Here is a 141,623-nt window from a genome sequence, read left to right as displayed (position 1 = left end):
ATGATTTAAGATAAATCGCATGACCAATGAATCGGCGAGCCAGATAAAGACTTCATATAAAACAAATAATACATTACCCAAAGACATATACATTATCTACGTTGCCAACACAAGTGAAAGCATCAAATTGCGTCCCTGTGTCTACGAAACCAAATCCTGATAAAGTTTTGGTTCCAAATGTTAATGTTCTCGATTCAGCATCATCAATCCACATGCTACTTTGTAGATCCGCTGGAAGTCCTGTACAGACGGCATCTAAAATTTAAATTCATTGCAGAAGTCTTGAAATAAAGTTTTTCAGGAATTTAAATATTCAGTAAAACATGGTTCCAGACATAATCAGGACTTTAAATAATCAGTATATTGTGGTACCAGACGTAAATAGAACTTTCAATATTCAGTATAATCTGGTACCCTTATCAGGACTTTAAATATTCAGTATAATCTGGTACCGGACGTAATCAGGGCTTTAAATGTAATCTTGTACTAGACGTAAGCAGGACTTTATATATTCCAGTATAATCCGGTACCAAATATAATCAGGACTTTAAATATTTAGTATAACCTGGTACCAGACGTAATCAGGACTTTCGATATTCTTTATAATCTGGTATTAGACGTAATCAGGACTTTAAATATTCTGTATAATCTGGTACAAGACATAATCAGGACTTTAAATATTCAGTATAACCTGGTACGAGACGTAATTGGGATTTTACATATTCAGTACAATTATCTGGTACCATACGTAATCAGGACTTTACATATTCAGTATAATCTGGAACAAGACATTATCTGGATCTTTAACATTGAGTATACTCTGGTATACTCAGAAAATATTAATATAATGAACAATATAATTCCTTTTGTGTATGATGGTCACAGTAATAATTGAAATTTACTATATATTAGGTATTTTGCAATCATTGAATTAAAAAAGATCTTTTTGACAGATTCCCTAGTAAAATTTCAATAATTTTTAAAAACTCGTGAAAATAAGAAGAGGTCGGCATGGGGAGGCGCACAAAATCGTTCCCCGATTGGATGCAGACAATTTGTTAAAAAATCTACTTTCAAATTCTATAATTGAACGTCGTGTTCTACTTGTATACACTGTATATGTTTTAAATAGAAACCTGTACATAACAGAAGAGTTTGTAATAAGTAATGATACGAAATCATTGTATATTGTTAACGCTTCTCAATCAATAAAAAACAAGCCAATCATATATTATTTCGGTCTTATACGTTTGTAAAATAGTAGATATTGGTTGTAATATAAATATTTGTATCTCAGGTGTTGATCGTAGAAAGTGTGACCCAAAAAAGATGATAGCAATTGCCCAAATAAAAGTTCGAGAAGGGTTATCGTCTTGCTTAAGCACACATGGTATTTTCTTGTAAAGGTAAAACACGAGAAACCTGTTTGAATTCACTAATTCCATATTTTTGAATCTGTTAGCTGTATCTATTGAGATTTTCATCTCTTTGCGACAAAACACTGTCTTTCATTTGTGATGAACAAGTTTTTTTGTAGTATGGGTGTTCTGGAAAAAATAGATTCAAACAAAATGTTTGTACCTGTCGACAAGATACTCAATTACATAACAATTGATGTCAATCAAATTTATTATGCAAAAATAAATATATTATAGTCTTAATATAAGTTCATATACCTTTAATTCCAAATCACTGTATAATAGTTAGGAAATAATTCATGGGGGCTTGAATATATCGTGATTTTATCACAGGTTGACCCTTATTTAAAATATCTTACCCTGAGCGATATTTCGATTCTAATAGGACACATACGGCAATTCTTTTGGATCAAAGCGCTTCAGGTGGAGACAAATATTTGCCGTTCTCATAAATAAACATACAATTAAATTTGCGTAAAAGAACGGAGCGAACTGAATTAGGGACATGCTTAAACTATTTACAATAATGTATTTAGATAGTTTTGGATGAATGTAAATAATAAGTTACTTATATGTCTAAAAATGTCTTATAAAACATTTTAGCATCGTTTGTTTACATTTCCTTGTGATGATTTTCGATACCACATGCGTTTATTTTCCCGTAAAATGCATATAATCTTTCATCATCGTTCTATGACGTCAGAAAACTAGTTCATATAAAAGTATTTGACGTGGGATTACGATCGGAACAGTCCCTCAGTATATTCATATTTTATCACGGGTGTGTACTCAAAGCGTTTGAAGGACGTCATGTTAGAATTAAGAAATAATTCATGGGGGCTTGAATATATCGCAATTTTACCACGGGTTGGCCCTTTATGACAAATATTTTACCCTGCGATAGCGAGGGGTAAAATATCGACATAAAGGGACAACCCGTGTTAAAATCACGATTTATTCAAGCCCCCATGAACTCTTTCGATTCTAATAGGACAAATACGGCAATTAGTTTGGATCACAGCACTTTAGGTGAAGCCATTATTTGCCGTTCCCATAAATAAACGCACTATTTAATTGACGTAAAAGAACGGAGCAAACTGAAAAAGTAACATGCTCAAACTATTTACAATAACATATTTAACGTAACGGTACCCAAATTGCACCGAGTACCCAAATTGCACCTATTTAGCAAAACTAGCAGCGAAAATCTTACAAGATTTCATAGAGACTAAACAATTTGTATTTTTATGATTTGATACTAAGCACATCTTTCAACATAGGTAAAACTATTTAGATATGCACAAAACGTTCACAGTATTTATCAACAGATGAAGTATTTACTGAAAAAGCAAAATGTACTGAAACGTCGCCATGCGACGTCATCAAAACGTCATCTTTTTAAAATGAGCAAATACAATATGTTACAAGTATCCATTTAAAAAATAATGAAGAGTAAGCATGGACTAATATCCAATTGTTCAAAATATTTGAAGAAATTAAACAAAAGCTCTGTTATTAGACTTTTGACGATGTGAATTTAAGCATGGATGCAACTTGGGTACTCCTCATTTCAGAATCATTGATGGTTTGGAGGTCAGTTTAGACCAATTTTTCTATGTTTCCATATAGAATTAAAATCAAATTGGTGTACCTTTATAATAAAGAAGGATACGGCTACAAAATAAACACAAAATGGACATTTTTGTCTTTATCATAAAAAAACGTAGATGAAAAAACTGTCAAAATAGGTGCAATTTGGGTACCGTCACGTTAGATAGGTTTAGATGAATCTATATGATAATTGTACTTATTTATCTTACATGTATACAAAAAATGGCTTTTATAGCACATTTTAAATAGCATCGTCTGTTTACGTTTCCATGTTGTGATGATTTTCGGTTTCAGTTTCGCAGTGTATTTTCCGGTAAAATGCTTATATTCTGACGTCATCATTCTATGACGTCGGGTAGCTCATTAATAAAAAAAAACATATGACGTTGGAGTACGATCGGAACAGCCCAAACAATTTATTCATATTTACCACGGGTGTGTACTCAAAGCGTTTGAAGGACGTCATGTTAGAATTTTGACTAATAGTGGTTTTGTTTTAGATATATTCAAAAATCTTTGTTAAATTACAAAAACACATTTCTTTTTTTTGAAAAATATACAATAAAATGGGTCATCAGTCTTTTTACACTCAACAGGTTGTGCAAAGTTGTCAGATTTCGTATAGATTATGCATGGAAAACCCTATTTATTAAAAAAAAAAGCACCATAGAATTGCAAGATAAAATGTGAGAATATAGCTCTCATAACATGCTCTCAGATAAAAAAAAACTTGTCATCGAACTTGTATTTTTAAAACAAAACTTTTAACGCTACTAATATTTTTTTTGCTTACTATTGCTGTTAACAGTTTACTCATTGAACAGCATTGCACTAAGTATCCCTGATTAATAAGTTATTTGGTATCAAGGGAGAATAATAATAAAATCAAATTGAGATTACATTACAATATTACAAAATTTACCGGAATATTCCATTTCTATCCGATATAATAATGGTTTTTAATATAAGTTAATATGCAGCGTGGTTGCAATGATCATCTTTGTTACGGATAAATTTAATTGAGAATTTGAATATCGACGAAATAGAAAATTAAAACAAGTTGTCCTTTTAACAAGTAAGTTGACCATACTTTTCTTGATTTTTGAATCATAAGCAAAGTTTCCACTTATTTAAACTTTGAGGAATTTTGTGTAGTTCTGACTGAAATATACAAAATACTATGGTAGACATGATTATACACAACATCAGAATATATAATACAAATATGCCAAAAATTAAAATCAAAATAAATAATAAAAGAAGAAGACAAAAAAGTGTGTATTATACGATATTGAATAATATATTTTTATATTATTAAATCGAATATTTGAACAATTTTGATTCGTTCAGGGATAGTCACATGTTAAACTATATTTTCGAAGGTAGAGAAAAAAAACGACTGATAGCAAAAGGCATATTGCAGGGCAAAAAGCATATTGAACGGTTATTTTTAGAATATCTAAAAACCAATATGACGTCATATAATGAAATTCATGATATTGTTTTAAGTTTTATAAAAAAATATATATGATCGATTATTTGAAGAAAAAAATCTTCAAATGCATAAGATATAATAAAAAAAAATTAAAATAAAATATCTATAAAATTCCAACAAAATCAAATGACGATTTTGATACAAATATGGTCGGAAATTAATAATATAACAATTATAGCATTTGTATGAGGTCAATATAACCTTGTATCGACCTCATACAAAGGCTATAATTGTATAGTATCAAACCTGTGTTAGGCATGTAAAAGTACATTATAGTCGCGTCATGTGACTACAGACTGTAGTCATGTGACTTAATGTATATTTCCCACTAACACCATATACCTTCTCACCATTCACCATACACCTTACACCATACACCCAGTGCCATTACACCATACACTTTACACCTTTCTCTATACACTTTACACATTACACCATACATCATTCCATATTCTATCTAAACCATCCGAAATTATCTAAAATGCGACTTCAAAATTATTTATTTATTAAAAAAACAAAAGAAGTTTGATCACAATATTATAAATTAATGTATAAAACTAAAAATCCTTACTTAACAATATTTTGCTTGGTTTTAAAAATTCAAGCCATTCATTCACACCATTCTCAATCGCACGTTACACAATCACATGATTACACCATTCCCCTTACACCATACACCGTAGCACCGTACACCTTCTACCATTGCACCATTCGCCATACACCATTACACCATAGACGTGTTTTTGGAAAGTTTACACCATCCATACACAAGTATAATTGTTTTAAGTAGTTAAGGACATGTTGGATTTTATAATTATGCTATTTTTTTCTTTGAATTAGATTATTGACTTCAACTATATATTGTATTTCTGCTTTACGTATTCAAAGATATTTTTTTTTCTCTTTTAATCAGAGATATGATATGATGTGTAGATAGAAAACAATATTACTATCAAACGGAGGTTAATTTCATATTAAGCTTCCTCGTTTATTGTATATTCTACTAAAAGATTTTCCATATAAAGAATGGTTTCATTGAAACCTAAGAATTTAAAAAGATTTAAAATTTTGTTATAAATTCACTGTTTTAGGTGCAATAAAAATAAAAACGTTCATACTATTATTGAATTATCTTGCCTTATTGTGGTAAGTCAATCATTCGGTATTACCTTTTTAAAGATATCTGCCAGGTCCAATCTTCTCTATTTTTTTTAGTTAAGAAAGTATGTATATGTGTAAAGGTATGTATCTCTTATTAAGTAGGGATATAGTAACTATACTGTTGTTAGGTCATTAAAAATTGCATAATTTGGCGTTAATATTGATTCCCTCATAGGGTATTTGCATCGGAACTAAACACAATTATTAAAAATACCAGTTGTTGGCATAACACGGGTTATGTTCTTCTGATATATGTTATGATGGTATGATACTAAACCCCTAACGGGAAGGATTGTGCCTGATATTCATATGATGAAGACTTAATCTTTCAATCAGTTTAATTGAAGTCTAGAGCTGACATGTCAGTTAACTGCTAGTAGTCTGTTGTTATTTATGTATTATTGTCATTTTGTTTTTTTTCTTTGGCTACGTCTTCTGACATTAAACTCGGACTTCTCTTGAACTGAATTTTAATGTGCGTATTGTTAGGCGTTTACTTTTCTACATTGACTAGAGGTATAGGGGGAGGGTTGAGATCTCCTAAACATGCTTACCCCTGCCGCATTTTTGCGCCTGTCCCAAGTCAGGAGCCTCTGGACTTTGTTAGTCTTTTATTATCTTTAATTTTAGTTTCTTGTGTACAAATTGGAGTTCATTATCACTGAACTAGTATATATATTTGTAGAGGGGCCAGCCGAAGGACGCCTCCGGATGCGTGAATTTCCCGCTGCATTGAAGACCTGTTGGTGACCTTCTGCTGTTGTCTGTTCTATGGTCGGGTTGTTGTCTCTTTGACACATTCCCCATTTCCATTCTCAATTTTATTTTGAAATTTGACTTCTATCATCTATGATATCATTGATGTAAAACAAATTGTTTTTATCCACTCTTCAAAAATTAATTCTTAAAAATTATTTTCTCCATATCAACTGTTATAAAAATTATTTGTAGAAAGTAATGTTGGTATGATGAGCCACCCCCTTTAACACAAATCTAAGTATTAATCAATTCTTGGTAAAATTCTGGTACAATTTTATAAAATTGTTTTATCTATATCATTTGAAAAAGTATCAAGTCATTACCACATTGTTTGAAATAATATCTAGGTATTACTGTCCAATTGTCCTTTTCCGTATCAAATATTTTTTTATCGAGCCTATCTGGTATGGATTTTATAAACATATCAAATTCTATCATTTTAAAGACCTCTTTTTTGTGCTCTGTTGTAAGAGTTGATTTTTAAAATTTTATCGCTTTTACAATTCCATATCAAATTGTATGTGAGGGTTTTGAATTTTTGTAGCAAATCTTTCAATATTTGATGCTATACATGGTTAATTTGATAGAACTAAAGATTCAGTGACTATAGTTCTTCCTGATATAATCATTTATCTGTTCTTTAAGTTTGCTATTATAATTTGATATTTCAATATTTGTATATCAATATTAAGATTTTGACATTCTGATTAAGTATGTCCAAAACAAATTCCCAAGCTTTTGATTGGTTTATAACTGCAAATAATATTTTCATATTTTTCTTTGCAGTGTTTTAATTTGCCAAACCATATTCTTCAGGTTTAGTTATATAAAGTTGAAGAACAGAAAAGTTTCAGAACGTTCAATTAAATTTAAATAAACTGTGATGTGTAGCAACATCCCAGTGGCACCAGCATATGGAGTTTATGTGTTTCAATTAATACGTTACTCTAGAGTTAGCTCAAAGTACTTTGATTGTGTTGAACGAGGAACACTGCTTTCTCAAAAGTTGCTAAATCAGGGCTATGAATCAATCAAATTAAGGTCATCACTCAATAAATTTTACGGTCGCCATCATGAGCTGATTGGCCATTATGACAAAAGTGTATCAGAAATCACATCTGATATTCTTTCTCAGTCATGATAACCTTCCACCATTACCGAACTGAACAAAGAAATAACACGACGGGTGCCGTATACGGTGCAGGAAATGCTTACCCTTCTAGAGCACCTGATTTCACTCCCGGTTTTTAGTGGAGTTCGTGTTGTTTCTTATTTATTATTTATAACTGTTGATGTAAATGTCCTTTGGTTTTGTGAGTGTTTGTTTATTTCTGGGTTTTGATTGTTATTGTCTTGTTTAGATTGTAAGAACAAAGTATTATCGTATGGTAGTTGACATACTTTTAGGGGAGTAGTGTTTTTTTCTAGCTAGATTTCAAATTTTTTTAAAATTTTTATTTTTCCTTATTTTATTCCCATTATTTCTACAGTAAGAACAAAAAATAACGAAGATAACGGACAGCCTTGTTTAATTCCACCGAATGCTTTAAAACGACTGTAAAACCTAGCCATTATTAGTTATACATCCCTTAATGTCTGAATACATAAGTTTAAATCCATATTTAAAACTTTCTTTAAACATTTTGTTTTGGTGTTTCAAATATAAAGATCCACCGAGAGAGTCAAAAGCTTTGCTGAAATCTAAGAATAAAACAGCTCCATCTATTTTTAGATTTTCGGAATAGTCAATAGCATCTTGTATCTGTCTAATGTACCTTTTGTTTATCAATCATTTTATATGTGTATACAAGTTCGTGGAGTAGCGGTTTCAGTCTTTGCGCCAAAGCACATACCAGAAGTTTAACATCAAAATTAAAAAGTGTATTAGGGTGAAAAATGTAATTATCAATTATAGATTTTTCATAAACTAATGATGTAACGCTTTTTTTTTTTGGTGTATTGAATTATTGTCCTTTTGTATAGCAATAATCAAATGTAGATATTATTAAATTTCTAAACCCGCCCAAAACATTTTGTAAAAATTAACATTAAGTCCATCTTTTTCCGTGGCACGGATGAGTTTCATTTTGAAAAAGCTTATGTGAATTCTTCTACAGTTATTTCTACTTCGCAAGCGTCACTTTCACTTTCACTTAATTTTTCATGTTTTTTTATTGCATTTAAATAATGTTGTGTTTCTTGAAAATTTGGATTTATTGACGTGTATAAATCTTTATAATATTTTACTTCAAGGTTTAATCTTTGTTTTCTTATAAAGTATTATTAAAAGTAAATTCACAACAGTTTCTATTATAAAAATAATTTTATCTGAGTTATCTCTCCTTATACAAAATAGTTCAATTCAACAAAAATAATGTGTTGTTTTAGAAAATACAGCTGTAAATATAATAAAATACCTACTTTTCTACATTAACATGAAAAGTCTTACAAAGAAATTACATACTACTCTCAAAAATAACACATTTCATATAAGATCCAGATCGAGACAAATTGTTATCTAGATCTAATTTTTCAAAATCCAAAACTAACTATTAGCTTTGTTTGTTAACGCTCCTGAGGAGAAAGAGATACCATACCACGTAACCTCTCAAGGAGCCAAATAACATCGGACGCTTTTGACTGGGATGTTGTCCTCAAACTTGGTGTATATCCCGGTTTTTATGGTTTAATAGTCTGTGTGTACAGTACAACATCTTAAACAAGTTGGTATTATAACACCTTTGGCTATTTTGGCTTGAAAAATTTCCATCCGAAGTACCTGATCGGATAGAGAAGAAATTCATTATTGAAGGAATCAAATTTATTCTTCAAAATAACTACTTCAATTTCAACGGGGAATCTTACAAACAGATATCTGGTACAGCCATGGGAACAAAAGTTGCCCCAACCTTTGCCAATTTAGTAATGGCGTATTTGGAAACTCAAATGTACGAATGATCCAAATTACAGTACGGTTCCCAATTCCACAAATATATTTTAGATAATTGGAAACGTTACTTAGATGACTGTTTTATATTGTGGACTTCTAGTTTAGAAAAATTAAATGAATTTAGAAATTTAATCAATGATATCAACTAAAGTTTTCAGTTCACTATGGAATTTAGCGATAAACAATTACCATTTCTAGATATCTTGATAATAAAAAAAAATACAGAAATTGAAACCGATATTTACTTTAAACCGACAGACTCTAAACAATACTTACTTTTCAATTCTTGTCACCCAAAACACACAAGAACAAACATACCGTTCAATTTGGCGAGAAGAATATGTACTATTGTCTCCAGTATTGAATTGAGAAATAAAAGACTCGAAGAACTTAACGAAATACTTTTAGAGAGACAATATACCAACACTTTGATTAATAATGGAATAAAACGTGCAAAGGCTATAAATATTCATAAACTAAGAAGACCGAAAAACACAATAATTGATACGAATCAAATTTTACCATACGTCTCATCGTATAACCCAAGAAATACAGAGGCGTATACCATAATATATCAAAATTTACCAACTTTGATGAAAGATCAAAGAATGAAAAGAGCCCTTGCTACACAGAAAATTATTAAGAGTAAAAGACAGTCAAAATCCTTGAAGAAATTACTCACCAGCGCGAAATTAAGCAAAGATGATTCAATTCCTTATGTAAGAAAATGCGGACGTCCAAATTGCGGTATTTGTCAAAATATTATGGTAGGACAGTCATATGAATTTAAATCAGGAGAGATTTTCACTATTAAAAACTCTTTTACGTGTGCATCGAGCAATTTAATTAATGTCATCAAATGTAATGGGTGTAAAAAAGATCATATTGGACAAACAGGAAACACTTTACGGAAAAGATTTACTGTTCACCGTCAACAAATCCGACATAAAGAAATTGGGATGATTAACGTAAGTGAACACCTGGATTTATGCGCTAGCAACAAATCACCCAAATACTATGTTTTCCCATTTTACCAATGTGACAACCAATTCACCGAAGAAATGAGAATCAACAAAGAAAATATGTTTATACAAAAGTACAAACCAAGCCTAAACAGATAAGACGTTACTTTTGTAAGGGTTACGTCCCTTTAACGCATTGTTACATACTTATTATCGTGACGTTACGTTACCGTTAGTTACATTCATCCATGATTATCACAAAGATGTTGGAGAAAAATGTAAAGAATTAAAGGACTTTAAGGGCATTTTGAAATTTAATTTTATATATATATATATATATATATATGTTTTTATAATTATTCAGATTATAACACTTATGACACAATGCTGACTGCTGTACCCCCATTTGTTTTTTTGTTTTTTTTAATTTTTACCTTTTATGTCTGGATTATTTTGATCACACATTGTTGTCAATATAATTTCATTTTACGCGCCTGTCATACAAGTGAGAAGTTCAGCTAGCTATACAACAAGGTTTAAATAAATTCCTAATAGATACCAGGATTGGAATTTTATATTTGCACTAGACGTGCATTTCGTATACAATCCACCATTTTTTACATTAGAAAAAAACTCCTTTTTTACCAAGTCAAGAATATGACAGTTGTTATCCATTCGTAGTTTGACCTTTTGATTTCGCCATTTGATTAGGGTTTCCATTTCAAATTTTCCTCGGTGTTCGGTATTTGGGTGATTTACTTATGATTGTACATTATCCGATTAACAGTCATTAAACTTAATTTCATTCATTCATTCATTTGCTTCGCATGCGAAGAATGCAGAACATACAATTACTTGGCAACTGTCTAGAAATTTATTTGTTTTTACCATTTTTTGTAATTTGTACATGCATGTGTTTTCAATTTGGTCTTTTCGATGTGATCTAATCTTTGTGATTGATTGTGTGTTCGTCTTTGTGAAGATTTTTTTTATTTGTCTTTGTGGATGATAGGGATTTGTGTTGTGTGATTGGTCTTTCGTTTGATTTTTGGATAATGTGTTTGGTTGTTTTTGTTGTTTTTTTTATTGTGGTTTGGTTATTGTAGTTGATTGTGTTTTCTCTTTATGATCGATTGTGTTTTGGTCAATTATTAATTTTGTGTTGGTCTTTGTGGTTGTGTGTGTGTTGTTATTTATAATTGGTTGTGTGTTGGTCTTATGCATTAATTGTTGTGGTCTTTCTGATTTTAATGTGTGTTCGTGATTGATCGTATTGGTCATGTGACAGAAGAATTGTGTCTTTATGATTGTTATAAGATTGGTCTTTTGTTACTTTAATTGATGAAAGGATGGTCATGTGCGTTAATATTTTGTGTATTGGTCTTCTTGCCCGATTGTGTGCCTTTTCAAATGCTTATGTTTAATAGAAGTCATGAAATTGCCAATGAGACAACACAAAACCAAATGACATAAAGTTAAGAGATTCATGTCACCCTACGGCCTTCAACAATTGGTAAATACATACTGCATAGTATAATTTCAATTATCCCGATATGACAAATGTAAAATAATTCAAACGAGGAATCTAAAGGCTTGATTTATGTTAAAAACAATGAACAAATATAAATTTGATATACAGCAACAAACGATAACCACATAATTATAGGATCCTGACTCGGGACAGGCATATACAAACCTTAAAACAAATCAGTTGTTAAGAGGTGAACTCAGCAATAAATACAAAGCACAAAATCTACAAAGACACTATGTATAGATCCGGGACTACTCGTAGTTACTGACAACTAGTTCAAAGGCCAATAAATACTAGTCATAAAAATGATAAAATTACAAATAAGAAACACATGGATATAGTGATAATTAGACGTCATTTACAGCCAAAGAAAACAAAATCACTAATTATATTATTTCAATAAAATAATATTTAAGTTCAAATTTCAGTGTTTGTAATTGGCAACCTGTTAAAAGAAGTTTATCTAAAGGATCGATAAGATTAACCGGATCGTATCCAAGTTTCAGGGCCCGGTAAATAACATCTCCTGAAAAAGTAAAAAATTGTGCTATTATGTTTTAAAGAAGCTTTTTACAGGTTCAACAAAACTTCCAATAGTGCGATGACTGAAATTTAATCTCCCCACCAAACACACACATATACGATATTTCATTCGAAACCTTGAACTATAACAATATGCCTCTCCGTAGGACCGGATATGGTCACATTTTGTAAATTGAGGCCAAAGGTCATCTTTACGTGTTGTTTTCAATTTTTTACAGATCTGTAAAAATGCAATAGGGTTTCAATGTTGACATGTTTTCTATTTCTAAATTCTACTTAAATACAAACGATACTGTTTTAGCTTGAGTAATATTCGTTATTATACATAAACCTCAACCATTAAACAAAACGGCGATTAATAAGCAAAACATAAAAAGTACAGTTTTCAACCCATAGCATGTTTAGTTTCAATTTCAGGTAAACATCAAGTGGCGTGAAGGAAAATACTTCAAAATCATTTTTTAGACTATCACATTGGGTGAAGTATCAAACCAGATGCAATAAAAAACTACAGTCAAATATGACCTCAAATTGAATTTCGTGATACTTGTTTTTATAGAATTCTCGTTGCTTCTGGTTTTTTTTTTTAATTCTCACAATTATTGCTGCTTCCACGGCATTATCTGTTGTTGTGTATTTTACTCTGGTCAGTGTCTATTATACGATCGATGTTTGACCTATAATCCCCTCTTTGCCTATTGCATCTTACCACAAACTTCCAAGGTATGCAATATAAAAGATAAGAAAATTTGGTGTAATTGCCAGTGAAACAACTCTCTACAAAAGACCAACTGACACAGAAATTAACAGTTTAGGCCACCCTATGACCTTCAACAATACGTAATGTCTATACCGCAGAGACAGCTCTACAAATCCGACATTACCAAACAAACACGGAAATAGCGAAGTTGAGGTGAAGTTAAAACAAAGTAATATGGCGCAAAAGGAACATCACCATCCAAAAAATGGAAATTGAACAATCAAGAAAAAAACATTGTCCTTTGTAGTAAAATTCAGTTTAAACCTTTCAAAGGGCAGATTTTATCGTCTATATAAAAAAAGAATATGTGGTATAATTGTCAATGAGACAAATGTCCACAAGAGACCAAAATGACACAGAAAAAAAAACTGTAGGTCACCGTACGGCGTTCAACAATGAGAAAAGCCCATACCGCATAGTCAGCTACAAAAGGCCAAAGAATGACGATGTAAAACAATTCAAACGAGAAAACTAGCGGCCTTATTTCTGTACAAAAAAATGAACGAAACAAACAAATATGTAACTAGTAATTAAACGACAACTACTGAATTACAGGCTCCTGACTTGGGACAGGCACATACATACATAATCTGGCGGGGGTAAACATGTTAGCGGGATCCCTATCCTCCCCTAACCTGGGACAGTGGTATAACAGTACAAACATAAGAACGAACTATACAATTCAGTTGAAAAAGGCTTAACTCATCAGATGGACAAAAATACAGGTGGACATGGCCGGGTAATTGTACATTCCATCACGAAAAAATATGTTTAATTTCTTTCAAATAAGTTTTGTTGGGTACATTTCGACAGTATATTTGGAAAAATGGCGATTATTTGACGAAAAATATCATTATTGATTAATTTTTTTGGTTGCTTAACGACAAGTGGCAAATAGTTCATGTATTTACAGGACGGGAACAAATTAACAATAAATATAAAAGGTAAGTCTTGTAATAGAGGTCATCTGGGTTGTCATGGTAACTGTCAAATAACTTAAATATTTTATTTTACGTATCTAGCGGAGAATACGTTGCTAAGCATTAAAAGATACCAAAGGGACAGTCAAACTTATAAATCTAAAACAAACTGACAACGCCATGGCTAAAAAAATAAAAAGACAAACAAACAACAGCACACACGACACAACATAGAAATTTAAAGAATAAACAACACGAACCCCACCAAAAAACTAGGGGTGATCTCAGGTGCTCCGGAAGGGTAAGCAGATCCTGCTCCACATGAGGCACCCGTCGTGTTGCTTATGTGATAACAAATCCGGTAAATGGTCTAATTCGGTACGTCACATTCATGAAAGGGAAAGGGATTGTAGTTACGACGTAAGGAACATATCCGATATCATTAGTGAACCGGTTATTCCATAACGGTCAACCAACTCGTGATGGCGTCCGTAAAATTTACGAAGGGATGATTTCAACTTCACCATTTGGAACTCTTGGTTTAGTAGCTTCCTTGTGAGCAGCAACCCTCTATCAAGAAAATCATGATAGGAAATGCAAGCACGGGAATATCGTATCAATTGGGAGATATATACCCCGTATGCAGGTGCTGCTGGAATGTTGCTACTTAGAAATGGAAAGTTCACAATTGGAAAGCTGAAATCATCTCTTTTGTCGTAAAGTTTTGTTTTCAACCGACCCTCATTGTCAATTTCTAGATGTATGTCAAGATATGAGGCCGACTTAACTGTAGTATCATTTATCTCTAGCTCGATTGGATAGATGGGTTCCACGTAGTCACCAAATTTTGAATTATTTAGTGAAAGAACATCATCTATATAGCGAAAAGTAGAGTTAAAGGATATTGCTAACTTCTTATCTTTCTTCCTAAGATGTTCCTGCATGAAGTCAGCCTCATAATAATAAAGAAACAAGTCGGCAAGTAGAGGGGCACAGTTTGTTCCCATTGGAATGCCGACAGTCTGTTGAAAAACACGTCCCCGGAACGTAACAAAGATGTTGTCGATCAAGAAATCAAGCATCTTGATAATATCAGTTTCAGAGAATTTTTTGTTCGAATCAGAGTGATCCTTTACAAAGTAGGATTTATCCCTCCCCAAGACAAGATACTTGTATCTACGTTGGCCATTCCTTTTTACGAAGCAAAGCAATACCAACTCTTTCAATTTGTCTTTTAGTTTGGAATGTGGAATACTAGTGTACAGAGTAGAAAAATCAAATGTTTTAATACTGTTACAAGATAAAAGAGAGTTAGATTGTATGTACTCTAAACGACCTCACTGCCTTAATCCATTCGGAAAGAGTGTCTACGTCTTCCTTCTCGCGCTTAGCCCATTGCCTGGCATAATCCTCAACTGAATCCATCAAAATTTTAAAGTTGTATTTCCAATTGATGGATTTAGGCTCACGATATTTCGGACCTTTCGATAACACATTTGTTATTAACAATGTTGAGGTCACCGGTAATAGCGTGGCCAGCAGGATTATATGTGAATTGGGAACTAGCACAAGTGCAATAAGGAGGTTTAGACTTGAAGTCGTCAATTTCGAGATCCTGCAAAACGTGTTAACTTTGTAATTGAAAATTTTAGTTGCAATAGGTTTGGTATAGGTATAAGAAATGATTGGTACAGACTGGTCTTTGAAATAAGGAGGTATTTTCGATTGAACTAATTTATGATGAAGCTTAGGATATTGCCTAAGTTGACGCCATCGATACCTTGGTTGGCAAAGGAAAGAATAAGGAAAGATCTTTTCTCTTTTTCATCTTTTCTAATGCAGACTGGCTTGAAAAGTCTGTGACTTGCAATATCCGAAATTATAGCTGTAATTTTGTATTGGTTTGAATGAGGGTTTGTAACTGTGGATTCCAAACATAAATTGAACAGAGAATGAAGTTTTGAAAGGGGTAATTAATAAATGTTCGTGCAAATGTGATGAATGCCTAACGGCTTTTGTATAAATGGCAGATCAGTCAATTTCCTGTCAAACAGTAACGCCTAAGGTTGAAAGAACTGTATGTTTTTATCTCCAACTTTGTACTTGTTTAGCTTTATAACTATTTTGATCTGAGCGTCACTGATTAGTCTTTTCAAGACGAAACGCTCGTCTGGCGTATTAAATTATAAGCCAGCTGGTACCTTTGATAACTATTAAGAGGGTCAAAAAGAAGTCGAAATGTGATACTCAACGAGTACTACTATAAAGTGTTGTTGTAACTTGAATATTCATGTGTTCTCTACTGGCAAACATTCTCCTTTATCAAAGAAAATTCGTAAATATAAAATCAATAGTTTGAAATGACAACAAAATCAAATTCAGATTTTGGTAACCTTCAACTATTGTAACGTTAAAATAAACAAGACATTAACAAAATCTTTTAAGATCAGTGACGGATAAAAATGTACTGAAAATGGATTAAACGTCACATAAATTGCAAGGTAACGTTTATTTATATATCATTAATCATGCATGCTGATATTCCCTGTCAACCAACATTCAGAAATAGTTTACGAACAATATTGATATCAAAACATTTTGTACTCACCGACATCAAATTTCAAGATCAAGAATAATATAAAGAAAACACTTATAATTAAACAGCCTTTCATTATTTCCAATGATCATATGCACTTGCACATTATATAATGCAATGTTTTAGTATAAATATATAAATTACTATGTAAATCAAGATCATAGTTTTCATGATGCCCACAGGTAAAATAACCAGAGAAAATTTACATGCTTATTTGTGACAAGTTTCGACGTTATTTCGGTGAAAGGAAGTTGATGACTATTTTACCTTTAACCATATTCCATATGTACACAGTATAAAGTGCAAATTTAGAAAGTTATTTTCACACTCATATGCATGTAGTACTATTCTAAGATAAAGGATGATGCGTTAACTAGTTTCTTTTACGTTTTTAAAATACACAATATTTGATTCGAATGTATTTATTAACACTGATTAATTCAATTAAGAAATAGTTCATGGAGGCCATAAATGTGTTGGAAATTTACCTATGGCCTTCAGATGACGTTTTTGTACTGAAAACATTTAAGGAATTTCGTGGAATTTTATGTTAGTTTGATTTTGTACTTTCTTGGAGCTCTAATGCATTATTTCTTTTTGTTATGCAATTTGTAACACAGTGAAATTGGCGTTGCGTTAGCACATAGAGGTAATGATAACATGTAGATTTATGTGGGAGTTAAATTGTAACAGCCACTATTATGCATATCTCTGAGTTTGTGCTAAGTTTAGATATATCAGAAAGTTTTATCAAGGTGTCGTTTATATAGTGAAAGAAACATATTATAATGTATAATAACGTTATTAAAGTATATACATATGTCATTCAGGCATCATAATCTAGAATAAAGTCATTGAAAGCGATTAATTGTGACATTTGGTGCGTTCATTTCTGATTTGGGATTTATTTTTATGTGTGCTGGATTTTCATTGTGGTGTATAACTGAAAAAAAGAATAACACCTGGGTTTCTGATATCACAAACTAGTCAAAACATTAACTTAATCATCTGTACAAGGAAATCATTCGTTCGTAAATTTTAATCAACATTTAATACGCTCAGGAATATCACATCCAATCTTTTTATGGTCATATTTTTTGCAAACCAAAAAACATTTTGTATACACCTCAAAAAATGTAATCAAACGTTTAAACAGACTTATTGAGAATGGATATAGCGACGATACTGTTGTCAGATCATTGAGGATAGCATATCTTAGTATACTCGTAATAATTCATTCATTCAAAGGGTTTTTGCATCGGACATATCATATTTATTCCAAAACCAGATGTTGGCATGATACAAAATGTGTTCTTCTCATAAGTTTTATGATGGATTGATACTTAACACCTACCCGGAGTTATTGTGCTAGATTTTCATATGATAAAGAAATAATCTTCAATCACTTTAATTGAGATCAGGAGCTGGCATGTCTGTAACTGCTAGTTGTCCTTTGTCAATTTATGTATCATTGTCATTTTGCTTAGTTTATATTCTTACCTTTCGTGACATCAGATTCGTACTGAGTTTTTCTGTACGTATTGATGTATGTTTCTTTATTCCACATTGGCTACAGGTTGAGAACTAACAAAACAGGGTTAACTCCGCCGCATTGTTGTGCCTGGCTAAGTCAGGAGCCTGTGGCCATTTTTAGTATTGTATTTGTTTTTAATTTTAGTTCAGTTATTTATTTTGAATTTCAGTATGACGTCCATTTTCTCTAAAATAGTACACATTTTCAATTTAGGGTCCAACTGAGACCCACTTATCTGGTATGTGGTCGAGTTGTTGTCTCTTTAACATAATTTCCATTAGTATTCTCAATTTTATACGATACTGCTGTCAGGTCTTTAAGCTAAGAATGCATTTTTTGTGATTAATATTGATAAATTCATAGCTGTATAGGGCATTTACAGCTGATATTAACACATTTTTCTTTAAACCAGTTGCTGGCGTGGGACGGGTTATGCTCCTATCATAAAGTTTTTGATGGTATGATACGCAATCCCTGTCGTGAGGGATTATGCTAAATTTTAATATTATGAAGACAGACTCTTTCAAAAAGTTCAATTGGGATCTGGAACTGGCAAGAGGGTAACTGCTGGATGTTATGGTTAATTTGTGTCTTATTATAATATTGTTATTATGCTGTTTCTTTTGTTACCTATTCTGAAATTGGACTCAGACCTTTTTTAAACTAAATTATAATGCGCGTATTGTTGTGTGATTATTTACTCTACATTAGCTGGAGGTACTGTGGATTCATTATTATTCGTTGGATACCAATTTTCGTGGATTTCGTGGGAACAATCAAACCACGAAATTTAATATTCAACGAATGATAATTTTTCTGTAGGTTTGTATGCAGACTTCAGCAAAACCACGAAATTTAATATCCACGAATATGCAAATTTTTCTTAATCCACGAAAATTGGTACCCACGAAAATAAATGAATCCACAGTATAGGGGGAGGATTCAGATATCACAAAAAATGTTTACCCTCGTATTAGTTTGCGCCTGTCCCAAGTCAGCATTTTCGCTAGCCAAGGGTTACGATCCACTTCCCTCCTCTCTAACCTTGGCAGATTAGTCCAACATTTGTGATAACAATGCTGCGCCATCTATCGCTAAATTAAAGTACCGCCCATTCCGAATACATTATACTTGACCAATGGTACCACTTTAACTCTTCAATTTGGAGGTAAAAACACGGTAGCGTCTAGATTCTACACACTTTGTAAAGCAGGAAACGAAAATTTACGTTGACATTCATGCATTTGTGCAAGAAACATACACAGGAACTTCTATTAGTTGATTAAAAACATACAAATTGTCACTAAATATAGTCCAATGTTAAGGGATGTAAAGACTTGTTGCACAATAAGCACGTTGCAATTGTTTACATACACATTCTACGTTTACACGTGATCATGTTATAGGCGTCTTTTGATTGGATGCAACGAGTTTCGACTGAAAATCATTACCTTGTGTCTCCGATATTCTATTTAATCCGCCAAGGATGGAGAGGAGAAAAGTGGATCGTAACCCTTGGCTAGCGAAGATGCAAGTCAGTAGAGTCTGGCCTTTCTTAGTCTTGTATTTTTTAAATTCTGATTTATTTGTACGTTTAGGATTTTAGTATAACGTAAATTTCCATTGAAATAGTAAACATTTTAGTTTGGGTGTCATCTGAGGCCCTACTCCGGATGTTTGTTATTTCTGCTGTGTTGATGACATATTAAGTTTAAATTCATTGTAAGTCACCAAAAATGACCTGAAAAATGGCTGTCGTTGATGAATTATTACATGGAGACGATAAATTAGTAGAACCGTAAAGCAATGAAGAAAAATTAAATGTATTAATCGGCCGATATCGAAACTATATATAAATTCAAGTTTCCGATGAATATTTGACAAAAGAAGATTCTTCCAAAATCTTCCGTTCAAAGAAAGAGAACAAATTAAAAATGGACATTATCATTTGTTTTTGATATAGAGACTTTTCAGAAATTTTTCCTTCTTTATATGAACTTTGAAGAAGTAATTATGTTGGATACATGGACTTTAAAATGATTTTTTAATTGATTGTAAATATTTGAAACTTTACATATTTTCAAGTTATTTTCGTATCACGTCTTTAACCGAGTTAACCGCAATATAGAGACAATAACTGATGCAACTCTCACAGTTCACTTCATACACGGTAACGTAACTTTAAAAAATAACGTGTTGTAACGTTATATAATTATAACGCTGTTGTATTGTCATATAATTAGTATGCTGTTGTAACGTCATATAATTATTACGATGTTGACACGAAACGCGCGTCTGGCGTAAATATGAAATTTTAATCCTGGTATCTATTATGAGTTTATTTACAACCACTGGGTCGATGCCACTGCTGGTGGAGAATTATTTCCCCGAAGGTATCACCAGCCCAGTAGTCAGCACTTCTTCTTTTAACAAAGGACAACTAGCAGTTATCATTGATATGTTCATCAATATAAATTTACTGTTACATGTAACAAAACTTTGAATTTATGATTAAGCTAAGGATTTTCTACCTCAGGAATAGGTTCCCTTAGCTGTATTTTGGAAAAACTTTTAGGATTTTCGGTCCTGAATGCTCTTCAACATCGTACTCTATTTGGCCTGTTAAACATTGTTTTATTCGAGCGTCACTGATGAGTCTTTTGTAGACGAAACACGCGTCTGGCGTAAATATGAAATTTTAATCCTGGTATCTATGATGAGTTTATTTGCAACCACTGGGTAGATGTCACTGCTGGTGAAGATTTATTTCCCCGAGGGTATCACCAGCCCAGAAGTCAGCACTTCTGTGTTGACTTGAGTTATCATTAATAAGTTCATAATTATAAATAAGCTGTTAACACAACTTTGAATGTTTGAAAAACTAAGGCTTTTCTACCTCAGGAAAAGATTATCTTAGCTTATTTGGCAAAACGGTTAGGAATTTTTGGTCCCTCAATGTTCTTAGACTCTATTTGGCCTCTTAAACATATTTTTTATTCGAGCGTCACTGATGAGTGATTTTTAGACGAAACGCGCGTCTGGCGTAAATATGAAATTTTAATTCTGGTATCTATGATGAGTTATTTGTATGCATACATTGTAACAGTATAGTAAAACGAGTTTGATAATTCTTAGGGAAGAGGGGCGAAAGATACCACAGAGACAGTCAAACTCATAGATAAAAAAAACAAAGTCATGGCTAAAAATGACAAATTATATTACAAAAGACACAACATAGAAAACTAAAGACTAAGCACCACGAACTCCGTCAAAACCTGGGGGTTATCTCGGGTGCTTCGGAATGGTAAGCAGGCCCTGCTGCACATGTGGCGGCATCTGTCGTGTTGTCATGTTATAACAAACCCGGTAAATAGTCTAATTCGATAGGTCACATTCGTAAAAAGGGAACGGGATTGTAGTTACGACATAAGGAACATATCCGGTATCATCTGTAAAACGGATATTCCATAACGGTCAACTATCTTGTGATGGCGTCCGTAAATTTTACAAAGGGATGATTTCAACTTCACCATTTTGGAACTCTTGGTTTAATGGCTTCCTTGTGAGCCGCAACCCTCTATCTAGAAAATCATGATTGATAATACAAGCTTGGAAATATCGTATCAATTGGGATATTATTAGTTACATGGTGTGTAAGTGACCTATTACGATATATATGGGGTCAATAAATTCCATATTTGGTGAGAGCGAACTCCCCATATGGAATTTACTGACCCCATATATATCGTATTAGGTCACTAGCACATCGTGTAACGAATTTATCTTACCGACTGTCTTCCCATGTGGTATTTAGACGATCGGCTTATCAATACTTAGTTTTAACATGTTTTAGAAACTACTTCCATTTGTCTATACAAAAAGCAAATAACAACAATAACAACGTGTAAGCTTTAAATTTGATTTATGTATGTATTTCAATCGTTGATTATCAGTTTATTCGTCTGTTTAAACCTTTCAGATTTCTTTTTTGTTTTGAAAGGCAAGTAACCCTTTACTAATCATAAATGGTTGCTTACCCTCTATGGTAACTAACCATGTATTTTTAGGACACCCTATACCAAATATATAAAGTCATCACGTGTTGTCCGTTAGCCAATCATATTCCCATAAGTCTATAGGAGGTAAGATAAGTATCAAAATATACTCCGTATGCAGGCGCTGCTTGAATGTTGCTACATAGAAATGAAAATTTAACAATTGGGAAGCTGATATCATCTCTTTTGTCGTAAAGTTTTGTTTTCAACCAACCCCTAATGTTAATTTCTAGATGTAAGAAAAGATATGAGGCAGACTAAACTGTATCTGTTGAATCCTTTATCTCTAGTTTGATCGGGTAGATGCGTTCATCATAGTCACCAATTTTTGAATTATTTAGTGAGAGAACATCATCTATATAGCGGAAAGGAAAATTAAAGGATATTGTTAACTTCTTATCTTTCTTCTTAAGAAGTTCCTGAGTGGAGTCAGCCCCATAATAATAAAAGAACAAGTCGGCAAGAAGAAGGGCACAATTGGTTCCCATGGGAATGCCGACAGTCTGGTGAAAAATGCTTCCCCCACACAAAACAAAAGTTGTCAAGTAGGAAATCAAGCATTTTGAAAATGTCAGTTTCAGAGATTTTTTTGTTTGAATCAGTGTGATTCTTTACACAGTAGGAATTATCCCTTCATTGTACCCAAGACAAAATACTTGTATCAACGTTGGCCATTCTTTTTTTTATGAAACAAAGCAATACCAACTCTTTGTATTTGTCTTTTAGTTTGGAATGGGGAAAACTTGTGTAAAGTGTAGAAAAGTCAAATGTTTAAATTCTATTGCAAGATGAAAGAGTCATAGAGTGTATGTACTCTAAAAGATCTTTGGAATTTTTATAAGTATCCACATCTGATTGACGCCACCTCTATGATAGACAGTTTCACAATACCTTTGAAGCCCGGCTTTGATTGATGTTAAAATATATGTTAATAATTCAGAAAGAGGTTTCGTAGAGTACTTGGAAGAACCAGCAATATACCATTGTTTGTAAGGACACTTATGACGTTTATGTATCCAATACAGTAATGGATTAATTTCTTCATCTTTGGTTGAAATTCCAGGATTTCCTCTTTGGTAAGTGTCGTGAGGGATTATGTTGAGTTTCCAATTGAATTGTCAATACCTCATGGCTTTATCAAGCAGTTTATTAATTTTTTTTAGACATGGAAAGGATGAAAAGTCTCATTAGCACTCATACCACATCTTATTTATCATTTTTATTTTGAAATTTACTATCGTCTGTCCATATTTTTCACAATCGAAGTACTACCAACTTAACCCCCCAAAAAACCTTTATAGGTGGCACTTTGTAAATAAAGCTGATCCTCAAACCACGACTCTTTTGGGGAGATATATGCTATTCATAGATAATAATTTTTTAACGTACTGGTTCCCAGTTATGATCTCTATGTTTTATGTCGTAGAGACATAACTTGGTAATGCTATCAGTAGATATGCAGATGCTGTCCGTTATATTGAAATCTGTGGAAAGTCCAGGTAGGGGTAGTACATACTTTTAATGTACGTTTGAACTCTTAGAAGTTCGGGACATATAAACGTTGAAAATATGCCGTACAGCACTATATTTTGATATTTGAAAAGAAATAGTAGTGCATTTGAACATGCCATTCTAGGATATATTGTTTTAAAATAGTAAAAGGGGTACTAAGGATTTCCTATGTGCAATTGCATTGTGGATATATATAGAAATGCAATTGCACATAGGAAATCCTTTACTTAATATAAAATGAGAACAAACAGAATGTCACCAAGTCTGGTTTATCTCAGTGATTTTATTTTTAAATTAACTCAAATATGAAGTAAATCTTTCACGAAGATTGAGAAAATCCTGAACAATAACAATGATGACTTAGCATAAATTCACAGTTTTCAGTATGCATAGTTTTTATTAAAGCCCTGAATGCAAAATTAATTCATAATATATGCATATTTGTAAGTTAAATTGTTAAGAAGTCCCTATATTTACTCTTCGCAGTCATTGAAACTCATAGATCCTGTCACAAACCCAAATGTTAGCCGTAACCCCCAAAAGTTCTTTTTTTGTGACAGCGGCATGGCATAAAGAAAAAAAAACAAGCTTGAAATACAAAAAAAAAAAATATCTTAAGAAAACTAACAATAGTATGGTACATGTATATTATAAACATGTACTAAATATTTTATATTGCTAGAAACAGCAGAATAAATTAGAAAAATTGAGGCCCAAGGGGCAATATAAAACAAAGAAAAAATGTCTACCCATAGGTCATAAAACAAACAATTTAACTGGTAAATGCTATGATTTTATCATCATTAAAGGTCTTTTGTATAGAAAACAATAGCTGTGCTTGGAAATTATGCAAAAATCAAATGTTGGAAGTCATTTCTATAAAACTTTTAATGAATTCATACATCAGATTTTCATAAATACAAATTTGAAAATATGGCTTTGTTAAAACACTTATTATTTATAAATAAGCTAATTTATGTTAGATAACTGGTCAGCGATTTCTAACTGACCATTTGAGGCAGAAATTGTGAACTTGCATTGACAAATAGGCATATAGTAAGATGTGGACAGGAGACAGATACAGATTGAATACTTTATTTATTCTTTAATGTTGGAATAATTAACAGCTAAACATTATATTTATAGTATTCTGAAATGTTTTCAATTTGTAATCAGAATAGTTTCAAACAGGTTCTAGACATTTCATGTCAGAAAATATGCACATATAGTTAGCTGGCAATACTTTAAGGCTTGTATTCAAATTCTTTAAAGATTTGAAACTGCATGGGGTTACGGTGTAAAATGTACTGTAGAAGACCACTTAGAGTATATAATTCTGATAAATAAGTGTTGTTTTGAGAATATGTCTTGAAGGATTGATACTTGTCGGAATCTCACTCTATAAACTATAGATACAAGGTAAACTCATCAATATTAAGTATAAATCAATTTAATATAGAATGGTTTATACAAAAAATTTAAACGTTCACATTTTATCTAATTCTACAACAGTAGGAATAAATCAATAAAGAAATATGAATTGCAATCAAAGGTGAACATTTTATCATTCATTAAAGAAAAATCGAATTACAATATTCAAAAGCAACACTACTCAAAAACAACAACAATCATTACACGAATTCCATTAGAAATGGCGTTTATTAACTACTGTAAATTATCGTATTAACACCAGTTTCGATATTATCAACCTTAAATTGCTTTCGAAAAATTAGATGTGTGCATTTAAAGAGTATTTTGATATAATAAGAATGATATGAATGAAGATCAATGAAGAGGTTTAATGATATTTAAGATAAAGTAAAGTATAAAGATACTATACAAAGCAGACAAAGACAAATAAGTGTTGACGCAAAACATGATTTATGTAACTATTTAACTTTGAACTTCGTCTGCGTGTTTTTCTAGATGGACGAACTCTTGCTTTTATAAATTTAAACAAAATCCTTAATGTACCTTCATGTCTCCTACTAAATACTTCAATGAAAGAGTGGCCGGTTCGCAGAAAATTGTAATTATTCGAAATAACAAACCATTAAATTTAAAAGTATTATCCCAAGTTGTTTTAACATATTTTGAAATTAATTGTGTAGCTTCTCGTTTTTTTAATAAATAATTGTGATTTCTGACCTATCATTCTTGTTTTAAACAGTTAAACGTTTTCTTATTGAAATATAAATCCATACACAATGGTTTTTCGATTTTTGTTTGTTTGAACGTTTTGAGATCATAGCTTTTTGCAGTAATTTTAACTAGACATTCAATACAAAATGAACAAACAAAAGAATTGATAAAGTCTAGTAAGCAGTATATTCCAGTTTTTAAAGCAGGTCTATTTCTGGATCTTGTATACGATAGTAACAATAAGGCATACAATCGTCAACAGAAAATTTGGTGTGATCACTGTTACTCCATTACCTAAACAAAAAGAAAAAAGCCAAACCTTTAATCATACATTGTACATGTCAAGTGACATGATATTCGCGTGTAATACACGCTTTTTCAACGGTTTACACGCGAGGATTTTGTCACATGGCGTGTACACGCTTTTCACCACTTTACACGCAATTACACGCTTTTTCGTTCTTTTCATTTTTTGGTCGTTAGTGATATCGCTATTCTAGGGGTTTTTCCTTATTCGGCGATAAATATCGAAAAAATTCGAAGTAATTGTTTGGCTGCCACATTGTTTATTTTTCTATATGACAAACAGTAAAAGGTAAGTAGTTTGTGATTAGTTTGAACGATTTTGTGACTTTCTTTCAAATTCACTTTATAGGGGAAATGTGCACAGAAAGATGTCACTTTCAGGGCCTGTACCGTCGTCTAAAGTGCCGATTGTTGAGCCAAAACGATGTGTACGGCAAGATTCAAGATTTATAAATTATTATATATTTGAGTTCGAGTTTAAATGATCAAGTGACAAGTAACGCATAATTTGTGCATTCTATGTTGCAATGATAAAAAAAAACAATACATGTGAGAGGAGATATACAATGTAGCTATTTGAATAAGCATTTAACATGTTTATTTAATGGAAATCAAATTTATAAAACATTTTTCTTTTTCAATTTCAGTTTCAAATCTAGCCAAAACGGCAACAGATTTCTACAGGCCATGGGGATAAAAATATCACAGAACTGTTGGATCAGCTCTCATAGTACCAGCTTTCTTCTGATGAACTACTCAGTTTTAACCAGGCAATAGCAGTGGGAGCAATGGCAGAGATAATAGATGACATTTTACATTGCCAAAAAAAAACCCAACGTTATGACATTCTTTCAAATCTTGATGAAGCTAATTCAGTCAAATATCAATTCCTATTGTGGGAGAGCCTTTTCAATTATAAAGAAATTGACACTGAATTCTGATAAGAACTTGACTATGTTACATTTGTATTGTGTGCTGTTATCAAATAAATGCAACTAAACTTGAAACTGGCAGTTGTTTTGAATATGTGCCTAGTGGTGGTGCTTTAAAAGCAACATAACAGACCAGTGTTTAATACAATAAAAGTTCACAGTAGAATATATATTGTTTTTTAAATTCACAATATTACCACATTCATATTAACAAGTCCGCATCTACGTCACGCGTTTTCACACGCTTTTTGACATATCATGTCATGTCATGACATGATTTCCCATTGTCTGAGGTTGACATGTAAGGCTTTAATTGTATTTATTAAAGTTGTCATACATATAGATATTCACTGTGGAAGTACAAGTCGGATTGGCCATGCAAGAACGAAATGTTATTTCACTCCCAAATTTGTTATGAAAATATTATGTTTATATCTACAAATTAAATCGAATAAGGTGCTAATTTTGACAGATAAAAACAAGTACCAAAGATGAATAAAAACTGCAGAGCGATTTTGACTTATTGTTCGATGACTGAAACAATCACGAATTGTTATGAATAAGATATCATACCTCCTAAACGTGCGATCTAACATTTATGAAAATCGAATGTGAGTTTATTCAACATATATAAAGAATTCAACAAGTTTCATCAACATTTGTGAAAGCATTTTCGAGTTTTTTCTGAAATGTAAAACTTGCGGTCGTGATAAACGGACGGACGGACAGACAACAGTAAAGCATTTTGGTCTTCTCACATGTTAACAATCATATGTGCTACTCCTATCTAAATCTCAGAATAAATTTGTTTCCAAAAAACATTGAACTATTAAACTAGTCATATTTATGAAATCTTACATTTTCCGTTTTCTTCGGCTCCATTTTTACACTGACATTTAAATTCGTCGTTCACTTTCTTGCATTCTGCATTCTCTACACACTCATTTACATGTCCATTTTCCATACAGTTGATATTATGAAGTTTTCCTGAAATATATACAGTGTACACAGTAGAACCATATGCTACAATGCTAAAAATACTAAATATAATACGTTGTTTTCCCCACCTTATAATTTTTGTTTTTGCGTAAGGTGCAAACAAAGAAAAAACACAACAAAATTGATATATTCAAATATATATATATATATATATATATATATATACCTTAATATCAGACGTTCTCCATCATCAAAAACAAACAGTTTTCAATTGAAGAACTAAATTTTGTAAATCTAACATTGTTTGACTAAATTGAAGACGAATAAATATGTATGGACGGCTGTATGTTTGACAATATTACGACAGACTTTCGTCGTTGGATACTCTGTAGTTATACAGATCTAACCTATAATTATATATATTTCGTCGGAACGTAAAAAGGGTTTATTAGGCTAAGCTTTCGGGCAACTAGCTATAGTTTTCGTTAATTAGTGAATTTTTGACAGGGCTGAAATCAAATAAAGGCAACAGTAGTATATCGCTGTTCGAAAGTCATAAATATTGAAAGAAACACAGCAACTATAAGAGGAAAACAACGAAACAACAGAAACACTGAAGATCAACAAAAAACAAACGACAATGCAACACACATAGAACGAACTATAAAATAACAACTGCCATTTCCCTGACTTGGTACAGGTCATTTAAACAAAAATGGTGGGTTGAACATAGTTCTATGGCTAGCCTCTATGGCAATGTTAAGTATACCACTAAAATGACAACATTGCATGACAGGAATACAGTACAAATGCATGCAAGAACATTCAGGTCAGAGAAATACACAAATAAACAATGCAATAGTTCGTTTCGACATGCTAACCATAGAATAACAACGAACACGTAACACAACCTAGGACAGCATACAAAAACAGCACACAAAAAAGCACAACAAAACCATGAACTGTCCGTTACATGACTGTATCAATGCACAGGTAAATTTAAAAAAAAATGATATATTCAAAATTAGGTTTGTAATTATGTTATTTGATGTATTATATAACAATTACAAGAATATTAATATAGAATCGTGTTAGTAATTAGATAATTATTGTATTATCTAGCTATGTCGGCATTTCTTCTAAATCAAACTATAAAACAAATAAATCGTTTAATTGTATGAAAGTCATATTGCAAAATCATGATAATTGCTGTCTTGAAAAAGTCACACTTTATAAATGTTTTTCGTCTGAGGCGCTCAGTGTACTACTTTTTGACCTTTTTTTCTGAATTAAACTCGCCGATTATTCAAAGATACAAATGCTTAGTTTTGAACAATTTAAGTCCTGATAAGCGCTTCGGAAGAACAATGTGTATAAAGTGTCAATTCCTATTGTTCAAGACCAGCAGATCTAACAATCGTTACAATTGACCGATCTTCATCATCAAAATAGTAATACAGATTGAAATATTTGGTGAGAATTTGATAAATTATCTATCGCATAATCATGATAATTGCTGTCTAAGAAAGTCACAATTTATAAATGTTTTTCGTCTGAGGCGCATAGTGAATCAATCATCAGTAGCAATTTGCAAACTAAAAAAAAATCAAAGATTTCTTTTATTAAATACTCAAACAGCTGAAACTTTAATATCTCACAATAGGATCTGATCAAAAGACGGACATAGAGATTAAAAACATTATCAGTACCGCAATATCTCTGTTAAGGACGGTCACATATATTAAAGTATATAGATGCAATATTTTACTTATTACATTAAAACATACTTGCAACACACTTGTCGCTTGAAGGATAGCTGTCACTGTTACACATGCACTTATTGGGTCCAGATCCGTGTTGTGTACATACAGCCATTGGATCAGCACACGGTTTGTCTGTTTCAATTGTGCATTCCATATTTAGAGCTATTTCTGGTAGAGAAAGCAATAGTTTTAGATCGCTACCTCATTTTTTATATCGTTGATTTTCAAAAATTATATTAGAAAACCTGAGAGTATTTGTTACACAGTGTGCTATATTGATCTATTACATGTACGATGAGTGAACCGCATATGAAATCTACTTACTAAATATATATGATATTATCGCTATTTTGTGCATTTTCCTTTTTTTGTAATCATTTTTCATATCATGCTACTCACTTGAGATGGAAAATTATCGCTAGAAACTACGGAGGTACGCGGCGTTGCTAACGAAATTGACATGAAATTGACAAAGTCGTCATAAGTAAAATAGCGATCAACAGATTATCATTGGTTATCTCAACTCGATTGCATTGAGAAAATCAATCTCGTTGAGATGTTCAACGATAATCTATAATTATATCACCAGAACACTGTATAACGAATCTATGTTACCGACTTACTTACCACGTATCCATAAACCTTTAGTATAAATCTTTACAAGGAGATAATTTTCTTACTTTTCCGCTAATTCTCCGTCAAGCACATGGTATTAAGAATGTAACTAAACCTGGGTTAACATCACATCACGTGCGATGGGAGTGTCAGATACTCCTGTCCCACTTGTAGCACTCGTCATGTTACTCATTGCTAGTAAAACAATCAGACGTCAAACTCGGGGAAAAATGAATCAGTTCATATGTTACAAAGATTTTCCATTACAGTCATCTAAATAATGATGGCGTCCATTAAAATTTCGAAAAAAAGAATTATTAACAATTATATACGCTTGCTTTTATATATTCATTATCAGCAGCTGCAACTAAAGATTAAAACTGTTCTGTAATCAACAACTGTCAATGATGTACGGAGCCCCGCTAGGGACATGCAAAGAAAAAAATTATATTTTGCGCACAAAATAATATACTGTGCGTACAAAATAATATAGTGTGCTTCCAAAATGAGGAAAACAGTTTTCACTTGACCATAACCTCATTTTATGGATCATTGAACCACATGATCCATAAAATGAGGTTATGGTCAAGTGAAAACTGTTGTGGTTTAAACGAAATCTCAGATACCAAATGCAATAGTTCTTCTATATTTGGTTGTATGGAACGATTTTAATGTTTGAATGGCCACTTGACTCGGTATCATCTGCCCTTTCCATCGCGATATAACTAAAGAGACGTTTTTTCAAACACAACCAAATCACCCACCATGACAGCATTTTGTCCAATCACAGAAAGGATTTTCGAGCATGCGTATTCTGTTGCCATAGTTAAGCGTCCTTAAGTTCAAAGGGCACAAACCGAAACTACATGTATACCGACTACGTCGGAAAAACACAAAAAAAAACTTGTACGTGTATTCCAGTTTTAGTGGATTTGACTTAATCTACACTTTAATAATGATATCTTCAGAGAAACCACATAATTCATTGAAGTTGATGACACTAAAACTTCATCATAAAACCAAAACAATTACCATAAACAGAGACGGACGGATGGACGGACGTTAAGACTTTTAAATATAAAGACCATCTCTATCGTCGAAGGAGCATAACAAAATCAAAGTCGTGAATTGAGTAACATGTCAGTCTTGTGTCAATCAACATAAACCAAATCTTGAGATTTTCAGACATAAAGTATAATGCTTACCCTTCCGGAGCACCTGAGATCACCCCTAGTTTTTGGTGGGGTTCGTGTTGTTTATTCTTTAGTTTTCTATGTTGTGTCATGTGTACTATTGTTTTTCTGTTTGTCTTTTTCATTTTTAGCCATGGCGTTGTCAGTTTATTTTAGATTTATGGGTTTGACTGTCCCTTTGGTATCTTTCGTCCCTCTTTTATAATAAGTGCAAATAGTAGTTTTATATTTGTTACAAGAAAATAGGTAAAACCATATTATCAAAGTCTTCATAAGTTCGATAGTGTCCTCGCTCTATACACCTTATCGCTATTTAGTCCAATCCGAGAAAAACAGTCATTTATACAACTTCCTGTTTGGGTCAGGCCGCCGACAATTGAGGTCATCAGTAGTGAGCTGAGGGAGGAAAAACTTTAGAAAGCGATCATCAAGAAACTTTGATAGGGTATGATCCACTTTTTCGAAATTAAAATTTAAGTAAAAAAATATTTTGTTTGAAGTATTTACGGTAGTTTAAACAGGTCTCAATAAAAAGTATCATGCATGATGAATTGTTTAAACAGGGTCCCAGATAGCTTCAACTGGATGAAAAAGTTGTGTAATGTTAGAACTTATCCGGAATGGAATAAATAGCGATTAGGTGTATTGCCAAGACTGTTTCAAACCGTTACAATAAACTCTGATATAAAGTGGAGCCTTCCAACGCATCTGTTGGTACTTTCATGAGTTGATACAAAATGCAGTGATGAGTATTTCCATGTAATCTAGCCCCATTTCAAAAGAAAACCTTAAGCATTTCTGCATTCTATCACTTTAAAAAGGAGACAGTGAAGACCCCTACCAGGTGTAAGGTCAAAGAATTTAACGCACACTGTATTATTTTGTGCGCTCAATATGTTTAAGTTGTGTGCACAATATATTTAAGTTGTGCGCACAATATATTTAAATTGTGCGCACACTATATTTTTTTGTGCGCACAATTTATTTAAGTTGTGCGCACAATATATTTTTTTTTCTTTGCATGTCCCTAGCGGGGCTTCGTAATGATGAAACTGAATCTTTAGGCAAAACCTTTTTCTGGATATTCGATTGCGGCCTAAGTAACTATTGGAAATTATATGAAAACTAACGTTACAACTAAAATAATGGATAAGAGTCTATACTTCTTAGTTTGTAATATGATGTGCCAAACATGAATCATTTTGTAGTACAAATGTAGTATTAATAATTGTACTAATAGTAATATCATAAGTATTACGGCCTGATTAAAAAACATCATACGTTTAAGGTCAATAAAGAATGTATAATTTAAAATATATATATATGTAACCGATACATTGTCATGTACATTCACAAAGTAATGGTACTTTCCAAAAACATCGGTACCATAATTCCAATAACGCATCTATTTAAAAAAAATGTTCTAATTTTATAAATGTGCTTCGTATACCATAATAATAAAACTTGACAAAAATACAACTTACTTGGTTTACAAGTTTTAGCCGTGGAATCAAAGAACTGGCTAACAGGTGTTGTACACTGACATGTATCTGTTGTACATTTCAGGGAATGTAGGCAGGTACTGTCACCAGTAGCTGTTAAGCATACTCCTCCAAATCCGCCCTCTGAAAGTAATGTTTAATTTCTTTAATTGTCTAGTTTCTCTTTTTATTTTCAAGTAGATCTTCTATCTATCACCGTTTAACGTTTAATGTAGAAAAAGTCAAATAACAGAAAACCGATCTTCCACAAAAAATTTTAAACGGAAAATCCAATATAAAATGGTAAAATCAAAAGCTTGCATATAAGCATATCAAACGAATGCATAACAACTGTCACATTCCTGACTTGGTACCATCAGTATTAGTGTGTTAAGTAGAAAATGGTGAATTGTTTTGTTAAAAAAATAATGTTTATTTAGCTCACCTTGCCCACAGATTAGTCAACCCGTAGTTGTGTTACTATCTCTGAATTGGTAATTTTATGAACATTTGGCAGTTTAGGCCACACCAATTTAATTTCTTGTTCTACGGATTTTTGGACTCCAAAATTTGGGGCGAGCGAGCGATTTGAAAATTTTAATAAAAAAATATTTAATTTGCAAATTTTTGAGGCGAAGCTTGAAAAGTAATGCGAGCGATTATAATTTTATTTTGTTAACATAAAATAATAGGTTATGACAATATTAAAACTTGATTTATCACTTGTACTTTGACATTTCTTTAATTTCTGAAGTATTTTTCCCTGTTCACCAAGAAATAATTAAATCTGGTCTATGTATGTGTGACTGACAATGAGACAATTCTCCATCCAAATCATAATCAGTTTGGGGGCAACCCCTTAATGTTATAAATATCCCTTTTACATGTTTTATGAGGGATCAATATAAGTTATAATATATTTGTTTGTACAAAAGGGCTCATATTTTCTCATAAAACTATATATCTATCTGGTATTAAATGGTCAAAACATGTCCAAGAATTTAGTAATATTTCTGGACTTTAACCATGTTACCACATTTTCTTTAACAGTTTAATATTATTCAAAATAAGTGGACCCCTCTTTAAGAAAAATTTGTTTAAAACATGATGTAACTCTCCTCTTTTTGAGTACAAAATTCTAAGTGTTCAAAGGTTTTGTATAGAAGAACTATACAAATCCTTGGTATTTCTATTTTCTTTTCTACATCAGTAAAATGACTCCTTGTCTGAGGGAGGGTTGTTTTCAACCTGATAATAACAAACACAGGTCAAAGTACGGCTTTTTACACAGGGCTTTGATACAGACCAAACAGCAAGCTATAAAGGACCCCAAAATTATTAGCGTACACAATTCGAACAGGAAAACCCACGATCTAATTTATATATCCAAACGGGAAAATACCAATGAACAACATCAACAAACGATAACTGCTGAACGACATGCTCCTGAATCAATCAGGACAGGTGCATAAACATGCAGCGGCTATGGATAGTTTTGTTTCGCCAGCATACAATATAATTGCAGTTGAAGGCAAATCCTAGACTTGCTACAATTCCCTTTCTATTATTTCTCTCTTACTAATTTATATGTATACTGATAAGTGCCAGCCTACTGATTGCCCTGGGAGAAAAATCCTCCTGCAGATGTCAGTATAATTGTAATCTCCTAGTTATAGCAGTAAAATTATTAAAGGGGCAAAATTGAAAAAATAATAATAATTAGGAAGGGACATGTAGCAAGTCTAGGCAAATCCTTCAGAAGTTCTTTGTACTTTATTACCGTATCACCATGGTGATACGGTCTGATTAGTCAGAGGCTAAACGTCAGGTTCGGGTAAATCTGTTAACGGTATTTCTGTTATTTCATTGGTTATAAATACTATCTAATGGCTGCTTCGTGGCTGTTTCCGGAATGATTCTGGGGGAAATGAAGGTCATTTAAACGTCTGATTGGCTATTAATGAGTGGCATGCATTATATGTTCTACGCGTCCGTAAGTGGGGTCGGATTGAAATCATGATACTAGGTTATAGGTACATATTATGATAAAGTGTTCATTTGCTATAGTTATTAGTTATGATGATAACTCACGTCAAACTGTCAATTTGGTGCAGATTATATAATCATGTGACAATGTGATGATTTAATCTTGAAATTATGTTGCTATTTTGATAAGAAACTGTACATTTATGTATTATTGCTATTCTCTAAAAATAGGACAGTAATGTGTATAATTTACACTTTAAACTTCGTATTAAAACGGTTAAATGATTGAGATACTTTTGTGTTAGATTTCTTCGTCAGCACAAAACGTATGCTCTATGTATAAAAATAATAACCATTTATTTTTCATTGCTTGGACATATTGATTATAGAAAATATTAAAATCACGGAATTTACCGAAGATGTAATTTCGTTTCCAGCACTTTCATCGCTTCATTGATTTCTGGTGTAAATAAGTAAAACAAACCCGACGCTACTGATAAGAAGAATACAAAAATTACAAGGTGAGCAATATGGTCTCTTTATATGTGCAAAGAAGCCTACACCAAGCATCACGGTATTGTTATTGGCAAGGGTTTCAGTGCACTATAGGATACTATAGTGTCAGCTGTTGCAAATTATATAATTTAGCTTTATATTTGACAATGACCCCAAGGCAATCATTTATACGATCCTTCAAACCAAAAAAACTTGCAACACAGTGAACTCCGAAAAAGATGTTTGCATGTGGGGTAGACAGTTTGATGATCTTTGATGTACTCGTACATGATGACGTTTTATTCTTTGGAGTTGTCAGGAGTCTGATTTAGAAGGGGGCCAGGGGGCATGCCATCCTTTTCTGGGAAATTTGGTGGGCCTGAACTTATGAAAATTTCTGGATCCGCCACTGGTTGTTGGACCATAATAGTCCCAGTATGGACACAGTGGTGATCAGCAGTCATTATAAAAAAGAAGATGTGGTATGATTGCCAATGAGACAACTGTCTACAAGTGACCGAAATGACACAGACATTTTAAAACAACTATAGGTCACCGTACGGCCTTCAACAATGATCAAAGCCTATACAACATAGTCAGCTATAAAAGGCCCTGATATGACATGTAAAACAATTCAAACCAGAAAACCAACGGCCTTATTTATATAAAAAAATGAACGAAAAACAAATATGTAACACATAAATGTAAACAAACCACAACCACTGAATTACAGGCTCCTGACTTGGGACTGACACATACATAAATAATGTGGCGGGGTAAAACATTGTAGCGGGATTCCGATCCTCCCCCTAACCTTGGACAGTGGTACATGTATAACAGTACAACATAAGAACGAACTATAAAAATCAGTCAAAAAAGGCTTAACTCATCAGATTGCCCATTGATATATCAAAAGCACTGAAAACTCTATTTGATATGTCTGATTTCAATTTATTCACATCATCAGGTCTTACACGTAGTAAATTTTTTCGTGATGAACATTACTATTTGGTTGATTATGTAGGGAAGCACTGAAGCATGAGTGGAGAAGTCACCCCCCCCCCTCGCTATTGTCCCAGCTGACCTAAGAATCTGTCCCTCTTTAACCATTAACGTCATACAACAATTACTTATCCATTGTGGCATCATATATTTTGTATTAAAACATCAAAATTTTACATGAAATATTTGTGATGTACATGACTTGTACAGTTTGTAATGGCGGACATATACATATTGTAGCAATAAGGTGTATTCAAAGCAAATAAAGCAAAATAATTAATAATAAATCAACTCAAGGGAAAGAAGCATACTGGTAAGTCAATTGTTTTTTTTCGCACAGCATCTGCATAGAGTGATGAGATATGAATCAGCAGATCAATCACTGGTTTTAGAAGTCAAGAATTTTTATATTTTACTTATTTGGGTAGATACATGTAACAACATTTATCTTGACATAATACCTCAGTGTTCTTCATGAAAACTATCACACTGATTTTAAATCATTATAGGAAAGCACAGTGTATAAGCAAATATTTCAGGAGGCAAAGAGTCTTTTATAGGCTGACTGCAATAGTCTGTATATTATCTGAAAAAGCTTAGTTCTTCTCAACTTTCTTATTATTTCAAACATTTTAATAGATGTCTCCCAAATTTGGTGTATTTCTATAAGTCATTTTCATTTATTTTTCAACCCGGCCCAGAAATATGTGGTTACCTTTAATATAGATGATTTAGAGAAAGGCGACCTGGGTCACCTCTAACAAAGGCTATATTTATTGTCCATGCCTCTTTTTTTTTCATAATTCATCTTACATGTACATCTCCTTTGAATTTGTTTGCCTATTTGTTCTATGGTCTATCTATGCATATCTATCTTTATACCACATTTTCATGGTCCCCCAAAAATGTTTAAAATGTTTACATTTTACTTTTTTCTAGCTTCTCTCATGTGATAGCCGTACCTTTTTGGTCACTATTTATGTGTTGCGTTTAAATATAAATTGTAACACTTTACAGTGACTGAACAGGTAAAACAAATACTTCTCAAGAAACAGAAAAAAGAAGACTACTTGGAACAGCACCAGACTACATGTATGTATGAATAAAAACTCAGATCGGAATAGCATGGAGGATATTATATGTGATTGTGAATAAGCAAGGAAAGCTTTTAATAATAGTGCCTATTTTTTAATTTACTAGATTTTTCATTCATTATCTGTGCAAATTTCAACATAATTTGTCATAAATTCTTATCTAACTTTACTCAAACTTTCAGTGGTGGATCCAGAAATTTTCATAAGCGGGAGCCCACTGACTGCCTATAAAGGGGCCAACTCCAGTCATGCTTGAGTGATTCCCTATAAAAACAACAAAACTCCACCTCTGACTTTAATTTAATATGACAAGTGTTTCATTCACCAAAATACTGGTGCGTTTCTGTGATAAATATCATGCACAATTTTATAAATGAGAGGGAAAGAAGATCCACATGTGGTGTACCTGCACATGACAATTGCAAACTGCCCCATTTTTTTTTATCACAACCATTCAACTGATCATGCTGATGCTGTGTCTATAATCAACTTGAAAATAGCATATAACCTACACGTACTTTTGAGGATTACTATTTGACAAAATGGACAACAACAGAAGGCAGTGGCGAATCCAGAGGGGGACGTAGAGGGCGTACGCCCCATCCCCCCCCAGAGAGTACACATCAAATGAAAAATCACAAATAACTGATACATATTATCAGCTATTATAGAATTAAATATGTTTTAAATTCATTACAAAAAAATGTGTTCTCAATCTTGTAGATAGATATAACAGGATCTCATATACATGTAAATACCAAAGACAACTGTCTATCCATGTCACAATTTATAAAAGTAAACTATTAAAGGTTGTAGTTTGGTTTTCAACGCAAAGCTCAGTTCACACTAAACAGCAATTTTATATAGTCCATATCAATCATGACAATGGCGTTTGGGGTTAAACATGTTTTCGTAGGTAAATAATATTGCCATGGAACTTTTTTCATGAGAGTGTTATAGTCTATAGAGTATTACATCCTGTTTGGTAGAATAGTGAAATAGAAGTCAATACGTTCTTGCTCAATCCTATGTCGCTTTGAAGGTGTCATGATTGTCATCCTCAGCTTAAGCAATGTGTTACTGTAATTTGAATTTTAAAATGACTGAGCGACGTTTTTTGAAGCACTGGTCAACTCCACCATAGCGAATCACATGACTTTGACAATCAGTAAATTCCAGCGAAAAATGTCTATATAAGTAACGAATTGTCGCATAAAAATTAAATAATAGAGTACACAGGAAATGGCAAAGTTCACATAGTCTAGTATGATTAATCATTTAAAAAAAACAAAAAAAAAAAAAAACACAAAAGAAAACGAGCAAATGGGGGGGGGGGGGGGGGGGGGCGGGGGGATGGGCGTACGCCCTCTACGTCCCCCTCTGGATTCGCCACTGCCTTCTGTTGTTGTCCATTTTGTCAAATAGTAATCCTCAAAAGTACGTGTAGGTTATATGCTATTTTTATCAAGTTGATTATAGACACAGAATACAATTTATTATAATATCATTCCCCATTTCCATTCTCAATTTTATAAAGTCTCCTACCATTATAACACGGGTCCACCAATAATACAACAAAAATGACAAATTAGTAGAAAAAAAGCGCTATGTTTTCATATTGCTTGAAGTGCAATATTCCAATAAAAATAAACTACTCACAAACCACTGATCTCAATATAATCAGCTAAAATACGGCAAGCTTTTTAGAAAAGCTATTACTTGTTCTAACAACGATCATTTCTTGATAGGGAATAGAAGTAAGGGGGAAAGAAACCAATTTTTTGTTCTTCACGGAAATACCCGCTTCGAAGTTTCATTTCTTAACAAATCAACAACACGTTCACATTGAGAAAATCAGTGCTGGACTATGCTTTAGCCTACATCAAAAGCGTTCATCAATGTTAGAATAGTGAACAAAATGCCTGTGACATGGAAATATAAATGATAATTAGAAATGAGAACTGTAACTGTGTAGATAAATTGTTGGTGGGATATGTACAGTGTACAAAGTATTGGTTCAATATATTTTTAACTAACCGATTTTATCAGTGCACCGTTGTTATTGTGACCGTGTATGTATATACAATATGAAGTGACAATTCATGGATTTTAAATAGTTTAATTCACACTGACAAAGGACAACAATGACAGTGGTTCATCTGACAGAGGTGGCAAATACAGGATAGGTAAAGGTAAAGGTGTTATAACTTTTTATCGGAGCACTCCAGGTTTCATGCTGAAACAAATATTCTCACAGATATTTACACAGTGTGGTGGGGTGCTTTTATGTTTAAAATCGTTATATACAGATAGACTGTGATAAATTTAACAAATGTTGATATCTTTTTATAATATTTACAAAAAAAAAAAAACGGTGAGGGAAATAGACATGATTACAAATCCGGATGCGGGAAGCGGGAATATAAAAAAAATAAAAAAATTCTGTTTTGAAAAAAATAGGTGCGGGCGGGTCCGTCGAACAAGGGATCAAATTAGTGTGGCCTTATGGTCATTATCTTGAATATTATTATAATTAGAGATGAACGGTGTACAGCACAACTGTTCATCAAAGTAAGATCTACAAATAAGTCAGTACATAGATCTTCTCCTCTGAAACTATTGAGACAAATTTAACCAACCTTAGCCATAATCATCATTCGGATGTCCAGTTTACAAATTGTGTCCGATAACCCGCCTACTGACCAAAAATGACCGACACGGCTACTAATAAAACAGTAGGGTAAAATACAAGTTTTGTCTTCCGTTTTTTGAACCGTTATAAATAGAGAAAATCCGAAAGGAGGAAAAATGTTCAGAAAAATTGACTCTACCAACTATTATACATATACGTCAACACTGTTTCACAAATTCCTCAAGATGTTATTCCCTATGAATGATAAATTTTTCCACTTTATTTAATTTCTGCCTATTATCATGAAAACTATGATATTTATTTTCATTTCTTTTTCCGTTATGCCTTATAAAATTTTTAAATCATCATAGATAAATTTGACAGACAGTCGGCATTCCAATAAGTACTAAATAAACTCATCAGAGATACCAGGATTAAATTTTGTATTTACGCCAGACGCGCGTTTCGTCTACAAAAGACTCATCAATGACGCTCGAATCAAAAACAGTTAAAAAGCCAAATAATTCTGACTCCCGATCTACACGACTTCTTTGTATTTGTATTTCTGACACGTATTGTTTTCTATGTTATCATGTTAGCCATATTATGTTTACATTGCCATATTTGCGAGTGGTTTGGATGGCTAAAGAACACGTTTAAATCCAACATTTCTGTCTCAGAGCGTCCTGTACCAAGCCAGGAAAATGGCAGTTGTTATCAAATAGTGCGTTTGTTTTTTGTTGAACTTCAGTGTTTCTGTACTCTGAAAGTTGATGTGTTTCCCTCAGTTTCAGTTTGTAACCCGTATGTGTTTTCAATCGATTAATGACTGTTGAACAGTGATAGACTATTGTTGTTTCTATTTGCCTATGTGCAAAACTGCTATAAAAGGGAACTTATGGTTTTCTTATTATCTTTATAAAAAAAGGACAAATATCAGAAAACGACAGTATAACAAGGTGAAAGGAAATCATTCTCTAGATCTACATGTACGTTGTCGTCTACCCTTCATAAATATAAATTAAATGGAGATATACAACAATTAAACATCAAACAAACGACAAAGATAAACAGCAACATACGTCAGCTAATGAACTAGCGGTTCCAACTTTTATTTCGTGCATTTCTTTGTTTTATTATTCACCGAGTGCTAGCGAAAAAGTGTGACGGATGCAAGAATTCCCGTAGCTTTAATATTAAACTCTATTTTAATTAGTTTGAATATTTTTATATCACTGTTCTTGTAATATAATTGAAATAACTTGAAATTGCATTATACAATAAATGAAAGTTTATTGTTTTTTTTTGGGGGGGGGGGGTAAATCTTTCCCTTACTAGAGACCTACATAATATATGCTGGAAACTTTGATTCGAGTTTCAGATGAAATGAAATATAATATTTGGTATTTACATGTATGATTTTCAAAAATGAAACACAAAACTTAACACCGTTATAAAACCCCTGAACGTATTAATACATTGTGCTTTATTTGTTTCACAAAGCCCCAACGCTGAAATTGTACATTTCTTTAATTTCCATTTCATCAACATAAACATTGGATCCGTGACTTTAATTCCTAGTGTGTGTTGATCAATTAAAAGAAATGATTAACACATTGTTTTACAACAGATTGAACCTATGTTACTATTCAGATACGATTACGTTCTTTTCTGATAAAGTTTTTCTGATATAGTTTATACATACTGGCAGCACATGCGTCGTTGCTGTGTTTGTAATGAGTTGTTTTACATAGACATTTATTAGCATTGTTAGTGTCTGTTTTACATTCAGCGCTAGTGTCTTTGCATTGGTCAGTAGATCCAGGTGTACAGGTAGCTTCTAATGCAATCTCTGAAATGAAAACAATTGAAACGATGAATAAGAAATGGCAAAAAGAAGATAAAGCATTTTATATTTTGTCTATCTTGCAGATGGCTTGTTTAAATTGTTTGTGTTCTATACAGATATATTGACTAGACCCGAAATTACTTTAAATCTCTTTAAATTAAATAAATATTTTTTTTTTTTTTACCAAAAAATGTCCCTGACCGAGAGCATACCTGCAGTGTAAGTGGCTATTTCTTGATTTATAATAAACATAAGTGTTTTTCGTTTTTATTCTTTTTTTTTTTACATATATGTCCATATTTTCAATACAACAGTTGATTATTTAAATTTATGATAAACATCCAATTTAAAGTTCAACTTTTGGATAATCGAAAACATGTGTTTAGGTAATTTAATACACATAAAATACTTTGATATACTTAATTTTTTTTGTAATGGATACTGAGGTTTCTTTTGTTTCTATCAACATACTCTTATTCCAATATATAGAAGAAAAAAATAAAGCTTACTTGCTTTACAAGTATTATCAGTCGAATCAAAGAACTCGCTAGCAGGTGTTGTACACTGACATGTATCTGATATACATTTCAGAGAATATAGGCAGGAACTGTCACCGATAGTTGTTACGCATACTCCTTCAAATCCGCTCTCTGAAAGTTAAGTTTCATCCCTTTGATTATGTAAAAAGTTAGTTCTGACATCTTATTATAATCTTCGTTAAAATATATATCTTGATTTTTCCATCAAACAGCTCATTAGCTTAGAGTAATGTTTTGTTGTTGTTTTTGATGGATGTGTTTTGCGTGTATCATTTTGAAAGAAACAGACAGAGAATAGAAAAAACATATATTTTAAATTCCTACTATACCTTTTAATATAGTACTAATTCGTCAGTGTTTTGAAGTTGTCTGTTAAATTGATAGATATAGGCTCACGTAACGGGCACTTGCATAGCAATTCGCAGATACGTGTTTTTGACAATGTCGATGTCGCCAGTAATAACATGGCCACTCTGATTATATTTGTTTGGGATATTAGCATAGTTGCATTTAGGATGTTTTTACCTCAAGTCCTCAATATTGATAACCTGCAAGACACATGTGCAAATGACAATTTAGGAATTAGTTTGGTAACTGATCTTATAAAATTGGAAAGTATCTTCGAGTGAATTCATTTTTATGAAAGATATTGCTATCTTATAGTTGATGTATTTCGATATCAAAAACAAAAAAAAAATGATTATGTATTGTCGAAGTCATAGAACTGTTCATACATTTCATTTTTTTAAAAATCGAACGCATGGGACCCTTGACTTTTGTACCTATGATTTCATATTGGTCCAGTAGATGATTTGATTAACAAATCATATTATAACAAATTGAACCTTTGTTTCAATTCAGTTATAAGTAAGTTATCTTCTGATGAAGTTTATATAATATATTGTATACATACTGCCCACGCATGAGCCATTGGTGTGCTTGTAATGGGTCGATTTACATAGACATTTATTAGCATTGTTAGTGTCCGCTTTACATTCAGCGCCTGCGTCTACGCATTGGCCAGTAGGTCCAGGTGTACAGGTAGCTTCTAATGCAATTTCTAGAATGCAAACATAAAAGTCAGTTTTAACACAGTATATGCATACTATAACATTTGATAATATATAAGCAGGAGATATACAACAAATTAATTACACATATTTTGATCCATTGCAGGATAAGATTGCAAGACGAAGGCTGCTTTGAAAGAGAGTACATTTTTGTTTATTCATGCAATATATGGTGTATGTGGTTATTACATTACATGGTGTCGTAATTTCTGCTTCTTGCTATGTTTTGATATAGTTATAAAGCTAAAAAATACGAATAGCTCATAAAACTAGTAAATATACGGGGTAATAAATAAATACGACCGTCACTTCTGTTGTCTGTTTTCTCTCATCATTGGTAGCGTGAATAAATAATCAATAGTAAAAATCATACTTTTATTAAACTTCTTGAACAGCCGATATATTTCCATGCAAGTACAATATTCCAACAATATTATATAATTTACATACGGGGCGGAACTACTTAAATAATATTCTTTCTCTTACAAGTATTTTTGTACGGACCAAACGAAATTATCTTAAATTCTACATTACAATCTCAAATATACGGTAAATAAAGGCACGGCATACAGCTATCTGCGCTGCTTCTCACCTCTAAACTACGACCCTTATATATAATATAAACTGCGAGGCATACAGCTAAATGCGCTGCTTCTTACTTCTAGCATTCTAGGAACCCCCAGGATGAGCCTTGCTGTAAGCCAAATGTGTACACAGCAAAGACTGACGAACGTGACTTTGCAATGGTATTTATTTCAAATTACCGGAAGGAAATATTCTTAGCAGGAGAAAAAACATAACGTCAAACGCTGACATAAAGTATAAGAGTCCTTGCCTCAAAATGCTTACAACAATACACTCTTATGAATAAACAAATCTAGACCTTTTAATTCTTCCAGTTAAGAACTCACAAATGTACACTTTTGGGTTCACGCTTATAATATTGACCAAACGGTAACGTTCTGAACAATACATGGCAAAGTTGCGCCATATATGACTTTATCGATACAGCCAATAACATAATTAGACAATATACGTATAGTGTCTTGAAATATGAAATTTATTTGTATGAGGCTTAGAAACAGGAAAATGCGAGGTTCTACCGAGCATTTTCCCGTTTCGTGCCGAATACAAATAAATTTCATATTTCAAGACACTATACGTATATTGTTTTTATACTGAAATCGATAAAAAAAAAAAAAAAAAATAATAAAAATATGAAACAAATATTATTAAAAAAGTGTTTGGAATTTCCCCCTTGGGGTACCATTTTGGGGTATTTCCCTATGAGCGTAGTCTAGGCGGTAAGCATTGACAATTTAAGGAATTAGAAAGGGAAACTGAATTTAATTAATAACATTTGATAAACATGGTATATAAATTACCAATTTGAAGACATAACAGGTTTAAATTCATAAAAGTTTGACCATTGTTACTACACGTTGTCATGGTTGTGACGTGACGTTGTAAGTAGGCGGGGCTTATAGGTGAGTTGAGGTCATTGACGTATAAAGCTAACGTTTATACGTATAGCTTTATCTGTATAGTAAAATAGCTGATTGCAGTATAAAGTAAAACGTACGTTAATTACTCATTCAATATACGAAATACAAAAACACATTAGTGCTGTCACATTGGTTTGTTCTTATGATTATTGGCTTCTTTTGTTTACATAATTGTTAACTTAATTTTTTTATTTTTAAAGGTTTTTGTTAAGATACCAAACAAAACCAAATCTATATTTAAAGTTAGTTGTATTTTTATATTCAAATATATAGAAGTTCTGGTATTCCTGTCATTTTGATATAAACGGACAACTGAAGAATGTATATTCTTTTGTCGACCCCTCCATAACCAATGTTACACTGAATAATTCATGCCTTAAATTATATTTAGTATTCTATATTGAAACCACTACAGTTTTGAATTCTTGATAATATAAAAGGGCAATAAAGATGTTAAACCACCAAATTATAGTATGTTCTATCCGATTGCGTATATTGTTAAACTATATGTTATGAAAATTAAGATTTTTTTTTCTGAAGTATTGTAGAGGATAAAAGAGGGGCGAAAGATTCCAGAGGGTCAGTCAAATAAAACTTTACTCTTGTCAAATAATGCTTTATTTAAAACAAAGATTAATTCTGCTCTATTGTTTAAACAAGTCTAATAGTGGAAACAGTGGTGACATTACACCTATAAGGATATTTTTCCAATTGTAGTTTGTATTTAAAATTATGCTGCAACTTTGTCCACATTTTAGGTTAAGTAGTTATTAAAGGTACTAGGATTATAATTTAGTACGCCAGACGCGCGTTTCGTCTACATAAGACTCATCAGTGATGCTCATATCAAAATATTTATAAAGCCAAACAATTACAAAGTTGAAGAGCATTGAGGATCCAAAATTCCAAAAAGTTGTGCCAAATACGGCTAAGGAAATCTATGCCTGGATTCGACTTTTTATCATTCAAAATATTAAAAATATCTTTTGAACTCTCGGGGATATGAAAACTGTATTTCCAACTGAAGACAAAATTGGACCTATTTTCTTAATAAGTCATTAGGAAATATATTATATTTTTCAAATTCCTTTTTATATCAGAAATTGAAAGTGATATGTTAAATATTGTATACATTTTGTTAACAAGGTATCAGAAGTTTTGAAATTTTTTTATTCATCCTAACAAGGCATTATTTATGTTTATAATTTTGAGACCTCATGAACAGTGAGTGTGGTTTAGATATAGTTTCTCTTTTAACTTTATTTATTTTGTCAGTAAAATGTTTAAGCTTTCTAATATTTTGACTAGGTATGGATAGGAATAATTGAAATGGTTTTATTTTGATAAAATAAGGTTTTGATCACTGTTATTTTATCCAATTGGGGATAGTGTTCGTTTTTTCCAAGTTGTTTTTAGTCATTTCGGTTTCTTTCAACCTGGGGTCACAGTTTAAACTTTAAATTTCATCACGATTCATTGAGGAATTTGTTCCAAACAGTCTCAATCTACGGGGACCGACTGAAATCCACAACTAACTCGCATTGTTTCTATAGATAATTTTTTTCTTCCAAACCAAAACAACCTTAACCTTAACAAAATTAATATCAAGGCCTTAAAAATCTGCATACAGAGATAGTTATCCAAAGATGATTCTGGTGATTCATCAAGCTAAGTAAAAGAAACGTGTCATTTGCATACTATGAAGGAGATACTCTGATTCATATACTAGTACATTGTATACGGTGATTTCTTTAACTTGATTATTGTTTGCGTGTAAGTATACAGATAGTCCCTTTTTCGACAATCTTTCTGATTGGCTATTGATTATGAAACATGGCAATTTTGAGTTACTGTAGATTAAATTTTAGTATATAAAGTAATAAATGGTCCCAAGTTTCAAAACAAACACCAATTAAATACGTTTTTAATAAAATTGAAAATTGAATACGCTCATACAGTTAAATCCCATGGGAATTGTTGATGAAAGTTTAATGTAAGCTTTAATGTAAGCTTTGTTTTTCACTTAGGCATTTCAAATAAGTAAAAGATAACCGAAGATAAGAAATTTTGCCAGTCTTTTTGAATGTATATGCATATGCTCTTATATGCCAATCTTGTCTTTTTACTTCTTAATCGGGATTGTTATCATTAAAGCAAGAACGAATTTTCAAAACTTTGCGGAATATAAATGTCAATCAGGAAAAGAAAAATCATATACTAATGGCAAACGTATAATGATAATCGGGCAAATATCAAACTTAAATATCAGAAAATATAAGGCAGCTATAGTCTTTGAATGGTATGATATGTTTTGCTAAAGCTTTAACGTCAAAAAGTTGGTGTTTCAGATGTGGTTTTCAGTTTGTTTACTTTTTGTAATAACAATATTTGGTGTGCTACATATTCAGCAAAGTGCTAAAAGTAATAAATTTACAGCTAAATTTATATCTGAATTTATTCTACTGTAGCAAAAATATCGCCAAACACAGTGGTTTACTACTGTTGTTAAGTATTGTGTGGTCGAACGAAAATAGTTATGCCATGCTTACTGCATGGATGGAGAACAACGAATAAATAGTGGTCAGTTTGAATTAGGGGTATTTGAATGTCTGTCAAATTACATAAAAATATGTACAAGTTCGAGCTGTTTTACATCGTTAACATTCTAAAGTGTGTTTGATATTTTGTATACATACTGTCAACGCATGCGTCGTTGCTGTCTTTGTAATGGGTTGTTTTGCATAGACACTTATTAGCATTGTTATTATCTGCTTTACATTCAGCGCTAGTGTCTATGCATTGGTTAGAAAGTCCAGGTGTACATGTAGCTTCTAATGCAATCTCTGAAAATCAAAAAGTTTGAAGAAGGGTTAACTTGCTTTTATTTGTCTGGTTTTTATTTGTTGTGTGTGTGTGTATGGTGGTGGTCATTTTGAATAAGAAAAATCTAGAAAATTTAAAAATCTCATGTACTACCCGTCAATTGTTTGAATAATATTATTCTTATTCGAGATTGTTACCATATGTGTATAACAATTTAATACAAAACTATTATTTAAAAAAAACCGGGCGAAGTATACCAACTAGAAGGCAATTTTCACAATAATAAGTTGAAAACAAACTGACACTGCCACTAGAAAAGAGGGAAACGACTATAAGAGTACGCATCCAATCAACAAATAAAACAAACTAAAGACACGGCAACACGAACACCACCGAAACCAGGGAATGATCCTGGACAGTTAACAGATCCTGTTCAACACTGTTGCTAATGTTAGTACAAATCCAGTAAGTCTTATTCGGTAGGTCTCATTTGAGGAACGAGAACGGAACTATACGTACACTAATTACAAACAAATCCGTCGCAATCTATGAAACAGATATTGGATAGTGGTCAACCAACTCACTGCAATTTCAGAATGGTTGATTTCAACTTTACTCCTTGGAACTCTTGGTTTAAGAGCTAAGAGGTAAATCGTGATGCTTAGAAATGCAAGCTTTGGGATAGCTGATCCAAGATGTATATATAAACTCAATAAACAGGAAATTAAAAGTTCAAAATTGGGATTCCAATTTCGTTTTGGTCGAAAACAGAAAACTATCATTAATTATTTCATATTGGTTAAAAATAAGCTTCTCTAATTGGATAAAAAGAGGTCACATGACATTCTTTATTCTTCAGTAATTAATTCCAGCGGTCACTAACAGAACAAAACGGACCGGAAAACCGGTCATTAACAACCACTTTTACATGATAATGACCGGTGGGGCGTGGTTTGTCTATTTGAGTGACGTAACGTAATAAAACGCAATCGCGATTCAGACTTGTTTACATTTGACAGTTGGGAAGATGGAAGAATCGTCTGCTACTGCAGACAACTATAATGAACGTTTTGCAATACTTTCTGAAGCTGACAGATATAAACTCCTCAGCAACAAGAATGCCGAGAGCACCAAAGCAGCCACCAAATATGCAGTCAAGACTTTTCATGACTATTGCATGGCAGTGGCGAACTATCAGACGATGCTGTTGATCAACTGCTTGAAAAGTTCTACCCATCACTAAGAAACAAGAACGGAGAAAAGTATGCTGTCCAAAGCTTGAGGTCAATACGAGCCGGCATTCAAAGGTAGTTACACTCGAGTTGCATACACCTTATCGCTATTTGTCCGCCATTACTAAATATCACACAGGTTCCCGTAAAATTTTGACGTCATAAAACAAAATATCTGACGCCACAATAGAAAAGTGATTGTTGTCTGCGTCAAAAGTTCATGCGGCCGGGTCAGCCGGGATTAGCGATAAGGTGTATTGTGAATGTGTTTGCCAGTCTGGAACTTTATTCATATTTGTGCAAGTGCATTTTTTATAGATAATTATGTTACTTTGTGTGTTGATAATTTTAAATATCAATGCATTCCAAACCCGAATCAATTTGTTTACATATTCTCCAGGTACGGTCCTTTAATTTTCTGGGTAGATTTATAAACAAGAAGATGTAGTATGATTGCCAATGAAACAACTCTCCACAAAATGACACAAAAATTGACAACAATGAGCAAATCCCATACCCCATAGTCAGCTTTAAAGGCCCTGATTCTTGTGGGTGTACACTGCAACTGAATTTGAATAACTAGCTTTCATTCATGTACTTTTTACACATACTATAATCATGATAAATGTTAAAATGTAGTGAATTGTATGTGTATACTATTTGTATGTGTCATTTATTTTTCAGGTACTACACTGAACCGCCACGTAGACGGGAGATCAATATTATCAGTGGTGAAAATTTTAACCGTAGTAAGGCTATGTTTGAGGCTGTTTGTATAGACTTGAAAAAAAGTGGACTTGGTGATGTAACACACAAACCTGTGATTAATGATATCTGCCTATTTCAAAACTTGTAAAACAGATCCAGTAGTCCTTATCAGAAAGGTTTGGTTTGATCTAATGATGTTTTGCTGCCGTAGAGGAAGGGAAGGACTGAGAGAACTTTCAAAAACTTCCTATGTTGTTGATAGTGATGGATTGGGTCAAAAATACATTAAAAAAAGGTTCAGAATTGACAAAAAATCATCGCACTGATGTAAAGGATTCGTCCGGTGGCGTAATTTACGAAGAAAAAGATAGCGACTTGTGTCCAGTTGCTTCTTACACTTTTTATTTAGGGAAATTGAACCATAAATGTGATGTACTTTTTCAGCGTCCGCGACCAAATTATCACACAGCAGATGAGACATGGTTTGAAAACAAACCACTTGGAAAAAATACTTTAGGTGCATTAATAGCAAAAATCGCAAATTGTGCTGGTTTATCAAAAGTATATACCAATCACTCCATCCGATCAACATCTATAACAACTCTGAGTGAAAGTGGTTTTGAGGACAGAAAAACTAAAACTGTATCTAAGCACAAGTCACTACAAAGTATTGAAAGTTATTCAAGGGACTCTTCACTACCACAAAAGAAAAAGATGTCAAAAGCTCTTGCGTCATCATTATACAATACTACAGCAGAGATACATGTACCGTCTACTGAGAATAATGCAATAAGCAGTGTCGATAACATTAATCCTTCGACAGGGAATGCTGTTGCCATTAGAGCACCAACAACTGTTGCAGCAGTACCACACATTGTTCAAAACACTAATGCATCTAGTACATGTATGCAACTTGATGATATTGATTTTCTCGAAGACAGTTTTATCAGTGAGTCTGCAGACTTTGATCAAGTACTGAAAGAAATAAGTTCCTCCCAAAACAATGTGCAAAACAATTACTCAAAAAATGAGTCCATGAGCAACAGAAATGATCACAGCATTAATATTCAAAATGTGTCCGGTAGAGTCTTTAATTTCTATGTTTCAAAAGACTAAATTTATACATGTACTATGTGGATTTTTTCCAGTTGAACATTTTCCTGTTTTCATTTTATATTGCAGTTGTTGTTGAATTGTTAACCATATGTTTTTGTTACTCATAAAGTTATAGAAAATTTTATTTTGTATTTCATATACTGAAAATTGCACTCAAATAAATGGTAGTGACTTATAGTCATTTAAAACTATGACCGGTCTTCACTCTTTCCTATATAAATACATACACTTGAGGTTACTTTGAATTTATGAATTCTTTTAAAAACATGGTTTCTCAATGAAATAAACATGATAGTTCTTGAATAACTGGTCATTATCGTGATATATGGATAGCCCGTAGGACAGTGGTATTGACTGCGACAGCGATAATGACCTCGCCTTCGGCTCAGTCATTATCACTATCTTAGTCAATACCTCTGTCCTGTGGGCAGTCCATATATCACGATACTGACCAGTTATTCAAGAACTAGTATATAAATAGTTCTATATCATAATTGACATAAGTTATAATTTAGTAATTACTTTTTCTTATTTAGAATATATGATATAGTTTATACATACTGATAGCACAAGCTCCACTGCTGTCTTTGTAATGAGTTGTGTTGCATAGACATTTATTAGCAGTGTCAGTGTCTGCTTTGCATTCAGCGTTAACATCTGCACATTGATCAGTTGGTCCAGGTGTACATACAGCCTCTAATACAATCTCTAAAATGCGAACAGTCAAAACGATAACTTAAACATGATGAAAGAACATGTACAATTTTACATCTGGTCTATGTTAAAGACGTTTTTTTTATCTACATTTTGTTCAATGTTTGCATACACTGCATAATTTTTGGAGCTGCATATATATCGTTTTTTTTTAAAAAAATACATTACAAAATACATTACATATGAGAATTGTCATTTTTTTTTTTTTATTTCATTCTGTATTTCCATATACAAGGATTTGAGTTAATAGAGACTCTCAGAAACAAACCTGTTGTTAAATGTATTGATTTAGACCCAAATTTTGATTACTTTTTCTCTTCAGAGCATTAAAAAAATCTTAATAATGAAAATGAATCTCACAAAAATATAGCTTACTTGCTTTACAGGTATTATCCGAAGTATCAAAGAACTGGTTAGCAGGTGTTGTACACTGACATGTATTTGATGTACATTTCAGAGAATATAAGCAGGTACTGTCACCGATACTTGTTACGCATACTCCTCCAAATCCCCCCTCTGAAATTAAAGTTACATTCCTATGATTTACCTAATGATTATCTATACTATTAAATGAGGAGACCTCCTTTTGTGTGTCGCTTCTCTCCCTTCCTCAATAAATTAATCATCATGCCTTTGTGTCCTATAAGTACCATGCATAGTAGCATTCGTCATCCTTGCTTATAACACTGGACACTTTTAATTTGCAAAACACTCATTTGCAAATCCGCCGCCGCTTCAAACAAGAGCTACAATATCATGTATATAACCAAAATGTGCAGAATTACATGGGATTCAATAATTTCATTGGTTTTCTACAGTTACTTTCATATTTATTTTGCAATTTGAATTATAAAAACATGGGATTTTCAATATCCCATGGGACAGGGCAAAATCCCATAGGATTTACCATTATCCCATGGGATTTTGGTTAAATCCCATGGGATTTTTTTTTGTCCCATGGGATTATTGTAGTCCCATGGGATATTTGTTGTCCCATGGGACAAACAAAATCCCATGGGATTTTTATTATCCCATGGGATTTTTAATATCCCATGGGACAAATTAAAATCCTATGGGATTCTAATTGTAAATATATAGATATAAATAAACAGTAATGTGTATGTTACAATGATTTCTATTTGGTAGTAAATTATTATAAGATGAATCTTTTTAATTGAATATCTTTTTTTCTTGGGAAATGTTAATTTAGCATATTGTTCTTTAACTGTTCAAAACTAAACTTTTAAACAACAAAGCAGATAATGTAAGTATCAATATATGTTTATTCATGAACTATAGAATACTTTCTTGAAACACAATTATTTGCCATTTGAAATCAATAAAAACTCTATTGTTAGGCTTAACATACTAGTAGCTATTTAAGTAAATCTATTTTTTTCACAATATCCCTCAACACAAAACATTAATAGTTTCTTATCATCCAGCATTGTTTGGTGGTATAGTCCACTTTTTGGACATTCAGCACAGAACTTTGACATTATTGTGGTTTCAATATTTTTTTGAATTTAAAAGAACTTCAAATCATTGACTGAGTGATGAAAATAATAACTGATCCAACTTTTGTCTTTGAATTTATTCTGGTCTTGTTTCTATGTTTTCTCCATTTATTCTAGGTGGTGAATTTCAATCCTTCTGAAAAAGAACCAATAAAAACTTAAGTAATGGATTATACAAAATTGTTTTCATACATGTAGCAATAATATGATTTTCAATAAAAATAGCTATGCGATATGGATTTTACTGATTGTTAAAGGTTGTCCAGTGTCATCAGATGCTAACGGCCTACATCCTTTGGTCCCTGATGGAGGGTTGTCAAATTAGCAATATACCACATCTTCCTATTCTAATACCATACAACAATCAATTAATTTATTCTTCTTTATAACATTTGGGTATTTTCCCAAGTTATATACATAATATATATATATACTGTAAATTCGGAATTAATGCGAGTTTTTTTTTATTGCGAAAAATGCAACGGAGTTGTAAACGCAATAATTTAAACTCGCATTATGAAATATTTTATATGGATTAAACAGGATTTTTCTCAAAATCGTAAAATTTAAAATCGCATTTAAGTCTAAAATGACAGAATCGCAATAATAAATGCACGCAATAATTTATGAATTTACAGTATAAAGATCAATGTTAAAACTTTAGACAACTATAATAACATTCCATTATTCACAAGAATTTGCAATATATTATACAAAATGCAGACAACAGAAACAATATTTCTTTAAGCTTTTGAAGTTCAGACAGATTTCAATTTGTGTTTTATTTCAATGAAAAAATACCTTGAACATACTGGAAATTATAACATTGATACAAAAAAAAATATGTATGTTTTATCCTTATTTTTTGTGTTGTTGGCTTGCTGTCTCATTTTAATATACATTTAAACATACATCAATAATCTTCTTCTTTATTAAAAGTAAAAATGGGATATTTTTGATTTTGATATCCCAAAACATTATAGTTCTATCAAACACCAATGTGTTTGATATTAATTTTAAGACATGTATAAATGTTCCAGACCATATCAGTATTCGGATGTTAATTTTACGGTCCAGAACTTACAGTCCCACCATATGTGTACAGTCAGACCATTTAAGTATCTTTGTACTGTCTGGTACCAGCTCGACCAAACCTGTGTTTTTATTTTAACTGCAATTAAACTTTTTGTATTAGTCTATTAAAGATTTCAGTTATGTTGATCTGTACTGTACATTTGTTTGTAATAAACTTGACCAACTTCTTAAAATTGGGCAAGCGTACAGTCCAAATACTTGTTTGTTCTGGAACATAAACATGATTAACAAGCATTTGGCAGGATGTCATGCTAAAATCCCATTAATATTAGTACTAAATTTTGAGTATATACATGTAAATCCACAAGTTACTTACTGAAATTCATGGTGAACACTCACCAAAAACTTACAATTTAGAGGAAAGACTGGAAAGATGAATGCACTAACACTATCAAAACAGAGCATAAAACTTACCGAAAAACAAGATGTTTTACATTTATCCAGGAGCAGGATAATTGAAAAGTTGTTTTTTTCTTCCTCTGCTGTCCATCATATAACCTTTGATTTCATTCATGCAAAATATGAAAATCTGCAAAGGTAAGACCTAGAACCTCAACTTATCCACATTTTGAATTTTGAACTGCATACTTGTCCTTTTCATCTTGCTGACAACCTAAACATAAAAAAATGATAAAAACATAATTCTAGATTGACTTTGTGTTTTTATTTTTGTTGGTACATGTACAAACAATTTTCCCAACTTTAAAACGAAAACATCATCACCAAAGAGGAGGTCATACTAACCTCCGAAATATTTAAACAAACCGAAATTATTACTTGATTAAGATCTTGTCGTAAATTAATGGCATAGATACTCTTATTTTTGAAAACTTGATGTCTATTGCATACTTATATTCCTTTGTACGAGAGTATGCATATTAAGATGGACTCCATGGACTTTAATGTTAGCATGATTAATTTTACAGTCACTGACAGTTTTTCAGCTCTATGTGTACATTTTGAGAGAATCTTGCAATACTGTATATTCTGATATTCAGAACTTATTGTGAGATTTTTATTAATACAACTGAAAGCTGTATCTCGTTTTTATTTCTGATACATATTTATGAGCTGAAGACCAGTGCCAAATTTTTCTCACTGCATTGAAGACCCATAGGTGACCTTCGGCCGTTGTCTGCTCTTTGATTGGGTTGTTGTCTCTTTGTCAAATTCCCAGTTTCCACTTCCCATTTTATATCATGTATGCTGATTTTTCTTAAATTACAATATTCAATCATGCAATTTTGTCCATTATTGAAAATACGATAAGCAAAAATAAATGCACAAAAAATTTAACATTGTTATATATGTAAAAGACTTTTTTTTAAATTCAAAACAGTTGCCTACACTGTTAATTTCCTTGTTTGATTTCATATTTTTAAAGCCTTTATAGCTAGCTAGATGGTATGCCGGGGCGGATCCAGCCATTTTAAAAAGGGGGGTTCCCAACCCAAGACAAAGGGGATGATCCTATATTCATTTGATTTGTTTTATTGTCTCATACAAGAATATATATGGTTTGACGGTGGGGATCAGGGATCCTGAAATTTTTTCACCTAACCACTGGATGACAGGGGATCTCAACCATTTAAAAGTTTCTCAAACATGTGGGGGTGGGGGTGAACCCCATGGACTCTCCCTATATTTCCTTTTATTTGTTTTATTGTTCTATACAAGAATATATAAATATGGTTTAGGGGTGGGGATCTTGACCGTTTACAAGTTTTCAAACTAGAGGGGGTGGGACTTCACTTTTATTTTATTTCATTATTAATTTTATTGTCCCCGACAAGAATATATATGGTTTAGGGGTGGGGATCTGGATCGTTCACAAGATAATAGCACATTCTCAAATTGAACAGAGTGGTGAAACCCCCAAAGACCTCCTTTTAATTTCATTTGATTTGTTTTATCGTCCCATTCAAGAATATATATGGTTTAGGGATGGGGATCTGGACCGTTTACAAGATAATAGCATATTCTCAAATTGAAAGGGGTGGGGATTACCTCCCATGGACTCACCCTCCCTTCTTTCTCCCCCCCGAAATACCTTTTAATAAGCCCCAATGCACAGATAGTTCACAGTATTTTCCCTTGATTTACACTAAAGAATATACACTATACAGGTGTAATTTTTTTTTAAAAAGATAATACAACTGAAGACCACCCTGACCACAGTGGTGGATCCAGAATTTTTCGTAAGTGGGGCCCACCGACTGCCTAAGAGGGGCCTGCTCCTGCCATGACTCAGTGATTCCATATATAATCAACCAATTTTTTTCCCAAACAGGGGGCCCTGAACTCCTGATCCCCGCCTTTTTTTTTCCTAATTTCAATCACCCTGATATAAATTTAGTTTTATCACTTACAATAGGAATGGTTTGAATTCCCCAATAATTCTTATATACCATTAATATCAACATATTTCATTTTTGATAAATGAAAGGCAAAAGTTTTCTATGGGTAGAAATGGATAGTGGGAAGCTTTCAGATTCACACCATGCCGGTGGCTGTGTTCAAAGTGCTGGGTTTTTATTACCCTCGTTGTTTGCGGACTAACTATTTAGGCAAGTGGTGGATAATAGTGTGCGTGCATTAATCTTCTATACCTTCTTAATATATTCAAATACTGACGGCAAGTGTGTGTTGTAATGATGTATCAATGACTTTTTGAAAATCACCGTGCTATTTACATGTGGGATCGAGAATGCAGGGGAAGGAAACTTGTCAATTATGTTTATTTCTAAGCCAAAATAAAATGAGCCGCCGTAAAATTAACCTTGGGTAATAACAGTGCATGTAAGGCTCGTCTCGGAGGGGTGTCTTTTTTTCTGTCTTCTTTTTTTAGTTATATTTTTAATAACTTACACTTTTTTCAATTATTCTCTTTCTTTCACTATTCTTTATTCCTTTTTCTTTCTTTTTCCTTTGTTCTCTATTCTGTTAATTCACATCCATACCCTCTTATGTGTATGTGGACTTACTGTAGTTTATTTTTTAGTTCTGGCAGAGATATTAGATACAATATATATGTCTCTGGTTCTGGTATTATACGATAAGTCAATTTCTTTTTCATGCAGTGTCATGAAATATAATTGTTTTATGCATATCAGCCAAGATTGTGCGCAACATTTTAATAAACAATTCAACACTATATACACGTTTAATGTGAATTTTATTAAAATCGATGAAGAACATGAATTTGGCAGCTAGTGCCCCTTAAACAGGTAAAGTTCAATTAACAAATTCTGATCTACTGGCATTCAACACCAAATTACTTACTTGCTGTATATTGATAAATGTGATTGTATATTGTCAATACATGTACCTCAACATCGAGAATACGTCATATGAGGTGTTGGTCGCTACGTTTGATACGGGGTCAAAGGTTGCGGCTTCGAGACAGAGAAAAACATCCAGGTAAAAAGTGTAGAATTTTGTTTTTGAAAATTTGAGTTGTAAATTTTCCTAAAAAGTACTTAATTCCGTTCATCTAGTTGTAAATTTTCCTAAAAAAAAGTACTTATTTCCGTTCATCTATTATGGGTATAAACTAAACTGAACAAGAAAAGTATTAGTAAACAGACAGAAAGTCCGACGTTGAATTAATTATTTTACAATTAATTGTTTAAATATATGAGAGAATGTTTTAGGCGAATTTTTATATGAGAGAATGTTTTAGGCGAATTTTCTTTAAGTACTATATATACCATGGTTTTTACGAGTTAACATATTTAAACAAACGAATCCGAAGGATGAGTTTGTTTAAATATGTTAATGAGTAAGACACATGGTATATAAAATTTGTAATATAAATAAAATGATTGACAGCTTCAAGACCTTCAACTAATATTGGAAATTGATCACGTTACAGTTTTATCCAATGAAATGGAAGCTCGCGCAAGTCACTTTTGCGCTTCGTGTATGATCGTTTGTGTATTTCATGCAGTAGAACCCCTGAATTTGCAGAAAATAAAGAAAATGTCGGATTTTCCCGATTTTCCTTTTTAGTTTTGTGCCCCGTGTATGATGTAGGCGCAGGTAATTTCATAATGTCATCAGACTGAGGTAAACCAAAATGTTGGATTCCAGCGACAAGGATTAAATAATTATTCTAATGACGGTAAGAATTGTTTTTTGTTTTGTTTTCAATGTATCATACAAATTAATCATATTTTACAGAATTTTCATCTAATTGAAAAAGGCTTTTCTTCCGTTATTTTATTAGATTATTTATTAAAACGCAATTTTAATGAAAACACAATATTTTAACAGTGGCGGATCCAGGGGCGTAGATAGTGTACGTCCCCTAATCATGTTTTTCACTGATATTTGTAGCCGATATTTATCCCTTTTTGTATAGGTACCCCCCTTTTAAAATCGAAATTTAATTGAATTTTCGCAAAAGAAATGATTGTTTTACATTTTATTTTTTTCAAAACTGAAAGAAGAAACATTTAGTAATTGTTTCCAAAATTAAGGGAATTCGTAACAATCCTATATAGTTTGAAAGGGTTTCTTGAAATGTGGTACACATAATTTATTGCTGTTTCTTATAAAATGAAAACAATTAAATGAAGATCTTGACCTTTTAGTACGTTTTACAGTTTCCTAAATATTTAAGAGGCGGATACATTTGAAAAATAGGTGGAGCTTCAGCCATGGAATAACATGAAAATTAATATGTTATACCATGGCTGAAGCTCCGCCTTTTTTCCTTTGGATTCTAGTCGAGTTGCATATTTAATTAGCAAAGTATGGTACAACATATAAATTTACATATAATATACCATGGTTTTCCCTCACCACACTTTTTAAGCAAATTATTTCATAAAAACATCAAAGGAAAAAATCCAATTTATGTTACAATTACAGATAAATGTATTTTAGGTTCAGGAAATGATTTATTCTTCGGGTACGTCTAAACAACCGCTCAGGACCTCCTGAGTGCACTCAGGACATATAAAGTGCACTCAGGACCCATTACCGTAATCATATCTGCACACATGATGGATGTTTATATTCGTTATACGCTTCTTATTTTAGAGTTAAATTTTGGTAGAAGTTGAAATCGCAGGGGCGGATCCAGCCATTTTAAAGGGGGGGGGGGGTCCTAACCCAGGGCAAAAAAAGGGGGGGTTCAACTACATGTCCCCATTCAAATGCATTGATCGGCCAAAAAAAGGGGGGGTTCCAACCCCCCCGGAACCCCCTCCCCCCTCTGGATCCGCGCCTGAATCGAACTTAGATAGATATGTTAATTCTTATAAAATAATGAGGGCACGTGTCACTGATTACACAACTACTGAGCCATGAATTATCCAATCAACAAAATTGATTGGATTATCTTTATTGTTTTTTAGGAATTGTATTGTTTAGTTCAGTTTTACCTTTAACATGAATTTGCATATAGAAAAAATAAAATATATATCTCATTCGATGTCCTTTTTCAGTTTATTTTTCATGATGACGGGTAAATTAATTTGTTATGTTTTGCAGTTCACGAATAAAGAAAATTATTTTATAGTTTTTTTTTCTGTAACAAGGTCGATTTTTGTTTTTCAGTGTGATTCTTTTCTCTCTCTCTATCTAAATCAAGTTTTTAAACAAACACAATGTTGACTGAATATCAAATTTTATTACATTTGTATATCTTTATTCTCAACAAACCATTATACAAGAGAAGACAATTATGTACAATATTCAGTTTAACCTTACGGAAATCTGTGCACGAAGACTTAGTCGTGGTTTGAACGGATTTCGTGTCAATAAACTGTCTTCGAAATAGTCTTTCTTTGTTAATGTTTGTGTCATTTTGGTCTTTTGTGGATAGTTGTGTCATTAGCAATCATACATTGTACCACATCTTCTTTTTTATAATTTCTCGCTACTACAATCTAACTTACATATTTTTTTAGAAATAATTATACCCAAAATATCATAATTTTTAAAAAACGGAGACGAAAACGGAGACAAGTTCATTTTCAGAATTTATTTTCGCATTGAAATTCGTTTCAGGCTTGTGAAACTGGACAAAACGACTTTAATTAGAGAAAAAAAACTTAATAAAAACGGATTTCTTAAAATATTCGTATAACTCAAAAATAAAATTCCTGGACAAGTTCGATAAAAATGAAAAATAACATCTAACTACATGTATTTGAGTTTGATTGTTTGAAAAGTACGGCTTTTACCGTTTAGAACGGATTCCATATACAAAACTTTAATTAATATAAATTCTTTTAAAGTATGAACATTTATTTCCCTTTTCAAACTCGTGCAAAGAATTAATTACTGGTCCAGGACATGATAATAAAATTAAGAATAAAACTTAAAAATTTATGGAACGAAATCTTAATAAAAGACGAAAATCTTAAAACATCGTGATATTCATTCTAGACGTCACAATATTACTTCCCGCATGGTCACACTGTACTAACAACACAATGTATAAAACAACAATAAAGATAATCCAATTAATTTTGTTGATTGGATAATTCATGGCTCAGTAGTTGTGTAATCAGTGACACGTGCGCTTATTATTTTCTAAGAATTACAAATGTAACATATCTATCTAAGTTCGATTTCAAATTCTACCAAATTTAACTCTAAAATAAGAAGCGTATAAAGAATATATGCATCCATCCTGTGTGCGATGACTATAAAGGGTCCTGAGTGCACTTCGTATGTCATGAGTGCAATCAGGAGGTCCTTCAAGCGGTGTTTAGACGTACCGTTATTCTTCTGGAAGCTTCAATTTTTTTTTATCAATAACTTTTACACAAGGAGACATTTTTGTTTTTTGACAGCATGAACCCCAGTTAATGAGCAAACACAAATTAAGAACGAAAATCGTTTACAATTAAATTTTATAGAAGGAAAAAGGGGGGGTAATAAACAAATTTTATTTACGCTCACATACTTCTAAACAGATTTGCATATGTAAGCTCTCTATAGATAATGTTAAATTATTTCAGGAGTTTTGAAAAAAAGAATATATACAGTTTAATTTCGACTAAAATAGTGATTCTTTTTATAGATTTGGTACCTCAGTTTCGACTCAACATTTCATTTTGAATTGTTAGATGGCAAACTCTTTAGGCGAATATTGTATCTGTTCTTTATTTAATTATGGTGATATTGGCGATAATATTCATTATAACAAGGCCTTGTACAAATCCTTGATTATAGAATGTTTGGCAATTGAAAAAGACGAAAGTAGACAAACCCTAATTATGCAGGGTTTCACAAGTTGATCTCCAAGCGGCCCACATTTAACATATAATAAGATCTATATTTCTCAACGTTTTCAAAATGAAATAACTTGAATTGAAAATTTCCCAACTGTGAAAATTTTTTATTTCTAAACGTCTTTAATTATTATTTCGGAAAAAAAAAAATATTTAGCATATTCATATATTTTCATAATTTTTTCCGAGGAAACCTTTTTTTTTTGCAAAGTTTACTTCTATGTGTTTTTAACCATCACCAGCGACTTATTCTCTGCCATCACCAATTAGTCCTAATTATTAAAGATCAATTGACCAAATTCAAATGATGATTGGTATATCGTACTGAATATGATCATCGGTCATCCGTGACGTATCCCAAATAACGACGCATGCCGATAGATAGATCATAGTTTATTAATTAGCGTCTCGCAATTTAAATTTCATCAAGGAGACTTAATTAAACCTGTTACTATACAAATCTTGAAAAAACGATGTACATGTACTTTTTAATATTTTTTAAAACAAATTACGAAAACGTTTAGTGTAAAAATCACCGAATATAAATGTTTCTTTCTTGCAGGTTTTGGCATTTGTAAATAACATTAACGTTTTGGAATTCTAATGCAAAAGACAGTCGATTCAAACTGAAATAACTTCTTTAAAGATGGTTTGATTTTTTCAGAGACACACATATATATATATGTCTCAATACATGTATTATATGTCTCTGATTTTATCAAAACAAAAATAACAAAATTATAAAATATGTTAGTTATCGAATGTATACCCTGAACTCTTACTATTATATATATATGTCCTAAGTTACTTAATGTCCTGTGTGCTACCAGGAGATCCTGAACGGTTTTTAAACGTACCATTATTTTATATGCATATATTCAAAGCTGTTCTTAATTATATGCATACTAGGTATCAGTGGCGGATCTAGGGGGAGGGTTTCGGGGGTTGGAACCTCCCCTTTTTTTGAACGATCAATGCATTTGAATGGGGACATATGGTTGGAACCACCCCCTCCCCCTTTTGTCCTGGGTTGAGACCCCCCTCCTTTTCAAATGGCTGGCTCCGCCGCAGAGGTATATTTATATATATATGTGTGTACCAGCCCCCCTCCTAAGTCTTTGGAAACAAATGGTAGATTATATAGGGAATCACGGAAGCATGACTGGACGTGAACACTCTAAGGCAGTCAATGAGTCCCCACTGATGAAAATTTCTGGATCAACCATTGCTTAGTTCTAGTTATCTTAGGTCCTAGTGTGAAATAATGCCAATAGGTCTTTATTCATCTTTATTCATACATGTATATATACGTTTTCTCACGGATTTGTTCATGCAATATTGGAATTATGTTTACTCAATGCGCAATTATTGAAGTTTATATTTGCTACTTTTCTTCTTAATTTCATATAAAAAAATTTTTGATTTTTTTTCTTCGAAAAATTAGTGGTGTTGAAATAGGGAATGGACAGAGATACCTTATCACATTTAACCAAAGAAATGTTGTATAATGTCATCAATCTGTATTACACGTAGACAGGATGTTCTCTAGAAAACTATACGTTATACACACCCGAGAATACACGCACTGTCGAAATGGAAAATTACTGTGTTATAGTTACCTGTAATCAGCTTTGCAACACCATGTCATGACAGTTCAAAAAGATTTTCTTCAAATCAAAATGGAATATTCATTTTTTCTGTAAAATTTAAAACTTTAAAAAGTAGACTTTGACAAAATTATGAAATAGAAAGAATTGAACAATTTAAAATCGTATTTAAACAAAGATTTAGATATAATTTTACAACGATCCTTAAAAAATAACCAAACAAACGTTGAATCAAACGATATGAACCTACGCAGTTTTATATTAAAATACTGACACACACCAGTTTGCCATCTCAGTATGCAAGGCAAGGGTGCTTGGTGAGGTGCTGGAACTTGATGTACGTGTATCATTAAGTTAATACAGTTCTGTTAGGATTGACTGCCTTTTTACAGAGACTTCAGTTCTATTCTTACTGTTATCAGTTAGTATAGACGGTTCCTGGCTTAGAATGATTCTCTGCTCAGCAAATGGTGCGTAATTAGCATTTGAATCAAATTTCTTGTAGAAGTAAAAAACACAAATTAATGTATTTGACAACTTTATTCAGGAGCACAGTCTATATTATCCGGCGTAAATAACTTCGAGATTTATGTGGAAGTTTACTCTGCTGCTCGATCTATGCTAATCGATGTTCCAGTATATTTCATATTTATATTTATTCATGAGGCCTCGTAATCGTTTATATTCACTAAAAGCACAGTCGCCTAAATATTTTATATGGCGAAAAAATTGCGAAAATTGGGGGAAATAATATATTTTGAGTAGCATTATTATTTTAAAATCTTAAGAGGTTGCTTGCAAATTTAACTCTAAAATGAGAAGTGTATGACGATCTATAACGAATATATACATCCATCATGTGTGCAGATACGACGGCGACTATATAGGGTCTGCCATGAGTGCACTTTGTATGTCCTGCATGTGTGCACCCAGGAGGTCCTCCTGAGCGGTGTTTAGACGTACCGGGAAAATCTTATCTGATTCAGGATCAATTCATCGGTTACACTCCCCTGTCACCAGTGATTCTTTTTTGCTGACATTCTGAAAAAGTATTGTGTAGTCCCTGTGTAAGTGTTGACTCTCAACTTGCACATGTGATTTTTTAACACTCCCCGGACTTCTGCAAAAAAACAATTATTCAGTTCACTGATTTAGATGGAAGGTAAACGAACAGAAAGTCACAGGACATTCCGACAAAAAGTCACAGGACAAAAAGTCAAACATGTCAAACTCAGGCATAAAGTAACAAAGTTGATAGGACAAAAAGTCACAAACAATTTGTTGACAATTGATTGAATATAAATGAAAAAAGATTTTGAAATATCTTCTTTTTATTACATATATTCATTTTTAATTTTAGGAAATTGTTCATAATATAAAAAAGAAGATGTGGTATGATTGCCAATGAGACAACTGTCCACAAGAGACCAAAATGACACAGACATTAACAACCATAGGTCACCAAACAGCCTTCAACAATGAGCAAAGCCCGAGGTAAAGCCCATACCGCATAGTCAGCTGTAAAAGGCAATCATACTATATCTTTTTTTTTATATTTACATGTTAAAAAATGCATGCAAATGTAATCAAAAGCTGCACACAAACGTAATGATTTTTGTGTGCAAATGTAATGGTAATGTGCACAAACCTTATGCACTGATTTATTTGTTTTTAATAAATTTTAATTTAAAAGTTGCTTCATCATGTTCATGTATAAAACTTCAAGAAAAATACAAAAAGAGTGTTTTCTTGTTCAAAGAAAAATAATCTCAAAACTGAATTGTGACTTTTTGTCCTGTGACAGTGTGTGACTTTTTGACTGTGACTTTCTGTCCTGCATTCAGATTGAATAGGGGAGTTTGGTTGACCCCGCCTCCCTCTATCTGAGACTACTATCTCAGTGATGAGCTTTGTGTTTCATGTACAAATGTATTGTGCTTTAATTTATGTACAAAAAAATTGAAAAACAGATATGTTACACATAAACAAACGACAATCACTGAATTATCGGATCCTGACATGGAACAGGCACAACCATAACAAATTGGCAGGGTATAAGGAACTTTGAAAATATTTAGTTTTTGTGGTTTGGTCTATTTTCCGGATACTGTAAGCAATAAGGCCCCTTTATTTAGTGAATGAAATAATTGTAAGATGCACTTAGCTGTCTGTCATATTTTATATGAACTTGACCTCATTTTCATGCATGGTTCATTGGCCAATGAAACACTGCATTGTTTTGTCAGTTTATCATATGTTTAAAGTTACAGGTAGATTATATTTGGTAGATATGAAACAATTGTAAGGTGTGCATGTCTGAATGGCAGATTCATATATAAACCATGACCGCATTTTATTGTTCTTTGGTCAATGATAAGTTTTCTTGGTTTTGTTATTTTATCAGGCCACATTTAAAAGAATGTCTGTTTCCCCTCCCCCGGGTCTACCCTTTGTAAACAGACCAGGAAGGCAGGTTTTTTTTTAGCTCACCTGACCTGAAAGGTCAAGTAAGCTTTTCTCATCACTTGGCGTTCGTCGTCTGTCGTCCTGCGTCCGTCGTCCGTAAACTTTTACAAAAATCTTCTCCTCTGAAACTACTTGGCCAAATTCTACCAAACTTGGCCACAATTATCCTTGGGGTATCTAGATTAAAAAATGTGTGGCGTGACCTGTCAAACCAACCAAGATGGCCACCATGGCTAAAAATAGAACATAGGGGTAAAATGCAGTTTTTGGCTTATAACTCAAAAACCAAAGCATTTAGAGCAAATCTGACAAGGGGTAAAATTGTTGATCAGGTCAAGATCTATCTGCCCTGAAATTTTCAGACGAATCGGACAACCTGTTGATGGGTTGCTGCCTGTGAAATGGTTATTTTAAGGAAATTTTGCAGTTTTTGGTTATTATCTTGAATACTATTATAGATAAAGATAAACTGTAAAAGCAATAATGTTCAGCAAAGTAAGACCTACAAATAAGTCAACATGACCAAAATTGTCAGTCGACCCCTTAAGGAGTTATTGCCCTTTATAGTCATTTTTTAACAACTTTTCATAATTTTTTGTAACTTTTTTAAAAATCTTCTTCTCTGAAACTACTTTGCCAAATTTAACCAAACTTGGCCACAATTATCATTGTGGTTTGTAGTTTAAAAAATGTGTCCGCTGACCCAGCATACCAAACAAAATGGCCGACATGGCTAAAATTAGAACATAGTGGTAAAATGCAGGTTTTGCTTTATATCTTTGAAACTAAGACATTTACGGCAAATCTTTCAAGATTTAAATGTCCATCAGAATAAGATATATCCCCTCACAAATTTTCAGTTGAATTGGACAACCTGTTGTTGGGTTGCTGCCCTAAAATTGGTGATTTTAAGGTAATTTTGCAGTTTTTGGTTATTATCTTGAATACTATTATAGATAGAGATAAACTGTAGACAGCAATAATGTTCAGCAAAGTAAGATCTACAAATAAGTCAGCATGATCAAAATTGTTAGAGGACCCCTTAAGGAGTTATTGCCCTTTATAGTCAATATTGAACAACTTTTCGTCATTTTTGTAACTTGTATAAAAATCATTTCTAAAAACTACTTGGCCAAATTTAACCAAACTTGGCCACAATCATAATACTAGGGTATCTATTTAAAAAAAAAGTGTCTAATGACCCCGCCTACCAACGAAGATGGCCGACATCAGTAAACACATTAACAGGTGAGCGACACAGGCTCTTGAGAGGCTCTAGTTTTTTTTAACTGGATGTGATTGTCATAGCATGGTCACATGAATGGTTTGACTTGTCCAGTCCAGGCCACTTATCAGTTGTTTGTGCTCAATTTGAGTGTATTTATTTAGATTATCAATCCTTCTGCTTTTAGCACTTTCCAAAAATGGAAACAAATTATTTTCAGGAAAAAAATAATTTCGATTTTTTTGTGGAAAATAATTTTTTGACCCGGGCGCTTATTTTTGACCCGTGTGGGGGGAGGGGAAACAAACATATTTTTAATTTTGGCCTTAGATTTTTTAAGCATAGGTCTACTTGTTGTATGGAATGACTACAAGGTATCAAATAAAAAAAGATGTCTGCCTGCCAAGGTTAATTTTACTGTGACCTCATATTCATAGAATAATGATAATATTCATGATATTGAACAGCAAGACTGATGAGTAAGTTGATGTTATATACAAATAAGACAAAATTTTCAGTTGCCTACTAATTATGTAATACATGTAGTAGTTATTTTTGTCATTAAATGATGTTTACCCTTTTATGTGTAGGGCAAGAACATGAAAGATAAAGGGGAAACTATAAACAGAAGAAATTATCAACAAAATAAGATTTACAGAGGTCAACAAAGCCTAAATGGTAAGTCCACTGTTATAAAAAATTTTGTCCTTGAATAATAATTAAATATTTATTAAAATAAGATGTGGTATGATTAAAGAGAAAACTATCCATCAGAGTTCAATTTAGTGGATGTACCGGTAAGCATTGTAATTACTTATTAGAGGCCATTGATGACCTGTAAGTAATGAGAAAACCCATACCCTATACATGTAATAGTAATCTATAAAAGTCAACACTAACCAAATTTGAAACAGAGCATCAATTCAAACGTCAAATATACCAGACTAATTTATAAAAACAAAAAATTATGAAAAATAAAAATGACGGGTATAAACCAACATCAACCACTGAACTATGTACAAGCTCCTGATATTAGACAGGTATAATATGGCTGGGTTGATATAAAAATAAAAAACACTTAGCAGTCTGATTTCCAATGAGACATTTCTCCAATAGAGATCAAATGACATTTAAGGAGGCTCTAGGGTATAACAATTTCAGAAAAATGTTTTAATATTTTTTTTTCATAACTCAATTTATTTATATCTTTATCATATGGTACACCAAATCATTCAAAACAATCAATTCGGTTTGGCCCCAGATGACTTTTAAAATGGATATATCATTGAAAAAGCTCCAAATTATATCCCTTTGGTGCAAAAATGCCATTTTTTGGCATTAAAAATGTAATATCTTATTTAACTCAACGGTGGTCTATATTTTTTATTATAATTTTAAATAAGCTGTACTTTAACTAAACTATTATAACATTTAAGCGATCACTGTAATTTAGTACTTGAATATTTAAATGAAAGTTTATCATATTAATCATAAACATGATAAAATAGCCATTTTATTGATCTCTTCACTGATAATTTTTGAGTTTGTGTATTTGTAGGTCAGAAATCTGGATTTTCATGGTCATCATTCACAGATCAATACTGAACGGAAAACTTAAAGCTGATATTTTTCTCCATAGTGCGACTTTTTTATTAATTTGAAATGGAACATGTTTTTTCCTACATTTATTTGAAAGAGGAAATTTCAACATGATAACTATAAACAAAAAGGAGTCATATCATCACGATCATTGATGCACAAGAACTTGATCATATAAATACAACAATGTAATTATCAATTGAAAGATGGAACGAATGAACAAGATATTAGAATGTTGTTGTCCAAATAAACTTGCTTTCTCTTCTCATTTGAATCTCTCGATTCAATAAAGATGTACAGAGGAAGATCTTTGAAGAACAGATTGAAAAAATGTTTTGTCTAAGAATTGCAGGAATATTCTAGTGAATGAAATTATTTATTGACTTCACTCTTATATAGTGGACTGAATAATTGTACATAGCAAGTTGTGAATAAAGAAAGCAAAAACTTTAACAAAAAGTGTTTATATTATAAATTTGCAAAAATAAGCATACTATTATGTACACCACAAAGTTATATATTATAATTCAAATCGTTTGCCTATACAAGTATTGCAATGAACCTATAACAAAGAAAATCTTACCTCATGAAAAGAGTGAACTATTCAGTCAGAATATGAAATATTTTTTCAGTTCTATTTTTCATAATAGAATAAACAAGACAAAGATTTCAAAACAATATTTTTTCATTTATTTAGAAATTTCATCATTTTGTTTCAGTGAAAGGACTTTATTCTTTGACTGTAAAATATTATTATTTTACATTCCAAAATAAGAATAATCTTTATTGTCATATAAACAAATAAAACATGTTTGTGACAAAATTTAAAAAAAATTATATATATGTATATATAAAAAATATAAAAAAAACTTGTATACATTTAAAACATTTTACTACCAAACAGCATTCATTGTAACATCTTTATATTTATAATTTTAATCCCATAGGATTTTATTTTTGTCCCATGGGATATTAAAAATCCCATGGGATAATTATAGTCCCATGGGATTTTTTTTGTCCCATGGGACAACAAATATCCCATGGGACTACAATAATCCCATGGGACCAAAAAAATCCCATGGGATTTTAACCAAAATCCCATGGGATAATGGTAAATCCCATGGGATTTTGCCCTGTCCCATGGGATATTGAAAATCCCATGTTTTTATAATTCAAATTGCAAAATAAATATGAAAGTAACAGTATAAAACCAATGAAATTATTGAATCCCATGTAATTCCGCACATTTTGGTTATATACATGATATTGTAGCTCTTGTTTGAGGCGGCGGCGGATTTGCAAATGAGTGTTTTGCAAATTAAAAGTGTCCAGTGTTTTATGATTATTCCGTATGGGTTATTTTGGGAGGAAAACGAAAAAAAGGCGTCCGGATATTGTTTCCGTCATTTGACGGAATTTTGAGTCAGACTAAACTTCCGGTTTGCGTTTTTCTGGATTTTTCTGTATACTTTGAACATACATATACTATGAATAAAGTGTATTTGCTATCTGCTGTGATTTTCAAGTTTACTTTCCACGACGGTCACAGAGTTTATTAGATAGAGAGGGTCTACATAATATATATCAATGATCGCCGTTAATCGATTAGTAAACTGAGAATTGATAGTAAAAAGCAAATACACTTTATTAATAGAAATGAATGTTCATAAAATACAGATAAACGCTTACATTATTGAAATTAATAGAAAAATGAATGGGAATTTTGGAAGAAGAAGAAAAAGGAGCCTGGCTAGAAAAACAATTGTCCTGTACCTTTTCTGAAATTTTCCAGTCATAAAATCTTTTACAAAAATTCATCGGTTCACTTATGCTAGTGAATATATTAAATAGAGAGGGTCTATATAATATATCAATGACCGCCGTGGATTGATTAGTAAACTGAGAATTGATAGTAAAAAGCAAACACACTTTATTTATAGTAATGAATGTTCATAATAAACTATTATGTATAATGTATGTTCATATATTGAAATTAATAGAAAAGAAAATATGGAATTTGGAGAGAAAAAAAGCCGGAGGAGGGGTAGAAAAACAATTGTCCTGTCCCAAAGTACACATGACTTTTGATACCTTTCCTCAAATTCTCCAGTCATTAAATCTTTTACAAAAAATCATCCTTTAACACTTTCGTAATTTTAACCACGTTCTGAATTCCCGCGATTTCGCGGGTGTGGTCTAGTTTGATTTGAAACAAAGAGAAATGAATTAGTATCATTGCCTATGAAACCACTCATTATAGGAAACCAAAATGACTTTTGGCCTCGGTGAATGTCATATCTCTTGGGTTGATAAATCATTGTATCAACCTCATCAAAAGTCAATAATTGAATAATGTCACCGTCCTTACTACTGCATGAGAAACAAAGAGCAATTTCCGCATATCAGATGATTATAGACACTGACATAAACCAAATACAGCAAAACGGTCTTTTGAGATGGTAATAAAAGGTTTAAAACCAAAAAGTTACTGTTTCGCTCAACACTGGTTAACAAATAATAATTAGATACACATCATGAGATTTATCCTGATATAATTGCATACAATTTATTTTTCTTTGGATAGACAATGAAATTATATGAATTATAAATGTCAACATTTAACGTGAATAAAGTATGTTATACCATCTTGGTATAATTTGAGTATGTATTTCAATATGAATTGGATTTTAAATAGAAAATTCACACGAAGAAAGGCGCATATTCACCGCGCTAACGTCGTGTGTTCTTACATACAAATCATAATGATATTTTCGAAGTAACATAATTGGTTCTGATTAAAGTCATATGAAACCTCTAATAATTAAAAAAAATGAAGCATATGTTTTTTTATAACAAAATGGATAGTTTTCATTATTAAACTTGTGTACATTTACTTTTTTCTGAAGAAAATTCCTTAATTTGTCCACATTCAGAAGAAGTTTACTTTATTTTAATTGCTTGCTTCCAGGAAGCAATTCGCCGGATATATTTTTCGTATGCAAAGTAACCTTAGCATGACCCTACTAGTAAAACTCCGGTGATCGCAATATGCATGGGTCTGTCACTGAAATAAGCTATTGTACATGTTAAACACGTGCTCAATATCCACACCTTTTTGTTGATTGTTGACAACCGGGTGACAATCGTTAAACTTCGCCTTCAAAACACGAACTTTAATAACCTGCCATATTTTGACAACAACACTGACCGATTGAAAATTGAAGATTATACGTAATTTATCCGAAAACAATGATAAAATCGTGCACAGAAGAGTTTATGATGTATTAACCCATTTCTCTGACGTCAGTCTATTGTTCTAACAGTGGATTATTTTTCAAGAATCCACTGACCACCATGTTAACTTAAGATAACTTGTATCATAACTTTAAACTTTTTACCTACGATATGTTATCCTCTCAAAAACGAGTGACTGATGCAAGGCTCGTACTTGCGCGTGTTTTCGTCAATGAAGTCTGTAGTCTAAGCGTGATACCACTAGACCACGAGTGCTGATAAATATTATCATTTAAATATCACTCTTATAAATAACGTATATCTGCCAATACATGCCAATAAACTGTATTTCTGTCTTTTTGTTATTTAATAAAATATATAAACAGAATATAGAATCAATGAATTGTAAATATTACTTATTAGTACAATTCCATCATGTCCATGATAAAAAAAAAATCGTCAACTTTATATGAAAAATGAAATATGGATACCTCTAAGATTAAAAACAATATTTTGGTAGAGAAAAACATTACAACAAAAAAAAAATATTCCGGGTACTAGGCTTGAACTTGGCACTGTTAATAACACAGTTACTTGTTTCGGTGCCAACGACTAGACGATCACGGCTATGAACAGCTTACATGTTTCATTGCAAAATGGATATAATCATATATTGTACATGTGTAGCAAGAGCAATTCTGCTTGGGTTTAAGAAAGCAAACCCCAAATAATACTAGTTCATTGATTAACTGATTGACGATGGATGCCAAATGTAATAACGTTAAAATAATCTAAACATAATGAAAGGGAACCAGTTTACATTAAAATTATATATAATTTTTGAATTGAGAATAACCATTGTATCTATCTTATCATCAACTGGTGTCTAGTGAAGTGGTATTATTGTGACATTTACACCTCATTTGGATTTATAATATTTTTATTAATTTTAGAGGTGTAATGTAAACTCCATCATCCATCAAACAAGAGATCTGTACACCATTGACTTACACATTAGGTTACTAAAAATATATATGTAAATATTAAAGGTTTCTAAATTGTTGGTAATTATCTTTTTTTAACTTTCCAAAAAAGATTAAAATAAATTCATATATTAATTATATGTCTTTTTGAATGAATTATAAATACTAGAATCTAATCAATATAAATTATTTGTAATGACTAAACATTGAAGGAAATAATTATTTACAAATATAAAATCTGGAATCAAAAAGGGAAGATAACAACACATTTAAGTTAAATTGAACTTATATTAAGTTAAATATAAATGTGAACCGTGTGGATCTAATCATTTCCAGCTATTATAGAATAAAAAAGACAAAATACGAAATTATTTTCATGAAATTTCGTTGATTCATTGTTAGATCATGAAACAGATAGTCGTTTTACTAGAAATGGGTTAAGCTAGAGAATTGATAAGAAGTAGTGGATTCGAAAACGATAATCAACTCGCGACTAAAGTCGCTCGTTGATTATCGTTTACGAATCCACTACTTCTTATCAATTATCTACTACTGAATGCATTGGTTCAAGAATAACATTATTTTTCACCGTTCACTCATTTCATATGACTTTAATACACTTTAATAAATTGTTTTGTTCAGTGCATTTAGAAAATCTTAATAATGAAATTTAATATCACAAAAATATAACTTACTTGCTTTACAGGTATTATCCGTAGTATCAAAGAACTCGCTAGTAGGTGTTGTACACTGACATGTATTTGATGTACATTTCAGGGAATGTAAGCAGGTACTATCACCAATACTTGTTATGCATACTCCTCCAAATGCGCCCCCTGAAAGTTAAGTTTCATCTCTTAGATTTACGTAATGTTTACTTAATATAAACAAAAATGATTTAGTATGATCGCTAATAAGACCACTCTCTACAGGAAACCAAAATGACTTAAACGTACGCATCCATGGTAGCTATATTTCAACATACTGCATGAGAAACCAAAGAAAAATGCCGCATATCATATGATAAAAGACACTTACTTAACTATGCCAAGTATAGCTCAAACTAAATAATTGAAAGCAAAATAGAGGAAAAAAATATATGATAAACAGAAATCAATAGCAAATCATTAATTACAGGATTCTCACATTAGAAAGGCACATTTTTGTTTACTTTTCTTTTATTTCTTTGTTTTGATTTCGATCAAACGTTAAATGAGCTTGATCTCCTTAACTTTGGTCTACATTCTGTGCTGGTGGTGTGCGAGAAACTATCAAAAAGATAATTTTATAATTGCATTATTCGCTGTTGTCATTAAGTCATCCCTTGTCACCCTGACATGTAATAAAAAGAGTAAAATCACAAAAATGCCGAATTCTGAGGAAAATTGAAAATGAAAGTTTTAAATCAAATGGCAAAATCAAAGGCTCAAACACATCAAACGAATGAATAATAACTATTATACTTTTGACTTAGTACAGGCATTTTCTTAAAAGTAAAAAAATGGTGAATTGAACCTGATTTTATAGCTAGCTAAACTTCTCATTAGTATGACACCGTCATCCATGGGACTTAATAATGATAAATATAGTTCATATATAGCAAATATAATGCATTAAATGAATAACAGAAATAACAAACAAATATTGAACAGCTTAATCGACAACACCAAAAATCAACATCTGATTTATCCGGAGAAAAAAAACAGACTTAAAAACGAACGTTAAAAACACCCTAGGTCGTGTGTTAAAACTTACCAAATGACAAATACCAATTTCTATATTGTTTTCTTCCTTGAATAGACTAGTTGTTGTCACATATTTAAATAATTTGGTGCTTTGATTTACTTATTCTTGGAAGATTCGTATGTAGTCTAAATTTCCAACTCCACAAATATTGTTCTGGTATGTGTTTTGGCATTAATTCTTAAACATTTTGCAAATACTTAGATACTTAAGGAAGCTGGCTTGTCGTGGTTTGGATTGTTTGTCAGATTTTCGGAATCCTCTAGTTTTATCCATTTGAATGCCTTTAAAACATTTGACCGGTGACCCCCATTTTTCTCTTTAAAAAATCTTTTATGTGTATAATGATAAGCCATCTGTAAAAGTCTTATAAAATTTTAATTACTTTTAAACAGTTTTTGAGAACTTCAACTTGTCAATGATAAAGCTAAGTCAAGAGAGAATATTTTCCCGCCAAAATTTCAATGGCTCATATCTCGAAAACAAGCACGGTGACCTATATATTTTTTTTGCCTTTATAATTAATTCCCTATCAATATAAACTAGTGTTTTGAAAAGTTAATTACTTTGAAACTGAGAAGCGAACTCCCTATTTATTACACTATTAGTTGTTACTTTTCCTGCAACAATAGAGACAAATGTCGTGTTGATAATGGCAAATAAAATTTCTGTGCTTAGTCCCAGAAGCTTGTTTTCTTATAGAAAATAAATGGCTAAATTTGAATACAGATAGTCCAAATCGGAAAAAAATGATAAACGCGTTTGGACAAAGTTCAACAATGCGTATTATGAATATTCCATTTAGATGATTCCAAAGGTTTAATAGTTACTCTGTAGCAGTAAACCTCTTTAAGAAAATGATAATATGGAGAAATTTTAGTAATCTCTTTTATCGTAAAGTTTAGTTCCCGAAAGTATTTCGAAACAATTGAATTTCATAAAAATGGCAGCATTGCCATTTAGACAATGTCATGTGACTTGGCTACTGATTTGATTATCATTAAAAGTTGTTTACTTACTCGGTGTGCACACAGTTGCACTCGATTTGTAATGAGTTGTTCCAACACATTTACATGTACCACTGGAACATTCTGAGTTGGCCACCGTGCAATCTGTATTTCCGGTACAAGTCTCATCGACATTTGCAGCTATAATGAATTAACAGTAAATTATGACTTAAGGAATTATGAGTTAGTTTGCAGTAGAATAACTGTTTGTTTTGCCGAAGTAAACAGGTTTTACATCAAATAACATAGCACCAACGAATACATTAACATGCCGCAGGATAGTTGCCACATCTAATAAAAAAAATGTCTCATTTACAATTTACAAAAGCTAGATTCAATTTAGATACACATTTATTGAATAAAAGAAAGAGTAATGGAAATATTCTAAGTACTTTTATGTTAGTGGTTTACAAAATATATAAATAAATGTTAAAGAAGGATATTTTGTATTCTATCCCTTTTAAGACTAATTTAAACGAAAAGATTCGACCACTGTTATTATAGTAAAAATGTCATTCTTTAAACATTAAGCAACTTACACTGATACATGTAAAAAATGTATAGTCATTGAGATAACATAAGGTAACCACTTGTAACAGATATGTATTTTGTGATGTTACAGTGCAGTTATAAATGCAAATAAACCTTACTATAACTTAGAAATAATTGCAAGAAAGATATTCTATTCTCCAATTGAACCTTTTTTTCAGCTTTTTGCAATGATTTCTCAATTAAAAGAAGTTTAGAGGTCAAAACAAATGTATAAAACCATGGCCAACTAAAATGATTCCAATTACAACTATTTGACAGACTTATGTCTTAAACACATCTAAAGTATGTTATTTTGATAGATTGGCGATAGTTTTTTACCTCCATGTTCTAATTGGCCGAAACAAAGCTTTCTCTTGTCATATATTCTTTAATGAACTTTGATTGAAATTTGACATATGATAAAATAATGAACACCAGCACCATACCTGAACATAACTCGACAGTTAAAAGGCTAAGTAGACAAATAACCAACTGTACTGACTTCTTGACCTGAAATTTTAAGATAACAATCTCAATACGAATAAGCATTTGCAAAGATAATGGTTTCGTGCATGTCAAAAACGGGTACTGTATCATAGTTTTGATTGCGTAATTTGTATTACATGATCTAGTTTCTATATATATATATGTCATGATGAAGATTAATTTAAGAGGGTGTCCATGGAAAAACCAGGCAGTGGATGGCACATGACATATTTTGTATTCAAAATTTTTCATCTATTTCATATCATAAATTCATTCTTTCTCAAAGTTGAATTTTGTTTTTTTTATTAACTGCAAACATAAAGAGAAAACAAAATACAAAGAAAGCACTGAAAATTCATTGAAAAGGGGAGATAACTCTTCATTTTGTACAAAAATTTGTTGCTTTGTTAGTGAACTTTAAAGTCATTTTCTGAGCCATCCACTGTTGATTCAAAAATATCTTTGACATATATATCCTTTGCATGATATAAACATTCAATGGGAAAAATATTATGTTGTGCCACCCATATCATAGGATTTGCCTGATATTTACTTGGACAGCCTCTTAATTGTTATTCATCTTTTCTTGTATATTTTAATGAAGAGTTGATCTAAGCTTAGGTTATAGTATAATGGAATAATAACATTGTTATCTTAATAACTGTCCTTTAACTTTAGTTCTTAAAAAATGTCAGATTCAAACCTCGTTCATTCTAAAATGATGTATGAAAAATTGAGATTTTAAAAATTTGGAGATGTGTGTTTGTAGTTTTTTTTTTTAAGGAAATACAGTTTTGTTGGAAACAGATATATAATTGGTTGTATTCCCGATCATTTTTTTTTGTTCTTATTGTAACGTTTATTGTCTTTGAACATACAAATTTTCTTGTCAGATCTTGATCGTTTGTATTATTTATACTTAATATATAACTATGCCTTTGAAGTTCTTTTAGTCATTCGGCGGGGTCCACTTAGCCATTTGAATTTCTAATGTTTACTTGAATTTGAACGTATATAACTGTGATGCCTTTTTCAAGACATAACTGTAAAGTCAGCACCACATTGTCTTTTTTTCCATTGTTCTATATGGACATTTATGTCTTTGTTACATATAGTCATAAGAATGAAAATTAACATTTGCATAACCATATTTTAATAATATTATATATATTGCAGATGTTCCAGTAATTAATATGAGTAATCCTAACAGAAAAAATTGCGAAATATCTTCTTTCATTTTCATTGTTGTGCTTATCTTAATATATTCATGCTCAATGTTATCAAAAAGTTATAAATATTTGTCAAAATTGTCATATTTTAGCAAACACAAAAATATAAGCCGAATCAAACATTATGTACCTTTCAAACAGACATTTTTATCGAGAGTTTAAAATGATTATAGAAATAAGGAGATGAGGTATGATTGTTAATGAGACAACTATCCAACAAAGTTCACATGAAGTGATTGTAAGCAGGTGTAGGCAACCATACATGTACGTCCTTTCAACAAAGTGAAAAACCCAATACAGTAGTTAACTTATTAGAATTGAGGGTGTATAAGTACGTTTGAGTCAGTGACAACTCTACAACAGATTTACCCATCGGATCGCCATCTATGATGGTGATACATGGCTGTGTACATAATGTATATATACAACTCGTCTAAACATCAACCCAACAATGCAGATTTCACCTAGATAGATGCACATTCCCGATGAAGCTAATTTGTTTAGCGAAATATTGCGTGAATAATATATAAAATATAACAACTGATTTTATAACACTCATTAGTGTGTTAAAGTTACATTCTTAGACACTTATATACTTTAATTTAGTAACTGCATTAGTTTATTTAAAAACTGATCCACACCCAGTGCGTGAACTGGTGACAAAATATTATCGCCCCTGTAAACAGTGGGCTCTTCTGACTAGAGGTAATCGGTAAAGAATAGCGGAAAATGGTGTACATTGTTTACGAGCTTGAAATGAGCTAACACAGACGAACTGAGACGTGTCAACGTAATGTGAATATGATAATGCACCAGGTAATAATTAATTGTTAAGTTTATCACATCATCGTATCTTCATATGATAGGTAAATAAGTGAATTTTCGATTTTAAGTGTCGTCAGGGTTCAAACCTGGAATCATGCCAACCTTTCATTATTTTTTTTTAATACTAACCTATAGTCGGAACATCTTGGTTTTCTCCCAATTTGTAAAGTTAATTATGCTGCTTGACATATATTTTTTTTGGGAAAAAAAATTGATATGCAGTCAAATGTGGCAGTTTTTAATATTTGTTGCTATGTGAAATAAAGGGAAGTAAATTAAAGTAAAAGAAGGCGCGCTTTTTCAAATAGTAAACAATTTAATTCAGATGCATAGTATTTTGTCAAATGATAAAAATTATCGTAGAAACTTGCTAGAAATTGATCTAATTTATAAAAGATATACAACGTGACATACTGAAATCTGAAAAGGAGTAAAACCACCATACCTTGAACAAATTCAGTTAAAAAAAGGGGGGGGGGGGGGGGTAAAATGCTGCGAAATTTAGATTTTATTTATTTTTTGTCGACAGCCAAAAGATGATTTGATATGTAACTAACTACTTTTTCAATTTCATTGTAAAGTAAAATTGGCTTTTTTTGGGGTCTCTGTTTATTGTGGTCTGATGTTTTCAGGTTCTCTTTGGATTGCAAAATAATATTATAATCATCTAATTGAATGTTCAAATTATTTTGCAGCGATGGTGTGTATGGAAGGAAGACTGTCATAAAACCCAACAGATCCGGATGACCCTTTAAATAATTGCTTAACATCAATAGCGATGTAAGATTCAAGTGTTTGATTTAGCACAAGTTTAGCCAGGTTTTCCTTGTAATTGTGGCAGAAAAACCACTAGACAGTGTCATGCATTGAAAGGATATCAAACGGATATTTTATGGAATTATTCTCATACATAAAAAAATCATATGCATAGGAATGTGGAGCTAGTGTCTTTCATGCAGCAATTTTTAATTTCCAATATAAACTCTGAAAAGACAAGAGCATAGAAATGTATACCAATGAGAAACATTCTTTGTGAATAAAATCATTCCAAAACTTAAATGTGTCATTAGTGTTGCATTATTTATCAGTAGAGATAATCAGATTCCAGTAAGATTGTCCAACTGATGGTTTTTGTTTGTAATCAATTTTGTAAATCTTAGTTTTTTTGACAATCCGGGCTGTGCATGTTGCCCGGCTGCCCCTTTCAGTGTGAGACAATATTTTGTTTATGATAAACAAAATCACTGATTCAAGACTGGAGCGGACCCCTTTTAGGCAGGGGGAAGATTTTTTTTTACAGAGTCAAACATTTTTCCTAATAATAATACATTGAGATTTAATATATACTTCGTTATATGTAGTGTGTATATTAAAGTATTGGCAACAAAATTCATCAATTTTGGGATCATAATACTGTTTAAGAAAAACCCTTAGCCCCTGTACATCATAAAAGTTCATAATCTTCTGTAACACACGTGCATGGTTAATTCGGATCACATATTTTCTATTCCGATGTTATAAGAATTCGAAGGTTCATATCATTTACAATATCATTCAAAAAATTTCTGGGATTTTTTTTTACTATCAACGTTGAACCTCGAGGTTACATTGTAGTAAAAAAAAATCCAATAAAAACGTTGAATGTAAATGATATGCACCTTTAAATCCTATATTGTAGGACTCATGTTGTTCAAACATAATGTGTTGATCAATTATGTTATGATGATTTTGATAAACTTCACATTAGGTAATCTTTCACGTATATTGATTACATTATATCGAGTTGTCCCAACGATATACTTGTCGGTTTGCTCGATCATACGAATTTACCGACATTCATATAGACAAAATGACACAACTTTGAAAAATTCTTGTGACGAAACTACATTTCGGAACACGTTAAAAATTGGATACCCAGAAAGCTACATTATTAAGGTTTGATATATATTTTTTTCAAAAAAAAAGAAAAATATGCAGGCAAATGTGGCAGTTTTTTACACACCCCTATGTTGAACAATAGGTTGTTCAATTAACAGCATGTTTGGCAATTAAAAAATCATATATTAACACATTTAGCTTTAACATATACTTTATTTATAGTGGTTGTATAAAAGTTATATAATGGTTTTGTGTTTTAAGAGATATTCATCCCTATGCATATCGGGTTTTATGCGTAAATTGTCTCTCCTGTTTTTAGACCTTTTCTATCTCTTTCATAAGAAGAGTGACTTTTCTATTGTTCTAGTGTCACTGGAAATCCCATTGACCTAGATAGATTGAATGTTGATTGTTGCTATTTTTAGACACTATATAAATATATAATGTGGTATGATTGCCGGAATTGTAATAAAAACGAACTGCAAAGAAGTTTTTTTTTAAGAATTCAGTATTTTGATACTCGTTGTTTATTTTGTCATGGAAGCAGTTATAAAACGAAGTCGTTATCTAATATGTATGTCACTTTCAATTTATTGAAGCCGTTTTCCAATGATCTTTTTTCTCTTTTCTTGTGGCATATTCATAAAATGATATTTCGATATTTGAATAAAGATAAGGTCTGTTCGGTCAATCGTCCTGAACATGCATGAAATATTTGCCCCGGAACGATAAGCAACAAACAATCAATCAATCAATCTGTCCCGCCAGGTCTGTCATTTAAAGTAGATCTATATTTTTTTGTAAATATAACAGACTGATTAAACAAAACTATTGATATACAAATGTATTGATTAAACTGAAATCGTTTCTGTATATGCTGTATACCACATGTAGCATATGTCGTCAGTACACAAAATCAATGGTTTTATGTTTTATAAAACATGAATAACGACAAAATACAGAAGAGATTTTAACTGATATATCATGATAATTGCATGAGTATTGATATCTTTAGATACATAAAGTTTTAAATTTGCCATTAGATATAATGTATCGTGCAGTGAGATTACAAAGTACAAAGTTTTCATACAAAAAGTATACATTACATATCCTTTATTTTTTGCTTAAAGGAAGATAGATTTTCAATGTATAATGACCATTGAAAAAATTGTAATACAATTATAATAGATTAATTTAAAATATGCATGAGAAATTGAATAATCATCAGTTCGTTTCGTCATATTTTATCTTTGTTTCTCTTCTGGAGCAATTCACAGGAACCCCAAAAGTCAATTTTGTTACTCTTGAGTTAAGCTGTAAAATATTTAATGTCGCTTTGCCATCTGAAGCGTCAAAATATTTTCATGAATATGAGTTTAACCCGTCTGACAGACCAGATCGTATGTTATGTTGTTTATTGTGTGCTTCTGTATATTGGCGAGCATAATGTGATAGCATTTAATATATATTAAAAAAACTAATTAAAAGCTATGTGCTTACAGTATCATCTAAAAAATAAAATCACAAAAATACTGAAATCCGAGGAAAATTCAATCGTAAAGTCCCTAATCAAATAGCAAAATCAAATGACAAAACACATCAAACGAAGTATTTTAGAACTACCTTTCGAAAGTTTACATTTGTAATATGGATCGAACAAAGTTTAAGACAAATCAATTTTGAAATTAGCAAAATAAAATTATATAATGAAATTGTGTTAAGTACCTTGATTATTAAATATAATACTTTTTATTTTTGAAACAATCGGTATTCAAAACGAACACTTACATTGAAAAGAGTATGGGGCATTTAGGGATGTTCATAATATAGTTGTGGTATGATTGCAATTAGACAACGATCCCCAAAAATTCCAATGAAATGGATACAAGCAAATACTTGAAACCGTACAGCCTTCAACAAAGAGAAAATTAATACCGTTTAGTCGGCTTTGAAAGACCAAACATTAAATTAAATATGTGACATAATTCAATCACAACAAATGTTTACCAGCCTAGTAATTTTAAACAAACAAAATCACGACAAAAAAAAAAAAAAAAAAAAAAACCAAACAAAAAAAAAACAAAAAAAAAAAAAACAACAAAAAACAGTCTAGATGTGGCTTGGAATCTATACAGTCCTCAAAACAAAAAGGACAAATACAACATATCTGAGTGACTCACAGTTACTGACAGCTAGTTTAATGAAAGGAAAAAAAAACTTAAACAAAATGATGTATGAAAACTAAAACAGTAATCAGTTCACATCAAGCATCCAATGGAGTTAGGGGAAAGACGTCATTAACAGTCAGAGAATGTAAAATGTCAAGATACTAGTTTGACAGATTGTAGAGCCATGGATATGAATACGTGTAAATTATATTTAGTATGGTTTGGATTTATTGATAACAATTTGATTATGATTTTGGGTGTTTTAACGCCACTTTTACGCACCGCATTAAAGCTATTTCGTGGCGGTCAGTTTTTATTGGTGAAGGAAGCCGGAGTACCCGGAAAAAACCACAGACCTGCCATAGGAAAACTGACAATCCTAGTCAATTAAGATTAAAGTCGAGTGAACCCGCACTCAGAACCTCAGTGTTGACTGGCTAGTGATTAGGCCAATAAAAATTAACTGATAGATTTTCATCCCCGCCCGCCCCTCTGAAATCTTCCCGCCCTGATTTTTTTTATTTTATAAAATTGACCATTTCCGGATTCTGTTCATTTCCATAACCGGTAACCGTTACAATTTCGTTTCATTCAAAGCTTCCTGTTTCAAATTTTGGTTTTGTACCTCGAGTAGATCTAACCAAAATGATTTTAAAAGTCGACATATTCTGTTGCTCTATGATGACAACATCATCTCCCGATAGTAAAGATTGATTTCGAGAATGACATGAAATATTCGTGTTACGAGAAACACGCTGTTTCCAAGACCGCATGTCACAAATGATTTCTGTGTTTAGAAAACTGCGGTTTTTTTTATTTAAGCAATGATTTTGTATCAGGAAATTTAAACTGTGAATGATATTCAAAGCGCAAGATTCGTGGAAACCATTGATACAAAAACATGACTGGATTCAAGATATTGAAACACAAGCACAAACTCGTCAGACTTATAACCGTATATTGAATTTAAAAAGTCAAGTAACATACGCATTTTAATGGCCTTCTTTTACTTTAGGGGTCCCAACTCTTATAGAGCTAAACTTAACTATCCTAAACCCCAATCTTACCCTAACCCATACCTAACCATTACACTAGCCCTAACCCTAACATAAAACATCTCCTGTCCTAACCATTACTTTGAACTTGAACTCATAACTCTAAAGTATAGGGATCATTATGGTAAAAGAAAGCCATTTTATTTATGCAAGCCCTCATGTCTGTCTTTTTATGTTGACAAACAGAAAATGTCCCAATACACCCAAAAGAGTCATTAAGGTGGTATGGGAGTCTAAAATAAAAATGATAGAATTTGTTCATACTTTGCCAAAACGTACGTTGTATCTATTGATACATGATGAAAAATATAATAAAAATTATAGGTCACCGCGCATTTTCTCAAGCTACAGGACGGGACAAAATGACATATTTTGTATGGATTATACAGGAAAAAACACCATTTTGTGATTAGAAACTAAACAAAATGATAGAATTGTTAAATACTTCAGGAAAAGATAGCTTCCAGACACTGCTTTGAGAATATCAAAAGAAAAGATAGGGTCACCGTACGTTTTTTCCGGCTAAAATACAAAATAGGAAAATTCCATACAGAATCCTTCAGAAAATGCACTTTTTTTAGAGTTACCTCCCCTTAAAATGCCAATTTAAAAAAAAAAAAAAAAAACAACCAAAAATAATTAACATTTGCAAAAATATCAATATTTAGAAGTTATATTCTTATAAATTGGTACTTTTAAATGAAAATGTACATTAAACATCTGCATTCCTGCATCAAATTTTGCTAACTTGATGGAAAATCTGGACCTTTGATTCTCTGTTTTTTACAATCCAAGATGGAGGAAGACGCCCATACCACCTTAAACAACTTTTTTTTTATTAAGTTCATGTTTTACATGGTAATTATATTCTCATCTTGCATAAGTACCAACCCTATTATTTTCAACACTGTTTGAGTTTTCTTTTTATTCTGTGCTTATAATAATTGTTTTGCATACCAATGCATTTGCTTCATTTTATGGGAATACAAACCGTCGTTTAGAAACTCAAATACATTTGGTGTAGGTAATCCAACTGAAGAGAGCATTTTTCACACGTTTTTGTTGTTTAGTTTTTAAAGCCACAATAAGATATATATTTATTTCAGGATTTTAAAAATCATGTAAGATTCTTCCTACTTGTGTATATATGATATCAGCTTATTATTACACGTGCATATATGATGAACTTGTCACAACAAGGTTTCATATGAAATAAAATTTTAAAAATAAAATCCTCCCACCCGCCCCATTTTTTTTAAAAATTTGGATGAAAATCTACTCATTAATTTTAGTTGGCCTTACAGTAGTAACTACTTAGACCACTCGGCCCCTGGATCCGCCTATGGTAGCCCACAGACTAATTCAAAACTAGCAAAAGTTTAACATTGTTTAAAACAAACAAAAATATTCAAATAATTCACAATCTTCTAATTCTGTACTTCCTCTGGAAAACTCTCAACAAATCTTTTCATGGATTATGTCACATATCAGATATCTACCTTATACAGTCCCAGGAGATGAAAACTGTTTTGTCTTCTCTCTTTAAGTTTAATCAATAAAGGCGACTTGAGTCTAAGTAGTACATTTAGTACTGTATATATATTGTATGCTCCCATATTGTCCAAAAATGGATTTTGTGGGAAGATGGAGTTATTATGATAACCCATGAGAATACCATGACTTTGATAGGTATATACAGGGCATGTTACTTGGAAGTATGTGGGCTACATCCTTTAAAATTAAAGCTCCAGCAGTCGTCTGCATTTTTTATGAGACAGTTTAAACCCGATCCAAACATTTTCACTCTGCCAAGTACTTTATCACTATATCACTATCAGGTTCACATTTCAACCTATTTAGCAATTATTATACACACTTTATGGTTATATAACATCACCTTACCAATATTGTACTCAGTAAACAAATTGCGCCTATTCAGCAAAAAAAACCCTGCAAAAATCTTACAAGTTTTCTTTCACCATGTGAAGTTATCTAATTATCATCTTTTTAAAATGAGCAAATTTAATTTGTTCCCAGCATCCTCTTCTTCAAAAAATAATAGTTGGAGCATGGAATAATGTCAAATTGTTCGAAATAATTGAATAAATAAAACAAAACATCTGTTTATATTCCAGTTTTAAGGATTTGAAATTAACCATACATGTAATGAATGATGTATGGAATTTGGGTACTGACCTCATTACAATATCATGGATTGTTTGGAGGTAATTTCAAACCCATTTTTCAATGACTCTACATGGACTCAAAATTAAATTGGTGAAACTAAATTGTAAACAAGAATAGTCTACAAAATAAGCACAGAATGAACTTTTGTCTGGTACATAAAAAAAGTTGGTGGAAAAAACTGACAACATAGGTGCAATTTGGGTATTCTCATGTTAGCAACTTCAGAACAGAACTACAAATTTATTTTCATGACCAAAAAACAAAATAAAGTACAAACTTAAAGGCAAAAAAAATGCTTTGCCACACACAGCCTGACACGACCACAGATGTATATTTAGCATATAAAAACACCAAATTTTTTATGTCAGTTGAAATCAAACATATTTTAATTTTGGACCCTTCAAACTTCAATATGGACTATAAATTTGAAAACAGGTATCAGGTGAACCCAAACATTTCTATTCAGCAGAAGTCTACTTAATTTCATATGATAGTAAGTCCTACAAAAATATTGAAAATGTGAACATTTGATTTTTTTTCTAGCTTCTCTCCTGTGAAAGCAGTACCTTTTTGGTCACTATTTATGTGTTGCGTCTAAATAAGAATTGTAACACTTTATAGTGACTGAACAGGTTAAACAAATACTTCTCAAGAAACCGAAAAAGAAGACAACTTGAAACAGCACCAGCCGTCCCAGTATATGTATGAATAAAAACTCGGATCAGAATAGCATGGACAATATGTTAGTTATGACTGTCCTTGTGAATATATAGTGAGGAAAGTTATCAATAATTCTGCAGATAATGCAATTTTATCAAGTATTTTGTACATTTTCTGTTAAAATTTTCACACAATCAGTGTAACATTCAAACAGACTAAACTAAATTTTTATTACTGAAAGTTTCAAACAATGAGAAGTGTTTTATTTACCAAATAACTCATGTGTTTCTGTGAGAAAATAATGTGCAATTTTGGGAATTAAAGGGACAGAAGATACTTTTGCAGCGCATTGGCGCATGTCAATTGTGAATATATATATATAGCATCACCTGCCAAATCATTATGTGTTGCGTCTATATATACTAGATGAGTATAATCGATGTAAATAAGGTAAATTTTGGACGAAAACCCCAAAATTTTGAAGAAAAAAAACACCCCCAAAAATGTTGTACCATAACCCCCAAATCAATTCTAATCTTCCTTTTTTGTATTGAACCTTCTAGTAAAATTTCATAAAGATCCTTTCACTTATACTCAAGTTATTGTCTGGAAACCAAATGTGTTTTCTTGGAAACAACTATGACATGATTAAGCATTAGTTGAATGCAAATTTTTGACATGCTAAAATTGCTTGTATTTTCCATTTCCATTCTCAATTTTATTTTGCTGTCATTTAAAACTTGAAAAGTAAGCTACTGTTAAGGCTACATCATGTACATGTAACAAAAAAACATATGCAAGAAATGACATAAAACTGACTCTGAATTAGTACATGAAATTGATGTAGAACTCACAAACTGAAGATGATCAGGAATACAAATGTTTTTTATTCGAGTCAGATTTTTTTCACAGAAGCCCTTCAGCGCTATCACTTCAAATTATTTAGTCAAAATTTAACACCAGTATTAAAGGTTTAACATAACAAATTGGCAAATACGGCCTTATTATCACCTAAAAAACTACTGTGTACAGACTTACCTGTGCGGTTTGGGAAGTTTTAATGTTTTTAGATATATAAAAGTTAAATTCATTTTGCATATCTGAAAGATAAAATCATTTTTGGTGAAGATCTGGATTCAATATATTTTTTTGTCTTATGCTTGAACAGATTTTTTATTGGAATCAGAATATTTTTTTCGGAAAAATACCATAACCCCTCCTGCCTTTTCAAGTTCAATGATCGTTTCCTAAACATTTTCCATCTGAACTTATAATTTTATTTTAGACATAAACAATATGTTAATGTAGCATAGGACATTCGTTCTGAACATGCATGAAATATTTGCCACTGGATGTTAAACAACCAACAACCAATCAATATATAGGACATTGTCGTAGACTTAGTATAAAGCTGGCATTTAAGGTAGCGCCTTCTTCATATTACATTTAACAGATTACAGATTACGCTCATTAAAATCTAAAACGTCACAACAGACACGGGAATAACGAACAAGTTGGGATATATACACACCGTACGACGGTGCTAAAGGAACATCAACGTCAAAACAATAAAATAAATAACGATAGAGATTGGTTAACTAAAGTATGTAAAGAAAGGATATTTTGCAAATACTACTTAACACAGCTTAAACCTATAATCTATGAACCATTGTAATGAATTTCAAATCCTATCAAAACCAACAAGCCAAGTGCTCACTTGAAAAAAAACTGGGTTCTTGTGATATGGATTTCTTCACCAAAGAGAAAACAGGACTTCTACTTTTGGCTATACAATGTAGTTCGTGTCGTATTTGAGAAACTTTAGTCACGGTAAATAACATTGTATGTTTTATCTCTTAAGAATTTTGCATTTCACTCCTTATGTATAGGGCACCACCTCTGGATTGGATTGTACATGCAATACATTTTACCTAACATCCCAAAATTGAACTATTGAGAATAACATAAAAAATGTTAACAATAAACTGCAATGAAGAAAAGAAAAAAATAAGGACAAATATATTATAGAATAACAGCTGCATCTCATATACAATGAACCAAACTTTTTATAGATATCTTTTTATAGATATAATTGAATAAGCATACAAAAGAGAAATGCACGACGAGTCAATTACAAATAATAATAACAGTTATGTCCATCTGCAGTAACGTTTTTGTTGTCTAGAAAAGTTACCGTAATAATGTTACAGATATATTTTCTATGTATTATCCTATTTTGATTAAAATCTAGATGTTGCTTCAAATCTATCTTATATACTAGTAACAGAAATGTGTGTTGTAGATCAATTTAGTAACCCAATAGGACAATTTTCATTCGTATTTCACAAATTCATATTTTCAATCGACATATATATAAATGTCTATGCGATGGGATCGGGGTATGTCAATCAGTGTTCTATGTTTTGATTGGATTGAATTAAACCCTTTTGTCTCTCTATCTACCACGTTTGCTATCATTCACTTAAATTGTTCATTTGGATTAATTTGATAGTCATCGTTTGTCAATGCATCAATTCTATTTTGTTCTTATAGAATACAGAATAATAACAATTATAGGTTTACCACGACCTAACTTTAATAATTTTACTCTGAAGTTGGATTTTATAGTATGATACTTCACCATCAATATCAATATTGTCTACTTGTAAAGAACGTTGATGTACAAAACAAGTTGATTGATTAGTATTTGATTAACGTTCAATATTTTTTGCACATTCAAGTTCATCAGCAGCATAACATCATGATCTAGATGTCATGCCTAAGTGAGAAGGTTAAGTTTTCTTTGAAAATGTATGTCAAATGAATTCAGCAAAATCAACCTTCAAAATCTGAAGTGTAGTGTCAGCATTGTTGTATGACACTTTTCAAGGTGCCCGTAAGAATGTTCTTATGTTGAACTTATATGGGTTGAAATTATTTTAGCCACTCCCGAGATAAAAAACGGCAACACCATCATTATATGTTTTTCTCAAAATTACATGGATATTTTTCTCATATTCATCGAGATTTGATACATTGTTTTCATAAGTTCAGTGACATGTTTTGAAAAAATGTCTGTTGTTGTGTTGGTCGTTGTGTGAAACTGTTGTTATGTTTCCATCTTTTTCAATCATGCCATTGGAATTCTCATTCGTTTTTGTTTAGTCTTCCGGATGGACCCCGTAACGTCTCTAATACAATCAAACCAACTTGTGTTAAGTATTAATGTTAGTACATGTTTACATGTAATGGTTGTAGACGAAGCGGTATGAATATTCACAAGTGATGTTTTCTGTTATCAAAAGTCAATGAAATATATAAGACTGAACATCACCGATTTATATCTAATGCGCAGTTTAGTAAGGTGTTCTATTATGTGATCATAGCAAATAAGTTTAAAAACAAAGTATTTTTATATATGAGGAATGTTCGGTTGATTGACAGATATTTAACAGTCAGTGGCAAGTATTACAAGCATATTCAGAATTATCAGAATGTATTATGTGGTAATGCCCAAGACACGTGGTTCGGGAAAACCCATCATCAGTTTCGCTATAAGTTTGGAAGTGCAACTTAATGCTATATCTGTATACCATGATTGACACTGTGCTAAACTCGTCATTTGATAACAGACAAACGCAAGACGTATGCCCCTTTAATTGCATAATCGTGACTTGTGACAGGTGCATAAAAATATAGCGGGGTTAAACATGTTTGTATGGACACAACCCTTTTCTATATTATTTTTTCCTGTTGTTGTTATTATTATTGTTGTTGTTGTTCAATAGATTTTGATGATGCGAACTATTTCAAGAGTTTACTCGTTTGTAATTATTCCTGAACGACTGTGTTAGTCGAAAGCCCCACCCTGAATCTCGTCGACTATTCTTAAACCGCCATCAATTAATATATATTTTTTTCTTAAATTCAAACTCACCATCATGTCAATTTCTCGTAAATAATCCGAATCCTTATAATAAGTTAACAAACTTTAGTTTACTACATAAACCACAACTTGTATATGTCATCAGTGTGTTAATTGTGTGTTTAATGACACATCTTCGTCGAGCAAATCATTTAGACAAAGAGAAGAAAGCTGTTACCCGCTGTTTACAGTTTAAAAAAATCTGTAATGTAATTTTAATCAATTATATTATATCTAGTAAACCAATATCCTTGAAATAGTACACGAATTACGCGAAGTGTGCTAATATGACTTATATCTAAGAAAGATAAAAATATGAAATACTTTTATTACATCTTTTAGAGTATCTTTTCATTTTTTAACAACTATTCTGCGTTCTGGAGAATATATTTTATGCAATACATTTTTGTACGAACTCCGACCAGATGAGCATTTTTTTGGTGTCAATCACGACCTTTTTGGGAAAAAATATCAAAGTGCCCACGATTTGAGATTTGCACGGAAAACTCAGAAATAATAGCGTAACAATGTACAAGAGCCAGTGATTATATTTTTTTTAAATGCAGGTTTGCTTGAACAGTCGACCCTTTTAGGTAGATTTCTCAGATTTTTAAGTAGTAATCCTGGATGGTGCATGAATTACGCGAATCTTGCTAATAAGATTTATGCTGAAAATATTTTTTTAGTGTCATGGCCTTTGAGGGAAAAATATCATGGTGCCCCAGATTTTAGATTCGAACAGAAAACTTTAAAATAAAAGCGTAATAATGTGCAAAGGCATGTCGTTACATTCGTTTTAAAAGCAGGTTTGCCTGGACCAGACTCAAGCTGGCAGCCACTTTTATCGGCCAATCAAGATAGCAGCCACTTTTTTCCAGCAGCCAATTTTGACGATATGTCTAAAAACCAAAAAACTGCGTGAGGCTCAAACGTTCCAAAAATCGCTAAATCTTAGTTAAATGCAATCTAACAGCGGAAATCGACAATTTCATGGTTTCTGCTAATTTCTAAAGCATTTCATTCCGTTTTAAATATGTATGTAAGCGGTCTGTCCTTTATTTGACATTCGATAATTAATATTCAATATCCAACCGGCTGCTAGCAGTCGGTTCAATATTTAAATTTAGTTGAAAATCACTATAAAGCCTGAGGGAAAAGATACCATTTTATGACCCCTTCAAGCTGTCATAAATTTTGGTTGTCCTCGAATATAAACCCTGATACAAGTTGTATATTTGTCTTTATGTTATATAGATTTTTATCAATAAAGCATTACAGAGGATTCACCAAAGATGTAATTTAATATATAAAATATGAAACAAAATCCAATTACTCCAGAAACATATAGAAATATACATAGAAATATTTATGGAAAGCCAAAAAAGAAAAGAAATTAATAGTGAACACCTACCAGAGACTGCTTAAATGACGGTGACCACCATAAGACGACTTTGGACCTCTGTGGTGGCAAGACGGGCCCGGATCCCAGAAAAATATTTAAGTGGCAAATAGCTTGGATCAATACCTTTGAAATGAGCTAGGTCCGGTTCGAACCTTTGCCGTAGGGATATGTCGAGGAGTACCGAATGTGTGTTTGATATGGAAAATACGTAAATGGGCAACTTTAAACCTCTGTGGTGGCCAGACGGAACCGGATCCCAGAAAAATATTTAAGTGGGGAATAGCTTGGGTCAATACCTTTAAAATGAGCTAGGTCCGGTTCGGAACTTTGCCGTTGGTATATGCCGAAAAGTACCGAATGTATGCATATGGGTAATACGGAAAATTACGTTAAGGGGCACACTTGAACCTCTGTGGTGGCCAAACGGGTCCGGATCCCAGAAAAATATTTAAGTGGCAAATAGCTTGGATCAATACCTTTGAAATGAGCTAGGTCCGGTTCGGAACTTTGCCGTAGGGATATGTCGAGGAGTACCGAATGTGTGGTTGATATGGAAAATACGTAAATGGGCAACTTTGAATCTCTGTGGTGGCCAGACGGGCCCGGATCCCAGAAAAAAATTTAAGTGGGGAATAGCTTGGGTCAATACCTTTAAAATGAGCTAGGTCCGGTTCGGAACTTTGTCGTAGGGATATGCCGAGGAGTACCGAATGTGTGGTTGATATGGAAAATACGTAAATGGGCAACTTTAAACTTCTGTGGTGGCCAGACGGGCCCGGATCCCAGAAAAATATTTAAGTGGGGAATAGCTTGGATCAATACCTTTGAAATGAGCTAGGTCCGGTTCGGAACTTTGCCGTTGGTATATGCCGAAAAGTACCGAATGTATGCATATGGTTAATACGGAAAATTACGTTAAGGGGCACCTTTGAACCTCTGTGGTGGCCAGACGGGCCCGGATCCCAGAAAAATATTTAAATGGGGAATAGCTAGGGCCAATACCTTTAAAATGAGCTAGGTCCGGTTCGGAACTTTGCCGTTGGTATATATGCCGAAAAGTACCGATTGTGTGGTTAATACGGAAAATTACGTTAAGGGGCACCTTTGAACCTCTGTGGTGGCCAGACGGGCCCGGATCCCAGAAAAATATTTAACTGGGGAACAGCCTGGGTCAATACCTTTGAAATGAGCTAAGTCCGGTTCGAAACTGTGCCGTTGGTATATGCCGAAAAGTATCGAATGTGTGGTTAATACGGAAAATTACGTTTAGGTAGCAATACACAGTTAGGAGTTTAGTTTCGCATTTTGGCCCCGGTGGATTTTTCAAATAGGAAAGTTATTGTGTAATAAAATTCATTTTTAGAAAGCTGAGTGCTAACTTAGCCTTCAAAGATGGTTTATAAGAGCATCAAGATTATTTTTTACATGTTTTATGGGCTATTTTCTGTTTGACAATCCGTATTTTCATAGCTAGACCGGCTATCGGTCCAGAAATTAATGTAATGTTTACAAACACTTTTTTTCTACACGAAATTTTTGACGCAATTTTACAAAAAAATGAGACGAAAGACATATGATTTTCATTGGATTTGCTGAATGATGTATGTACACAGTTTCAGAAAATGTATTACTTCAAGCGATTGAAATTCTACTTTTAGCCAAATTTTGGGGAAATATGTGACATCTTTTCCCCCCTTTTTGCAATATTTTATAACAAATAAATGCAGATTGTTGCCATGGATACACCAAAAAGAAATTATATTTTACCATTTTATGTACTGGATATAAAATCTATGGAAGATTCTGATTACATACATATGCACATATATGACACAAACAGTAAGCTTGATATTGCAAGAAAGCAATGAAAAGGGGATGGTAAAATCTATAAGGGCAAATTTTAATATTTTTTCCTAACTGTTTATTGCTACCTTAGGGGGACCTTTGAACCTCTGTGGTGGCCAGACGATCCCGGATCCCAGAAAAATATTTAAGGTGGGAATAGCCTTGGTCAATACCTTTAAAATGAGCTAGGTCCGGTTCGGAACTTTGCCGTAGGGATATGTCGAGGAGTACCGAATGTGTGACTGATATGGAAAATACGTAAATGTGCAACTTTGAACCTTTGTGGTGGCCAGACGGGCCCGGATCCCAGAAAAATATTTAAATGGGGAATAGCTTGGGTCAATAGCTTTAAAATGAGCTAGTTCCGGTTTGCAACTTTGCGTTGGTATATGCCGAAAAGTACCGAATGTGTGGTTAATACGGAAAATTACGTTAAGGGGCACCTTTGAACCTCTGTGGTGGCCAGACGGGCCCGGATCCCAGAAAAATATTTCAGTTGGGAATAGCTTGGGTCAGTACCTTTAAAATGAGATAGGTCCGGTTCGGCTCTTTGCCGTTGGTATATGCCGAAAAGTACCAAATGTGTGGTTAATACGGAAAATTACGTTAAGGGACACTGTCGTGAATATAGGCCAAGAGACTTTAGGACGTTATCTTATGTAATTGTTTCCCGATCTTTCGCGCACACTATTGTTAATGTAGCGTAACGTTATTGTGACGTATTTTTTTATCTTACGATCATAAAGAATCTCAACTAGCAAGACGTTATTTTCTTCCACAACAAAAGTGAATAACCCTCAAGATATTGGTGCCGTGACGAAAACCACAACTAGAGATGAGTTCGAAACTCAAAACAGTACGAGCCGCACATCGACGAGCAGTAATAAAGCTACTGAAAAAAGCAGACCCGACAGAAGAACCGCAACAAGATGTTGTCAACCTCAGATCCATGGTGGAGCTTATCAAAACCAAGCAGAAGACATTGTCCGACCTCAATGAGAAGATTCTAGAATCTATTGAAGAAGAAGAAGACCTCGACGAAGAAATTGAAGAAGTTGACAGATACGAGTTAGAGATTCAAATCGGAATAAAGAAAATTGAGAAGTTCATAAAAGAAGTAAGTCAGTCTAAAAATCAATCAGCTCTTAACCCTAATGCATCAGATTTTATATGCAATAACCCCAGCGTGCAAGAACATTCTAACCAGATAATTTTCAACTCAGAGCAAACAAGCCTAAGCCAGTCAAGCATGCCCACCTCCACAGTGTCAAGTCATTATAACAAATTGCCTAAACTCAACTTGCCAACTTTCGGCGGAAATCTACTAGAATGGTCAGCCTTTTGGGATTCCTATAATAATTCCGTACATGAAAATCCTTCATTGAGTGACGTGCAACGATTTAATTATTTAAAATCGCAACTTTATGGAGAAGCTAGCCAATGTATTTCGGGAATGCAAATGACTAATACAAACTATAATCAAGCAATACAAATTCTACACGAGAGATTTAGCCAACAACACAAAATAGTAAACGCATACATGCAAAATTTGCTAAATTTGCCTGCACCAACGCCCGGAATTAGGGGACTGAAATCGTTCAGTGACACAATAGAAAGTAATATACGTGAACTAGAAGGAATGGGTCGATATCAGGAATCGTACGGAAGCCTATTAATACCAACAATACTCACTGAGATTGAAACTATTATAAACAATCGCCCACTTACATATATATCTTCAGATATAAGAGATCCCGAACCCTTGACGCCATCTCATCTTTTATACGGAAGGATTATTACGACCACAGAGATGCACAACGACAAACACAACGCGAATCTTCAAGAACTTGATACGATCACAGCAAACAAACTATTTGAGAGAAAAGGACTCTTATTAGACCATTTCGCAAAACGCTGGTCTAATGAATACCTAACCGGATTACGTGAATATCATCGAGCCTCTGGAAAACATACTGGACAAGTTAACATCGGAGATGTAGTTCAATTAGGAATGAATCACCACGACTTTTATGGAGATTAGGAACAATAGAAGACGTCATCAAAGGAGGAGATGGACTTATTCGAGCAGCAAAAGTAAGGACTTCTAGAGGACTAGTTACCACACGACCAATTGTGAAGTTATATCCATTAGAACTATAGTAACTGTTATAGAATTTTTGTGAAGGACAGTTAACGTAAAGTGAAATTACAAAAAACCTTTCAATGTGATCCATTTTTAGAACTTTAAAGTTGTGATTATTTATCATTTCAAAATAATTTTATTTCTTATGCATTTTGAGGCCCCCAGAATGTCGTGAATATAGGCCAAGAGACTTTAGGACGTTATCTTATGTAATTGTTTCCCGAACTTTCGCGCACACTATTGTTAATGTAACGTAACGTTATTGTTACGTATTTTTTTATCTTACGATCATAAAGCATCTCAACTAGCAAGACGTTATTTTCTTCCACAACAAAAGTGAATAACCCTCAAGATAGGCACCTTTGAACCTCTGGGGTGGCCAGACGGGCCCGGATTCCAGAAAAATATTTAAGTGCAGAATAGCCTGGGTAATACCTTTAAAATCAGCTACGTCCGGTTCGGAACTTTGCCGTAGGGATATGTCGAGGAGTACCGAACGTATTGTTGATATAGAAAATACATGTACGTAAATGGACAACTTTGAACCTCTGTGGTGGCCAGACAGTGCCGGTTCCCAGAAAAATTTTGAAGTGGCGAATAGCTCGGGTCAATGCCTTTAAAATGAGATAGGTCTGGTTCGGAATTTTGCCGTAGAGATAAGCCTAGGATTTCCGAAAGCATGTGTGGTTAATATGAAAAGTACGTTAAGGCACACCTTTGAATCCCTATAATGGCCAATCTCTTTCATTAGTACAACACCTCCAAATATAGATAAATTAAGATGGCTTCTTATAATGCTAGTAAAAAAGAACACGAATATAAAGTGTATGGAACTTGTATGGTAACCTTCTTTCATTGAAACAGGTTAAATTTAAAGTAGGGGACGGACACAGTTTTAAACTTTAAAGAAAAGAATGTTTAAAAAGGTGGACCGAGAAAAGTCTTAACTGGTGTCCCAAGTGTTAAACACTTAAGCCCAAAGGTATCGCATCAAGGATTTTACTGACGAAGAAGTACAAAGTTCTTTTTATGAACCTTAACTTAAAAAGACGGTTCAGGATTTGAACCGCATCGGAAAGGTCTTGCGAAAACAAAACAAGTGCTGGGTGAAAGAGGTCTTTGTTCCATGAAAAGGGTAACCTAAGTCCTTAAACTCTTGATTCAAACAATAAGATATGCAGTACCAACCTTTTAGCAAGTATTGGCTTTGACAATTTGCCCAAGATTATAAAGGATACTTTCGTTATGCGAGTATTAATGTGGTGAAGGCTTAAACATCTGGACTACGTCTTTACCAAATAATCAACCACTAACGGATTTTGATCTCCCACCAGCATGTTTCGATAGAATACACATCCTCAGACTCTCTAGATTTTCCTTGTTTTGCTCTTAAGCTTCTATTGACAACTAAAGTTTCAAGAGTTCATCAATGTTTTATGTGTCGAGTTTTTAATCTGATTTACCTCGAGTTCTTGGTGCAGAGTGGTCTTAAACTCATCTACCTTTTTCTCGAGTTCTTTAATTATTGTATTATATCCTTTTTCTAGTCGTTTTATATCTCTCTTTATCTGGTTACACGCGGATTGTAATTTTAATTCTAACGGTTTCGTATAGTGTTTCAATTGACGCATGACTCGTCGTTTTGTTGCAGCATCCGTATTATTATTCTGAGATTTAATGTTAGTGATACGATTGTTGTTCATGTTCAATTCTTCAAGCAATTGACTCCTATTTATTTCTCAATTTCAATAAAGTCCAAATTTGTCTGTCATGGAAACGCAACTTCATCAAGGTTTTCCTTCAGACAACAATTGTGACAAATACAAACAAAAGTGTCCACAGACCACTGGTGCTCTTATCTGAAGTTCATCGGTGATGTAGTAGATCTTAAGTTTCAAGTAATTTACCATTACGTAAGGGGGAATGAAAGTCCGTAAGAATCAAAATACGCTTTGCTTGTTGTCGTCTTAAACTAACACGTCCAATGGGTTCCAGGTCTCATAATGGAGTGGTTAAAAGGTCATCAAACACGTCTTGCAATCGTTAAATGTAATGTTTTGTCAATTGACTTGTTTCTTCGTTCCTTTAGCTTTTCTGGTGTGTTGACCATCACACATTCGATATTAACACATCTTGTAAGAATTCATACAAAGTTAGCCATCACTTGACCACCACATGGATACCAATCATTTATTTTTTGTTGACGTTGGTCGGAATTCCAAAACGGGTTGTCCATACAATAGTTTGATGTGTCAATCTTGTTTTGAATGTGAGATATGTCTTTGTAAAAGTCGTCGGTTTAAATTTAATAGGCTTAACTATCAGTGTCGGTAAACAATTGTCGAACTTTGTTCCCGTTGGTTTACGCACAAAGTCCAAATGAATGTCGTACATTTAAAATCTTTGAAATGTCTAAGATAAATGCTCCTTAGTACACAGGCTTGTTAAACTTTAGTTTGGTTTTCTTTATGTTTACTACTACCATGGACTCGTTATACACCACGAATTGGTCACAGTTGGGTGTAGCTATTAGTTTCAACGGTTGCTTATCAGTAGTCATTAATATTATATTCACCCATTAATGTGTGTTTTCCATGGTATTTTCAAACATTGAGTTGTTCATCAGTTTAAAGGAATACTTTTCAGATACGATGCTGGCTATGATTCTAAGGTTAGTGTTCAGGTCAATGAAAATTTTAAGCCAAATTGATTGTTAAAGTTTTGACACACGATGCACTTTGGTTAATACCAACCATTGGAAACAACACTGTTTCAAATTTCTAAAAAAAATTAGTAAACACATGTTGTACATGAACATAGTCAGCCACACTAATGTGTTTATTATTAAGTCGGTCAGCAGATAGTAGTTGTGTTTTCGTCATGTCGTAATGACCCTTCATGAAATCGTAAGATAAACATTTTATTTTTAATCATTTATCATTAATTCATTATTCTACCTAAATCACGACTTTCATACCTTAAATTGGTTCAACTTAAAATTCTTAGTTAAATATATAAGGTGTCGGACGAATTTAACATAAACTTATACGAATCAATGAAAAGCATTTCTTACCGGTATTTGACAGTCTAAGTTACATTTTTTTTATGTGCTGCAACACGATACTTACCTGTCAAACGCTCGTGATCACGCACTTTGTCTTCACCTAATTCATCATCGCACATGTGACAATCTTAACTCGCTGTAAAACATTGGGATCTTCTTCAGTCATCACCAGGTCTTTTATCAATGTACATGTCTGCAATCGCCTTCATTATCTCTTCCATACAAGCCACAAATCTCTGAACAATGTCTTCCAGTGAGTACACTTTTGTTTCTTTTTATATTCCCTATGAGTATACTGGACTCGGTAGTAAAACCAGAAGGTGTATTTTGTTAGTTAACATCCGTGTAAGCTTTTAGTTTGTCAGGTTGGCAAGTGTCTATCTGTTCTGAGCTACATTGAATGTCAGCATAAATAACATAAGGAAATCGCATTTTACGTTGGTACTATATTGTAAGATATTGTAATGGTATCTTCTTCTGGAATTTCGATTTTCACTCCATTCATCTTATCACAATACATTAAATGTTCGTCTAAAAAGTCCTCACTTTAACAATGATTGAAACATCTTCGACAAAAACACTTTATCATTGTGGGATGACACTTGGGGACTTAACAAATATGATAAACTTTTTATCCAACAGTAATGATGTTTAGTAGCATTGGTTAAATACAACGTGTTTGTGTGAGTTCTATTCTTTCTGATGTTTTTTGAATTTTTAACGGGTACTTTTTTGTATTTTTTGTATTGACTCACTCATAAAATGTACTTTTCTGATCCACCTATATATGATGTGATTGTGAGAATACAGCTCATGTTAATAATGGTCTTCTTCTGTGCGAGTTTTACTGAAAGGCGTAGGTAAGACTTAAACTTCAGGGATACTATTTATTCATATGAAGGTGTACTTCTACAATATGACTAACGTTCACTCACTTCCATCACGCATGCAAGTTGCTATGCTTTCTTTTGCCTTTTCTATCATTTCTGTTAGTTCAGTGTCTTAGTTGGTTGATTCAGTAATACTAACTTGAGTTGACCTTAAAAGTGGAATCACTGTCACCTGTTGCAAGGTTTTTTTTACCAACTGTACTAGAAGCACCTTCGATGCCTACTTTAAGTTGTGTGCTTCTGAAATTTTACGAATCAAATGCTTGTAAAGCACTTCGACTTGCCTTAAAAATGAATTAACAAATGGTTCAATAAACACTGTAGTTCTTCTCTACCATCTTTCACCTTAATAACAGGTTTCTTAGCTATGTCTTGTTGCAGTCGTTTTTCCTTTACCTTGATCTATATATAAGTTATACCTCGTGTCTTTGCTTTTAGTATTAATTCATTTTTAGTGAACACTTCTGTATGGGGTAACACTTGATGCGTTTTGTCTTCAATAAGCTTTACCAACACGTCTTTTGGGTTTATACTATATCCTTTTAACCCCTTTGCCTTTAAATCCTTTGCCATTCGATGTAATTAGTTTACCGTTATTTGTAAATGACCCGTTGGTATTGTCTTTATAAACCTAGCGCAACCTCTTTATTATGTATAGCATGTATATTAACTGACAATCTAAGCGTACCCGGTATGTTTTGGTTTGTTAATGCCATTGTTTATTTAATACTTACACACATATGTCTTTTATGATGATTTTTTTTTTTTCGATTTTACACCCCTAACCACCACTTGTAATTTTTTTTAATCTAATGTTTACTAGATGTGAAAAGAAAAATAAGGACACGTACTACTACGCGGTTTTCTGTCTAATAAGGGTATAGGCAATCGTACTTCTGATGAACGGTTCTTTCAACGTTCTTGTTTCGTAATACAACCCACTACAAGCCCACACCTTACTTGTTACCCGTTTTATTGACTTCAAGATTAGTAGGTACTACTACTCATCCCCACTTGTAGTGTCAATAATTTGGTTCACCTCACTTGTTGGCAGGTCCTTTCATTTTTGTTTTTCTTTTGTGTCAAAGGTATTCAGATCAATGAAATAATATTGATTATAAGATGCCTTCATAATCCTAGTACTTATAAAAATATTCCTATATTCTGGTTTTTTTTTCAATTTTAAAAACACCACCCCGTACTCCTATTCAAATTCTAACCCTAACACCCCTTACCCTAACACACCTTACTCTAAAACGTTAAACACCTTAATAAGCAGTTTTAAATCAGACTACTTTAACTTTTACACCATGATGCTTATTTACCTGTATAATGTTACGTCATAACTTATACTTACTAATATGACGTCACTTTTTTTCACTGTCACCTTCCTACTTTCACGTTAACTGTTAATTACTAAAATTGAAAGTGTTGCAGCATTCTCTATTCTACACCACTGGTATGAACCCAGGCTATTCACTACTTTTTTATATAATCCTGAGCCATCTGCATTACAGTGGTTCCGAAATTCATATAACGTATTTAACTTACAAACCACATATTCGGAACATCTTAGCATATCCTTACGGCAAAGGTCCGATTTAATATTTTTCTGGGATCATGGCAATCCTGACCACAATTGGGGTTTAAAGTTGTGCCTTAACATATTTTCATAATAATCATGTCAGAAAATACACAAATACAAACATTATGCTATGGTAACGTTGTTACCATAACGCTATAGTGAGTGACATTATTGTATTATTCATTAGCTATCATGACGATTAAACGTATATAGAAAACACAACGCAATTATTGAGATTTTTTAACATTTATGGTGCCGTGACGGACGTTAAAGGCAATACTTGTCGGCAACAGAGCAGCAGTGACGAAGCTATGGATTAAATTCGAGGAGCTGAAAGAGAATACTGAAAACGTCAAAATGGAGGAATTCAAAGCCATAGAGTATGCCGTAACCCAGAAAAAGAAGATTATTCATGATTTAAACGAGAAGATGAAAGAAATCCTACACGAGGATCACATTGAACAAGAAATTACAGACTCGGATGAGTATATGTTTGATTTAGACAGTAAACTAAGGCAAATACGAAAACTTAAGCAAACAATCAAACCCCCCAACAATAATTCTAATTTAAAAGAAAGTAAAAAATGAACGCTAACACTGAATGCTATATACCTACATCAAACGCTAGTTATACAAACACATCAGCCGTTTACATGCTAAACACTAGAAAACGAATTCCATCGGAGGAAAATCCTACCGGAAATCAATCAAGCAACTTTATTGGTCCGATTTTACAATCATATAATACTCAGGAAGAATGTTCGTATATACAACCACCAGCCCAACTACCAAATGTATTTAGTAATGTAAATCATAGATTATTTTATTTAGATTAGCCACATTTTGACGGGTATGTTTTGCAGTGGAGCACATTTTGGGACTTTTACGAATGTACCATACACTAAAATAGTAGCCTTACACCAATACAGAAATTTAGTTATCTGAAAGCCCAGCTTGTAAGAACCGCCGCCCAAACCACAGCAGGATTTGCGCTTACGCACGCCAATTATGAGACAGCCGTTTGTTTGCTAAGAGAGAGATTTGGAAACTCACACAATTTTTTAATGCTTACATGAAATCACTCATGAGCTTACCCGCACCGACAAATGATGCATTTAGCTTGAGATCTTACGGAGACAAACTTGAATCATATGTGCGAGGATTAGAGTCACTTTGTCAAACACCTGAGATGTATGGTTCGCTTTAGTTTTGGACAAGTTACCGATTGACATGAGAAAATCTATTGCAAGAAAACGCGGGAGATATAACTTGATATTGAAAAATCTACGAATAGCAATAACTAAAGAGATTGAAATACTTAAAGCTGGCGAAGGAGTCATGAATTCAGACATATTGTACGCCACTGCACTTTTTATGGGTAAGCAATCACATTCATACAAGAGCGAATTCAAAGACACACGTAAGATGGTAAATACACATACATGTATATTTTGTTTAGCTGAGCACTATCCGGCGGAGTGCCCTGAAGTAACAGACGTAAACATAAGAAATCAAATTGTAAAACAGAAACAGTTATGCTTTAACTGTAAAGGATCACACTAAGTAGCCGCATGCCACTCTACTGAACGATGCAAAAAGTGTAACAGAATACATCATTCTGGCATCTGTAAAGGAAAAGAGGTAATTCCAGGTATGACACCGCAGCCTACAATACAATAGTCAGCAATCAACGTAGTTGAAACACCAAACGAGACTACAGAGTCACGACATTCTCCCGTTTGCACCAGTTGTAAATAACGACCAAGAACTAGAAAGTAACATCTTATTTGACGAGGGAGCACAGACTTCTTCAATTTTATAACTCAGAAATTAACTGATAAATTAGAAATAAATCCTACAGAAAAAGTAAGCATTCATCCGTCTGTGATTTGAGATTTATCCCAGAAGGTTCGCAACTTAGACACTGCAACAATATTTTTCTGGGATCCGGGCCCGTTTGGCCACCACAGAGGTTCAAAGGTGCCCCTTAACGTAATTTTCCGTAGTAACCATATGCATACATTCGGTACTTTTCGGCATATACCAACGGCAAAGTTCCGAACCGGACCTAGCTCATTTTAAAGGTATTGACCCAAGCTATTCCCCACTTAAATATTTTTCTGGGATCCGGGCCCGTCTGGCCACCACAGAGGTTTAAAGTTGCCCATTTACGTATTTTCCATATCAACCACACATTCGGTACTCCTCGACATATCCCTACGGCAAAGTTCCGAACCGGACCTAGCTCATTTCAAAGGTATCGATCCAAACTATTTGCCACTTAAATATTTTTCTGGGATCCGGGTCCGTTTGGCCACCACAGAGGTTCAAAGGTGCCCCTTAACGTAATTTTCCGTATTAACCATATGCATACATTCGGTACTTTTCGGCATATACCAACGGCAAAGTTCCGAACCGGACCTAGTTCATTTTAAAGGTATTGACCCAAGCTATTCCCCACTTAAATATTTTTCTGGGATCCGGGCCCGTCTGGCCACCACAGAGGTTCAAAGTTGCCCATTTACGTATTTTCCATATCAATCACACATTCGGTACTCCTCGACATATCCCTACGGCAAAGTTCCGAACCGGACCTAGCTCATTTCAAAGGTATTGACCCAAGCTATTCCCCACTTAAATATTTTTCTGGGATCCGGGCTCGTCTGGCCACCACAGAGGTTCAAAGTTGCCCATTGACGTATTTTCCATATCAACCACACATTCGGTACTCCTCGACATATCCCTACGGCAAAGTTCCGAACCGGACCTAGCTCATTTCAAAGGTATTGATCCAAGCTATTTGCCACTTAAATATTTTTCTGGGATCCGGGCCCGTCTGGCCACCACAGAGGTTCAAAGGTGCCCCTTAACGTAATTTTCCGTATTAACCATATGCATACATTCGGTACTTTTCGGCATATACCAACGGCAAAGTTCCCAACTGGACCTAGCTCATTTTAAAGGTATTAACCCAAGCTATTCCCCACTTAAATATTTTTCTGGGATCTGGGCCCGTCTGACCACCACAGAGGTTTAAAGTTGCCCATTGACGTATTTTCCATATCAACCACACATTCGGTACTCCTCGACATATCCCTACGGCAAAGTTCCGAACCGGACCTAGCTCATTTCAAAGGTATTGATCCAAGCTATTTGCCACTTAAATATTTTTCTGGGATCCGGGCCCGTTTGGCCACCACAGAGGTTCAAAGGTACCCCTTAACGTAATTTTCCGTATTAACCATATGCATACATTCGGTACTTTTCGGCATATACCAACGGCAAAGTCCGAACCGAACCTAGCTCATTTTAAAGGTATTGACCCAAGCTATTCCCCACTTAAATATTTTTCTGGGATCTGGGCCCGTCTGGCCACCACAGAGGTTTAAAATTGCCGATTTACGTATTTTCCATATCAACCACACATTCGGTACTCCTCGACATATCCCTACGGCAAAGTTCCGTACCGGACCTAGCTCATTTTAAAGGTATTAACCCAAGCTATTCCCCACTTAAATATTTTTCTGGGATCTGGGCCCGTCTGGCCACCACAGAGGTTTAAAATTGCCGATTTACGTATCTTCCATATCAACCACACATTCGGTACTCCTCGACATATCCCTACGGCAAATCTCCGTACCGGACCTAGCTCATTTCAAAGGTATTGATCCAAACTATTTGCCACTTAAATATTTTTCTAGGATCCGGGCCCGTTTGGCCACCACAGAGGTTCAAAGGTGCCCCTTAACGTAATCTTCCGTATTAACCATATGCATACATTCGGTACTTTTCAGCGTATACCAACGGCAAAGTTCCCAACTGGACCTAGCTCATTTTAAAGGTATTGACCCAAGCTATTCCCCACTTAAATATTTTTCTGGGATCCGGGCCCGTCTGGTCACCACAGAGGTTCAAAGTTGCCCATTTACGTATTTTCCATATCAACCACACATTCGGTACTCCTCGACATATCCCTACGGCAAAGTTCCGAACCGGACCTAGCTCATTTCAAAGGTATTGATCCAAGCTATTTGCCACTTAAATATTTTTCTGGGATCCGGGCCCGTCTGGCCACCACAGAGGTTCAAAGGTGCCCCTTAACGTAATTTTCCGTATTAACCATATGCATACATTCGGTACTTTTCGGCATATACCAACGGCAAAGTTCCGAACCGGACCTAGCTCATTTTAAAGGTATTGACCCAAGCTATTCCCCACTTAAATATTTTTCGGGGATCTGGGCCCGTCTGGCCACCACAGAGGTTTAAAGTTGCCCATTGACGTATTTTCCATATCAACCACACATTCGGTACTCCTCGACATATCCCTACGGCAAAGTTCCGAACCGGACCTAGCTCATTTCAAAGGTATTGATCCAAGCTATTTGCCACTTAAATATTTTTCTGGGATCCGGGACCGTTTGGCCACCACAGAGGTTCAAAGGTGCCCCTTAACGTAATTTTCCGTATTAACCATATGCATACATTCGGTACTTTTCGGCATATACCAACGGCAAAGTTCCGAACCGGACCTAGCTCATTTTAAAGGTATTGACCCAAGCTATTCCCCACTTAAATATTTTTCTGGGACCCGGCCCGTCTGGCCACCACAGAGGTTCAAAGTTGCCCATTTACGTATTTTCCATATCAATCACACATTCGGTACTCCTCGACATATCCCTACGGCAAAGTTCCGAACCGGACCTAGCTCATTTCAAAGGTATTGACCCAAGCTATTCCCCACTTAAATATTTTTTCTGGGATCCGGGCCCGTCTGGCCACCACTGAGGTTCAAAGTTGCCATTTACGTATTTTCCATATCAACCACACATTCGGTACTCCTCGACATATCCCTACTGCAAAGTTCCGAACCGGACCTAGCTCATTTCAAAGGTATTGATCCAAGCTATTTGCCACTTAAATATTTTTCTGGGATCCGGGCCCTTCTGGCCACCACAGAGGTCCAAAGTCGTCTTAGGGTGGTCACCGTCATTTAAGCAGTCTCTGGTAGGTGTTCACTATTAATTTCTTTTCTTTTTTGGCTTTCTATAAATATTTCTATGTATATTTCTATATGTTTCTGGAGTAATTGGATTTTGTTTCATATTTTATATATCAAATTACATCTTTGGTGAATCCTCTGTAATGCTTTATTGATAAAAATCTATATAACATAAAGACAAATATACAACTTGTATCAGGGTTTATATTCGAGGACAACCAAAATTTATGACAGCTTGAAGGAGTCATAAAATGGTATCTTTTCCTTCAGGCTTGATAGTGATTTTCAACTAAATTTAAATATTGAACCGACTGCTAGCAGCCGGTTGGATATTGAATATCAATTATCGAATGTCAAATAAAGGACAGACCGCTTACATACATATTTAAAACGGAATGAAATGCTTTAGAAATTAGCAGAAACCGTGAAATTGTCGATTTCCGCTGTTAGATTGCATTTAACTAAGATTTAGCGATTTTTGGAACGTTTGAGTCTCACGCAGTTTTTTGGTTTTTAGACATATCGTCAAAATTGGCTGTGGGAAAAAAGTGGCTGCTATCTTTATTGGCCGATAAAAGTGGCTGCCAGCTTGAGTCTGGTTTTGCCTGGTCAGTCGAACTTTTTAGTGACACAAAAATTATTCTTTTCTTCAGAGCAAACTATTATTGAAATTTTTTGACAAACATATTTTTTTCTGATTTATTTTCAGCCTGTTAATAAACAACATGGATTTTTTCACAGATTTTAAAGATGAATTGTATTCTCTTACAGTCACGATTCGAAACCAGATTTTACAGGATCCAATGACAATGTTTTACCACGGTTATAATTGTTTTATGATATTTTTTTTCGATACACCAATTGAAAAGCACTGATAAATATATTATCAATATTGAAACTAAATGATTCATTCCACGTTTATTCATTTGTTCAATACTAAATTAAATGTGGACACATTCTAATCATCCATTATACTTTTATTTTATACAGTTCTTTACATTTGGTGGACGAAGATATTAAATTATGTAAATATGTAAACATTTAAATCTAACATGAATGGGATATCGATATAAATACATTTATTTTTCTCTCCTTCTCCTATAATCAACATATATTTAAACTTATTACATATACATAATTCGTCTTTAGATTGCTTTATTTGCAGTTGATAATTGAAAAAATAAATAAAAAAATTAAGACATCATTTACTCATCATACACATATACTTAAAAGCCAAAATCTATTACAGATAACATGATCATGGGAACACTTAAAAGTATACATGGTCTGGCGTAAGGACGAATTTATATGTACTTTATAATAAACATTATAGAACTGTCAAGTAATGATACCTATGGGAAAGCATAATGATGAACGCCCTATGAATGCTCTTTTATTTATTTACTATAAGGCCATGGAACGAGTACTATGGCTGATTGCTTAAAGGTTTGAATTTCAATAGACGATGGTCATTATGACTGCTTTAAGTACTGCGGGAAATTTGCACTTGTATATATATGAATAGCATATATACTCATTCTCAATTTGGTTTGAACATCGGCTACATGTTATTTGGTTTTTGAAGTGATTTGAAGTACCTTACACATAATGGTGAGTTAAGGTCTTTGCTAAGAATATGTTTTCGCAAGTGTATGTTGAAATTGAACACCAATTATTAATGTATAATTCCTGATATTACAAAAAAATATGCTTTTCTTTTATTAAACACGCGGAAATAATTTGATCAATCCTACATTTAATATTCAATAGATACATATTACAGTAAATTGTATTACGCATGAGCTTATGTGTTTTATTCATTTACAATTTCGCCGAAACATTTGCAACCTGAAGATACACAAAGAACATATATTTCATTCACAAATATTAAACTTAAATGATTTTCTGTCATTTCAACTGTTGTTTACTCTGAAATATGAACAAGATATGTTGTATTGCTATTATTGCATTATCCATATCATTTTATTCGTATTTATTATTGTTTATTTGAGACCTTAAGGTATGAAGGTAAAAGCAAAGTTGCATAACATAGTTTATCTGAAGTAATTCACAAAATTAAGATAATACTTTATAAAAGTCGTTTGTCCAAAGCGCTTGTATGAGTTAACATTCACCAAGAACGCTCAGACCTAAACATTTGAGGGCAAAGATGGCATACCATTACACATAATCTTTAGAAGCTATATGACAACACGGAACCCAAAAAGAACTACCAAACGTCATCTGAGGTCAAAGTTGCTTTAGACAGTTAGAACTTTAGTTTCTTTCTTAATCTATGAACGGGAAATAATTATTCAAATCCATGATTAAGTGAACATAAAATTGAGAATGGAAATGGGGAATGTGTCAAAGAGACAACAACCCGATCATATAAAAGACAACAGCAGAAGGTCACCAATATGTCTTCAAAAGCATTTCATACTTAAGTAAAAGATAATAAAAGTTTAATACATTGAATATTTCAGAAACGACTGTCAGTGCTTTCGGTTTTCTGTTTTATGAGCTTCGTAGACCTCATGTTTAGTACAAGTACAGGTAAGAAAGTATCCGTCATTGTCTACAATGTATATTGTGCCCTTCATGTGACTAACAAAACAGTAGCATACGTATACTGCCCAGTATTAGTAGGAGAATTTCAAAGAGTTTGAAAAAAGAAACTCCCATAGCATAACACCACAACACAAAATGGCATAACTTCAAAGATTCATACCATTTACATAAAATTTCCAATTGTTTACACAAAAGTAACCTCAGTACGTTTTAATCTACAACCACTTAAATGAAAACATTAATATAATTAAGATTCAAATTGTTGCTCAGTCTTTGTTTCAGAAAAAGGTAGAAGGTTTTGATCCATTAAAACGTTTAATCCCGCTGCAAATGTTTGCACCTGTCCTAAGTCAGGAATCTGATGTACAGTAGTTGTCGTTTGTTTATGTAATTTATACGTGTTTCTCGTTTCTCGTTTTTTTTATTTTATATAGATTAGACCGTTGGTTTTCCCGTTTGAATGGTTTTACACTAGTAATTTTGGGGCCCTTTATAGCTTGTTATTCGGCGTGATCCAAGGCTCCGTGTTGAAGGTCGAACATTGAACTATAATGGTTTACTTTTTTAAAATTATTATTTGGATGGAGAGTTGTCTCATTGGCACTCATCTTCCTATATCTATTTATATTTCTGTGTTGTATATTGTAAACTGCTGTTTGTCTTTTGATCTTTTTTTTTTCATTTGTATTCTATGACATTGTCAGTTTGTCCTCGACTTATGAACTGAAAATCTCTTTGTTATATTTTATCTACCGTTAAAAGGCACATCTTCTTATTTCTGACAAAACAATGCCTCACAATGAATTTTAATATTGAAATAAAACAAATATGAGACAGACAGAGTAAAGTTAATACAAGGCATTCTATCCTGAAGAGATCATATTATTGAAATTACATGTAGCTTGCTGATACAAACCATTAGTAATTTATAGTCGAACGGCATGTTGATAGATAACATGTATAATTAGACCAAAGATATTCATAGTTAGTATTCATATGGTACAAATACTTGATATAAATTGTAAAATGGGGGATTTTGTAACAATGAAGGGGAGGGACTATGCGTGTGGTGGAGTGGTTCGACATAGGACCCTGTCCTTAAACACCTATGGTACAAACAGTATTTTATTATGTAAGTGCTGAATAAAACTTTTATCAGTTAGTACTGAATTGTCTGAATTTAATTCAATAGATACTAAAGCAGAACAACTTGTATATCTAAACATACATTATATCCAGAACCGGGTTAGCCCGGCCCTTTTGAAGCTTACCACATATTTATTAAAATACATTTGTTATAGAACCAGGATATTTCGGCCCTTGTAAAGATGACCTTCATTGTCATTTGGAGAATACAGAATGCAATCAAGGACATTATTTGTGTCAATGTATACAAACACACTTCCAAAGAGGTGATATGTGCATTCCAAGTAAGTTTTGTTATATCTGTTAAGTTAAATGGGTTATCAATTTTGTGCATTAATAGTTATTTAAAAGCATTAATGTTCCCATATTTTTCTGAACTTGAGAGGAAGAGATTTATCATTGGTAATCATTTTAAACGTTTCAAATTTATGAAATTATATTCGTACATCAATGTTTTTGATACACCAATAACAAAAACTGAAATATATTGAATTGATACATTTTGTAATTATTCAAAATTATATCAGAAACCTAAATTTAATTATAAAATAATGAACTTGTTAAGGGGAGAGAATACTCGCATAACTTTTTCGAATTGGCACATAATACAACGGAATGTCACTCTGCAAATGGCACATCAATATAATTAATTATCTGTGCAATCGTCCTCCACCTTCAATGATGATTCTAAATTATGAATATAACCAAAAGTTGTTAATCTATATATAGTTAAGACTAATGAAAGCTAACCCACTGTAAAAATATTTCTTTGCAATTTTTTAAAACTTCCTCAGTGAAAAATGCTCGAACCACTTGACTTTCATAGCTCAAAATTAACGTTTTACACAATATTTGAATAAATCTTACCGAAATACGGATTTAATTTTAAAGTCCTGAACATTTCGACATTTCTTCGTATATTTTGATCAAAACCGGTTTTAACCAAATCATGGGGAACATTATTATTTGTAGATTTGTTTATATGCCGCTTTATAGGCTGTCAACCCCACTAAAACTTGTTATATCGTAAATCTAAATTGATTTATCTTTACAATGTTGTATAACATGCCTACATTTTGCCAATTCTTCAGCGGTTTGCAAAATTATTACGATTGACATACTTTGGTAGGATTGCTACGGATGATTCCGACAACAAATGTAGGCATGTTATACACCATTGTAAAGATAAATCAATTTAGATTTACGATATAACAAGTTTTAGTGGGGTTGACAGCCTATAAAGCGGCATATAACGGAACTTCGTCACCACCTGACATTTTTCTAAAATTCAAGTTAAGTACCTTGTGTTATAATAAGGTATATAGGAAATTTTTTTCTGAGACAAGTGCCTGTGCTTTATAGACATATAGATGCGTTCACAAAATTAGAAAAATAAAATAAAAGATTATAATTCATATTACGCATTCATTTCAATTTTCCAAAATGTGCCGTTAATTGAAATTGGATATCATGCGTATCAATAACATTTGATCATAGAAAGATACCCTCAAATTCATCATTCTGTCTTGACAATAATATCTTGGTGGAATTCAGATATACCCATTTGGGCTAACACCCTCGTATTGCATCTAATTCTTACAATGATTTATCTTATTAATTTCCATTTAATAATCATATAAAACTACTGATATTGTGTATATATTCCATATAGAAATCTCAAACGGTGCACCCTGCTCTGAAACAGCGCAGTGCACAGACACAAATGCTTACTGTACAGAAAATGTATGTAATTGCAAGGCTGGATATTTTGAAGATGCAACTAAAGAAAATTCATGTACAGTGGGTAAGTTTAATATGCTGATTTTAAGTCTTGAATTCTCTGTGTTAAATGACTTTTTGCACTAAATTTGACGAACAATAGCGTTATTGGGGTACTGATTGATGTTTACCGAAGACTGTAGCATATTTTTAAAATGGACATATTTTAATGTTATTACATGGGAGCCTTCCAACAGCAATTTTGCATTTGTCAAAATAATGAAATCACAGAAACTATTATAAAGTGTAGTAAAACTGTTATGCAATCTCTTGTTCGTTGTTTTGTCTTTTTTAGTGCTTAACAACTAGTTGTTATTACAGTATTTATCGGGGAATTTTATACTATTTTTGGTTTTAACTCACTAACATAGACGATGTATTAGTCCGTATTACGCACCGTGTCTGTAGCTATCGATCAGAACACAGAAATACTCCCGATTTGGCAGGAATGCATATTGTATGTTGAGATATTTTTGAATGAGTTTGCTTTTTCGTTCACCTTTTTGTGAACGTCTGATATCTCATTCCCTTTTAACTACAGCCATTACAGTGGTTTACATATAAACATACATTGATATCGAATTATACGTAAAACCTTTTATTCATACACATTTCATTAAAAAATGAAAGTTGAGGATTTCAAAAGATGCCGACTAGCCTTCTGAAATAGAAATTAAATACACTGAAATTCTCATGACTGTACACATGATCCTTAATTCACTTTGGTGATACTATCTAAATAACCTAAAATTAGTATTAAAAAAAAGCACGAGCTATCTCTTCTACTAGAACATTGCGTGTATAAATCCATGTTAAAATCATATTGGAAAAACAGAAATGTTTGATCAGCTTTAATAGAAAGCTTTAATAAAAGAAAATTCTAAACAGAGAGTGCCATATTAAATGGCAAAACCAACAGCTCAAATCGATCAAACAAATCGAAAACAATTGTCGTATTCCTGACCTGTTACAGATTTTTCTTTGGGAAGAAAATGGTGGATTAAACCTGGTTTTGTAGAATTAAGTGCACCAGGCGTATTGAAAATTCTTAATCAATCCAGAAAATTCATGCTTAAAAAATCACAACAATGCCATTTGTGCATTTGAGAAGTAAAACATTTTTAATTAAAGATTTAATTCACAAACATCATGATTGAATTTGTGAAATAACACTCAACCATTCTACCAGGCTGGTGAAACAAAAACTTAACAAAGATACGAGCCTAAGTTAGATCGCTGAAGAAAATTTGAACTTCCTATTAATATGAAATGCCATTGCTGAATATATTTTGTCATAGTTTAATATGTTCGAAATAAACAGTAAATGTTATATCATATTGGCAGTAAATCTATTTTATTTTCATTTTAGAAGAAGGCGTGGTTGGCTTCTGTCCTGACGTCAGGCATCCTTGTTATGTTGAAAACTCTGAATGTATCAACACCGTTTGTTATTGTCTACATACACATTACAGAGTCAACGGTGAACAGTGTATTTCAAGTAAGTTGTGTATTGAGTAGATAATACTACTTAAAAACATTTAGATCATAAGAAGTGAGACCCATGGACTCTATGTCAAAACATATGCCCGAGTTGGACGTCCATTATAGTCTGTGTAGGATGTACAAGTACGCAGTCAAGTCTGGTCATAACAGGTACGTTAAGTGGATGCCACGTGTAGAAAGAGTGTTACCACGCTCTCTACTTTTTGAGGTGGCCTATTATAAGGTCAAATTTAGTTCTTTTTCTTATATACCATTATTGTCCAGTATTAGGCTAAATTTCCCCGACCTGCATCCCTGAATGGTTTCTATTACAGGACCTACCAATTGTGTATGTATTTCTTATTTGTTCTCGTTCTGAATATACATAAAATATTTGCCACTGGACGTTAAGCTACCAACAATGAATCAGTCAATCAAACAATTACGATTCCATGATCAACCTTAAAGGACAACCAAGGGATATTTGGTAGAAAAAATGTATCAAAAATTGAATAAAGTTTTAACTAAGATTAGGTTTCATTCAACTTTTCAAAACGATGTAGACACAAATATCAGCATATACTAAGTATCTTCTCTTCCAATCACCGTCTCAATGAATCTTGTAGCTTGTCATTGAAAATGAGTGATCTTTACTACATGTCTCAAGAAAGCAAGCATATGACCTTTCCATAAAGACAGTCTTATAAAAATGAAGTGTAGAGTATGTTTGCCACTGATACAAATATTCATCAATTAATGTGGATAACAGAGTCTTATGTTTTGTTTTGAAAAAAAACCAAATCTTCTTTTTATTTACATTTTTGTTTGTGGGTTTTAATTTGTGGATATATTGTCTAGATTATTGTGAGGCATTATATATATATATATATATTAGTTTTATGTTTCTGTAACCCATAAAAAGTAAAATAACAAAAATACTGAACGACGAGGAAAATTCAAAACGGAAAGTCCCTAATCAAATGGCAAATCAAAAGTTCAAACCTTGTTAACAGCGTCATGTATAGAGACAAATTGTGTTGTTTGTCAAATCTTCACTTCATATGTTAGATTTTTATTATTATATACTGAGTACCAAACACTATATTTTAGCACATACAATTAATACAAATTATGAAATCTTATATACGCTACATTGTATATTGACACGTATAACACATTTTTAAGCACACGAGACCATCCACGGATTTTGGCAGGGTTCGTGTTGCTTATTCCTTAATTTTGTTGTTGTGTATTGTGTACTGTTTATCTTTTCGACATTTTTTTTTTCAATCGCTTAGTTTGTTTTCGATCTATGATTTATTTCAAATGTCCTTTTGGCATCGTATTTTTTACATTATATCATGTCTAATACATATGCTGTTTTTTTAAAGAGAAACCAAATGGTGCTGAGTGTACGGAATCTTATCAATGTACCGACACTCAAGCTGAATGTGTTGATCATTTATGTACATGTAAAGATGGCTTATTCGAGGACACTAACACCAATAACGCAACTACGTGTAAAGAGAGTATGTTCATTTGTTTCTAAATTTATATCTTAGTATTATATATTTCTGTCTTATTCCAAACATTTATCCGATTCTGAATCATCGAAATAAATTATTCACAACTCAAAAAACGGTCTGTTCTAAGTGATAGTTGTCTTGATTTAAATTGTCTAGAGACATCCGGGTGATCAATTTAAAGTGTTTTGCATCATTGACAAATAAACGTACACCAATATTTGTCTTTTCGACTTTGTTTTCCTTTTCAATGTGTTTTCTGTTTGTTTCCGTCTGATGATTTTGATTTGTTTATTTCCATCTTCTGCTTTATCATAATTTTTTTTGTAAAGATATTTTCGTCTCTCTCTATCTATATAGTTCTATACAAACGCAGAAATCTAGAAAACATCCTCTAAGATCTTCTTTTTTAACCAACCTCTATCGATATCATGCGACTAGTGTCTTATATAGTTTATGGCTACGTCTTAACTTTGTATTCTGAAAAGGAGAGGTGACTGTTCGATTTGGTGTTTCCAAGCATTGGGATTTCTCTTTGTGTAAAACGCCGCTACTTCCTTTCTACTGTCACAACAATGGCAACTACTTCAACTACGACAATTACTATGTGTACTGTAATCATTACCGTATCAATGAATACAAATTAATACTTATTTCTATACTATTTGTAGAATATGAATTAGGGAGTACCTGTTCCAGAGACATTTTAGACCAATGCGCTGATGATAATGCTGAGTGTAGGGTAGACGCATTCGATACCTATAAATGCCTGTGTAGAACAACTCACTACAAAAAAGGAAATAAATGTGTACCAAGTATGTATAATTCAAATATCAGCAGGTTAGTACTATGAACTTGATTCAAGTAACTGCGACCGGGCATTCTTCGACACATCATTTGCTCTTTGTGGGGGACATTGTTGATATCTTTTACACCTATATACTGATATATATCATTTTAATGGATGAAAACTACAGTCTCAAATTTACTCATCTGTTTTTAAAAACAATATATGATATACTTGGTGCATTGCAAACTATAAAGTATACCCTCTCTTTAACATGGGAATATATTAAAGCTTAAAACACTCGTGGAAATCTCATTGATGTCTGTCCTATCATTTACATCATTAATTACGTAATTTTCCGAACTCTTATTATTTAGTGATCATTGTTATGTTTATTAAAGGAATAGTGGAGAATGGAGAATGCGAACATGGAGGTAATGAAAAGCAGTGTTTAGACAAAATGGTTTGTAAAAAGGTGGATGGAGTATACAAATGCCAGTATGAAAATGGTAATGATTTTAATTAGTAAATTATAAATTTATAAATAAAATATGTATGAATTATCATAAACAAATGTAGTAAAAGCTGTTTTACGAACATTGGTATTATATTGATTAATTTTTTTTATAACATTCTGATAACGGGGAACCTTATTTGAAACGAACATCAAAGGAAGTATATTAAGATACACTGATTGACGGGGGTTTATTCTACATGCAGTTTACACTTGAATGTAGAACAGTTGGTCTTAATCAAATAAAAAGTTTAAACAGTTAAATGACCAAGCAATTTAGAACTCTATACTTAATCTGGCTATGATTGAGCATGCAAGAGGTAGAAAACATTTACTGTTTTGAAAAAAGTGCCACTTTTAACCACTTTGTTTTACAGAATTTAATTTTAAGCTTGTTTAATAAAATTTATTAGGCAACAAGCACAAACTTACGGAAAATAATTAACCAGCTCACTATGTAAACTTAGTTTATTTTAACCATTAACTGTAAAAGTTCGCCCCTACACAAATACACACACACAGACAAATACATATACATGTACACGATTTACTAGTAAACAACCAGTTTTGATCTGAAACATTAAATTCAGATTGTTCGGAGTGTTTTTGGTTTTGTTTCATCTTTACATAATAACAACATACTCATGATAAATGAATTATTTGAACAGGTGCGAAACAGTAATAAATTCTTTTGAAGACGAAACGCGCGTCTTTTAAATTTCAGTCCTGGTATATATATGATGATTTGTTTATACAACCACGGGATCGATGCCACTGCTGGCGGAGTTTTCATTCCCCGAGTTTATCACAAGCCTACTAGTCAGAACTTCTGTACAGCTTTTGTCTCACGTAAACATGTTTTCTTTTTATTATTACATTTGCAAATTGGTGCTGCACAAAATATATTTTACATTTTTTAAACGATTCTTGACAATCATTATGGCAATTTTTGGAATTTTTAGAGAGTGTATTAGGAAGTAGTTGTACAGCAAGTACCACAAACAATGGGTTTAATGATCAATGTACAGTTCCTGACGCTGAATGTAGAGAAGATATTGACGGTATCATTAAATGTCTATGCAAAACAACGCATTACCAGAGCTCAAATGACGATTGTATTCCCAGTATGTAACTTTTTGTAAATGATATAATATAATCAAATACATTTTTGTGTAACAAGAGTTAACATTTCTAATTGACTTGCTCACGTGTGATCGGGACATCTTTCACTCTAATACAACCGTAAAAATAATACTCAATACAAACTAAATCCAAATCCACAAGAATACATTTTGTTGATATCAGGTGTAGTTATAGGGTAAGAAGTTCTACTTCATTCACCTTATATATTACCCCTTGACATTGTTTAACATGGAAATGAGAGCAAGATTCCTCATACAACATATGGAACTTATCAACTGGGATAATTAATTGATAAAAAGGATACAAAAATTCATACAAAACATATCGGTACCTTTTTAAAGCGAATGCCATATTTAGTCCAGACTACTTAATTTTTTAGAATATACGCGAAACGATCTTCAATTTTTATTTTCACTTTTATTCATTTTTGAACAATGTGTGCATGGCTTATTTAAGACAACTTTGAACGCAACCATCCCTCGAGTAACGTAAACATAAACACAGTCAAAAGATATATTTGTCTCAATACAACAGTAACTGTTAACTAGAGTTTAAACAAAATAATGTTGTGTATATTATTTTTTAGGACAAGGTCTGAATGAAATATGCATAAAAAATGGTAGTAACCTTCAATGTGTGGAGGGTACCTATTGTAAAATGGCGGACAACATATATAAATGCCAGGAAGAAATTGGTAAATATATGTACAGTTGAATGTTAAAATAGAATCATTATATATGGATAAACTGTTGTAAACAAATGTGTTATATCTTAATCCGGGATATATTAAGATATATCAATGAAAGATATTAATTCCAAATTATAAATACAGGAAGAGACAATACCATGACATGTATTATTTCGCGGAATTTAAAGTCAAAACTATATTTAAATTATGAATTTAAAAGATAAAACAACGATTATAAAATAAATTATGAAAGTTCAGCAACCAACGCAAGTACACTATTAAATAATGTTCATTATATTCTTTTAAAGTTTTTTTTTAAAGTCATATGAAACGAGTTTCTGGTTATCAAAATTTTACGTAAAAAAATTGAACCAATGCATGCATGTATACTTACTTATGGATATTAGTTGAACCGATGTTTTTGTAGTTAATAATTGGCTTCCATACCATTTTGGCTGGTGAATTTCCGTTTTGAATATACTCGGAGTTCGATATGTTTTTGGTATTCACTTTTTACACTACGTTTTTATTATGTGAAGCTGTAATTCAAGACGGACATACTGTAATTATAAACGGATAAAGTGTGTATTCACATAATTATGTTTCGTTTTTATCATTACATTTAAGTATGTCAGAGGTAGAAAACCCTTACTGATTTGAAAACGTGCCATTTTATAATCATTATGTTTAACAGAATTTAATTTACCAGCTCAATATGTAAACTTAGTTAATTGTGATTATCAACTGTCTAAGTGGGCATCCTACACAAATACATACACACACAAACAAACACATATACATGATCCACTAGTAAACCACCAGTTTTGATCCAAAACGGTCATTTTGATCTGAACAGCTTTTAAAAAATTAAACACTCAATTATCAAATCATCCTTCTTGAAGACTAATTATTAAAGGTATCGACTGTTATTGATTCTGTACTGTTTAGAAAATTCGCTTGCAGTCAATTCAGATTGTTCATAGTGTTTTTGGTTTTATTTCATCTTCACACAATATTACCAACATGTTCATAGTACAGAATTATTCGACGAGATACACAACAGTACTAAATTGACTGCAAAAGAAATGTGTTGGTTGTTATAACGTATATCTAAGACATACAACTAACTAAAGATGAGCCGATATATAGACATACAACTAACTAAAGATGAGCCGATATATAGACATACAACTAACTAAAGATGAGCCGATATATCGGTTGGATTAATCAGTACGCTACGTTTTTAATTATTTACAGCTGTAACAGAAGATGGACATAATGAAATAACAACCGTATAAACTTTTTTTTCACAAAATGATGTTTTCAATTTATTATTACATTAACAAATTTATGCTGCACAAAGTGCATTTTTAATGTTTTTAAACGCTTCTTGCCAGTCTTCGAGACTATATTTAATATTTCCAGAGAATGCATTAGGAAGTAGTTGTACAGCAAGTACCACAAACGATGGGTTTAATGATCAATGTACGGTTCATGAAGCTGAATGTAGAGAAAATATTGACGGTATCATTAAATGTCTATGTAAAACAACGCATTACCAGAGCTCAAATGACGATTGTATTCCAAGTATGTAACTTTTTGTAAATGGTATAATATAATCAAATACACTTTTGTGTAACAAGAGTTTACATTTCTAATTGACTTGCTCAGATGTGATCGTGGCATTTGTCTCCCTAATACAATCGTAACCAAAATACTCAATAATAATAAATCCAAATTCACATGAACACATTTTGTTGATATAGGTGTATTTGAAGGGTAAGAAGTTCTACTTCATTCACTTAATATATTCGGTTATTGCAAGTCACAGACTTTTCAAGCCAGTCCGCATTGGCAAAGATGAAAAAGATCTTTCCTTAATCTATCCTTTGCCAACAAAGGTATCGATGGCGTCAACTAAAGCAATATCCTTCATCATAAATTAGTTCAATCGAAAATACCGCATTATTTCAAAGACCAGTCTGTACCAATCATTTCTTATACCTATACCAAACCTATTGCAACTAAAATTTTCCATTACAAACACGTTTACAGGATCTCGATATTGACGACTTCAAGTCTAAACCTCCTGATTGCACTTGTGCTAGTTCCCAATTCACATATAATCCTTCTAGTCACGTTATTACCGGTGACCTTAACATTGTTAATAACACTTCTCTACGAAATGTGTTATCGAAAGGTCCGAAATATCGTGAGCCTAAATCCATCAATTGGAAATACAACTTTAAAATTTTGATGGATTCAGTTGAGGATTATGTCAGGCAATGGGCTATGCGCGAGAAGGAAGACGTGGATACTCTTTCCAAATGGATTAAGGCAGTGAGGTCGTTGATACAAATCAGAATTAAGAAACTGAATGGGTCTATCAATGCCCATGCTACGTCAATCTTTAAAGACCCAAATGTTGCAAAACACCTATCCTACGTCAGTGACAAATATGTTGTTGTCCCCGCAGATAAAGCCCCAAACAACATCGTTTTTGTGTGTAAAACTCATTACATTATGTGCTTGATAAACGAATCAGGTATCGACAATTCACTTGGAAACTCAACATATACCCTCACGACACTTACCAAAGAGGAATTCCTGGATACTCATAGGTCTGTTCTGTGTTCCTTTGCAATTTCAACCAAATATGAAAAACTGGATCTTCCATCACTGTATTGAATACCTAAACTACATAAGTGTCCTTACAAACAACGGTATATTACTGGGTCTTTCAAGTGCTCCACGAAACCTCTTTCTAAATTATTAACATCTATTTTATCAGCAATCAAAGACAGGCTTCAAAGTTATTGTGAAACTGCCTATTCTAGAGGTGGCGTGAATCAGATGTGGATACTTAAAAATTCCAAAGATCTTTTAGAGTACATACAATCTAACTCTCTTTCATCTTGTAACAGTATTAAAACATTTGACTTTTCTACTCTTTACACAAGTATTCAACATTCCAAACTAAGAGACAAATTGAAAGAGTTGGTATTGCTTTGCTTCATAAAAAAAAGATGGCCAACGTAGATACAAGTATCTTGTCTTAGGGAGGGATAAATCCTACTTTGTAAAGGATCACTCTGATTCAAACAAAAAAATCTCTGAAACTTATGTTATCAAGATGCTTGATTTCTTGATTGACAACATATTTGTTACGTTAGGAGGACGTGTTTTTCAACAGAATGTCGACATTCCAATGGGAACAAACTGTGCCCCTCTACTTGCCGACTTGTTTCTTTATTATTATGAGGCTGACTTCATGCAGGAACTTCTTAGGAAGAAAGTTAGAAATATCCTTTAACTATACTTTCCGCTATATAGATGATGTTCTCTCACTAAATAATTCAAAATTTGGTGACTATATGGAACCTATCTATCCCACCGAGCAAGAGATAAAGATTACTACAGATACAGTTAAATCAACCTCATATATTGACTTACATCTAGAAATTGACAATGAGGGTCGGTTGAAAACAAAACTGTACGACAAAAGAGATGATTTCAGCTTTCCAATTGTGAACTTTCCATTTCTAAGTAGCAAAATTCCAGCAGCACCTGCATACGGGGTATATATCTCCCAATTGATACGATATTCCCGTGCTTGCATTTCCTATGATGATTTTCTTGATAGAGGGTTGCTGCTCATAAGGAAGCTATTAAACCAAGAGTTCCAAATGGTGAAGTTGAAATCATCCCTTCGTAAATTTTACGGACGCCATCACGATTTGGTTGACCGTTATGGAAAAACCGTTTCACAAATGATATCGGATATGTTCCTTACGTCGTAACTACAATCCCCTTCTCTTTCATGGATGTGACCTACCGAATTAGACTATTTACCGGATTTGTTATCACATAAGCAACACGACGGGTGCCACATGTGGAGCAGGATCTGCTTACCCTTCCGGAGCACCCAAGATCATCTTAGTTTTTTTAGGGGTTCGTGCTGTTTATTCTTAGTTTTCTATGTTGTGGCATGTGTGCTGTTGTTTGTTTGTCTTTTTCATTTTTAGCCATGGCGTTGTCGGTTTGATTTAGATTTATGAGTTTGACTGTCCCTTTGGTATCTTTTGTCCCTCTTTTACTCATGACAATGTTTAACATGAAAATGAGAACAAGATTCTTCATAAAACATATGGAACTTATCAACTGTAAAATTAATTGATAAAAAGGACACACAAAATTCATACAAAACGTATCGATACCTTTTTAAAGCGAATACCATAGGTAGTCCAGACTACTTTATTTGTTAGAATATACGCAAAACGATCTTCAAGTTTTATTTTCACTTTTATTCATTTTTGTACAGTGAGCATGGCTTATTTGAGACAACTTTGAACGCAACCATCCCTCGAGTAACGTAAACATAAACACAATCAAAGGATATATTTGTCTCAATATAACAGTAACTAGAGTTTAAACAAAATAATGTTGTGTATATTATTCTTTAGGAAAAGGTCTAAATGAAATATGCATAAAAAATGGTAGTAACCTTCAATGTGTGGAGGGTACCTATTGTAAAATGGCGGACAACGTGTATAAATGCCAGGAAGAAATTGGTAAATATATGTACAGTTGAATGTTAAAATAGAATCAGTATATATGGATAAACTTTTGTAAACAAATGTGTTATATCTTAATCTGGGATAGATTAAGATATATCAATGAAAGATATTATTTCAAAGTATCACCAACTTATAAATACAGGAAGAGACAATACCATGACATGTATTATTCCGCGGAATTTAAAGTCAAAACTATATTTAAATTATGAATGTAAAAGATAAAACAATGACTATTAACAAAAAAGATGGAAATTCAGCAACCAACTCAAGTACACTATTGAATAATATTCATTATATTCTTTTAAAGAAATGTTTTCAGTTTTCTTTTAAAGTCATATGAAAGGAGTTTCTGGTTATCAAAATTTTACGTTAAAAAATTTAACCAATGCATGCATACTTACGGATAACAGTTGAACCGATGTTTTTGTAGTTAATGGTTGACTTTCATACCATTTGGTTGGTGAACTTCCGTTTTGAATATCCTCGGAGTTCGATATGTTTTGGTATTTTACTTTTTACACTACGTTTTTATTATTATACCCCCGCTTAAAAAAAAGGGGGGGTATACTGTTTTACCTCTGTCTGTCCTTCCGTCAGTCCGTCAGTCCGTCCGTCCCATGAATATTTTTCGTCGCATTTTTCTCAGGAACTACAATACAAGGATTTCTGAAATTTGGTTTCAGGGTTTATCTAAGTCAGCTATACCGTGTGATGCGTTTTCAGATTGATCACTTGACAACTTCCTGTTTACCGAACACTTGTATGATTTTACACATGATAGCCAAGTTGAAAATTTTCGTCACATTTTTCTTAGGAACTACAATACAAGGATTTCTGAAATTTGGTTTCAGGATTTATATAAGTCAGCTATACCGTGTGATGCGTTTTCAGATTCATCACTCGGCAACTTCCTGTTTACCGAACACTTGCATATTTTTACACTATTAATATTATCCACTTGCGGAGGGGGTATCATCAGTGAGCAGTAGCTCGCAGTTTCACTTGTTTAAAGCTGTAATTCAAGACGGACAAACTGTTATTATAAACAGATAAAGTGTGTATTCACATAATTATGATTCGTTTTTATCATTACAAGTATGTCAGAGGTAGGAAACCCTTACTGATTTAAAAAAGTGCCATTTTATAATCACTATGTTTAACAGAATTTAATTTTAAGTTTTTTCAATACATATAAATTAGGCAACAAGCACAGGCTTATGGAAAATAATTTACCAGCTCAATATATAAACTTAGTTAATTTTGATTATCAACTGTCTAAGTGGGCATCCTACACAAATACACACACACAAACAAACACATATACATGATCCACTAGTAAACCACCAGTTTTGATCCGAAACGGTCATTTTGATCTGAACAGCTTTTAAAAAAATTAAACATTCAATTATCAAATCATCCTCCTTTAAGACGGATTTTTAAACGTATCGACTGTTATTGATTCTGTACTGTTTAGAAAATTTGCTTGCAGTCAATTCAGATTGTTCATAGTGTTTTTGGTTTTATTTCATCTTCACACAATAACAACATGCTCATATTACAGAATTATTTGACGAGATATACAACAGTACTAAATTGACTGCAAAAGAAATGTGTTGGTTGTTATAACGTATATCTAAGACATACAACTAACTAAAGATGAGACGATATATCGGTTGGATTAATCAGTACGCTACGTTTTTAACTTTACAGCTGTAACAGAAGATGGACATAATGAAATAACAACCGTATAAACTTTTTTTCACATAATGATGTTTTCGATTTATTATTACATTAACAAATTTATGCTGCACAAAGTGCATTTTTAATGTTTTTAAACGCTTCTTGACAGTCCTCATGACCATGTTTAATATTTCCAGAGAATGCATTAGGAAGTAGCTGTACAGCAAGTACCACAAACGATGGGTTTAATGATCAATGTACAGTTCCTGACGCTGAATGTAGAGAAGATATTGATGGTATCACTAAATGTCTATGCAAAACAACGCATTACCAAAGCTCAAATGACGATTGTATTCCCAGTATGTAACTACTTGTAAATGGTATAATATAATCAAATACATTTTTGTGTAACAAGAGTTAACATTTCTAATTGACTTGTACACATGTGATCGGGACATCTTTCACTCTAATACAACCGTAAAAATAATACTCAATAAAAAATAAATCCAAGTCCACATGAATACATTTTGTTGATATCAGGTGTATATGAAGGGTAAGAAGTTCTACTTCATTCACTTAATGTATTACTCATGACAATGTTGAACATGGAAATGAGAACAAGATTCTTCATACAACATATGGAACTTATCAACAGTGAAAATAAAGTGATAATAAGAATCCAGAATTATACAAAAAGTATCGTTTCCTTTTTTAAACGAATGTCATAAGTAGTCTTGACACTGCATACTGTTTTTTTTTAGAATATACGCGAAACGATCTCCAAGTTAAATAACATTTTCCTGGAATAAATAGTTTGCTTTTAAGTTAGTTGCATTCGACTTATTGGACTTAAACGAATGGTTTTGCAAGTAAACATCAAGATACTCAATTTTTATTATTTTCATTTTCATTCCTTTTTTAACAAAGATATATTTGCCTCAATACAACAGTTTCTAGTAATTATAACTAGAGTTGAACAAATGATGTTTTAGGAAAAGGTATAAATGAACTATGCATAAAAAATGGTAGTAACCTTCAATGTGTGGATGGTACCTATTGTAAAATGGTGGACAACGTGTATAAATGCCTGGGAGAAATGGGTAAATATTTGTACAGTTGAATGGTAAAATAGAATCATTATATGAATATGCTTTCGTACACAAATGAGTTGTTTCTGAATCTGGAGTATATTAATGAAAAGTATCATCGACTTATGAACACAGGGAAATACAATACCCTAATATTTATTAATTCGCAAGATTAAAATCAAAACAATGATTCATTTATGATATTGAAAATAGAAATGGTAAATGTGTCAAAGAGACACCAACTTTACCAAAATCAAAAACAACAGCCGAAGGCCACCAATGGATTTTAAATGCAGCGAAAAACTCACGCACCCGGAGTCGTGCTTCAGATTGCCCCTAAACAAAAATGAATGCTAGTTCAGTGATAATGGCTGTTATTGATTAACAATGACTATAAACAAAAAAGATGGACATTCATTAACCAACGCACATACGCTATTAAAAAAATGCATTATATCTTTTTTTAGGAAACATTTACCGGTTTCTTTTCACGTCATATGATACAAATTTCTGGTAATTAAATAGTTAAGTAAAAAAAAAAAACCAATGCATGCTTGTATACTTATTTAACGATAAAAGGTCACCGTGGTCCGATTGTATAGCATAGTTTAATGCCAAATTGGTTAGTGATTTTCCGGTTTGAATATCCCCGGAGATTGAAATTATCCGATTTTCGCTTCCAAAAAGTCCAATATTTCAAACAGAAGGATCTAATGATTATTAAAGCCCAATATGAATAACACCCATAAACCTCTTTGATAATGGGCATATTGTATTGCATAGGGTGATTCGGTGTTTTAATTTGTTAATATCATTCTTAGATATTGTCTCAATAGAAAGACAAAAAGTGAGTCACAAGTGACGTTGTATTATTCGTGTTAACGTTGAAAAAGTAAAATCTTATGGAATTGAAACATTTCTAAAGCATGGCATAATGTATATACTAAAAATCATAATATTTAAAATAATATATTGTCCTAATTTTATATCATACATTGTAATACAGAAACTTATACTGGAAATACGTTTACAAGCACAACAGAATTCAGTGATCCAAACACTAACTGCATCGAAAACATTTGTCAATGTAAACCTGGCTTCTTTAAAGACACAGACACAAGCATATGTCAACCTAGTAAGTGAAATTTGTCTTTATCTAAACTTACAACAACGTGCACAAATTCGTCGTTCTAAGATGACAATCAATACCTTTAGCAGATTGTTTTGAATGAATGTGTATCGAAAAAAAGGAAACATATTTTTCAAAATGTCGGACTAGTGTAGTTACTTGTATCGTCCCTAGACGTTTGGTACATCCTACCTTCCCTCGACGTTTTGTACATTTTATCTTCCCTCGACGTTTTGTACATTTTATCTTTCCTCGACGTTTGGTACATTTTATTTTCCTTCGACGTTTGGTACATTTTATCTTCCCTTGACGTTTGGTACATTTTAATTCTCTCGAAGTTAGTTACATTTCATCTTCCCATGACGTTTGGTTCATTCAATATCATCTCCAAGTTAGTTACATTTTGTCTTCGCTTTACCTTTGTTGCTTTGTTGTTTTCATCCTTTTTAATCTTCCTTCGACATTTGTTGCATTTCGTGATCTCTGGACGTTTCGTACATTTTATCTTCCCTCGAAGTTTGGTACATTTCTTCTTCTCTAGACATTTGGTACATTTCATCTTCTCTTGACGTTTGGTACATTTGATCTTCTTTAGACGTTTGGTACATTTTATCTTCTCTAGAAGTTTGGTACATTTCATCTTCTCTTGATTGTTTTAACTGTTTAAATTCTCCCTTGCCGTTGTCATCTTAATCTTACATATGTCTTTACTAAATTCCTTACTCTAAAGAAGACAAAACTGTAATACAGTTTGGTTGCTGTCTTGAAAACCATGTTTGTTAACATAATAATCTAAATTTTTGTTACAATATTAAAACTGACATTTTCAACAAATTGTCGAACACATCAATATATGTAAACGAACATAAACTGTATAATATGTTAATATATAATCTATATTCATATTATTGTCAGCATCTTCGAAGAAATGACAGCTCAACTATTCTTTGTGTAGTATAAAGGAATTTCACCCCGTAAACCGCCTAATGATTTCACGTAAATTCATTTATATTACCCACATAAATAAAAACCAAAATAACACTTCTAAAAACTGCTCTATCAAGTTTTAAAAAATATAAATAGTATATAGTCTATTTTAAACACATAGGAAATTCCTTACTCAAAGGAAAGAAAATATATTTATATTCCCTGGACTTTCGGTACACTTTACTCCAAACATCCAACTCCTACAGTTTATTGTATTCTTTTTTTATTTCCTTAATATCTAATTTAGATATTTGTATTTTAACTTAACAAAGATATGTTAAATTTTACACCTGTTTCGTATATATAATTGGATACTCACCACGTGAATCCATTCGAATGAATGAACAATTATGTAGGAATCCGTCCATTTTAACCGTTAAAAATACTAAAAACTGACATAAGTTGAATTCAAAATTAAATTCAAATAAGCAATTACGATGATGTTTTCCTAATTAACCAACCGTGCGAGGGCTGAAAAGCCTGTCAAGGTCACTGAAGACTTCCAGTAGTAGATGTTTCCCTTATTCTAGAAATTGGACTAAAGACTAGCTGTCCTACAAAATCTACTGACCAATGTGCTGACGATAACGCAGAATGTGACAAGGATGATTCTGGTGTTTTCAAATGTGGATGCAAAACAACACATTATAACAGCAACAACCAATGCTTACCCAGTATGTATAGTAATAGGATATAACTGGAATTTTAAAGTTTAATTATGATGTTATACTCGTGTTTTCGTCTTGGTAGACTTTTATTTTGCAATTTTTAGTTTAACTTGTTCTTCAACTGATTGTGTAAAATTGGTCAACGTTAAATATTCACACAACTTGTAATACATCTTCTTCAGATGCTTACTCAAAGTGAGAATCTAATCAGGGGTTATCTCAATCTCGTAAAAAACCTGTTGTGAGGAATATGGTATTCATGTCACACTTCTTGTTTTTTCTATCGATTATATTCACGGTATTCGTAGGATGAAGTCGGTTATATATTGTCATTTGTATACTGATATTTGTTGTTCGTTGCTTAACAACAGAGTCGAAAGATATCAGGGAGACAATTAAACTCATAAGTCGAAAACAAAATGACAACACAATTACTAACAAAAGATAATCCGACAAACAACAGTACACAAAACCAAACATAGAAAACTCTGATCAACACGAACCCCAAACAAAATATGAGGGTGATAAAATATCAAAGACAGTTTGAAAATATATATGCAGCCCACAAAATGTACTTAACGAAGAAATCATTTATTTCATAATTCTATAATTACAATGTTATCTGGTATTAAATATTAAAGCAGTATAAATGTTTCAAACTTGTTCAGGGAAGGCCGAAAACGAAGAGTGTGATAAAGGTGGACACGAACTTCAATGCTTCGATAATGCATCATGTGATCTTATCAACAATGTATACAAATGTATGTGTGATGATGGTGTAGACTTTAACGGCGAATGTAAGATTATTTTCATTTAATTTTAAAGTTCACAAACATAAGCCCGAACGATAAAAAAACAATACTACACATTAGAAGTAATGCTTAAGAAACTTTCAGAATCCAGGTATTGCTATTTTGGAAAAATTCAAGTGAATGAAATCAGATTATATTTACTAGAATGTCATGCTCGTGTTTTATTTCATTATTTCATCTTGAACGTCAAATTTGAGTACAATACACCTCTAGCCTATAATATATATATATATGTAGCAGTAGAAAAATGTGGCATAAATGTTTTCACATCGAATAGGATTCTAAAGTTAATAGTTCTTCGACTCTGAATAGACAAATGCTCTATACATCATTGGTTTGAGTACAAACAGAGTTTTTTTAAATTTGAATGCATAGAAACAGAGACCAATTAATAGTTTAAATTGTTTACAAATGACAATATTTTTTTTTCCTTTCAAGGTAATGGAGCAAACGAAATGTTACCAAGCCTTTTCTGTATGATCCTAACTATACTCGTCCTGTTACGTTGAAAAGTTATGATGTAGATGTAGATGGACTTGAATAACAGTGTTTTTTTTCTTTGAACTCTGTCTTCCTGAATTTTCTCCATTATCTTTTTATTATGATTGTGTGTATCACACGCTCAGCCATTGGCACTTTAATGTGTTTACAAGAATATCTAACTGAGGCGAATTTTATTAGTAAGTGATGAAACGTACTTGTATTCGCTTGAGTGTATCAAGTAAATATAATTTCAGAAATAAAGTGCCTTGCTCGCTTAGATTTGTATCATTTTTTTTATACATGTACATTACTATTCAACTGTTTTAATACAATATCGGTTTCGTTATAAATAACTTTTTATAGTGATTTAGATTTTAACACAATGTTGACTGCTGTATCGTTTTTTTGACATTTTTACTTATTGTGTCTGTCTGTTTGTTTTGTTCATGCATCGTTGTCAATGTAATTTGAGTTGTTTTGCTAGCAATAAAATCAGCTGAGGTTTAATTTAAAATATTCTACATAAGTAAATGTCTGTACCAATTCAGGAATATGAAATTGATATCAATTCGTATGATGTATTTGAGCTTTTGATTTTGCCATTTGATTAGTGACTTTTCGTTTCGAATTTGACTCTTTCATCTTGCAATAGTATTAAACATTTGACTTTTCTACACTTGACACAAGTAGTCCCTATTTCCCTATTTCAAACTAAAAGACAACTTGAAAGATTTTGTTCTGCTTTATTTCATAAATAGGAATGGCCACTTAGATAAAAGCATCTGGTTTTAAAGGGGGATAAATCCTACTTGTTAAAATAACTCTGATTCCTACAAAACGTTCTCTTGAAATGGATATTATGAAGATACTTGATTTCGGTATTTTTGACATTTGAAGGACGTGTTTCAACAAACATTTGGTACTTCCAGAGGAACAAACTGTGCCCTTCTTCTTGTAGAGACTTATCCATTTGTTCATATGAAACTGGACTCCTACAGGAACTTCATAAGAAGAAAGAAAATAGTAAAATCACAAAAATACTTAACTCCGAGGAAAATTCAAAACGGAAAGTCCCCTAATCAAAAAGCAAAATTAAATCTCAAACACATCAAACGTACGGATAACAAAGGAGGGATGAAAGATACCAGATGGACAGTCAAACTCATAAATCGAAAACAAACTGACAACGCCATGGCTAAAAATGAAAAAAAGACAAACAGTCAACCAATAGTACACATGACACAACATATAAAATTTAAAAACAAGCAACACGAACCCTACCAAAAACTAGGGTTGATCTCAGATGCTTCGGAAGGGTAAATAGATAGTGCTCCAAATGTGGCTACCCTCGTGTTGCTCATGTTATAACACATCCGGTAAATATTCTAATTCGATAGGTCACTTTCGTGAAACTGTTATATTCCTGACTTGGTACAGGCATTTTCTTATATAGAAAATAGTAGTTTAGACCTGGTTTTAAAGCGTTAAATAAACGTTATTCCTTTTTGTTAACTCTACTCTCCACTTTATACATGTAAACACTGTCATTTAATTCAAATTCAGTGACTACTTATATGTTGAAAGCGTCTATCCAATCAAACTGGAGATAAATGATAAAATAGATATAGGTCAGATCTGCCTCATATCTTGATTTACTTCTAGATAATAACAACTTGGGTCCGTTGGAAAAAATATTTACTACACAAATGATGATTGCAGTTTCATTTCCCAGTTGATATCTTTTCATTTCTATGTATTCTAACATTCAAGCATCGCCTGCATACGGAGTATATTTCTCCTAGTTGAAACGAATCTCTATGGCTTCTATGTCCTATCATGATTTCCTAAATAAAGGTTTGCTGCTCACAAGGAAGCTATTTAGCTAAAGTTCCAAGTGGTAAAGTTAAATTCATCCCTTTGTAAGTTTTAAGGTCGCCATCATGAGTTGGTTAAACATTATGGAATATCCGTTTCACAGCTAAAAATGGATATATACTATTTTGTTCAATGTAATTCCTATCCTTTTCCTGAATGTGACCTACCAAATAAGACTTACAACCGGATGAGTATTAACATGATAAGCACGGTGAGTAACACATGTGAAGCAGAATCTGTCGATCATTCTTGTGCACCTAAGATTACCCCAAGATTTTGTTGGGGTACCTATTGCACAGTCTTTAGTTTCCGTAGTTGTTTTTTGAACTATTAATTGCCTGTCTGTTTTTCCCCCTTTTATCAATTGCGTTGTCGGTTTATTTTCGACATAAATGTTTTAATAAAATTATCTTACTCCTCTCTTTTGCATTTTTTTTTTAATATTCCACTGAAGAGGTTTCCTGTCCAAATTGAATGATTTTTTTTATTGAGCGTCTGCAGTTTATTCTGATTTCTTTTTTATCATATATTTATGATTATAATTTCTATGGATATCGCTGTGAAAGGACAAATATAATTCCCAGCACATAAAAAAACATGGCTATATGAGAAAAAAATGATTTTTCAGTAATGACATGTCATAAAAATATTTCATATGACATTTCATAAAAATATTTCATAATAACCATAAAACAAAAATGAATACGTTTGTGAGTATAGCATTGAAAATATCATCATAATCAGACAAAATTAGTTTTTGACAATATTTTTAACAAACGTTATTTGTAAGAAATAATAATACAGGAATTTTTGATATTCGAAACTATTTTGAGCTCGTAACAAACCCTACATCTCATTTTGTTGAATTCATACTAGTCCAGAATGATACAGTCCTCTAACAGTATGGGCTTCTCGTGCCCTGTATAGGACATCGCGTAACGCAAATTCAATAAGTAACCAATAAGTACATAAACAAAACCTCAGTTAAAAAAATATTTAATATGAGCCTGATAAAAAACAAATAAGGATGTTTTACTTACCTCCCTTTGCATACTAATTTATCTTATGATCAGTATTACTTAGGAATAAAAAGTTGTTACTATGTATTATATTATTTTTTAACGAGTCTAACGGAATACACCATTGAAGCATGAAGTCTACCTACCTACCTAAGTCTAAATAAATGTTTCCAAACGCTGGAAATCAGTGTGCTCCTCTGTATTTTGTTCTGTTTCATCACCACTACATGTAACTACACGTGTTCTTCTGCCGGTGTTATAGGTGTATTCAGTATCAAAGTTATATATCATTGGGTGTTCTTTCCAAAGCTTGTCAAGACGATTTCCAAAACTCTTTACATCACTGCAGTCACTATGATATCTGGTAAGCTGTTCCACACTTCCACTATTCTGTTAGTAAAGTAGTATTTACTTTTGTCTAGTATGCTTCTGCTTTTTTATCAATTTCATCGAAATACCTCTTGTTGTCGAGCTTTTGTTACGAGTGATTTGACCTTCGGTTACTTTCGAGTCATATATCCCTGTTGTTATCTTGTAGGTTTCTATACGTACAACATGTATTTTACACGATGTGACTACGTGTCTTGTAAACAGTAAATATGGAAAAAAATGTGGTATGATTGCTAATGAGACAACTCTCCACAAGAAACCAAATAACACAGAAAACAGCTTTAGGTCTCCGGACGGTCTTCAACAATGAACAAAGCCAGTACCGCATAGTCAGTTATCAATGGCCCTGAAATCACAAATGTAAAACAATTCAAACGATAAAACAAGCGACCTAATTGATGTACAAAAAGATGAACGAAAAACAAATATGCAACACAGCAACAACCACTAAAATACAGGCGGCTGACCTTCAGATACATACATAACGAATGTGATGGGGTAAAACATGTTAGAGGCATCTCAGCCCTCCTCTTGTACAACATTGTCGCCTATTTGTTATTTTGATAATGCAAATGTTGAAATGAAAATGCCAATGTTTTTACATGTTAATTATGCAAATATTAAACATGTTACATGTTTGTTACATGTATGCAAATATTAAAAGTAAATGAACAATGATGTACATGGTTAAACCATCTCCATGGAAATGAGATGTGCCAATGCTGATTTAACTGTATACCAAATACATGTACCATTGCCTTTTCATAAACAAAAATAAACACAAACTTAAACTTATAAACTATTTAAAGTTTTAAAAACAATGAACTATGATGACGGGATGGGGTTATCTAATGGAAATGGGAATGAATCTTGCAACTGCCAATACACTTGCATACCAAATATCATTGGTTTATTTTGATTTGATATAATGAGAAACTATTACACGCTAACTAGGCAAAAGTTGCAAAGTTAGTCTATGACTGAGGGGATGAGGACAAACATTTTCCATGGAAAAGATATACTATTGCTTACACAACTGCACACCAAAAACAAGTAAAATCACACAAATACTGAGTTGTTATCGACCTACCACGAACTTTCCCCCTTAAAATAATACATGAAAACTAAGTAAAAAGTCAATTGACTATCATGACTGAGGGGCGGGGCAAAATAATCTCCAAGAAATAGAGATATGCCAACTCTCATTCAAATGCATATAAACTATTTTTGACTTACCACCAGTGGTTCTCTATACACAGACTGTACTGATTGTCAAGAGGGACGAAAGATGCAGGTGCTGCTGGAATGTTGTTACTTAGAAATGGAAAGTCCACAATTGGAAAGCTGAAATCATCTCTTTTGTCGTAAAGTTTTGTTTTCAACCGACCCTCATTGTCAATTTCTAGATGTAAGTCAAGATATGAGGCCGACCTAACTGTATCTGTATTATCTTTTATCTCTAGCTCGATAAGATAGATGCGTTCCACATAGTCACCAAATTTTGAATTATTAAGTGAAAGAACATCATCTATATAGCGAAAAGTAGAGTTAAAGGATATTGCTAACTTCTTATCTTTCTTCCTAAGAAGTTCCTGCATGAAGTCAGCCTCATAATAATAAAGAAACAATTCGGCAAGTAGAGGGGCACAGTTTGTTCCCATTGGAATGCCGACAGTCTGTTGAAAAACACGTCCTCCGAACGTAACAAATATGTTGTCAATCAAGAAATCAAGCATCTTGATAATATCAGTTTCAGAGATTTTTATGTTCGAATCAGAGTGATCCTTTACAAAGTAGGATTTATCCCTCCCTAAGACAAGATACTTGTACCTACGTTGGCCATTCTTTTTTACGAAGCAAAGCAATACCAACTCTTTCAATTTGTCTTTTAGTTTTGAATGTGGAATACTAGTGTAAAGAGTAGAAAAGTCAAATGTTTTAATACTGTTACAAGATGAAAGAGAGTTAGATTGTATGCACTCTAAAAGATCTTTGGAATTTTTAAGTATCCACATCTGATTCACGCCCCCTCTAGAATAGGCAGTTTCACAATAACTTTGAAGCCCGTCTTTTATTGCTGATAAAATAGATGTTAATAATTTAGAAAGAGGTTTCGTGGAGCACTTGGAAGACCCAGCAATATACCGTTGTTTGTAAGGACACTTATGTAGTTTAGGTATCCAATACAGTGATGGCAGATCCAGTTCTTCATCTTTGGTTGAAATTCCAAAGGAACATAGAACAAACCTATGATTATCCAGGATTTCCTCTTTGGTAAGTGTGAGGGTTTATGTTGAGTTTCCAAGTGAATTGTCAATACCTGAGGTAGACTTAACTGTATCTGTGGTATCCTTTATCTTTAGTTCGATTGGATAGATGCGTTCCACATAGTCACCAAATTTTGAATTATTTAGTGAAAGAACATCATCTATATAGCGGAAAGTAGAGTTAAAGGATATCACTAACTTCTTATCTTTCTTCTTAAGAAGTTCTTGTATGAAGTCAGCCTCATAATAATAAAGAAACAAGTCGTCAAGTAAAGGGGCACAATTTAGTCATAGATGCATGATTTTTTTCAATAGTTGTTATAGGCATGGAACTAACAGTTAAATTCTGTGTCATTTGGTCTCTTGTGGAGAGTTGTCTAATTGGCAATCATACCACATCTTCTATTGTATAGTTAATACCATCTAATGCATGTAAACTCAGCAAAACTTAAAAGTCAATAGATCATGACTGAGAGGGGATGGCCTATGATTCTCCATGGTAACGAGCAGTGTCAATGATAACACAACTAAATATATATACTATCTATAATACTAAAATTACGAGGTCCAATTTGTCAGCCGTCATCACGTAAAAACGACGAATCAAAGAATTCAACTTTATATACAACTAATATAGTACAAAGGTGTAGATTAAAAATTACACCACTCCAGGCCTTTTTGTTTTCCACGTAATCAATATCGCCAATAATTAGGAAGTTCCGGGTCGAGTCCGATACCGATACCAATAGTATAATCACCTGTTACCTATTACCTTATCTGTACGTTCCGCATCTGACAGGCGCACCACCAAAAGGTGTATTCAGGATTAATATGCTATATAAACGGGTCATAATCACAGGGTTGACACTACTAAATTGTCAAATTGTTACCTATTGTAGTATTTTAATCCGTAAGACTTTCTAAGATAACAATACGAATACTAAAAATTGTGTATCTTATAATCGGCATGACTTTATCAGATGACAGTACTAATACTAAGATAAGGCTTGCGCATAGTTATATACTTTAATTCAGTCACGGACCCGCGATATCACGGGTGTGTTCTAGTGTATACTTAATATCTAGATTAGACCGTTGGTTTTCTCGTTTGAATGGGTTTACACTAGTAATTTTGGGGCCCTTTATAGCTTGTTGTTCGGTGTGAGCCAAGGCTCCGTGTTGAAGGCCGTACATTGACCTATAATGGTATATTTTTTTTAAATTGTTATTTGGATGGAGAGTTGTCTCATTGGCACTCACACCACATCTTCCTATATCTAATTAATATCAATGAGGTACATGTACCACTAATATATTGTTGACACTGCCGCCGACGACGGACACAGCATACCTATGTCTCCCTTTTCGACATCGTCAAGGTGAGACAAAATTAAATGAATTATTTCTACATGGCATTGAACAAAATTGGTTGGTTAAATCTATCAATCGGTTGGTTAAATCTAGCATGGTAATTTAAAACATAAATTGTCTAGTCTTAAACTTGATCGAATGTTAAAGTCGACCGCTAAGATGACAACAACATAAACAGAGTAAAACTGTTCTCGTCCATTTTTCTAGGACTGTTTTGTTAACAAACCATAAAAACTGGGTACAAAAGAACAATTATTTAGACCGATTAGGTGCACATGTCTGCCACAAATATATGGAGCAGCAATTGATTTAGCATCATTTAAAGATAAAAAAAAATCAATATTATAAAGTTTTCATCTACTACAAATAATTGATTTTCACCAATTTATTTTCTTTTTTTTATATACAAATGTGATAAATTGAATTATTACGACTCTTAAGAATTAATTATTAACCAAGCTTTGACAAATTACAGTCATAAATAAGCTGTAATTTATGTTGTATATCACGGAAACATGGAGAAAATCCGGTGAAATCTTAATTTCTCAGGCGACTCATCAATATTGTCTCATTAAGATTCATTTACGTAATATGCAAAACGACAGGATAATAAAGTTACGTAAAATAAATTGTATCTCATACGACTTAAAATTCTCTTTGCAATATTATAATTACTTTTTCTTTAATTTAAATAAAACGAGAACAAGGTTAATTCCGATGAGTAATGAAGAAATTCACCATAAGTTAGTTGTATGCAAATGTATATTTTACTACAATGACATTACATTTACTTGATTGTTTTCTTTTGTCTTCATCACCCATGTGGTCACTGATACATATATTGTCATCAACAAAACGAAAGCAAAAAGCCAGACGATTGAACATATAATATTAGCTGAAATGAACTTCAATATGCTTTGGCCGACTTATCAATACGCTCGTATTTTGAATCACCAAGAGGGTTTCTGACATATCACGATTTAAAAAGTGTTATCAATTACAGTCTGATATGAGTTGAATCCAGTAAACTGTCAATCCTTTCGGACAACTGAGGGAATACACATAAACGAACATTCGTTTAAGAGCAGGGCGTTTGTATTCATGCCATTCATGCGCAAATGTATGCAGCCAATTTAAACAACCATGTATTCGAAACATACGAATAACTATCCATTTTTTCTAAGAAACTAGCCACAGTATTAGACATATATGAATTCGAACTTCTTGACAAGAACACATTCGAAAAAAAGTCAACTTTGACAATCAAACAATTTTAATGTGCGTATTGTTATGCATTTACTTTTCTACATTGGCTAGAGGTATAGGGGGAGGGTTGAGATCTCATAAACATGTTTAACCCGGCCGCCGCAATTTTGCACCTGTCCCAAGTCCCGTCAGGAGCCTCTGGGCTTTGTTAGTCTTGTATGATTTTTAATTTCAGTTTCTTTTGTATAATTCGGAGTTTTGTATGATGTCCATTATCACTGAACCAGTAAACATATTTTAAGGGACCAGCTGAAGGACGCCTCCGGGTTTGGGAGTTTCTCGCTACATTGAAGACCAATTGGTGGCCTTCGGCTATTGTCTGCTCTATGGTCGGGTTGTTGTCGCTTTGACACATTCCACATTTCCTTTCTCAATTTTATTTTAATCATAGATGCCCATGCACGAGGATTTCTGTAATCAACCGAATACAAATAGGAGTATTTGAGAAATTTGGGGAATCGACCAGAGAAATGACAGCTGTAAAACTTCTTAATTATTAAAAAAAAGCGACGATCAATATCTAACAATTGCAAACGACTTCCGGTAATCACCCAGAGGGACGATATTTGTGGTAATCATACGGACAATACAACTATTGTCACCTTCGGTGTTTGAATTCGTTGGATTGTTTTGGAAAATTTACAAATGTCCAGGTCTTTCGGTCGTAATGTGTACATTCAGAAACATGCTTCTGCAAAAATGTCGAACGATTATCTGTATGAATATACGAATTGATTATCTTGAAAATGATTCATCGTTGTTTCCTGAACGTCCAGTGACAAATACTTCATGCACATTCAGAACGAGAACAAATGGATACAAACCAAAACAGGAAGGTGGGTCATCCAAAATGAAGCATTGGTTATTTGGACTACTATAAATCAGGGAATGTTTGAAATAGGAACCAATTTTCTTTTGAAAATTAAGTTTGAACAATATATATTTATTGAAGGATTGATCATGTGATTGAACATAATATGTATTGAGATATATAAACAATATTTTTATCACAGTATTGTGAAACTTTGTGAAAATGTTCTTGTCTATAGACATAAAGTAACAGGTTCAATGGACCGGTAAGCAGTTCATGTAGAAAACATATCAAATACTAAAAAGGCGCTAAATGATTGAAAATACTAACATATTAGATGACGAAGGTAAACTACCAAGGCTAAAATTATATAAAGGACAACCGATATTATATTCAGTTTAAATTAAATAATAAAAAAAGAGGTAAAGTACATTCACTGAGCTAAATTTGTAGTCTTGTGGCTTGTAACGTAATAACATACATACCGGAAGTGCTTGTGTTTCCGTGGTTATATATTTGTTCTGTCCAACAAAAAGCTCATAGCTGTTTGAAAATCTATTATTTCTAAGATGATCCATAAGTTATGTTATTCAATTTATGGATAACTCAGTTTGTGGACCATAAAATCATCTGAAACAAGTGTCATTAACGACGTTGTAAAGAATGTTATGAGATGGAAATTAATATGAAAGATGTCGTGTTTGTTCATACATTCCATATCCATTTTACTTTTTAATAATACTATAATTAGAGTCAACATCTATTTGTCAATTATTTATGCGAGTTATCAGTTCACATACACAAGTATCCAGTATTCAAACAAATCAACTTTTTACATTGAATATTTTGTATGGAAATTCTGTCTATTTTTTACCATTGAATTTCCCATATTATTTCTATAGGTTTTTTTCTATAGACATCCCGTGTATATTTTTACGATTCCCATAAATATGTATTCAGTTTTGTAATAAAATCGCTTTTATAAGGTTTATTTTGTATGGACATTCTGTATATTTTTGGCATGCACGAGATCTTTTTTTTTTTTAATTTCTACTCCTCGCGTGTAAGACAAAATACCAGGTAGGATTTAAAACCAGAGGGAGAAAACGCGACATAAAATCTAACAACGAAAGGACATCAGTTCACAAAACAGTAGAGACCACAGGTGTGTAATCAACACACTTCCGTTAAGTATACCATATATAACTTCTACTGGATTTTTTTTCTATAGTACAATTAGTTCAAACATTTACAGAAACGTTGTTATCATCTAGATCTTAGTAAAGGTACATGTATACAGAAGACTTTATTGTATCAGTGATATCCTTCATGTCAGGTTCAATGAAACAAATGCGATCAACAATTATAGTATAAATACGATCTCATATGAATAAAGATACAAGTCGGCAAGACAAGGTACACATTTTTTGCGCATCAGAATTCAGACTGTACTTTTAAAAGAGCAGCAGCAGATATTTGACAGGAAAGACTTACAGATAGGTTCGATACATTAGAATATAAAGTACGTTGGTGTATAATTCCTTTGCTAAACATTCTTTGATATGGTAATTAGTGTTGTTTTACTCGAGAAAACCGTTGGTCGGAACAAGTTCAAAAGGTCAAATAGATGTTGATCAAACATATATGCCCTTAGTATTTGTACTTTTAAGGTATTTTGACGGTAGTTTTTGGTATTGACTTATTAACATCGTTTTTTATGGATGATTTGAAAAAGAGGGACGAAAGATAATTGGGGACAGTCAAACTCATAAATCGAAAATAAACTGACAACGCCATGGCTAAAAATGAAAAAAATATAAACAGATAAACAATAATTATAGTACACATGACACAACATAGAAAACTAAAGAATAAACAACACGTTATACCATCTATTGATATGTAGCTATATTCATATGCATATATGTATTTCTGTTGTTACATGTCTTGCATGGATATGTTGGTATCTGTCTTAGTGACGCACTTTCTACATCTGTTATTATCCATATTTACAAAAACATATTGTTATAAACACAAAAGGGATTTTTTCCTTATTTCCTGTGGTGATATTGTTTATGTTCGTGTTGTATATAAATTGATGGTGATTTTTATGTACGTTATGGATGTAAGCGGCAATACAAGATCGATTGTAGTGATTCCGATTGTATGCATTAACTTGACTACAGCTTATAAGACCATCAGCGATATTTGAATAATGGTAAAGAAAAAGTATTACACTAAATCTGTCATTTAAAAACATATTTATCCCGACTGACGTGTTTGCAGATTGCTTTTGCAAGCTTAAGAAACCAATCTAGTGCACTTAATAATTCTTATAATACGAATGTTTTCTAAATGTTGTAAACATTGAATGTGTCTTATGTTTTGAGTGATAGCTGTTATTTAATTATTTATCAACTCAAACTCAAAACTAATCGCAGCTTTGATAAAATTGACTTATTGACTTAAATTCTGAACAGTTTATCTTCAGTTTTCAAGGCGTATGAGTGACATGATGCTTATTGATTGATTGTTAATTGCTTAACATCCAGTGACATATATTTCATGCATTTTCAGGACGAGAAATGATGTTTAAATTCTTTTCTTAAATATAATTTCCTAATGCAGAAAGAATAAAGAATCGTCTTGAATAACAATTCTTGTGAAATACATACAACTTTAAATCTGATGATATTTTCCTAAAATTACTAGATGGAAGCATAACAAAATATTACCGACATGAATCCAATATAATCAACTTAACATGGTGTTAAATACTTTGACCCTGCACGTCGTGCATATACAAATGAAGAAAAACATTTGTCTTGTCAGAAATTGTATATAAAATAAAACCATGGAAGAAAAATTCCATATATAGATATAAGAAGATGTGGTATGAGTGCCAATGAGACAACTTTCCGCCAAAGTAACTTTTTGTAAAAGTAAATCATAATACATGTAGGTCAAAATCAGTCTTCAACGCTGAGCCTTGACTCACACCGAACAGGAAGCTACATGTATAAA

At 32.7% G+C, this 141,623-nt stretch overlaps 2 protein-coding genes and 3 long non-coding RNA genes across 7 annotated transcripts; 3 read left to right on the top strand and 2 right to left on the bottom strand.

Moving 5' to 3' along the window:
• Positions 1-24,888: 24,888 nt before the first annotated feature.
• LOC143079005 (uncharacterized) lies at positions 24,889-90,767 on the bottom strand. 2 transcript variants are annotated; one of them, XM_076254105.1, is made up of 14 exons: positions 90,626-90,767; positions 76,647-76,710; positions 75,682-75,810; positions 73,615-73,755; positions 52,319-52,459; positions 51,791-51,937; positions 48,047-48,193; positions 43,689-43,835; positions 42,746-42,886; positions 42,093-42,239; positions 33,182-33,322; positions 29,914-30,057; positions 28,046-28,174; positions 24,889-26,243 (listed from the first exon to the last, which is right to left on the bottom strand). In XM_076254105.1, the coding sequence occupies exons 1-14, from the start codon at positions 90,629-90,631 to the stop codon at positions 26,158-26,160; spliced, it is 1,710 nt and encodes a 569-aa protein (XP_076110220.1). In that variant the 5' UTR covers positions 90,632-90,767; the 3' UTR covers positions 24,889-26,157. The 2 variants fall into 2 exon arrangements, with proteins under 2 accessions (XP_076110220.1, XP_076110221.1); XM_076254106.1 differs by lacking the exons at positions 48,047-48,193; positions 51,791-51,937.
• LOC143077995 (uncharacterized) lies at positions 26,291-27,353 on the top strand. Its single transcript, XR_012978985.1, has 2 exons — positions 26,291-26,544; positions 26,903-27,353. It is a non-coding gene; the product is annotated as an uncharacterized LOC143077995 (long non-coding RNA).
• Positions 53,088-57,425, bottom strand: LOC143079007 (uncharacterized). Its single transcript, XR_012979323.1, has 3 exons — positions 57,190-57,425; positions 54,970-55,168; positions 53,088-53,596 (listed from the first exon to the last, which is right to left on the bottom strand). It is a non-coding gene; the product is annotated as an uncharacterized LOC143079007 (long non-coding RNA).
• Positions 64,191-69,161, top strand: LOC143079006 (uncharacterized). Of its 2 annotated transcripts, none has more exons than XR_012979322.1 (3): positions 64,191-64,574; positions 67,694-67,781; positions 68,662-69,161. It is a non-coding gene; the product is annotated as an uncharacterized LOC143079006 (long non-coding RNA). The 2 variants fall into 2 exon arrangements; XR_012979321.1 differs by having other exon boundaries at positions 64,193-64,479.
• Positions 90,768-108,785: 18,018 nt separating the features above from the next.
• LOC143077994 (uncharacterized) lies at positions 108,786-129,877 on the top strand. The gene is made up of 17 exons (XM_076253029.1): positions 108,786-109,099; positions 110,416-110,544; positions 111,933-112,064; positions 113,409-113,537; positions 114,913-115,050; positions 115,716-115,859; positions 116,233-116,340; positions 117,308-117,469; positions 118,075-118,182; positions 119,602-119,763; positions 122,640-122,747; positions 124,631-124,792; positions 125,426-125,533; positions 126,528-126,656; positions 128,168-128,311; positions 128,974-129,102; positions 129,556-129,877. Exons 1-17 carry the CDS (start codon positions 109,063-109,065, stop codon positions 129,624-129,626), a joined length of 2,100 nt encoding a protein of 699 aa, XP_076109144.1. The 5' UTR covers positions 108,786-109,062; the 3' UTR covers positions 129,627-129,877.
• Positions 129,878-141,623: the final 11,746 nt, after the last annotated feature.

This window comes from Mytilus galloprovincialis, chromosome 6, assembly GCF_965363235.1.
Source record: "Mytilus galloprovincialis chromosome 6, xbMytGall1.hap1.1, whole genome shotgun sequence".
NCBI classification, from domain to species: domain Eukaryota; kingdom Metazoa; phylum Mollusca; class Bivalvia; order Mytilida; family Mytilidae; genus Mytilus; species Mytilus galloprovincialis.
Note: the sequence above shows the minus strand (reverse complement) of the source record. Positions and strands in the feature narration are given on the sequence as shown.

Bases quoted from the DNA above. Each gene is read 5' to 3' on its own strand.
- LOC143079005 (XM_076254105.1), bottom strand. The intron at 75,811-76,646 runs GTATGGTGCTGG...AATTCATTATAG, and splicing joins AACTGTCGAGTTATGTTCAG to CTGCAAATGTCGATGAGACT. The intron at 42,887-43,688 runs GTATGTATACAA...CTTAACTTTCAG, and splicing joins CAATGGCTCATGCGTGGGCA to AGAGCGGATTTGAAGGAGTA.
- LOC143077994 (XM_076253029.1), top strand. From the start codon at position 109,063: ATGAGCTTCGTAGACCTCATGTTTAGTACAAGTACAG. The intron at 116,341-117,307 runs GTAATGATTTTA...TGGAATTTTTAG, and splicing joins CAAATGCCAGTATGAAAATG to AGAGTGTATTAGGAAGTAGT. The intron at 122,748-124,630 runs GTAAATATATGT...TAATATTTCCAG, and splicing joins TAAATGCCAGGAAGAAATTG to AGAATGCATTAGGAAGTAGC.